At 43.3% G+C, this 144179-nt stretch overlaps 1 protein-coding gene across 2 annotated transcripts; it reads left to right on the top strand.

The window, feature by feature from the left end:
- Window positions 1-37791: 37791 nt before the first annotated feature.
- anos1a (anosmin 1a) lies at window positions 37792-90857 on the top strand. 2 transcript variants are annotated; one of them, XM_077246704.1, is made up of 14 exons: window positions 37792-38069; window positions 41839-41886; window positions 65225-65287; window positions 70802-71024; window positions 72055-72239; window positions 72683-72812; window positions 73322-73518; window positions 76045-76186; window positions 76327-76443; window positions 78280-78368; window positions 78862-79033; window positions 83776-83996; window positions 89360-89504; window positions 89849-90857. In XM_077246704.1, exons 1-14 carry the CDS (start codon window positions 37890-37892, stop codon window positions 89896-89898), a joined length of 1962 nt encoding a protein of 653 aa, XP_077102819.1. In that variant the 5' UTR covers window positions 37792-37889; the 3' UTR covers window positions 89899-90857. The 2 variants fall into 2 exon arrangements, with proteins under 2 accessions (XP_077102819.1, XP_077102818.1); XM_077246703.1 differs by having other exon boundaries at window positions 37839-38069; window positions 83773-83996.
- Window positions 90858-144179: the final 53322 nt, after the last annotated feature.

The raw sequence follows: 144179 nt of genomic DNA, 5'->3' as shown, positions 1-144179 counted from the left end.
TGGCTTAAAGCCAGATTTCTGGAGCTTAATGGTGGGGGTGTGATTTGTATAGACATCTTAAAACACACACAAACACACACAAACACACACACACACACACACACACACACACACACACACACACACACACACACACACACACACACACACACACACACACACACACACACACACACACACACACACACACACACAAACAGCTTTTTAGAAGCATGACTCTAGTCTGGGCCACCTGCTCTTTTTTTAATGACATGTCAAGGACAGCTAGCATGATTAAATTGCCAGTTCAGTCCAACCTCAAACAAACACACGCACTCATGCACGCACGCATGCACACACGCACGCGCACACACATTGATTTATTTGAAAAAATCATTCAAACTTCAAATATAAAAGTTTTTTAAACTTATTGTTATGCTCCTCTACCTAATTTTTTCACTCAGTGTGTTATGAATGACAATGCATGTTTTAAGTTGCCAGTGTTATGGTGGAACAAGCTTATTTTGAGACATATAGAAAGTGTTTTGTTAGTCTGAGGGAATTTTGGAGGTGAGATTAAGTGTTTGGCCAAGATTCTTTTTGAAGAATTTTGAAAAAGTGCCTTCAGTGTTTACCAATGCTTGTTAGCAAAGGAAAAAACTGTAATAATATAATATAATATAATATAATATAATATAATATAATATAATATAATATAATATAATATAATATAATATAATATAATATAATATGTAACAACACATTACATATTTATGATTCTCTGATGTTGATTATAGTCACATGACATGCAGATAAACAAATAAAATACATAAAATATATATTTTTAGTTACGTTTTAATTCGGATTGTTTGTATTTATAATCATTTATTTATTTAACATTTTTATAATTTCATTAATTATTACCTTTTAATCAGCTTATTATGTACTCCCTGGGAATCCCTGATATGAAGAACAAGATCAAAATGAAAATTCTTTCTTTACTTTAAAAGTCTTTATATACTTACCATCATCTCATCCAAAATTTAAAAAATGGTGTGTAATGTTCGATACTGTCTTGGTGTAATGTATACCATTTAATATATGTACCAATTTTTTATAAGCATAGGTGAAGAATATTACACTCTAGGAAATGTCCATAAAAATAGGGTGTTACTGTAATATGAAGGAATTGTCTGTATTGATTTTTCACATGTGTTTTACCCTTACTTTGAATTACACATAACATTATGTTGTGTTTAGGGTTAAAGGTAATGTCCATAAATTAAGAAAAATAATATTACTTTCTCCCAATTTCTTTTTTAATTAATTGTTTTCTCACTGTACAGGCAAAAATAGTCTTACATTTCAATCTGTTACTCATACAAAACTGTCACATGACTTTTGCCTATGCACTTCTTTTGTGTTCCTTTTGAAAAAAAAGTTGGGTTTGGAACAACATGAGTGTGAGTAAATAATTACATAATTTGACAGATCTGTTCCTTTGTTTCCAAATTACCTCAAATATTAATTAAAATAACAAGCAATTGTACCCACGTTATGTTCTCATGTCTTTCTAAAATTAGGCCATTTCTATGCTATTGTGTCCTACAGGAAGCTGGTGATCATTAGTAGTCTAGAAAGCAAAGGGGGCTCAGAGCTGTCTGTGACAAAACAGTCTCAGGGGAGGACTTCCCTGTCATATACCCAAGAGCTCTTTTAACCAAGACATCGATTCCACAGCTGAGCTTTCCCCTTACAGTCACGACAAATCATATGAAATGGTTAAATGAATTTGATGAAATGTTAAATGAATTCAAATAAACAGATACATGAATTAAAGGGATAGTTCACACAAAAATGAAAATTCTGTCAGTATTTACTCACCCTCATGTTGTTCCAACCTCGTAAGACCGAGAAGGAAATTAATAGTTGAAATAAGGTCTTTATTTTTGTTTGTTTTTGTAAACAAAAAGTATTCTTGTCGCTTGATAAACTTAAGATTGAGCCACTGTAGTCATTTGGACTATTTTAACAATGTCTTTAATAACTTTTTGGGGCTGGCAAGTTTCAATACCTTAGAAGCCTATGGAGGAGTGATCCAGCTCTCAGATTTAATCAAAAATATCTTCGTGTTCCGAAGATGAACGAAGGTCTTACGAGGTTGGAACAACATGAGGGTGAGTAATTACTGACAGAATTTTCAATTTTGGGTGAACTATCCCTTTAAATGAAATGTATAATAAAGGATCAAAGGAGGTGCATAAAGTGAATAAAATATATTGTATATTGTTAAAAAATAAAATGTAATGGTTATATAAAAATCCACAGATCCTTTAGAGAGAAAAGACTCTTCCATCACAGGTCACTGGTGTTAATGTAGCCTGTGTTTAGCTTTAACCATTATACATCTATCGATCTCTGTCAGATTCCTCCCGCCCATCAATTCTGCACTGAGTATGTCCCACATTACTTCTGCAGCTGAAAGAAGCTGATTAATGAGATTTTTTGATGAACAGTTCTCCATGTTCAGTCAATCAGAATAACACTACAAATAAATACAACTTACTTGTTTATCATAATATTATTCAATTGGCCAAAGATTTAGAAATATATATTTAACATTTAGGTATATATTTAAAATTTAAAATCAATGCAAACTGCTGTTCGCAAGCCACTTCTGTAATGTGATATATTTCATATATTAGTAAAAAAAAAGAAAAGAAAAAAAAACAGTTTTTACAGAATTTATTTATATTTTAATCCTGCCTTCATGTGCTATTGGAAATTTAGTAATTCCCACTTCTGAAGTTCTGAGCTCATCGCATTCAAATTTTGACTTGAGAGGGAGTGCATGTCTATTTTTTTAATTAGGAAACTAGTATTTACGATAATTCCGATCGTGAAGGCAGCATAACAGGTTTATATCTTCAAAAGTCGTGACACTGCCACATATGAAACGCTTTACCCTGCTCGATATATTATAATAGTTTTATGTATAGTATAATGAAGTTTTACAGATTTTTTCAATTGCTAACATACTTTTGTCCAATCTGTAGTCACATTTTTTAAAACTCTAAATACAATTAGCAAAACATCTGTCTGTAGTGACTATACCACAATAACAAATTCATTTTGTTTTCACACAATATGCAGTCAGTTAACACATTTCTAAAATGCTTAAATTGAATTTTCACACAAGCTGCCCCCATATCAAAATCATCTTTCTGGTCTTATATACAAATGCTTAAACACAGCATGACAGAAATTAAGACCTAATGTTCCAAACAGTAAATATAGTATAAATCCTCATTCAGCAACAATAGTGTTTGATCTTAGTTTCGGTTTCATGGACTTTTAGTTTGTATTCATTAGTCACGTGTTCCTTTGTTTTAGTTTCCTGCCACTCATCAGTTTCCATGGACACTAATTATCACAGCTGTTCATCATTTAGTTCATCACCACGTGCATTTAAATTCCTCACCTTCATTTAGTGTTTGTCCGGTCTCGTTTGAGTTAGCGTGTGCGAATTGGTGCAAATTGTAGTGAATTGTAGTGATGGGAAACCGAGGCTTTCTGAAGAATTTGAGGCTTTCATCAAATTGTGCTGAAAAACGGTTCATTACTCAAAGCTTTTAACACAATGCGCATTAGCAACATCTGGTGGTCAGATTTGTTTTCTCCACCATATCTAACAAATCACCGCAGGGCAGAAAAAGCACATGACCAAACAAAGCTTCGGAAAGCCCATGACATACAAGTGTGAGATCAATACAGTTCTATCTAATCTCATCTAAATGAGGTTTACTCGTGTAAACCTATTCTAGTAGACTTCCTGGTCAAAAGTTTGAACCTGTAAGTTATATATAGCATAACAGGGGCCCTTTAAGAAAAAAAAATAGGGTCCATGTTAATTTCATGTCTGTGCATATCACGGTACAGAAGGAAGCAGACAGGTAAAATGATATACAAGATAGTATTTTATTGAGCAAAGGCACGGAGAAGAATTACCAGATGAAACTGGTAAGTATATCGAGGAGAATCTGGACTGAGATGGAACTTAGCTGGATGGTATTGAAGATGACTGTTAGCAGGAGGCGGAACAGGACTAGGCAGGTAGAGGACTGGCTATCAGGGCTCTCCGGAAGAAGTCTGTACATCTTGTAGCGACGAGACCACACAAGGAAGTGAAGGGGAAGTGTCATTTTATAGAGAGTGGTTGATGACGTGCAGCTGTGGTGAATCAGAATTCCGGGGAGAGTGAACGAGTGTGCGAAGCGTGCTGATTGGGTGACTGTGTGACAGTGCTAAATGTATTTCTCAGTCTGTGCTTTTTTTAGTCATGTATATTATATGCATAAAAGTACTTTCTTTGGTAGATTAATATTGGCATTATGCAATATGTTGTACAAAGTATTTTCAGAGTGATACGAGCATACTCAAGTACTTGTTCACAAGAGACCAGACAGGTAGATTAAGAAAGTAAACTGACTGACCCTCTACAAAATCAAAATTGACCCTGTGACAAGCTGTGACATTTGTGGTATACATATTATCTGCAGGTTGCAAAATGTATGCTTTTATAAAAGATTAATACTAGAACAATGCAATACTACAAAATTAGTAATTTACTGGAGAAAGGGAGCTTTGTTATTTGAATGATTAAATGAGATTATACAGTATATTCAGAAAAGCGAGCAATGCACTATTCTGCAATGTACTCCACAGTGTGCTATGTCATGCTGCTGTATGCATGTGTTCCTGCAAGTTGTTGTTGAATTATTCAATAAAGCAAAATTAATAGAACATCTCATTCTGATGATGAGCACATGATTATCATTCTTACTCAGTAGCACTTATACATGTGTAAAGAAACAGTCCACAGTCAATAGGGTTTAAAGAATATATATAAACTGCATGCTCACCAATGGTTTGTATAAATAAATAAATAAATAAATAAATGTATAAAATGTGTAAATATATAAAAATTACAAATGCAATTGATTTAACTTAACTCTATTGACCAGTTGATCAATTGTAACCCTGTCTAGTGTCACACTTTGAAGGTTTTGTAGGTTTTTTGATTCATTTTTACACCGTCATGCTGTCTCCCTCTTCATTCCAGGAAAGAAAGCTGTTTTACTGAGCTTGTGTGATGCTCTTCTTCGTAAATTCGGCAAGGCCTTGTTCAATAATTCAGACTAACATTTTCTCAGAGCACTGTGATTCAAGATCCTAGTGCTCCAGCAAGCATCAGCTTGCCATTATTACGCCTCACTGGACTAAAGGTAACAAGCATGCAAACCCCCAACTCACTAGAGAGCAAGAGTGAAAGGAAGGGACATAGAGAGAGAGAGAGAGAGAGAGAGAGAGAGAGAGAGAGAGAGAGAGAGAGAGAGAGAGAGAGAGAGAGAGAGAGAGAGAGAGAGAGACACATCATTGCTGAAAGTCCACCACCCCCTCGAATTAAAACTTCAACTGTATGTTTGAAGTGGATGTGGGAGTGTAGCAGAAGAGAATGCGGGCCATTTGAGTGTTTGAGGTTGTTTTCACAATAAGCTTTCTCATCTTATTTTTGTTGTTTAAAAGTGCACCTATTATGCTTGTTCAGATATTACCATATAGTGGGTAATATAGCTGTTTGTGAATGTAAAAGGTCTGCAAACTTTTAAAGATCAAAGTGGTAAATACTGTCTAAACTGTCTCCCAAAACAAAGAATCGATTATGAACTGCTGAAACGAGTTGTCAGTAATTCCAATCTTACTTACATTACATTCATATGTAACAATGTAACACATTTGCATAATATCCGCTTATGGTCTTTGGCTGCAGGCGAACATCGTCTACTTTGACCCTCCCTCAAACACACTGTAGCTGGTTCATGTTGTGTATGCTACATGTCACTGTTTTCTGCGCTGCAAAAGCAAACTAGTTTTGTATAAACTTCCAAAGGATGAGATGTGTTTTATATTGTGTAGATCTCTAGCTAACCGGCTAACTTGCGCTATTTCTGTCTTCCTGAAAAAGTTCTGTCACACCCCTTTTGATAATTGAAATGCACTATACAAACTTAAATGGTTGTAATTCAAGAATGCTTTGGAATACAGACCTAAGTTTGGTCTTATTTTAAAGAAAACAATCAGCAGATTATTACTGAAGTGAAAGCACTTCAATAAATTAAATTATGAAAAAGTTATGGAAGTTATAATTTACAGTAAATCAAATATACTTTATTAATATATATTTTTTAATATAAAATAAATATTTTACTAAATATTTTTACTATAAAATTACTATAAAATGAAAGCCATATATCTAACCAAGTTGTGTTCCAAATTTCAAGTTGATATCACAAAAATTGAAGTTCCCGTGAGATTTTGTTTAGGCGTAGTACCAAAAATAGCCACCGGGTGCCATTGCATTCCATTAAATTTAATTGTATGCAATCTGCCATAACAAATTCATAAATTTCTATCCAAATATCACTTCTGTCACTAAATATGGAACCTTGAGACTCAGACCTTTCTGACAATGTGTTTTGTCAATATTAGAAAAGGTTTTGATAATAAATTATGAAAGATGATGCCCAAAAGGGAAGGGGCCTAATAAAATACCGTTTCTATGGTAACGCAACATCCAATTTCAAAACGGTTTTCACAGGATGAATTCTGAGTTCGTAAGCTTTCAAATGATACCTAATTTATGATAACTACTAAAATATGTGATATAATAATAATAAAAAAATTATTTATATATATATATATATATATATATATATATAATATATATTATACTTTTTAGAGGACTTCTTACTTTACTTTTTAAAATATAATTTTATCTTTTTTTATTGATAAATACTAGATTATGTTTTATTATGAACTTTTAGCATTAAAAACCAGAGTTTCAATCATTAAAAGTGTGCGCGTCAACTTTTTGTGACAAAGGTCCGAAACTCCTGTAATGACGTCAATTTTTTGAGGCGCACTCTTGTCATAAATTCATATATTACTGTTCAAACATAATTTGTAAGAAAAAAACACCGCTAAAAGATCTATTTAGGAGTCTTAGACCTTTGCAATGATATATAGTTTGCCATAATTAGATTAGGATTTAATAGTAATATAGCGAAGAAAAGTTAGATATCCCGTATACGGGATCGTGACAGTTAAGGGGTTCAGCTGTTGGCCCACTATTACCTAAAACCGTGTCTATTAATGCATATTGTCCGTCATTCTTACTACTTCGAGTAAAGATAAAGGATGGAGCAAGATTTGTTTTACAATCTTAAATGTTCCATCAGTTATTCACGTTAGTGCTTGGCTAACATATGTACCATTATTGATACAGTTAATGATACAGTTCCCACATGTGCACCTCAATAAATTAGAAATATACACAGTTTGTTGATGGACATACACTTGTTAATGCTGATGTAGATGAATTACAGTGGCAACATCTCATAATGTACATCAAACTGAGTAAAAACTTATCAATGAGAAATGTCCTGTTCAAGTTTTCCTTACGATGGAGGTTCGGTCCATCAACTAGTTCTTCCAATGTTTCATCATCGGAATCAAGGGCATCGTTACTGTCTATATAGTGTGTATAATTGCTGGGCTTTAATAAGCCTCTGGAGCTGAAATTTCAGTTATGCTATTGGGTGTTTTTTTTCCGACACATGCTCTAAGCGATAGACCAATCACAACAGGCTGGGCCATTTGACCAATCAGAGCAGAGTAGGCTCGTGGGAAGGAGGGGTTTAGAGAGACTGAATCTTCGGACGAGTCGTTTTAGCGTCTTTGAGAAATGAGGTGATGTGCAATGTATTTTATGAGGAAATTAAAGTGATTTTTGACCTTTAATGGATGTAAACCTGTTTTAGGAGACCTCCATAACAAAATTAGGAACCTTTAAAATAGCATAATCGGGGCACTTTAAGTTCAGGAGCATATAGTATATCCGAATGACATTATTAAAGGGTTAGTTCACCCAAAAATGAAAATTAGGTCATTAATTACTCACCCCCATGCTGTACCAACCCCGTAAGACCTTCGTTCATCTTCGGAACACAAATGAAGATATTTTTGATTAAATCTGAGAGGTGGATCACTGCTACATAGGCTGCCTGAGGGAATGAAACTTGACGGCCCAGAAAGTCATTAAAGAACATGTTTAAATATTCCATGTGCCTACAGTGGCTCAACTATAAGTTTATCAAGCGACGAGAATACTTTTTTTCCGAAAAAAAAAACACATAAATAACGAGAGTTCAAGAGATTTCTACGACGCATGCGCGAGAACTGAGAAGAGGACGTTCTTCTTCTAATACTTCTTGTTCAGTTCTCGCGCATGCGTCGTGGAAATCTCTTGAACTCTCGTCTCAGGCCCACAAGGAAGAAAAGGAATAGTCGAATAAAGTCGTTATTTATGTGGGTTTTTTTCGGAAAAAAAGTAGTCTCGTCGATTGATAAACTTATAGTTGAATTTAAGAATATATAAAGAACCTTTTCACTATAAAGAATATTTTTTTGCAATGGAAAGGCTCCATGGATTCACAGATGCCAATAAAGAACCTGTGGGAACTCAAATGGTGTCTCTAGTACTGTTTCATTGTTACAGTGTTGAAAATGTATTTGTTGGATTAATATGCCTCATTAGTAAGTGGGAACCAGTGAATCAAAAATTCCTTTTGTCTCGCACTTAACATCAGATGAAATACGATTATGTACCTCCATTTTCCTCAAGGCCTGTTTTCACTCACTTTTTTCATTTATTCATTATTTCACATCATGTTGTTTGTTAGACTGGTTATTGTCACTTAAAATCGTTCTCAAGTGCCACATTCCCTCTGTCTATTTCCTTTATCTCACTAGTATTGTACTTGACTTGACTATAGAAAAGTTTCACTTTCTGTAGTTATGCACATCTGAATAATTAGGTTGAACAGATGAAGCTGAAAACACCTCAAGCGAGATGTTTTCTATTGTTGTTCAAATTTCCAAACATTATAATATTGTTTCATGCAAAAAAAAAAAAAAAAAAAAAAAAGATTGTAGGAATTATTCTGGAGGGGAAACATTAAAGCTCAAGGCTTTTGAAGTGAACTGCACATATATTCCAAGAAACCTTGGATCAAACATGATATCACCCAATTTTTGAAAGCTGTTCTGAATATAAAGGCAGAAAAATAACATTTAAATGATTGTATATTTTGATTTATATCTGTGTGGCTTTACTTGTGGTGCAAGTGAAGTCTTAGGCAGGTCAGCAGAATGTATCTAGATGTAATGAATTATGCATCCATGGTTAAAAGTAGGATCTATTTGTCATCTTAATGTGTCAGGGTAATTGAATACACGCAAATCACAACTCACTCGTAATTCACAGTTTAGACACATTATGTCTTTTTTTATAATGCAATTGTCAATGCATGTGGGTCTCGTTGCATAACTAATGACAGTATTTGGACATATTTATTCATTTATATATTCACATAATATGAAATGAATACACTTTTTCATTTCTACCAGAAAGACTCGGGTGAATAATACTGTAACAATAAACCATTTATTAACAGCCCAGTAAGTAATATATGATATAAAGTTCTTTGGCGTAGGCCCTGTCCGTAGCTTGCAATCTGCTAGTACAGACTCTGCATTTCCTGCCTGAAGACGAAGGCAGGGGCGCAGCCAACCCGCTGTGAGGTACGGGAAGGGACCATCCTGGTGGTGGTGGTGGGGGTTGGTGTTGGGGGATGGAGGGGAAGGAACCATCTCGGTGGTGGTGGGGAGGATGGAGGTAAATGGAAATGTCAGCATCTGCGAACTCAGACATGTGTAAGTACTCATCTTATATACCACAAGTGTTAGAACACGATTGGATAGATGAGAAGATAATGAGTGACGTAACAACAATTGAGTCTTCCCGGCAGAACTTATGCTAGAGCTTCATTTCTGTGTCAATGCTATACTATAGTCTATATCAGGAACATCAAGAGAAGGACATTTTGAGTGTTAATGCCCTTCACCACCTTAGTATCAAATTTAAATTTCTCTCTCATCCACCCACCTCCTCCCATACTCTCTCTTCCTCCCACTTTTCCTCCCCCCTCCCCCAAACTTTTAATTTGATTTATTAATTCTTTAGAAAACAAATGTATCACACAGACACATACACAGTTAAAACAATTAAAAAGGTACTGCTCATTTACGGAAAGGACTTTATGTGTTACCCTAAAAAGGCTTGAACCCCAAAACAACACAATACAATGCACAATTCAAAATACGGGTACAACCCCCCTGTGAAAAAAACAACACTGACAATTTATTCATAATAATTACAGTATATTTCTCTCTATTTTTACATACTTTTCTAAGAGTACACATAGCAAAGGCAAAAAAAGGTGAATTGTGGGAATATTTGATTGGTAGAGGAAGCACTATTGATCTGACATAAGATTAACGGATGTTCAGACTGACAGTAATTAAACTCAGAGAGCTCTGCTGTTGCCTTGCAAGTCTTCATTACAAGACGTGAACACGCATACAAACACATTCCAGTTACTGAAAGGTGCGTACACACACACCCACACACACGCACGCACGCACGCACGCACGCACACACACACACACACACACACACACACACACACCCACGCACGCACGCACGCACGCACGCACACACACACACACACACACACACACACACACACACACACACACACACACACACCAGTTGAAAACTACAAACCAGTCTCTCTTCTACCTCACTATACCTCAAGTTTATGCTTCTGTCACGGACACACCTAGCGACACACCCCAACCAGCATCAACTCAGCACACCTGGTCACGCTCATCATGATCACTGAATACTGATTACTCACTACCTGCACTGCATCACAAACTTACCATGCTGCACACAGGATTTAAGCTTCTGTCTCTCCATTGTTCTCTGTCCGGTCTCGTCTAGAGACACGTGTGACTCACCCGGTTCCTCATGCTTCTGTGGTTCCAGGATACCCTTGTGCTCGCAGTATACTCAAGTTTATCACTAACCATTCTCCTGTGTGTATTTCCAAGCAGCCATTGTGTGCGGCGGTGCTTCAGGATTCTCCAGTCTGATTCTCCGAGTTCTTCTGTGCATCTATGGACCTCATATCTCTTCTCTGCATTCAAGTTGGAAGTTTATTCAAGTCCGCTCTCAGTTGTGTGTTTTCGGATCGGTATTTACATTCAAGTGTCTACGTATCTGCATTCAAGTTCTAAGTACTTTCGTGTCTGCCTTCAAGCCCTGATTTATCACCAAGTCTACTTCTGAGTTCAAGTATTCAAGAGACTTGAAGCCTTCTATGAGATTGGATATTGCAACAGGTGTATAAATAAAGTCTGTTAACCGTATTCCTTGTGTCCTCATCCTTCTAGTAGAGTGACAGCTTCCATCTGCTATGGTCACTGAATGAATGAGCATTGTGTTCCTTCACAAGGAGGCAAAAAGATCTCTGCATTTCTCTTCTTGTCTAGCTTGCTTCCTAATCGAGTTGTCAAATAAACCTGGCATTGTATATTATAGATATTGTTGGCTCCTTGACTAATTGCTTGTGTTCTTCTCTTTGGATAAAAACATTGTATATTATAGATATTGTTGGCTCCTTGACTAATTGCTTTTGTTCTTCTCTTTGGATAAAAGCATCTGATAAATGCATAATCTAAATGCTTCATTCTCAGCAGTTCAGGTGAAGGTTGGCAGCAGGAGTCCAGACAGTTGAAGGCTTTGGACTCCTTGTGATGGAACAAGGCACCACTTGTTCAGCGACCCATTGGCGGGAGATTAGCTTATTTATGATTATTACAGTTTTTCAGAATTGCTAAAACACTAAACTCCGTTCTCCGACCAAATTATCAATAGCCTAAACCAATTTGTCGAATAAATCACTATTTCTGCAAAACCTTAAACAAGTTCAGGCAGTTAGACACTGTTTGCAAATCTCATGCACTCTTTTTGCAAAACTCTAAACACATTCTCACTCATTAAAACACATTTCGTACTGGGATCCATTTGTGTGTACACTAGACACTAAACACTAAACACAAAAGTTAAACACAACTACAACACATTTGTCATCGTTTAGACACAACAATTCAAAATTGTTCACACTTATTTCTAATGATGTGATCAAACCAACTGTATGAAATATGAGTCAATTCAGAGTGTCCAGGTGACACGGGTGCACTGATGATATGAACAATAGTTGTAAACAATCAACCTTTGGTTTTTGCAGTTGGACTGCAGTATTTTTACACTATGAATATACAGACATTCAATAGGCCTACTATTTAATATTCAGCATGTTACGTTCCCTGTGTATTTGTGTGTGTGTTTCTGTTCTGTGTCTCCGTTCATTGCTTTCAGGTGGTGATCGGGCATTGGCTGTTTGCGGGCACGTGTCGTCATTGCATCATCTGTTCAACTGCTGTGTCTTGGATTCAAAAGGCCAATCCACAAACATGAAGTGAGATCCTCGCCAGATCTCACCCAACTTGCGCGTTCTGAGCACGTTGTCGAAACCACTATCACTACTCGCGCTTATAATTTTATTGTTGATGATTTGAGTAAGCACTTTTGCCTGACCTGAGATTTTGATAAACATTGAGAGATGCCTAGCTAATCTGATTACATCTGGAGCACTGAGTTTCATCTATTGCGAAAGCACAAGACGGGAGGTAGGAATCATTGTTGTGTTAGGCAGGCGTGGAGTGTTCGCCACCATTGTACTTCTGTTTTTTATTTAGTCTAGTTTAATTAAGGCGGCGTACCCGCTGAAGATCTCGGTTTTGTTTCTATTTTTCTTCATGGTGGCAGTTAGTTCAGCTGGTACGGTTAAAATTAGATATCAGTTATGTTTTGCTTATTTCAATGATTTGGCGACACTCTTGTTTGACCTAATTTTCTTGTGTATTATTTTTTTTGTTTTCACGAACCTGTTATTCAATTCAATTGAACATGTCTCAAATCTTTCATTCTCACAAAATAAATGTTTTCCTTAACGTTTGATTGATGTTTCTTGGTTGTTTTGTTTGCATCCCCACATATCAACAGTGTCTCACATAAATGTTATGTAATCATCCCTTTCAAACATCTTTAAACGCGTAACATTTGGTGGTGGCAGCGGTGGGATATTCCTTTAAAGGGATATCTTATTTGTTTTGGGATGAGTTTGTGATCGCTGTTGCTTGTGTGTGGGTTGGGGCAGCAACCTTGAAGGAGGTATTGTCTGAATGAAGGATCTTAAGAGGCTTCTGTGGATTTTACCGTTTGTGGTGGTAAGTTTAGTCAGAATGGCTGATTTTGATCTGGATAGTTTTGTGAATGCACCAACGGTCGAACAATTAAGTACGTGTAGAAAAGATGATTTATTGAGAGTTGCCGAACATTATCAAATTAGAGTTTCTAGACCGCAGCTTGCGTGGGACATTAAAAGAATGTTAGTACAGCAGCTAAGGAAGTTGGAGGTGTTGAATCCGGTTGATAAATCTGAGGAGATTCTGAGCTCTGGAGCTCCGTCTTTTAGGTGAGGAGGAAGCGAGTGGGACTGATGAGGCGGAGGGTTCCGAAGTCAAAGCGGTCTTGCCGCCCTTTGAACCTTTTTTTCCGTCTGTAGCGGGAGATGAGTCGCGTCTCAAAGTACGTTTGGCGAAAGTCCAACCGGAAGAGCGCGAGAGGGCTGAGAGCTCAGTTAGATTTACAAATCCACATCCGTCGTCTGGAAATACAGGCGGATACGCAAGTAAAGTTGCGTGAGTTAGACCTGAGAATAGCCAGAGAGACATCGGTTCCGCCTAGACTTCCTGGATCAGCTGCTCAACCTGCGCAGACAGGTGCTGTCGCGGCACATGCGAGTCCAACGTTTGATGTGGGTAAACACATTTCTCTTGTTCCACAGTTCAGAGAGGCTGAGGTTGACTCATACTTAATGTATTCGAACGAGTTGCTTCTATGCTTAACTGGTCTAGAGATGTGTGGCCGTTATTGCTTCAATGTAAGTTGACGGGAAAAGCTCAGGAAGTATGTGCTGCACTATCTTACAGGATAGCTTAGATTATGACGTTATTAAAATTACAATTTTGAGGGCTTATGAGCTCGTACCAGAGGCGTACAGACAGCGATTTAGGAATCACAAAAAAGTTTCAAATCAGACGTTCGTTGAGTTCACTAGGGAGAAGAGTTTGTTATTTGACCAGTGGTGCACATCAAGTAAAGTAGCAGATTTTAACGCTCTCCGTGAGTTGCTTTTGTTAGAGGAGTTCAAAAGTTGTATTCCTGGTCGTATTGTTTAATATCTAAACGAGCAGAAGATGACGTCAGTGTCACAGGCGTCTGTTTGTGCGGATGAGTTCGCGCTTACGCATAAGAATGTTTTTACTCTTGCTCGGACTGAAAACGTTTCGCATGTTCCTGCTGTCTTGAGAGATCAGTGGCGTTTGAAAAATGTTCCAAAAGCTAAAGAAGGCGGAGAATGTTTTCACTGTCGCAAACCGGGACACCTCATTGCTGATTGTCTGGCTTTAAAGCGCAAAGAGCAAGGTACCAGTACTAAAAGTGTTGCGTTTGTGAAGACTGTTGATCGCACAGATTATGAGAATTGTGATGTCTTAGATGTTAGTTATCAACCTTTCCTGATGGAAGGATTTGTGTCTGTTAGCGAACATTCTCGAATCAGAGTTACTATGTTGCGTGATACCGGAGCGATGCAATCGTTTATAGTAGCTGACGTGTTACCGTTTTCTGAACGCACTTTTTGTGGAAGTCATGTGTTAGTACGAGGCCTTGAGATGAGCACTATGAAAGTTCCTTTGCATCAGATTCATCTGAAGCCAGATTTGTTTTCAGGATTTGTGAAAGTTGGAGTTCGTGATAGTTTACCAGTGCATGGAGTGAACTTCATTCTCTGTAATGATATTGCAGGTGGTAAAATTGTGCCGCTTTTAGAGGTTTGTGATAAACCTATTTTGTCCGATGGCACTGATGAAATGTCAGAGAAATTCCCTGTGGTTTTTCCTGTTTGTGCTGTGACGCGAGCGCAGGCTCATAAGTTCGCTGATGTTGATGATTTATCCTCCACTTTCATAGCACCTATGTTTGTAAACAATGCTCTGATGCCTGATGCAGATAAGCCAGATGGCGCAGTCATGTTTTTGAAATCCGATGATTTGAAATTAGAAGTCACTAGTGAGAAAATTATTGCAGCCCAAAAAGAGGATTTTTCTCTGCGTAAATGTTTTTCTTCTGTCATTTCCGTGGAAGAGGCGCAGAAGAAGAGAAACGCTTATTATATGCAGAATGGCTTACTGATGCGTTGGTGGTGTGCTGACGTAGTGAATGATTCAGAATGATTCAGAATGGTCTTCTGTGACCCAAATTGTCATTCCGACGTGTTATAGACATCTAGTACTTTCACTGGCTCATGATCATAATTTGTCTGGTCACTTAGGCATTAAGAAAACATACCACCGAGTGTTGCGACATTTCTTTTGGCCCAGAATGAAGGCTGATGTAGGCAAATTTTGTAGAACCTGTACGACCTGTCAATTCTCGGGTAAGCCGAACCAGGTGATTCGGCGTGCACCGCTGGTTCCTATACCAGTGATGGGAGAGCCTTTTGAGCATGTTATTGTAGACTGTGTTGGACCATTACCTAAGTCAAAATCTGGTAATCAATACTTGCTCACAATAATGTGTACAGCGACGTGTTTTCCGGAGGCGATTCCACTGAGAAAGATTACGGCACCGGTGGTCAGCAGCGCGCTCGTAAAATTCTTTTCAATGTTTGGTCTACCGAAGATTGTGCAGTCTCATCACGGTACAAACTTTTTGTCAAAGATTTTTACACAAGTGTTAGAGACTTTGAATATTTCTCACAGAATTTCGAGTGCCTATCATCCTGAATCTCAAGGCTCTTTGGAACGGTTCCATCAGACCATGAAAGCGATGTTGCGTCGATACTGTATGGACACAGGAAAAGACTGGGACGAGGGCATACCGTTAGTTTTATTTGCTGCTAGAGAAGCGGTACAAGACAGTCTGGGATTTAGTCCTGCCGATCTTGTTTTCGGGCCTACTGTCAGGGGTCCGTTAAAGATGCTTAAAGAGAATATTTTAGATCACGAATCGAGTGTTAAAACCACAGTGTTGGACTATGTGAGCAAAATTCGTGAGCGATTGCACAAAGTTTGTACTATGGAACGAGAGTCATTATTGCACGCTCAAGTGACGATGAAGAGTAAATACGATTGTAAAACTGTTCAACGTCATTTTAAGGAAGGAGATCAGGTGCTTGTTTTATTGCCTGTCCTTGGTTCTGCTTTATCTGCACGCTTTTCAGGTCCATATGAGGTGCTTAGGAAAATGAGTGACACTGAATATGTGATTCGTACTCCAGATCGCCTGAAGAAATCTCGCGTATGTCATGTAAATATGCTGAAGGCGTATCTTGTTCGAGAATCATTGCCAGATGTTCTGAAAGAAAATGAGTTGACTATATCCTGTGCTGCTGCGCTTACGTGTGAGTCGTTTGATTTTACTTCTACATACGACAAGGAAGATGATGGAGTTTTGATACTATACACATACCAGCAGTGCGCCAGATTGAAGAATTCTGAAGTACTGGCTGATTTAAATTCTCACCTGTTTCATCTGTCCGGGTCTCAGAGTAATGATGTGAAAGAAATCATTTCTGACTTTCCTTCGTTATTTAATGACGTTCCCTCTCATACTACGATTTTAGAACATTACATCGACGTGAGTAATGCTGTTCCTACTAAGCAACGTGCATATAGAACGAATGTTTTTAAACGTTCTGTGATCAAGACTGAAGTTGACTACTTGTGTGAACATGGTTGAGCGAAACAGAGTTTTAGTCCCTGGAGCTCACTTTTTCTACTTGTGTCTAAGAGTGATGACTCTGCTAGATTCTGCACAGATTACCGAAAGGTAAACTCCGTAACTGTTCCTGACTGTTTTCCATTACCTCGTATGGAGGACTGTGTGGACAACTTGGGGTCCGCTAGATTTGTCAGGAAATTAGATTTACTGAAGGGTTACTGGCAGGTGCCGCTAACATTGCGCGCCTCCAATATTTCTGCTTTTGTGACCCAAGATGATTTTCTGCAATATTGCGTAATGGCGTTCGGGATGCGCAACGCACCAGCCACATTCCAGCGGCTTATTAATATCGTGCTTGCAGGTGTCCGTAACTGTAATGCAGATTTAGATGACCTTGTGATTTATTCGCCTACTTGGTCTGCACATGTGTCAACGATAAGAGAGGTGTTTGAGCGCCTTGAGAAGGCTACACTGACGTTAAACTTGGCGAAGTGTGAGTTTGGTCAAGCTACGGTTACGTACTTAGGCAAAGAAGTGGGTCAAGGTCAAGTTTCGACCCATGGAGGCAAAAGTAACTGCAATTGCTGATATTCCTGTTCCTGCTACACGCAAAGAACTTCATAGATTCTTAGGAATGGCCGGTTATTATCAGAGTTTCTGCAAGAATTTTTCAACTGTGGCCAATCCTTTATGGTCACTCCTTAGTCCATCATGCACTGTCCTCTGGAATGATGAATGTCAGAATGCTTTTGATAACATCAAAACTTTGTTGTGCAGTACGCCTGTTTTATCAGCTCCTGATTTGGAACGAATGTTCAAGCTCGAGATTGATGCAAGCTCCGTTGGTGCGGGGGCAGTGTTGGTGCAAGAAGACGTTTCTGGTATTGACCATCCAGTATGTTATTTTTCACGTAAGTTCAATAAACACCAATTGAACTACACTACAATTGAGAAAGAAACATTGGCCTTATTACTGGCTTTACAGTATTTTGATGTTTATGTGAGCTCAACTAATCTGCCTGTGACTGTGTTCACGGATCACAATCCTTTAGTGTTTTTAGGTCGCATGTACAATTATAATCAGAGGCTGATGCGTCGGTCTTTGATGGTACAAGGCTATAATTTAGAGATCAAACACAAAAAAGGTGCGGAGAATATAATTGCGGACACGTTGTCCAGAGTTTAAGCTGTGGTGCTCTGAAACATTAGAATAAAAAATAAAATAAATTTTTTTTTTGTTCATTTTTGATGGGTTTTTTTTTAGTTTTTTTTTAGGGGGAAGTATCACGTTCCCTGTGTATTTGTGTGTGTGTTTCTGTTCTGTGTCTCCGTTCATTTCTTTCAGGTGGTGATCGGGCATTGGCTGTTTGCGGGCACGTGTCGTCATTGCATCATCTGTTCAACTGCTGTGTCTTGGATTCAAAAGGCCCATCCACAAACATGAAGTGAGATCCTCGCCAGATTTCACCCAACTTGCGCGTTCTGAGCACGTTGTCGAAACCACTATCACTACTCGCGCTTATAATTTTATTGTTGATGATTTGAGTAAGCACTTTTGCCTGACCTGAGATTTTGATAAACATTGAGAGATGCCTAGCTAATCTGATTACATCTGGAGCACTGAGTTTCATCTATTGCAAAAGCACAAGACGGGAGGTAGGAATCATTGTTGTGTTAGGCAGGCGTGGAGTGTTCGCCACCATTGTACTTCCGTTTTTTATTTAGTCTAGTTTAATTAAGGCGGCGTACCCGCTGAAGATCTCGGTTTTGTTTCTATTTTTCTTTATGGTGGCAGTTAGTTCAGCTGGTACGGTTAAAATTAGATATCAGTTTATGTTTTGCTTATTTCAATGATTTGGCGACACTCTTGTTTGACCTAATTTTCTTGTGTATTTTTTTTGTTTTCACGAACCTGTTATTCAATTCAATTGAACATGTCTCGAATCTTTCATTCTCAGAAAATAAACGTTTTCCTTAACGTTTGATTGTTTCTTGGTTGTTTTGTTTGCATCCCCACACAGCAACAGTGTCTCATATAAATGTTATGTAATCATCCCTTTAAACATCAACACGTAACACAGCACAATACTACTTGCAGTGAATACAGTAATATATTCACCTTACTCAGTTGAAATCACTATTACTATACTTTTTATGTAATGGCAAAAATTGTTTATTGTATACAATATAATTATTTTCTGTAACGTTCTGGATGCTGTTCTCCATTTGTTTATGTAGTGTCTAATGAATGATCTGTAGTGCTTATTTTATTTTCAAGTCAAGTCACCTTAATTTATAAAGCGCTTTTTAACAGTATGGATTGTTTCAAAACAGCTTTACAGTGATAATAGAAATTACCATAACAGATTGTTTAGGCTTTACCACAGCTCTAGGACAAAGTTATTGTCCGGCTAAAGATATTCTTGATTGATTCACTTCCGTTGCGAAGATCATTAGTTAATAACTTAGGGGCCGCTAACACGACACCGTTCTAACAGAAAAACACCTAACACACTCCAGCCGCCCATCCACACAAAACAGTGCCTGATGTCTTGAGATCGCACTCCCTGAAATAGGTTCGAAGGTGAAAACTATTTTCTGTTTTCCCTGCGCAAACTTCAAAAACGCAAACCCGCGAAAACGCAGACGAACGCATCACGTGTTCAGTCGAAAGGTATGCGTGTTTGAATATATATGGGCGCAGGCGTGTAGTCCTTCACAAATCAACCCTCAACAAACTACTTGTCTGACCTTAAAAATGTATAATACATTAATTTTTGTCACGTCTACGTAGCCACGCAAACCGGAATTCTCCCGACAACATTTTATCTGTACAGAGGTAAAAGGAAGGAGGCCTTCACAGGAGAGAGACTAGTTGTCACTTAAGGACTGCAATGTCGTCGTGTCCAGGTGCTGGTCCTTCCTCAGATCTGGATACGACCTGGATCCGTTGGACTGCGGTAAACCTCGGGATAAACGGAGAGACTAATATTAGCGTAGACGCCATCCTTCTTATGATGTACCAAGTACATCAGGATTTATGGGAAGTGTTCCCGGTTCCGGCTGATCTAAACTATGCAGCCTAACATTGAATTTTAGAAGTCTATCATGTGTTATTTGTATGCTGGGCCAAAGAGATGTGTTTTTAGTCTAGATTTGAACTGACTAAAAAACTGACTATTTGAACTTGAAGTGTCTGCTTCCCCGAAAATGTTAGGAAGATTATTCCAAAGTTTGGTGCCAAATAGTAAATGGATCTACCGCCAGCAGTTGATTTTGATATTCTAGGTATTATCAACTGGCTGGAATTTTGAGATCTCAATAGACGTGAAGGACTATAATGCGTAAAGATCTCATAATAAAGAGCTTGCACAAGAACTGCGGAGCCAAACCATTTAGTGCTTTGTAAGTAATCAGCAATATATAAAAATGTATACGATGTTTAATAGGGAGCAATGTAGTGTTGACAGAACTGGGCTAATATGGTCATACTTCCTGGTTCTAGTAAGAACTCTAGCTGCTGCGTTTTGGACCAGCTGTAGTTTGTTTATTAAGCGTACAGGGCAACCACCCATAATAGCATTACAATAATCTAGCCTTGATGTCATGAACGCATTAACTAATTGTTCTGCATTTTTCATTGAGAGCATATGACGTAATTTAGATATATTTTTAAGATGAAAAAATGCGGTTTTACAGATACTAGACACGTGACTTTCAAATGAAAGGTTGGTATCAAAGAGCACACCCAGGTTCCTAACCGACGACGAGGACTTGACAGAGCAGCCATCAAGTGTTAAACAGTATTCTAGGTTATTACGTAAGGAAGTTTTTTGTCCAATAATTAGAATCTCTGTTCTTTCAGAATTAATTAGTAGGAAACTGCTAGTCATTCAGTTTTTTATATCTGCTATGCATTCCGTTGATTTTGTGAACTGGTAAGTTTGATCAGGGAGTGAAGAAATGTAGAGCTGAGTATCATCAGCATAACAGTGAAAACTAATGTCATGCTTCCTAATGATATCTCCTAAGGGTCGTGTGGCGAGCAGGACGAGGCCGAGGGCCGTAATAGAGCGGCACGAGGCCGGCGGCATGATTTCTGATGAGCGACACCTGCGCAACGCACCGGTCTCGTATCTCTCACGGAAGAGTGGAAGCATTAAAAGGAGGAGCAACAACAGTGGAGAACGAGAGAGGCCAGGCCTGGACTTGTGTTGTGTTTGTTTTGTTGTATGTGACAGCAGTCGTCCGTGAGGGGCTGCTGTCTTTTACTTTCATTGTGTATTTGTTTTATTTTGTTATTAAATTGTTTAAATGTTCGCTGGTTCCCACCTCCTTCTTCCCGTAACATCTAACCTCGTTACAGGTAGCATGTACAGAGTGAATAGCATTTTGTGTATGATGTGTGTATGATCTGAAAGCATTGTTTGATTTTAAATACAGGTGAAATGGTTTTGAAGCAATTGTTTGACTTTGCCAGAAGAGTCGATGGTTTTGTGAGTTTAGTTTATAAATTTGGATTTGTGTTTAATGTTGTGAGAAAATGGGTGAAGGTTTCAAGAAATGTGTCTTAGCAATTGTGAAAAACTATAAAATAAAATAACATGATAACAAATACTATATTTCACAGTATCAAGTACAATTGCAGTTAAAAAAGGCTGCGCTCAAAATTAGTTATTTATGATCAAATTACAATAATACAAATAAATGGGGGAAAGCTTGTGCAGCATGAAGATCTGTCTATGGAGTACGTAATACCATTGTGTCTAGCAAAAATATTCAGAGCTGCTGGGAGCCACACCCTGCAAGCTCTCAGCAGGAGGTCTCAGCTCACAGGAAGAGAGAGAGAGGGAGAGAGAGAGAGAGAGAGAGAGAGAGAGAGAGAGAGAGAGAGAGAGAGAGAGAGAGAGAGAGAGAGAGAGAGAGAGAGAGAGAGAGAGAGAGAGAGAGAGAGAGAGAGAGAGAGAGAATGTTTGCCCTGGCAACTAGAGAGAACACATCATAACCCAGAGAGGTGACAAACAAAAAATACACACGCACACACACATATATATATATAAATCTTAACGCATATATAAGTCCCAAAATACCTTCCCAGCCTGCATAAACACAATACAGTATTGCACCATCATTGTGTCTAGTGCTTAATTAAAAGCATTCTTCACATCCTTCCGTTTCAGATCTGTCTGACACTTTCTTTCAGACACTTTCAGATCTGCTTATGGTGGGACCTTTATAATAATTTAATACTTAATAAAATGCTTTCCCATTCATGTTTCCACAGCATTTTATTAAAACACATAATAATTAAGCCTTGGCAGTTTGAAATATTGCTACAGAGAGATGTTGTACTGATCTCAGGTCAGCAATATACAACGGGCAGGTGGAAGATGCAGCAGTAATGATTGCCATAGGCTGACTCTTTCTTTTAATTGCAATTGATTAAAGATAAAAACAAAGGAAGTGGTCTAAAACCAAATAACCTGAGTTCTGTGGTAAGACTCAAACCCATGCACAGGCACAACTAGGGTCTAAAGGTCTGAAATAAGTAGTGAAAATGCTTCTATTTTGTTTGGTTCAAAAGTAAAATAAATAAATAAATAAATGAAATTATAAAGTTGTACAAAAACTATATTTTTAGCATAACAATTGAGTGAAAAGTTGCTTATTTGAATAGTGTCCTATTGAAGGATATTATCAGGACTTATATTATAATAACTTTAATAGAATACGCGTGTAAACAATGGATTGTCCCATCCTCAAGGAAACAGTTAAGAGTATTGACAACCCTCCCCCAACACACATGCGCGCGCACACACACTCACAGATTGAGTGTGCATTGTATATTCAAATCATGACCTCACCCTGATGTCAGACTGTAACGTTTGACAGCTCTTTCTTCCTCGCACTCAGCACTGCAGTTAATATGTAAGTCACTGCCAGTGAGTGACTCTCTACAACACATCTAGGGTGACCAGACTTCCCAAAAAATTCGGGACAGTAGCGAAATGTAAGGTGTTGTCCCGAATTCCGAATCCGGTGGTGTGCCGAATTTCGACTCCCTGCCAAATTATTACCCCACTCGTTGAAATCAGTATCTGATTGCCTAATCCTAACCACACCCACAATCCTAACCCCTCCCCCACAACTAATCCTAAACCTACAATTCTAGGGGGATAATAATTTGGCGGGGGTCAGAATTCGGCACCACACCGGCCCTAATTGTCCAGAAAATTATACTAAAGCAAAATATTGAGTAGCCTATTGTCTGATAAAACATTAACAACTGTGGAGGTTGAGTCATCCTGCAGCCAGCCACCGCCGGGCTGCAGGATCTTTTTTTTTTAATCTTTTTTTTTTAAGTTCTATAAAAAGATACCGAAGGCGCGAATTTAGATAGGCTATGCATTGTTAAGCACTCGTTTCTTTGACATGGCTAGTGTACCGGAACCCCAACACGCCGCTAAAAAGCAAAAACGTCTCTGCAGGTACCGGGAGGATTGGGTGGGGAAGTATCCATGTATCCATAGTAGGCCTATAGGCTACCTATACCTACTCATCCGAACACCGCTGGTCACCCTAAACACATATGACTTTCATCACTGAACTCTTCCCTTCACTCTTCACTGCACAGTGTTTACAGTCAACCAGCTGTTCTCCCATCATCTCATTAAACTCCGCAGCTCTGATCCTTAAATTAAGCATTGCTGCTGTACATATTACAAATTTGGGGTGATCATTGTGTCTGTGAGAGATACTTAAAATGGTGGTTTAATTGCTTAAGTCATGTTCAGCCTGAATCTCAAAAGCATATTTGCTAGAGGATCTCTTTTACATACCCAAATGCTGTAGAGTTATCAATAAATCATCAAAATTTTCAAATGCACTCGAAGTTATTTTTATATTTAGGCTATATACTGTCATTGCATAATGGAATGTTTTTATAGGGTGGGTATATTATTGAAAAACTGGATACTTATCACTTACTTTGCCAAATATCTACTCAATTTGCAGAATTATACCATTGCAATTAAATTCCTGGTTTGTTAGTATTATAATTCAATAACAATAAATATTATATAATACATTTATATATTTATATAAAAATAATATATATAGGTTTGTCCACCACACATTTTATTGGCCCAATACATTTTTTGTCTCCATAGCATTCAACTGTATAAACTGAACTACTACGCCATCTGTTGTTCAGTTAGAAATATGCACTAACATCAAGTTCATTTGCATTGTCTTTTGGTAATTTACATGTTCAGTTCCTTTGTGTAATTGTAATTGATGTTAATTCATTAAATTATTTTTGGTTCTGGACTAGGTTAGGCTATAGAATAATACTAGTATGTGCCATCCACGGCTAACCTGATTTTATCCAGAAAAGCTTTCAGTGCATTAGGGTTAAGAGCTCTATGTGTCTATCAGTGTTAGCAGAGGTTGTGATCTCAATAAAAACTCATTCCTATTTTCTACTGCATCTGATAGCTTTGCAAGATCCACCAGCCCATATGGAAGTACACTTACTGCGTTTAGATCTTTGATATAGACCTTTGTTTGGCTGACTAAATTTAAGTAGACAAAAACTCCATTAAGCAGTTCTAAAGGCTGCGAGTTGTGAAAATTACGTGATGTATGACCTACAGTGTGTCATTGTAACCCCATCCCTCAAAGCCTTTTTTTCTTGTGTTAAATTTAATATATGGCACCTAACCTGACTAAGGTTTATTGTTTTAAGTTTTAAGTTTTTGTTTTGTTCAAATACTATTTCATTATATATTTGATGAATATATAATGAAAAAATATTATTTCATTATAATAACTTCTGTTGGAGTCACTTCAACCTGCTGAATATTGAGGCTGTTTTCATCATGGTATCTATAATTGAATGCCTGTGTGTGAATGAAGAACTGCCATTCAGGATGTGACAAATAGTATATGTGAGACTGAGGCACAGTGGAACAATCAAGTTACCAGGGCCGGCGCTAGCCATTTGGGTGCCCTAAGCACAAATGCTTGGTGGTGACCCCCCCCACCCCCCCCTGAGAAAAGATTAATCGCATCCAAAATAAAAGTTTGTGTTTACATGATATATGTGTGTGTACTGTGTATAATTATTTTGTATATATATAAATACACATTTGCATGTATGTATTTAAGAAATATTTGTTATTTATATATAAAATATTTAAATGTATATATAATATAAATTATATATAAATATAAACAGTATATACATGCAAATATTTCTTAAATATATACGTGCATATGTGTGTGTATTTATATATACAAAATAATTATATACAGTACACACACATATATCATGTAAACACAAACTTTTATTTTGGATGCGATTAATCTTTTCTCAGCCCTAATAATTTAACAACTCTGTGAATATGAAAATATACAAACACTGAGATTGTGGGGTTTTTTTTTTCATAATTGCAGTTTCACCAACAGATGTCGCCCTTGGGCCTTGGCCTATGAACCTCTTGAAAACGACCGCATTATCCGCATAGAACAACAACGAAAAAACGTATCTAAGCGGTCTTCCTTTTCTTCTCAAACAAACTAACTGCATCTTAAACAGCCCAAGTTTAAAAATTTCCCGGGGAAGAAACCCCCGGACCCCCGATAAAATAAAAGATTCAACATGCAGCATTTGCACTACTAGCGACATGCATACACGACGCAAGGGCGCCCGCGCTACAAAACTAAAATTTTTATTTAAAACATTGTCTTACCTGCAAGCGACGCATGAGTATCATCCCGCTGTCTCTTCTTTTTCCTTTTTCCGCCCCCGACTCTTGGTGCCTTTTCTAGGCCATGTCTGAGGTCGGTGTCTACCAAATTTGACATTGATTGAGGCACGAACAGACCTCAATAATTGTGGGAGGTGGGGAAGAGGGGCACCAGAGGGAGACTGGCACAGGAGATTCACCTTTTTCTCAACTAATTTGGTCTAGGCCTATATTACTTTTGTATTGCTTTTGTATATTAACATGCTTTAGACATTTTATTTGTTATTTATACTAGTAGCCTATTGTGATGATTTTTCACGACCCAGATTTTTTGGTGCCCCCCCAAGCACTTGGTGCCCTACGCGCAGTGCGTGATGTGCGTGTGCGGAGTGCCGGCCCTGCAAGTTACCTTCATTTATATAGTGCTTTATACAATACAGAGAACAGCATCGACAGTAGATGGTTTCAGTGCCGCCGTCCTCCTGGTTGCTGTGACCGAAATACTGCGCACTGGAGCACAATCATGATAAAACTTTTTTGTAAAATGATATGATAAAATAAAAATGATTAATATATCATTTTAAAAAACGTTTTTGCGCATGTGCTCCAGCACGCACTATTTCGGTCAGAAAACAGCAATCAGAGGACGGCAGCGCTAAAACTGCGCACATACTTTCTCTCTCGCGTGCTCTACACACCACAGCAAGCAGGCAAGCACACAGCACGCAAATTACCTGTATATATATACTGAACAAAATTATAAAAACAACACTTTTGTTTTTGCCCCCATTTTTCATGAGCTGAACTCAAAGATCTAAGACTTTTTCTTTGTACACAAAAGGCCTATTTCTCTCAAATATTGTTCACAAATATGTCTAAATCTGTGTTAGTGAGCACTTCTCCTTTGCCGAGATAATCCATCAACCTCACAGGTGTGGCATATCAAGATGCTGATAAGACAGCATGATTATTGCATTAGGTGTGCCTAATGCCGAGTTCACTACACAACTTTAAACGTCTGCAGATCGCTGTGCTGTTCAGACTACATGACTTGCTCTGGAGTCTTGAAGTCTTGTGGTGTTCACACTACGTATATGATCTGCAAGAGGGGGTTACATTACACAAGCTGACAGCAACTCTGTCACCAAACGTCCCCAAACCACGTTTTGTCACGAAATCACACGCGAGAAGTGGAATGTAAAAAAATGCGAAACAGGAGTTGTCTATTTGAAAATGGACGCGGGGACAAATTTGGCGTTGCAAGTTGTTTGCCAATGATCTCTTCAGAACACCCCCAAAAAAGAATATGGGTGAAAGGATGGATAAGCACACGCCGGCACCAGGGATTGTCTGTGCTCAGGGGCGGCACTAGATATACAGGTGCTGAGGGGGTGCTAGATCATTGACAGGGAGAACTGCGCAAATATATATAGTAGCCTTTTAATAAATGAGCAAAAACTTAGCCACTCAATATTTAATATTCAATTATTTTAATTAGCACAATTAAAGTTTTAATTTTATTAAATTGAACAAGCACAACATTCAGCAAATATTCAGCAAATATTCTTAAAGATTTAATATTATTAATAATTTTATTTCAACATAATATCTCCTTATTTTGACATAATATGTGTGCGTGCAACAAGCAAGATGTTCATCATTAAATCCGGTGACAAGCGTGCATTGATTTGTATTAATAAACTAGTGTTTTCTGTGTAAGTGTCGACTGCAAAGATTAAGTTGACGATCACCATCTCCGTAGCGAACGCGCCTAGAGATAATTGTTTTTGAATTGTTTCGTTTAAAAACATTTCACGATTTCTATAGATATATCTCTCATGTCTGTGAGGCATAAGCTGAGTTTCGGATAATTTTGTCACGTCACACACACAGGAGGCAGAAAATCCAATAGCAGTAGTTTATTTGAGGGTAATCCAAATCGTAGTCTTCCAGGCTGGGGTCAATTCCAAATAATCAGGCAGTCCAAAAACAAGAAACAAAACATGAACAGACAAGAAACCAACCATAAAGTGTGAGGACATCTAACACAACGACTCCGTGACATGGACTGACAAAGACAGGGTATTTATACACAGAACTAAACAATGTAATAAGAAACAGCTGCGTGCAATGATGAGTGATGAGAACAGACAAAGGATTGTGGGAAATGCAGTTCCAGAATGAATGGTGACAGTAAGGGAAAGAGACCTCTAGTGGACACCTGGGGAAACACAAACCAACACTGTGACATAACCCCCCCTCTACGGAGCGGCTACCAGACGCTCCAAGACCCACAAAAAACAAACAAAACAAGAGTCCAGGAGGGTGGTGGAACGGTGGAGGATCAGGGGGAGGGATGGGGGGCCAGGTCCATGAAAGGAAACAGACAGGGGGTGATGGTTTAGCCGGCGGCCAGGGCGAAGCAGACAGTCCATCGGGCGGCCAGGGCGAAGCAGACAGTCCATCGGGCGGCCAGGGCGAAGCAGACAGTCCATAGGGCGGCCAGGGCGAAGCAGACAGTCCATAGGGCGGCCAGGGCGAAGCAGACAGTCCATAGGGCGGCCAGGGCGAAGCAGACAGTCCATAGGGCGGCCAGGGCGAAGCAGGCGACCCATCGGGCGGCCAGGGCGGTGAAGACCCTTCGGGCGGCCAGGGCGGTGAAGACCCTTCGGGCGGCCAGGGCGGTGAAGACCCCTCGGGCGGCCAGGGCGGTGAAGACCCCTCGGGCGGCCAGGGCGGTGAAGACCCCTCGGGCGGCCAGGGCGGTGAAGACCCCTCGGGCGGCCAGGGCGGTGAAGACCCCTCGGGCGGCCAGGGCGGTGAAGACCCCTCGGGCGGCCAGGGCGGTAAAGACCCCTCGGGCGGCCAGGGCAGTGACGACCAGGGAGGTGCAGACCCTTCGGGCGGCCAGGGCGGTGAAGACCCTTCGGGCGGCCAGGGCGGTGAAGACCCCTCGGGCGGCCAGGGCGGTGAAGACCCCTCGGGCGGCCAGGGCGGTAAAGACCCCTCGGGCGGCCAGGGCAGTGACGACCAGGGAGGTGCAGACCCTTCGGGCGGCCAGGGCGGTGAAGACCCTTCGGGCGGCCAGGGCGGTGAAGACCCTTCGGGCGGCCAGGGCGGTGAAGACCCTTCGGGCGGCCAGGGCGGTGAAGACCCTTCGGGCGGCCAGGGCGGTGAAGACCCTTCGGGCGGCCAGGGCGGTGAAGACCCCTCGGGCGGCCAGGGCGGTGAAGACCCCTCGGGCGTCCAGGGCGGTGAAGACCCCTCGGGCGGCCAGGGCGGTGAAGACCCCTCGGGTGGCCACGGCTCAGGAACAGACACCGGCTCAGGAACAGACACCGGCTCAGGAACAGACACCGGCTCAGGAACAGACACCGGCTCAGGAACAGACACCGGCTCAGGAACAGACACCGGCTCAGGAACAGACACCGGCTCAGGAACAGACACCGGCTCAGGAACAGACACCGGCTCAGGAACAGACACCGGCTCAGGAACAGACACCGGCTCAGGAACAGACACCGGCTCAGGAACAGACACCGGCTCAGGAACAGACACCGGCTCAGGAACAGACACCGGCTCAGGAACAGACACCGGCTCAGGAACAGACACCGGCTCAGGAACAGACACCGGCTCAGGAACAGACACCGGCTCAGGAACAGACACCGGCTCAGGAACAGACACCGGCTCAGGAACAGACACCGGCTCAGGAACAGACACAAGGACAGTAACAACCACAAGGACAGACACAAACACAGAAACAAACATTGGCTCCGGAGCAGACACTGGCTCCGGCTCAGGAACAGAAGGCACTGGCTCCGGCTCAGGAACAGCAGGCACTGGCCCCGGCTCAGGAACAGCAGATACGGGCATGTCCAGAATCCGAGCCAGACGCTCCAGATAGTCCAGATCCAATAAGGCAGACGGCACTGGCTCTGCCTCCGGTTCTGGAACGGGTACTGGCTCTGCCTCCGGCTCTGGAACCGGCAAAGTCTCTGCCTCCGGCTCTGGAACGGGCACTGGTTCTGCCTCCGGCTCTGGAACGGGCACTGGTTCTGCCTCCGGCTCTGGAACGGGCACTGGTTCTGCCTCCGGCTCTGGAACGGGCACTGGTTCTGCCTCCGGCTCTGGAACGGGCACTGGTTCTGCCTCCGGCTCTGGAACGGGCACTGGTTCTGCCTCCGGCTCTGGAACGGGCACTGGTTCTGCCTCCGGCTCTGGAACGGGCACTGGCTCTGCCTCCGGCTCTGGAACGGGCACTGGCTCTGCCTCCGGCTCTGGAACGGGCACTGGCTCTGCCTCCGGCTCTGGAACAGCAGACACTGGTTCCGGCCCTGGAACAGGAGACACTGGTTCCGGCTCTGGAACAGCAGACACTGGTTCCGGCTCTGGAACAGCAGACACAGGCGTGTCCAGGATCCGAGCCAGACGCTCCAGATAGTCCAGGTCCAGGAAGGCAGACGGAACGTGAACAGTCTCTGACTTGGCAGATGGAACGTGAACAGTCTCTGACTGGGCAGACGGAACGTGAACAGTCTCTGACTGGGCAGACGGGACGTGACCAGTCTCTGACTGGGCAGACGTGACGTGAACAATCTCTGACTGGGCAGACGGAACGTGAACAGTCTCTGAATTGGTAGACGTGCATTTCTTCCCCCTTTTCCGTCCGCGACGGTGAGATGTTGGCTCTGTGCTGTCCCCAGGGTCGAAGGAGGGCCAGGGTGGAGAGTGGTGCTGAACTTCCTCTCTACCACCTCCTCCTCTGCGACCTCCCCGGGTGCCACGAAAAATGACTAGGCGGGTTCCCTCAAAATAATCTCTCCTCTCCCGCTCAGTGGCTGGGGAAGAGAAGTTTAAAAACATACCGCTGGATTTAGGTTGTGACGGAGTCGTTCTGTCACGTCACACACACAGGAGGCAGAAAATCCAATAGCAGTAGTTTATTTGAGGGTAATCCAAATCGTAGTCTTCCAGGCTGGGGTCAATTCCAAATAATCAGGCAGTCCAAAAACAAGAAACAAAACATGAACAGACAAGAAACCAACCATAAAGTGTGAGGACATCTAACACAACGACTCCGTGACATGGACTGACAAAGACAGGGTATTTATACACAGAACTAAACAATGTAATAAGAAACAGCTGCGTGCAATGATGAGTGATGAGAACAGACAAAGGATTGTGGGAAATGCAGTTCCAGAATGAATGGTGACAGTAAGGGAAAGAGACCTCTAGTGGACACCTGGGGAAACACAAACCAACACTGTGACAAATTTATGATGAGATGCTCCAGTTCAGTGCAATGCAAGTGACCGCGCAGGCGCCTCCATGTCATGTTTATACCTATTGTCTGCTATATTTGCTTCTTATTTATTAAATAAAGGCAATTGGTTGATGAAAAATGTATTAAAATCAAGATACAATTTATACAAAACGAAATTCAATTTAAAGCAAGGCTTTCTACTAAAGAAAACTTAATGAAGTGATCAAAATCATGTCTGACCGACTCCATGTCTCCCGATATATTGCGCCTCCTCTCTTACTCATGCAGTTCACTTTTCATAATCAACATAGATGAAAAAAATAATAATATTAATATATTAACAAATATGAAACTAAATGCGCTTATTTAATGGCTACAACAGGTAAGTAGGGCTTACTCTCTATATGTACAAATTGCTGCACATTAAAGCAACACATATAATAATTGGCTGTTACTCGTCGTGACACGTGACACCACAGGCTATCGAGTCGAGTCGGCCGACAGCTCCAGATATTTAGCATGCTAGATATCTGTCTGGCGTCGGCGAGGTGTCAGAGAGCGTTTTTTGATGCTCGTTTAATATTTCACACATAAAGATTGGCGAGCGCGGATCAACCGCAGATTTGCACGCGATTACAGCCCGACCTGTCGGCGAGTTGTCTGATGCCTCAGATTGTCTGATGCCTCAGATGCTCTATGTGAAGACTTTCAAAGATTTTTTATTAACAAAATCACTAATTAAAGACTTAGTGTCTGCCCTAATTTAACTGTCCCCCCAATCTTGACACCTGCTTCTGGTTTTTGGGAGGTTTTTGAGCCTATCAACCTCTAGACACTGAAGGACGTGAACTGTCAAGCTCAAACCTTCATTTTGTCCCAATGATATCATTCACCCGAGATTTTTAAAACTAATCATTGATTCGGTTGGGCCAGGTATGGTATCTCTTATCAAGAAGTGTCTCAAAACGGGCCCTGCCAATCTTAAAGTGGCTGAGGTCACTCCTCTGCCCAAGAATCCTTCAGCACTTGTCCGTGAGGGGCTGCTGTCTTTTACTTTCGTTTTGTATGTGTTTTATTTTGTTATTAAATTTGTTAAATGTTCGCCGGTTCCTGCCTCCTTCTTCCCATAACATCTGAACTGCGTTACACGGAGATACTGTGGTTCTTATTCCTTTTGATACCATTGACCGGTCTACTCTTTTATCTAGACTAGAGTCTTGGGTGGGTCTAAAAGCTTCTGTTCTGACATGGTTTCAGTCATACCTGTCTGACAGAAAGTTTTTAGAAAAGATGGGTAATTTCTCCATCTCCATGGTATCTCTGACCTGAGGTTTTCCACAGGGCTCTATTTTGGCTCCTTTTCTATTTTCTCTCTACATGCTATTTCTGGGCTCTATTCTAAGGAAACATGGTGTATCATTTAATTTTTATGCGGATATATATCAAGTTCTCAAATTGCTCATCTTCAGTTACTCCATAATGCTCTAAAAGTGTTGCAAATATGACCACATCTCTCCAATTCTCAGATCTTTACACTGGCTGCCAGTTCGACAGAGAATAGATTTGAAATTCTACTCTTTGTTTTTAAATCTCTTCATAACACCTCCTGTTTTTCCATTCTATATTTGAGTCTGATACTGCTTTGCCACTTCTGTTTTACTATTGAGTCTGATACTGTTTTGCTACTCCTGTTTTAAGGTTGCTCTTAGCTTTGCTGCTTTTATTTGTGTTTTATGTGTTGTTATGCAGGTATTATTTTCTTATTACTTATAGTTGTTCTAGTTGTTCTGTAAAGCACTTTGGTCAGCCTAGGGGCTGTTGTAAATGTGCTATACGTATAAATAAAGTAACTTGAACTTGAACTAAGTTCCTCTACCTCTGTTCATTGTTGTCGAGTCTTGTTCATGTGTATCTGTGTTGAAAACCATTATCTCTGTTTGGATTTACCTGCCCATGGATTTATTAAAGATTACCTTTGCTTTCATCATCGTGTGTATGCTCTTACAACACAGTCCTTATGACAACTCTAGGCTACCTGCAGACACTAAGTTGAAAGTAAATACGAGACTCAATTTAAAAACTCCAGAAAAAACATAGTTGGCGAGCAGGACGAGGGCCATGGGAGAACTGCGCGAGGCCGGTGGCGTGATTTATAATGAGCGACACCTGCGCGACGCACCGGTCTCGTATCTCTCACGGAGGAGCGGAAGCATAAAAGGAGTAGCAACGGCGGTGAAGGACGAGAGAGGCCAGGCCTGGATTTATGATGTGTTTTGTTATATGTGACAGCAGTCGTCCGTGAGGGGCTGATGTCTTTACTTTTAATTTTGTATTTGCTTATTTTACATTTTATTAAAGTCTCGGAATGTTCGCCGGTACGCCTATTATGTCAAAACAATAATAATCATAAATATTAAAAACAAAATCACAGACACACACAGTGCAGTAGGTCTGAATATCAGATATCAGCAGATGTAGAAATGTCTCTGCAGTCAGTTGTGTCAATCAAATCAATTGTCATTTCCGTTAATTATCAGGAGATTAACTGAGTTGATGAGATTAAAAGGGCATGTGATAAAGTAAAGTTATTAAGTGCTCCTCCCTGACTGTGATCAGGATATTGGAATGGATAGATGAGGGACATGGAACTGAATCATGAAGATCCCAGCAGATCACATAAAAATAGGTTGCTTTCTCACACATTTATTCAAACTATTGAAAAACAAAGAATGTGAATACTGGCCACAGATCATTATCTATGGTGGTTGTGGCCCTGAAGTCAGATGCGATTTTAATGTGTGTTCAAACTAGAATGAAACTTCTCTTTCATATACACAGTATTAATATTGATAAGAAAAAAGGTAAATAAAAAATTATAAAGCACACCATCACAAATAATGCTTCTTTGTGGGAAAATTTTAGATCAAAGACAAAGGAGATGTTGCTCCATGTATTTAAGATGAAGATTGTCCAATCTTTCAAATTATTTTAGATTCTTTGTTGTGTGTTTTCGACAGCAATGTTTTCAAATAAAGTCTAGTTCTAAATGAAGTCCAGACTTCATTGTCTCAGTAATCTACAGACATCTATGATGACTTGGATAATGGAAACCTTAGAATTTATGATCAATAATGCATCCATTAGTGACTGTATCAGAGTGCATTGAGGGTTTTGCTTTCATTTAACTGATTTTGTTTCACTGACACTTTTGTTGTAACTGGTCCTGTAACTGGTCTCCAGGAGAACATCATGTACTTCTGTAATGGCATTAATGCCCACCAGATGTCAGCAGAGTTAATAAACAAAGTCGACCAGGATCTTCTGTCAGGCCTAATAACCCATTCTGAGCTGACAGACCTCAAAATGTCTCGCTTTAACACAAAATTTTTCCTTGTGCCACTGCTGTCAAGATTCCATTTATACTTGATCAGAATATAAATAAATCAAAGTGGCAATGATGAAATCTCCCCCTACCTCCCCTCGTTTATTCCATTTTGATTTTATCATAGTTTTCACTTGCCAGATGGTGAGTAGTTTCATCATTCTGGTCAGTTTAAGAACTGTACATTCTTCATATTTGAAAAGCACTTCATTTTTATTATAATGCCGGTTAACTTCACACATATTTTTTGCTCTTGGGTAAATGTGACTCATTTGTAAGCTGACATCAACATGTTCATTCAGTTTTCCCAAAATAACACAATAAAAAGTTATTCAGGCATATTAGCAGGTTGTTTCCTAACGCTGAGGAAAAAGAGGGAAATGACAAAATCAACTTACCTCATGCTCCCCTACTAAGTCCAAATAAACTACAAGGATCTCCCTGTATTCCGTATTTACAAGCTGGGCTCCCCAACGGCCGAAGCATTTCGCTGGAAGCACAAGGGGGTTATGGGAAATACCATTCAGTAAGGCTGCAGGAGAAAAGAGGACCCCACACCAACATGTTTTCCATGTGTACAAACACACCAACCACCATTGCTATACACTATCCTGCAGGAGTACACACACTTGTATAGACACTTACATAGAAATTCACAGCTGTGAGGAAACCACAAACACGTCACAGACGGCTAATTTTATGTGTAAGTAACAAAGACTGATGCTTAAAGGCTTTTTTAGGAGGAATGACCGACACCTCACCTCCTAAATGTTATGGTGTGTGGTTCGACCACCAGGAGCACCAATCTGGCCAAGTGAGATGTTTCTTTTATTCAGAGAATACTTGCATGTAAGTATGGAGTCACAGGCTGTATCCAAATATCCATAGGCTACTTTCCTACTATACAGTGGGCAAAAACATAAGGCCATAAGGCCACAGGAAAGAGTGAAGAGACGCAACTGACACTCGTAGGTCAAATGAAAATAGCAACATGACAAATATAGCATGTCTGGATTACATTCATATTACACACATTCACACAATATAGAACACATTTTTAAATGGTTGCGAAGTAAGTACATATTTAAAAAAATGTTCCCCTCAGGCTGCTCCCAAGTTCAACAATCAGGGCACTGACCAGGAAGTCTGGCATTTTATGGGTTGTCTCAAAATTCTTGAGATTGAGACAACCCATAGAAAATCGCACCACAAAAACCAAAGTATCAATGCTCATTATGTTCCTTTAACGGGAATTCTGAAGCACAAAACATAAATCACACGATCCAATAAACAATGTGACGTGATTGAAGATTTGAAAAAACAAACTGTTAATTTATTATATGTCAGTATAACATCGCTAGACATGTAATGAACACAATCTAGTTAATATTTTTTGTAAATTAAAATTCAGCTAAAATGTTGCAAGAATATGTAACAGAACAAACCATGTATTTTTCATAACGTACATTAAACAGTAATTATAAAAAAAAAAGTCTGAAAGATATTGGTCCTGTCTGTTCTTTTATAAATATCAGTGGTGGTGACATTTTACAACGCAAGATGTCCCAATACCGACACTTGCAGTCTTGAGAGTGTGTGCACGTGACAGGAAGTGTGCAAGACTGTCCCAGGTCTGAAAAATGGCAAAGCTAAAAAAAATCACATTATTCACCTTGCTCAGAAACTCACCCCACAATTGCAAGATTTAGAGGAAAAATTGATTGTTTTTTAGAAGCACTACAATTAAATTGTTATCTGTTGTCGGGACTACTGAACAAACATTTATACATTTATTGTAAAGCACTGAAAATCTAAATCTGTAAATAAAGCTCAACAAAACTTTACTTGAATTTTTACAACACTATTCACACTTCCGGTCTTCATGTCCACTTGAACACTTCGGCAAAATATACAGGAAATTAGTCATGTAAGTGAACAAGTTGTCAATTTCAAAGAACACAAGAGTGGGTGTTGGGAAAGGCCCAGTGTGCAGTAAGTCAGGGTCCGAACCCATGTACACAGTGTACCGATTCATGACCTAGAGAGCAAGTGGGCTGATTGTGACGCACACCACAATCTTACACAGCATGAGATTAGTAATCAGATGTTGATAATTACTACTAACTTGATGTCAGCTCAGTCTGCTAAAGGAAGCCATTGTGATTCACCTGTTAAAAAAAGACCTCCAAATTGCTGACAGCACAGCTGCCAAAACACCAGGAAGCTTCACTACTTCATAAAAACCAGTAGGGAGGAGGACGGGCGTCTCGTTAACACCCTGGGATCTCCCTTGTGAAGCACAATCCATTACAGCAGCTCGCATGACAGAGTGAAAAAGGCACATCATTTAGTTCAATATTTCCAACACGTCATATTTTCTCCATTCCTTGGGCGAGGGACCAGTGCCAGTATGTTTAGAGATACCTTGTGGTATATGTTAGTGGTCGTTTTAAACACTCTGCACATAAAACTGTTGTTGTTCTCAGCTACCAGTGAAACCTTTTAATAGTTGTGGGGTTCCCTGGATGCTTCCTGCTCCACTCCAGATGGGCTCAGGGTTTGGTCCATGATATTGTGGGGTTTCTATCGGACACACACGTGCATAGCTGCATTTCAACAACACAGACTGAGTGGAAAATGTGTGCATTGGATGGCATGTTGGCTGAGATTTTAAAAGGCCTGGAAAAAATGTATCTATAGTACTTTGGGTGAGAAAGTCAAAGGTGAAAAATCTTTCATCCATGATGACAAAATGGTCAGATTTTTTTTAGATGTCTGTTAATACTTTTTTTATACATACAACAAATAAAATAATATACTACTAATAATAATTGTTAGGTACAATGTATTTATTGTGTTCATGTTGTATTGCAAAACACATTTGCTGCAATTGATGTGTGATACAGGTAAGGTTAGGGACAGGTTTAGTGGTATAGGTGTAAGGGAAGGGGTATAAGTATGTAATTACAGAAATTAATTACAGATGTAATCACATGAAAGTATTTTTTTTTTACAATAAGTAAAACTGTAAAACATCTATTTACCCAGTAAGTTCAATGTATCAAATTATTAATTTAAATGTTAGTACATATTAATACACTTAATATAAAGTGGGACCAATAGATAATGTGGACCATTATATTTCTGTATCAAATAAATTAGTTCCATTTGCTATTTTGTGGTCTACTTGTAATGTGTCACCAAAAGATGGCAGCAATGCCAAATGTCTCTAACTTATTAATTTTTATTAGTTTGAGATGGACAAATCAACATATAACCAACAAACAGGTTGATGTAATGCTTGATGTAATGTTTTATTTGTTAAAATTAATTATACTAATTTCACTATTGATACCCTGAAACAATGTCACAACCAAACAGTTGTGTTGTGTTCAGCCATGAAGTGAGCAATCCACAGAGAGTATTAAACTGTGTATCTTCACTGAACAGCTGCTGCGTGCGCTCGATGCACCTGATCCCGCGTGTCTCACGGGCGCAAGCTCTGTCCAATAGCAGTGCGCGTCTATGTGGATGCCCCGCCCACACGCGCTCATTGAACTTTCATTATTTGCATCAAGCACCCGCACATCCACTTTTACTTTCAAGCTCTTCGGTTCAACAGGGCACTTTCTGTTCGTCAAGATGCGCGACGCGCTCATTGAATTGTGCATTGGGATTATACTGTTATTAAACAGCGGCTTTGTAGTAATGAGGAGACAGGACTCGTCTTCAGCTCTTGGCAGTATTTTCCGTACGAGGTGCGCCGCCAGGTGCTTGAGCCTTCACAGCACGCGCATTGCTCTCTCTCCAAGACATTTCCAGGTAAGTAAGAAAAGAGTTGACAAGTAAATATGTATTGTGTGTTGTACTCAAATGTACTGAATCAGACAGTCCATTGTACACCAGTCAGTGCCCTTTATCCCGCCTTATTTATAGAACAATATACTTCATCATTACTAAACTTATATTGAACTTAATTGAACTAAACTTATATTATAAAGCAACATCTTGTTATTTTCACAACGGATACAGATTGTTTAGCTTTATTGTATTGCTTGTTATTCATATGTTATTTGTATTCGTGATATTAGCCCATTGTGTTTCTTCTGCTTTTGAATCAATAACCAGCAGGATTAAATTGAATGAAAACATAATATGCATTATTATTATTTTTATTATTATTATTGCCATTATATGTATGTAAAGTTGATTTGGGATCTAAATAGACTCAAATTCATCAACATGGCCAGGAAGAGTAGAGACGAAAGGACTGTAAAAGTACAGAAATTATACAAATAATATATTAAATAAGTTACTTTTCCTATCAACCTATGTTGTTGGGTGCCATTTTTTTCTGTAAAAATATCATAAAATCGATTATAGGTTGATCTAATAATAATAATACATGATTTATTAATTTTAATATTTAAAACTCCAAATAGATAAGATAACTCCAAATAGATCATTCAGTGGATCGATTTGATAAAGAAATGTTTGTGCAAATGTAACATCACTCTGCACCTGATCAGATGAACTAAAGATACTTTTGATTGTTAAATGACAGTTATCTTTAGTGCTATACCTTATTCAGTGAACACAAGCAAACTCACTCATCAGCTCATCCATTTCAAATTCCTAACCATTCACCCAAAAGAGTTCTATCTATAAACAAACAAATGCATAGAATTGGAAAACTGGAGACACAACTGTACAAATCACTGCCAGCCTCAGTCTCAACACTGCGGTTGAGGTTTTCATTAGACGTTTTAAGTTACTTGCTTCTCTGTTTATGTTGGTTATGACAGACCATGGGAGGGTTTGGGGTGGGGGTGTAGAAGAGGAGTGTGTTTTAGAGACTTCCTCTGTGTATGTGTGTGTGCATGCCTTATATGTTTATGTGTGTTTGTATCTGCGCAGAGGCATGTGGAGGGGGATCTTTGTGCGTGTGTCTGCACTTTTTGTCTGCTGTCAACAAACTCCCTTGTTACTGTGATTATATTCATCCTCATGTCCTTCCTGATCTTTATCATGAGTTTGCACCGACATCCGACCCAGAAATAGACAGCTAGATGGCCAAATTCATTTACAATTGTTTTGCGAACCTTTAGTATGAATGATAGAGAAATTGTGTAACACTGCAGGAATTTTGTTCAATGTATAATATTAAAAAAAGATGATTTAGTGAGTGTCAAACATTACTCAGCATCAAAAGGGGGTTTCTTTTCTTGTTGTTTCATGAAAAAGCTATATTATTCCACAATAATAACAACTTAAAGATGTTTTTGACATAGGCTGTATATGCATCAACATCAACCAATGCATGTAATTAAAAGCCCAATACCCATTCAAAAGCCCCCAATACAAATCATCCAGATCTATTTATCCATTCAAATTAAATCATCTCCTATCTTCAAATGCCCTGTCTGCTCATCATAGTGACGGCCTTGTTGTTATCTAATCCTGACATCAGTGCAGAGGGAAGCTATGCACATCAGTCTCTTTTATCAAATGCTTTATTCTACAGCAAGCTGTCCATCTGGAGATGCTATCAAATTAGACACTGGTCTAGAAGCTCTTCATTGTCTCAGCACCGATTCCACAATGGGTTCAAAGCGTTCCAGAGCTCTCCGAATCAAAGAGCAGCTAGTGTTCCTGAACAGCTGCTGTCATTCTGATGTCCGAGCAGGGAATAAACCAGAATGAATGCTTTTCATATCTGCTGATCATTGTCTTCGTGTCCACATCCCTAAAGCCCACTTACGCTGTCTCCCGAGGGGGGAAGCCATTTTGGAAATTATCCCCCTTCCTCTAGTATCAAATGGAGACCGGGGTCATGGGTTAATTAAGACGAGCTGAGCTGAATGTCAAGTTATGCTGTGGCGAGGCATAACATCTAGTTAAAAGGAGCTATCACTGATGATTAATGATTATGGGAAATTAGAGAGCATTTGATGTGGTTCAGAGAACGCCTGATCTGTCAGTGTTATGCAGACAGTTACGTGGAAATACACAAATCTTTCAGCTGTCTCAATATCCTGTTTGACTGCCATTGTTTTATTTGATCATCAGTCTTTGCTTCACTATGTCTTAAGTTTTTCCCAGGAACCAATAGTTATTAAGAAGTATAGTTTTATTACTTTATTATATAAAAAATAATAGTATAAAATGATTTAATACATTTAGGAATTTGTTAATGATGTGACTTTTTTTCTGCCCCATTCATTTATTCAAATAATTCTTATTTTTTAGGGGCACACTATTTTTAAGTCAAAAAGTTTCAGGGTTATACAGCTGTCCAGATATCATAAAAAGTGAAAAATTCTAATTAAAAGAAGGACATTATATAAAATGTGTCCGCCAAATCAAAGTCATGTGGAGCGACCAACGAAGTATTGTGATCCAATCAATATGAAGAAACACAAAGGAAAAAGAAACTTAGGAAATTATATCATTGAGAAATCAGAATTGGATTTTTTTTGTTGACAAGACATGGTTGTGAAATGTCATGTGGTGCAACTTCCCCCAAACATGTAATTATATTTATGAAGTGATTCATAATAATTGTTTAAAAAAATATATATGTATATATATTTTAACACTCTTTTGTAAAAACAAAAACAAAAGAGGGTAATACATGTGTTTCCACACACATGTATTCAATATGTAAGGAAAATATTACTTTTTGGTTACATTACATGACGTTTTAGAGTTATTAAATGTACATTTTCTTGAAAATGTTATAAATGTTATTTAAAAAAACATACAAGACCAAAATGAATACACAGTAATACAAGTACGCTCTTATATGTTGTTTACCCAATAACAGTTAAAATATGTCTCATATACCTTTAGTAATGAGAATAGGTTTGTGTAGTTCTGATGTGAGCACATCCATGTGAATGTGAACAAAATGTTAACTAACCATGCTAATGCTGGTTAATGCCGCTGGCTTGATCCATTGATCCCACCACAGGCCAAAATAGATTTGTTGCTCTATTCCCCATAGTGGCGTAGTTGCAAGATCTGGCAGAGATAATATTGTGGTTACTTTATAGTCCCCAGCATGTTCAATAAAATATACTGTGCACCAAAAAGGTTTTGTCCTTTCTTTGTTATTGTGCTATTCAATAACCATTATTCGGAAGACTGGCCAGGGGCGTTATCCTGTGGTCTGCCAATCAAATATGCTGCATAAGCTTAAAACAACTAGTTGTTATTCAGATAAGCAAAACACTGTGACAATTCCTGACACGCTACGGAACATTCCAAGATCTGCTATGCAAACAAGTTGTGTGATTCCAGGTGCTGATGAGTGATTTCTGATGTTTCTGTGCTCAGGTGCCCTGGCTAGTCTTTTTAATAAGGAGGGGATGTAGACTGACTGTTCTGGTTTATGAGCAATTTCACTTTACCGTAGTCAGGGCAGTGTTTTTACAAAAGAATAATGCTTTCATAATAGGAAATTTCCTTTTTAAAGCCTCTCTGCTCAGCAGGGGCACATTAAAATAACACGATTCAAATGAGCTTGTCTGATGTGACTGGTGATTACAGCATTCTGACACGCAATTTCATCTGTCTCTTCTGTCCGCAGAGTAATGGATCCCTTGGATGGTGTCAGAGCCATAAACAGTGTGCAAAGGTAATTTCTGTCAAAATTACACAGCATTTCACAGCAGCTTGACATAAAAGCCAACACAGATCTATCACTGTAAAGCATTGGTATGCCTGTGCACCTCCCGTAATGACATCATACATCATCGTAAAAGCTACTGTATTTGTCAGCTATCGCCTTGGACTATTATATCCATGCTAGTTGGTTGTCGTACAGAAATGAGATTATGATTCACTTGCAAAGCTAGAGGTCACATCTGTAATGAGACTGATACAAATGGAGTAGAAAGGCTATGTGTTTTGATTCACATAAAATTATACAGCCGGTGTTATTTTTCTTTTTTCACTTCAAGGCAAAATGCTAATTTCAGTAAAGAACTCAACCCACTTTTCTTAATGAGGACATTAACATGCTCTAGCAGCCTAATCATTAAATAACAATACTATGCCAGTAGCATAGGGGGAATTGAGCTGACATATTGCCAATGCAGATTTTCCACACATTTCACTGTGCTATTATGTAAAGCTGCCTTTGATGTATTGTTCAAGAGGGCTGCTTTCCTTTCAATGCTCTGTGCTTGCATTCCTTTACATATCAACCAGCTATTGGAGTCCGCACAATGACAGTCTGCATAAAATGTACTTGAATGCACATCTGGACATTTTGAAATATTTCAAAACAGTTCATGATTGTGCATGTTACAGTTAAGCGCCTAAGCAGACTTTTCATGGCTTGATGGGCAGCTTTAAGGATTTGAGATCTTTAATGCATTGATGTATGTGTGCATATGGTTGGAAATGGTGCAGCACGTGTTTTCATATCACCCTCGGGGTGAGTTCACTGGAACAGCCAGGGTTTTGACCTCTCTTCTACGATCCATGAAAACATTTGGCCAACTGGTTCATGGATTTTTACTGCATTCTCCAGAGAGTTTCTTCCATTGGCTTCAAACGAAGACAATGCCTTTTAAACTCTTTCTTCTCATTATACAGGATCCATGCACATTCAGTTAGAAGTCCAAAAGCTTCAGGACAATGTGGTTTTAAAACTCTGTGTCAGTAATAATGTATTTAGTAATACTCTATAAACTAAATAATGCATGTAGTCTTGTCATCATGTAGCAGGAATGTGCAAAATTACATATTGTCATTATCAGTTAGTCTTTGGGTTTTCTGAGTGTGCAGATTTTCAGTTGGATAACAGTAGGGATGTCCAGTATATGTTCAATTACAAGCGCAACACACTGTCAAAATCTTTCAAAAAACCCAAGAAAACTAAACAAAACAAACTTAATTGAATCCATACCCTTTGAAGTATTGCAGTTAAAAATATTTATCCTGACCTATCCTTACAATGCAGACACATCTACATAAGTCTAAAGCAAAGTAAAGAGCCTCTCAATTAATTGTTTCCTTGATTAAATAAATAATTGTAATCTCTCGTTGAAATATGGCCCATGGGAATCATAGCTTTGATAAGGCTAGACTTGTTTATCAGTCTCTGTCCGGGATCTCTGAGGATAAGATGGACTTCCTTGCATAACATCGGGGATTTGTGCTGGAATTTTAGACTGCGTTCACTCCTGTTGGCTTTCATGCCACGTTCAGGTGATTAGGCCTCTAAAAGTAACCAATTCTTCAATCTCACTACAAATTGCCCACATCTAATTAAAGAGCTGTATCATATAATATAACTGCATACAGATACAGTACGTACACAAAGCAGACTGCAGCTTTTGTTTTCCTGACCTTGTTTACCATACAATCCAGAACTACCATTTGCATTCAGCTTGTGCACACAGACATCCATTGATACTCCTAATAGAGTGTTTACCAACTAGACATGTGATTGAAAATGCCATCTTGGAACTAAAAATATCTTAAGGCCGGGACACAATAACTGCAAGCGTCCGTCGGGCTAGTTTTTGCAGTGTGTTCCACATGTAGGCTCTCGTCAGGCTCACGTCGGCGACAGCTTACCCGATTCAGCATGTTGAATCAGCGTCGGGACCGTTGGTGAGAGTGGGAACTTGAATGTTCAGTTTAGCAAGGGAGTCAGTGCACGAGATTTAAAGTAAAAGTGATGAAAGAGAGCAAGTAAGTCCGACGCAAGTAAGACGGCACAGACAGGCTGATCTAATGTTATGTTATCTTACCCAAGCATTTCAAAACGCAAATATTTTCATAACAACATGAGCCTCTTAAAATGAAGAAAGTGATCACCTTAACTCATATTCAAAATGGTAAGCAAGTGCTGCGTTGTTTAAGTTTTGTATATCTGCATATATCTCGTATGCACTTGTTTCAGTTTCTCCTTTTGAATAGATGAAAATAGACTATTGATACTGTACCTGCTGATATAGAGAGTTAATTCCTTACACGGCAGAACGCACATGCTAGTTTGCAGTCGGCTGTTGTCTGCGCTGTGTGTTCAAGCACAGCTTTTTGGTCCAGACGCAGCTGACACGAGGCGACAACACCGTTGGTTTTTGTCTTTGCTTGTTCTTTGAAGTCGGCTTGGTGTGTCCCAGGCTTTAGATGTTCCTGCTCTGAAGCTAGTTAGATTCCAAAGGCTGTTAATTTGATGCTTCTTGTTTAGGCTGTTTGCCTCGAATTGACTGTTAACCCAGTGGCCTCCGCTAATCGACACTTTTGGATTCATAATAACTATAATCAGACAGCACTTGGAAAGCTCTTCACTGAAGTACTCTTACAAGCGATTAGCATGATAGAACTACATACACCAATTCCTCAGTTTTCGAACGACGTCTACAAAAATGTTAAAGTGCGCAGGCGGCCCTCAAATCAAAGATCTGCTCTTGAATATTATTATGCTTCTGCAGCACTTGGCCTTTAGGCATTTGATATTCAAATGCCAGCGAAATAATTAGTGTGCCTTGACAGTTCTCTTAGCCCTCCAGTTTAATTGCAGGTTCAAGTATTAGTGCTGTGGTACCAATGCAATTGAAAAACCGAGAGTGCCAGCAATTTTCATGGCATGGGCAAGATTTCAATTACAGTTGCTCTACATAATTTGCTGAGGCTGACAAAGTGAGTGTCTCAGTGGTAGATTAAACAATGCTTGGAAACTCCTTAAAGCAACTACAATTTGTCCAAATGTTGGGTCCATACATGGGTGGGATTCTTGCATTTCACTCCAGCATTTAACACCCTAAGCATGCATTATCCAGACTCACTTATACTCTTAAAAATATAGACTCCAAAAGAGAATTTTTCCTTCTTTTTTCGCAGCAATGCCATAAACGGTCCATTTCTGGTTTCCCCAAATAACCTTTAAGTGATTAGTAACCTTTTTTTTCTTCTTAGAGTAAAGAACATTTTAATAATCCGAAGAACCTTTTTCCACTATAAAGAACTTTTTGTGCAATAGAAAGGTTCTAAGGATGTTAAAGGTTCTCTATGGAACCATCAATGCGACTAAAGAACCTTTAGTGTATGGAGTGTATGGAGTGTATGGAGGTAGCAGTCTCATATTTGACCATTTTATTAAAAAGAAACAGGTCTTATGTTTTTATTTAATGCTAAAAAGCAAAATATTTGAATAACTGTTTCCCAGTTTGTGTTATTTGTTCAGGGGCAGTGCACCTTAGCTGAACTGGAACTCACCCAAGGCTTCTTCTCTGCTTCTCTGCTTCGTCCGCAGCTCTTAAATAACTTTTATTTTGTACGGTGGAAGGGAATGCTTGATTTGAGACTGAAATGAGGTGGAAAACTAACTGGAGCTGGGGTATAATAAAGACACTGGGAGCGAGCACTTTCATGGAGATTACAGGTGCCTCACGGACAAAAGCGGAGAGGGTTTGGAACAAGCCAAAAGGTGGCTTTAGAAAGGTGAATGCGATTGGATTGAAATACTTTAAGTGATTTATAGCTTGGATCTATGGTGTGCTTTTTCCACATACATGCAATGCATCATAAAAGGCCGTTACACAAAGGGCCATTGAGTGCTGTATTTGAGAGACTGATAAATGAGACTAAGGTTGTGAATGTGGCTTTCCTCAAAACAAGCTATTGTTTACAATGGTTGAGGTTTAAGGGTGAGGCTGAATGAAAATATGTATAAAGAGGCCAATGAATGTACTTGTCATATAAGATATGAATAATATCTGCTCATGATCAATTATAAAATATGTGGGTAGGAGGTCATTTTCCTGCATCGATTTCAGCATTGCACAAAAATGCATTACCTGCAGAGTATTGAGCGAGGAGACATGGGTGTTTATAAATAGACTGCATCATATAAAGTATCAAATGTATCACACATAATGCTGCATAATAAAGGTAGGCCTATCCAATTTTTCAGGGCATTATTTGTTTTCAGACTAAATCTGATAGAAAATAATGAATGCCAAAGTTAATAATTATGCTAATAATTTTTGTGTGGGTCAAGGACAAATAATGTGTCCATGATAACGAGTCTACAATAAAGAAAAGGAAGCATTTTGAAAAACTTTTATTCCATTTTCATCAAAAGTTTTAATTTAATGACTTTAATGTAGTTGATTAATATGTAGTTGGATTGTTTCATGTAACTTAGTTTCTTCTCCCTCGCTGTGTTATGGTTTGCTATGTGGGGATAAATGTGGAGCATGTTCGTGAGACAGCTGATTAGTACTCTTGTCATTGACCGTAAAACAGTAACGTTACAGGAATCACCAACCCGTCGATCTTGGAAGCATTTTAAGTCGATCGCGAAGAGTTTTCAAAATCAGAGAAAAAAAGCCTATTTTCTGTAGTAAATGGTGTCTAGGGGATGCGGAGGCGCGCGCGCTGTACAATCATGGCATTTTTGCCGCGCGCACCTTTGGGCTCATGCGGACGCGTCGAGTTTAAACAAGGCTTTACGCTTTAACCAACTCAGCCACAGTAACAGCTCATATTGAGCCAGCTAAACTTTTACTTTCCTGTTAGAAACAATATATAGTTGCATAGTTTCATGTGGTTCTTCTCCCTCGCTGTATTATGGGTTTGCTATGTGGGGGGAAATGTGCTGGTTACGTTTGTGAGACAATCAGCTGATTACTATTATTATATTATATATTAAGACCCTTGATCCTCACCTGACTATGGCTTTGTAAACTTTATCCATGATGTGGTTTATAATGGACTGTGGTACAGAAACAGTGACAATGTTACACACTCTTGGCTTACTCTGGCTATTCTCTGCTGTCTCAGATGAAGATATGTTTGTCCAGTTTCAGGCACCGTAGCTTCTTCGAAAGGGAGGGGTGAGCAGTGGGCTGAGCCCTCAGTGCAACTCGCAGCCGAACCGCTAGATGTCGCTAAAAATCACACACTGAACCTTTAAAAGGCACAAAAACACTCTTTATGCCCTCATAACTGCCGTTTTAGCTGAGGGGGAGCTCTGGTCATTTGTGGGAACAGCTCCGTGTTGCAATCACCAATCCTGCTCGTCTTTTTTTTTTTCTATAGACAGTACTCACAAAGGTATAACGATCAAGATCAACTTAAAATTTGCCCGGAGTTCTCCTTTAAGTAGTGAAGATGTTTTATTAAAATGTTTCTAAGAATTAATAAAACAATATGCTATACTATTTAATTAAGTTTCTTTTCATTTAAGGCATTGTACTTCATTATGATATTAAGAAGGAACACATGAAGGAAGGATAAATACATAAATAAATAAACATGGAATTAAGTAAATAAATAGTCACATGTATTTACACAGCGCTTTATATAATACGGATTGTTTCAAAGAAGCTTTACAGTGAACTGGGGAAACAGTGTCAATGTTGCAATATTCTTCAGTAAGGAAACAATACATTTGGTAAACTCCCAATTAAAACTTTCTTTCAATAAAGCAGCTTAACAGGATACAATGGTGTCATTATTTTAGCTCAATTCAATTCACTTATTTTGTGATCTGTCAAGTATACAACTAAATTGATATGATTTATAAGCATTAATATATTAAATGAAAATAAAAAGATAAATTAATAGACCTGGAAAAAAAATGCAGTTTATTCACCAGTTATTTAATACAAATTTCTTTATGTACTACACCTATTGCACATGATGAACAGTAAACTTTAGTACTGTACAAACTGTATTGTAAGTTAATTAATCTTCAATTATACAATGCTTGTTTTATTAAATGTGGCATAATGCAGTGTGCATGATGAGTTTATATTTACGTGCATGGGAAATAGAAGCAGAATAGAATAGAATTCTCTCAGCTGCACATGCGACTCTGAGACAGTGTTTTGTGTGTTAGAGCACACAAGCTTCAGGCGATCTCAGCAGGGCTCTGGCCATTCTGAGCTCCATAAAACAGCCTCCTCTGCTGCCTCTAACTGCCCCTGTGCCTCTCCCATTATTCATAGTTTCCGACGACTGCACCACCCCAAGCCTGCGCCGTCTTAAAAAGGTGTGCATTTTTACTGCCCTCCCAGATAAATTTGTTTCCCACTCTCATTCTTACTCAGAAACATTGCCTCAGGATAACCTCAGTTTCCCCAACACACACACACACACACACACACACACACACACACACACACACACACACACACACACACACACACACACACACACACACACACACACACACACACACACACACACACACACACACACACACACACACACACACACACACAGTGTTTCCATGTTTTATGGGGACTTTCCATAGACATAATGATTTTTATACTGTACAAACTGTATATTGTATTCCCTTACACTAACCCTACCCCTAAACCTACCCATCAAAGAAAACTTTCTGCATTTTTACATTTTCAAAAAACATCACTTAGTATGATTTATAAGCGGTTTTCCTCATGGGGACCAAAAAAATGTCCCCACACGAACAAGGATTTCAGATATTGCCATCCTTATGGGGACATTTTGGACACACACACACACACACACACACACACACACACACACACACACACACACACACACACACACACACACACACACACACACACACACACACACACACACACACACACACACACACACACACACACACACTCACTCACTCACTCACTCACTCACTCACTCACTCACTCACTCACTCACTCACTCACTCACTCACTCACTCACTCACTCACTCACTCACTCACTCACTCACTCACTCACTCACTCTCTCTCACTCTCTCTCTCTCTCTCTCTCTGAAATGCGCCTCAGCCTTATCGTTTCCTCCTGATACTAAATCCCTGGATTAACAAGCATTTTTTTGCAAAACTTTCTTAAGGAAGTGTACGTTTTCCCAAGGTGGTGGTAAAGGTCCATTCATGCTGTTCTGAAAATGGGAACATTTGAATAAAGACAGTTCCTACATCAGCATATTGTGTAATGTCCACATCTCTTCCCAGCATTCTCCTGCAGAGCAATGTTTAGCCCCAGCACCATAGTGACCGCTGTGTCTCATCATGGCATGAAATTGGAAATGCGAATTCCCCAGAGGCAGCCACGCTCACTCATGTAAGGAATTGAAGTGTCAATTTTAAGGAAAGGAGAATAGAAGATGAGAGAGCGAGTTAACGAAGAGAAGGAGCCAGGGAGAGAGTCAGGTGTTGACAATGAAATGAAAGAATTTTGGCATGTGATTTAAGTGCTGAATGCAAATGTCAGTGATCAGAATACATTCAGGGATCTCTCCACTGACCAAGTTGCAGAGAAGAATAACAGACTCCAAACACCTATGTGTGATCAAAAACAACAAAAAATTGCAAAAGAACCTTTGTCTGAATGAATTGAGATCAAGAACACTTCTAGATTACAAACTACCATAGATATTCAGATCAGCAAAAACAAACTATTCATAACTAGAGCTGTCATTATATCAGATTTTCACTAAACAAGTATTGTGCCATAAATAATTCACAATAACGATAATATCTAGCTCCCTTTCGAGGGAACTTATGCTGCATGAAAGCGTCTGAAGCACATGTGAAATTAGTCCAATCTTAATGGTTCTGCGTCATGATGTGGCATGTGAAGGCATACACTGAAGCTACAAAGGGACGCTGGCACACAACAGAGTTAGCTTCTGGCCAGACCTGCATCCACATCCACGGCATTTTAGGTCATGGGAATCGCAGATGGACTCGACACTTTGACAGTCTCTCAGTCCTCATCAGGCAGCTCCGATGCTCTCGATCCCGATGTAGAAGCCTGTGAGACGGTGGAGTCGATTTGCGAGAGATTCGGCCCAGTGGAAGTGGATTTGCTCGCATCTCAGGAGATGACCCACTCTCCACTGTGGTTATCCCTCTCTCATTCAGGTCCTCTCGGGCTGACATGGTGCAGGTGTAGCCAAGGCTGCGCCTGTACGCATTTCCCTCGAACGTTCTGTTCTCGGGAGTTCTGGAGGGGGTCCTTTGTAATGCGGTCAGTCTACTCTTATTTGCCCTGTTCTGGCCGGGCCAAGTGTGGTTCTCGGACATCATATCACTCCTGGCAGGCCCTCCGTGGAAGACTCCCCTCAGGAGAGACCTGCTTTCTTAGGTCGGGGGCTCGGGACTATAATAAACTCCAGAGCTCCATCCACGAGGAGACTGTACAGCCTAAAATGGAATGTTTTCACTGTTTGGTGTAGAGAGCATGGGTTTGACCCAGTTAACTACCCGGTGGCTTCAGTGCTGGAGTTCCTCCAATGTCTCTTCTCTGCTTCTCTCGGTTGTGCTTTGGCTCCTTTATTCTGCGCAATTGAATCTCATGGTTTGAGGTGCACAGCTGTGCCCATGGTTACAGATGTGCACCGTATAAGTGTGAATGTCACTAACTACATCACTATCTACTCTCCCAAAAACGAATGGTGGATATCTGAAAATTCTCTTATGAGCGGTTAAGTAGCTTATGACTCATTGAAATCAATTGTTTTAAAACAATGTTCAAAAAAGATTGGCAATGCCGAGCCATGTGCTCACACCAAACATAAAAAAAAAAAAAAAAAAAAAAAAAAAACAGAAGCACATGGCCAGTAAAGCAAATCAGAAGCCATGTGCTCACACAAAACTAGACATGAACACGCAGCTGATGAAAACACTCATAAGCAATGTGTTAACACAAAACATGACAACATGAAAGCATGCAGCCAGTGACAAACACAAGCTGCATGCAACACAGCACAAGACAAAACATGACATGAAAGCACATGAAACAAGGAACACAGACAAGACAAAACAGGAGTGTCAGGGCTCTGTCCCAAAACCAAGAAATAGACTAGACAGAAGTGACAGAACCCTGACAGTAACTGATTAGAGATTGGCATTGTTAAAGGACAAGTTCGGTATTTTACACTTAAAGCCCTGTTTTAAGATCGTTTCTGATGAAATAGAACGGTTAAGATTGAAATTTGGACAAATGCTGCTGTCCCGAGAATTTTCGGTTTCTGTATTAGCAGTGGCGGAGTAATAACGTACCTCACAGAACATCCAATACAAGTCAATGGAGTTGGACAAAAACTATGATAAAACCGAAAAAAAGTTTCACGTCTTTGTAAACGTCTCGGTTACGTATGTAACCCTAGTTCCCTGATAGGGAACGAGACGCTGCGTCAAGCTGTGGGAACGCCCCTGCGTTGTGCGTCATGAAGCACGTATGGAATCAGTCCAATGGAGAGACGGAACGTCATAGGCGGGTGACGTCATCGACCAGGAAACTATAAAGCACCCCCAAAACACAAGCGCGACAGCTTCTGATAGGCCTGAAGGAATCGCTAACGGGCATGCTGGGAGTATGGCAGAACGACGCAGCGTCTCGTTCCCTATCAGGGAACTAGGGTTCCCTTTCGTTGTCACTCCGAGTTACGTCGGATGACGACGAATGGGGTTTCGCTTAGAAAGCCTATCAACTTCGAGTATTACAAAACGAGCCAATGGCAAAGAAATGCCATGGGTCTGCGGAATTTGCATGACGTAAGTCCGCCCCACCTCGTGGGTATAAAAGGAGGACGCCAGCAACAGGCAGATATGTTTTCGCTTCGGAGCCAAGTGTAATTCTTCACTCCTTAAGCTATCTCTGATTGTCAGCTTCTTACGAGACGAGCAACTCTCCAGTGTTGGTGTGACGGCGATCTCCCGGCGAGTGCACACTTCCTGCTTATCTGAGCGTGGTTTGCCAGCGAGTGTGTTCTCCGCGGGCGCTTCAGCACTGAGTTTCTCTCACAAAAAGAGCTTGCACGCGGCACGTCTTTTTAAAGATGCCTCGCCCGTGCACTTCTGGTTGCGGTCGACTGGTGTCTGACTCTGATGGGCACGAGCGCTGCTTGGTGTGTTTGGGCTTTGATCACGCTAAAGCAGCGCTCGTGGATGAGTCATGTTCTTTCTGTGGGAACATGACCATCGCAACACTTAGATCGAGACTCAAGGATCTCGCAAGAGTGAGAGTCCCCTCATCCACACCCCGATCTAGCGCCTCCTCGAGAGGCTCTACTTCGGCTGGTGGCCAGGGTGATCTGAGGGTGACTGTGTGGAACAAAGCGCCGACTATGTGTCCGTGCCCCGCAGCACCTTCTCCAGTGTTGCAACCCGCGAGCGTTCAGGGGATCATCGCGGGACCGTCCTTTGAGGTCCCGCGGGTGTCCTTTGGCGCTCCAGAGGAAGATGCGATGTCGATCGCAGCATCACTAGGCGGGTCTGATTTGTCTGGAAGTGACGACTCGTCACAGCTGCCACCCTCGGGTGTGAATACGGCTGTGGCTCAGTCTGATCCAGAGATGACGGCCATGCTTTCCCGGGCGGCCGCGAGCATTGGTTTGGAGTGGAACCCTCCACCCTGTCCTGAGCGCTCGCGGCTGGACGATTGGTTTTTGGGTGCAGCTGCGGCTTCCCGTCCTCAGCCTGCCCCAATACCTTTCTTCCCGGACGTGCATGATGAAATCTCGAAGTCCTGGAAGACTCCCATGTCTTCCCGCGACCGCTCGTTGATTTCATCCGCCTTTCCTCCCCTTGATGGGGCAGCTGCCCGTGGGTACACTGGGCTCCCCCCGGTTGAGCGCTCTGTTGCGATGCAGTTGTGTCCTCAGAGTGCCTCTTCTCGCGGCGAGCCTAAGCACCCATCCAAGGCCTGTAGGTTCTCGTCTACCCTAGTGGCGAAGTCCTACAGAGCGGCGGGACAGGCGGCTGCCTCTTTGCATGCCATGGCCACTCTGCAGGTCTATCAGGCGCAGATGCTAAGGGACATGCACGAGGGTAGGACGGACCCAGGGCTCTTCGATGAGCTGCGCGCCGCCACCGACCTCGCCCTCCGGGCGACGAAGGTGACCGCACGCTCCCTGGGTCTGGTGATGTCCACAGCTGTGGTCCAGGAGAGACACTTGTGGCTGAACCTGGCTGACATGCGGGACGCTGAGCGCTCTCGCCTGCTCGACTCCCCCATGTCCCAGGCCGGCCTATTCGGCGGTGCGGTGGAGGATTTCGCCCAACAGTTCTCCACCGCCCAGAAACAGACTGAGGCCATTAGGCACATTCTGCCCCGACGGCCCGCTGCTGCCTCCACCCAGCCGACCGGGCAGATCCCTCAGTCTGTTCGCCGCCGAGGGCGCCCTCCTGCGGCTCCCGCCCCTCCCGCCCGGCCCAAGCAGCAGCCTCCACCCAGGCCCGGTCGCGGAGGAAGCCGTAAGAAGGCGCCCCAGCCCTCTCCAGCCCCGCCCCCCGCTAAACGCCGGGCCAAGCGGCGCTCCTGAGACGGGCTGCTCAGGGATGCTGAAAATTACTTCTCAGGAGATGGTAGCAGGACCACTCCTTCCCCCGGTGGAGGGCCGGGGGAGAATCTTTTGTTCTCCACTCCCCGCTGCTCACCCACGGGTGGGCAGCACCCTAATGTGGTTAAAGAAAGAAGTAACATTCCCATCCCTGAGCACACAGAGTTCTCGGACGACACGGTGCGCCGCCTCCGAGCCGTGCACCCCTCGTCCCCCTCTGTCCCAGAGCCGGCTGGCAGTGCGCGCCGTCCCCGGACCGTGCCGCTCCCTTCCGCCTCTGTCGCCAGCCCCCTGGCAGAGCAGACCCCCGTGGAACGTTCTTCCTTCCCTGGTCTCCTCTGTCAGGGCGCGGTTAATGACTGTGCCCCCACACCGGGCCGCTATGCCGTCCACGTCCGGGCCAGTCATTCCGCCCTGCTGCACCATCGGTGGGAAGTCTGTGGTCCGTATGACCCCGCTGGTACAGTTTTTGGGAGCCTGGCTAGAGCTCCCCCTCCTGTCCCGCTGGGTCGCACGGACGATCAGGCTCGGCTACGCGATTCAGTTCGCGCGGTCTCCTCCCCGCTTCAGGGGAGTCCGCTCCACTTTGGTCGGTGGCAACGCCCCTATCATGAGAGCAGAGATCGCCACCCTGCTGGCGAAGGGTGCGATCGAGACCGTCCCTCCGGCCGAGATGAGGACCGGCTTCTACAGCCCGTACTTCATTGTCCCCAAGAAAACCGGTGGGTTACGACCAATCCTGGACCTGCGTGTGCTGAACCATTCCCTTCACAGGCTGCCGTTCAAGATGCTCACTGCCAAACACATTCTCGGATGTGTGCGGCCCCAGGATTGGTTTGCAGCAATCGACCTGAAGGACGCCTACTTTCATGTCTCCATTCTCCCTCGACACAGACCGTTCCTTCGGTTTGCCTTCGAGGGGCAGGCATACCAGTACGCGGTTCTCCCTTTCGGGCTAGCCCTGTCTCCTCGCGTCTTCACGAAGGTCGTCGAGGCAGCCCTTGTTCCCCTTCGGGAACACGGGGTTCGTATCCTGAACTACATCGACGACTGGCTGATCCTAGCTCACTCTCGAGACCAGGTATGCGAACACAGGGACCTAGTGCTCCGGCACCTAGCTCGTCTGGGCCTTCGGGTCAACTGGGAAAAGAGCAAACTTTGCCCCGTGCAGAGGATCTCTTTTCTCGGTATGGACATCGACTCGGTCGCCATGTCCGCGCAGCTTACGAGCGAGCGCGTGCAGTCACTGCTGACTTGCCTGAGACAGTTCAAGGGCAAGAGTGCGGTTCCACTGAAACTCTTTCAGAGGCTCCTGGGGCATATGGCATCTGCAGCCGTGGCAACACCGCTCGGATTGCTTCATATGAGACCGCTTCAGCTTTGGCTTCGCGACCGAGTCCCGAGGTGGGCATGGCAACACGGCACCTTCCGAGTAACTGTTACTCCGTCCTGCCGTCAGACCTTCACCCCGTGGTCGGACCTCAGTTTTCTACGGGCCGGAGTGCCCCTGGAACGAGCTTCGCGGCATGTTGTTGTAACGACAGATGCCTCCTCCACGGGCTGGGGTGCCATGTGCAATGGACGTGCTGCCGCGGGCTCCTGGACAGGACCCCGCCGCCTCTGGCACATCAATTGCCTCGAGTTGCTGGCCGTACGTCTTGCTCTGCGCCGCTTCCGGGCCGTGCTCAAGAACCAACACGTACTAGTCCGTTCAGACAATACCGCCACTGTAGCGTACATCAACCATCAAGGTGGTCTACGCTCCCGCCGTATGTCGCAACTCGCCCGCCACCTCCTCATATGGAGTCAGAAGCATCTGAGGTCGCTTCATGCCATTTACATCCCCGGAGCCCTGAACTGTGCAGCCGACGAGCTCTCACGGCTTCAGCCCCTCCCGGGAGATTGGCGACTCCATCCCCAGTCGGTTCAGCTGATTTGGGACCAGTTCGGGGACGCACAGATAGATCTGTTTGCCTCTCACGACTCGACCCATTGCGCCCTGTACTATTCCCTGACCGAGGGCACGCTCGGCACGGATGCACTGGCGCACAGCTGGCCGCGGGGCCGCAAATATGCGTTTCCCCCAGTGAGCCTTCTTGCGCAGACCCTGCGCAAGGTCAGGGAGGACGAGGAGCAGGTCATTCTGGTCGCGCCATACTGGCCCGCCCGGACCTGGTTCTCCGAACTAGTACTCCTCGCGACATTACCTCCCTGGCCGATTCCCCTGAGGAAGGACCTCCTTTCTCAGGGACGGGGCACCCTATGGCACCCTCGTCCCGATCTTTGGAACCTCCACGTGTGGCTCCTGGACGGGACGAAGCAGGTTTGAGTACCCTTCCACCTACGGTGGTGGCTACCATCATTTCCGCTAGAGCGTCGTCCACGAGACACGTCTAAGCGTTGAAGTGGAACCTCTTCGTCAACTGGTGCTCTTCTCTTCAAGAAGACCCCCGGAGATGTTCGATTAGTGTCGTGCTTTCCTTCCTTCAAGATAGGCTGGCGCGAAGGCTGTCTCCCTCCACCCTGAAAGTCTATGTTGCCGCTATTGCCGCACACCATGACCCAGTCGAAGGTAAGTCTGTTGGAAGGCACGACCTGATCATCAGGTTCCTGAGAGGAGCGAGGCGACTGAATCCTCCTCGTCCTCCTCTCGTTCCCTCTTGGGACCTCTCAGTGGTTCTAACTGCCCTGCGGAGTGCTCCCTTTGAGCCTTTGCAATCAGTGGAGCTTAAGTTCCTGTCTATGAAGACAGCGCTCCTGGTTGCATTGGCCTCCATCAAGAGGGTGGGGGACTTGCATGCATTCTCCGTTGACGAAGCGTGCCTGGAATTTGGGCCGGCTTACTCTCACGTGATCCTGAGACCCCGGCCTGGATATGTGCCCAAGGTTCCTACCACTCCCTTCCGGGACCAGGTGGTGAACCTGCAAGCGCTGCCCCCGGAGGAGGCAGACCCAGCCTTGGCACTGCTCTGTCCAGTACGCGCCCTCCGCGCCTATGTAGACAGGACGCAGTGTTTCAGGACCTCAGACCAGCTCTTTGTCTGTTATGGTGGGAAGCTGAAGGGAAAGGCTCTCTCCAAGCAAAGGTTGTCTCACTGGATAGTGGACGCCATTGCCTTGGCATACCAGCAGCAAGGTCGACCGTGCCCCCTTGGTGTGACCGCCCACTCCACCCGGAGTGTGGCATCCTCTTGGGCTCTAGCGCATGGCGCCTCGCTAACAGACATCTGCAGAGCTGCAGGCTGGGCGACACCTAACACATTCGCCAGATTCTACAATCTCCGAGTGGAGCCAGTGTCCTCTCATGTACTCGCTTCAACCAGCTAGTACTGGACCCGCTCAGGTGTCTTCGCTTGCTCGCCATTCCACTCCACGGACTGGATACGTGCGATATTCTCCTCAGGTGAGCTTCCCCGAAAAGCCCTGAGTTCCTCCAGCACTCCTGACGTTGGCGCCAGTGTCTATTTGCCTGTGCGTCGGCTAGGTGCCTCCCGTGTGCATGGTCCCTCCTCTGAGCGACCCCCACATGTGTATTTCCACTGTAAGCCTCTCTGAGCGTGTGTCTTTCCCTTGGCAAGCCACCTTGCCACCCCTGGGGTTGAAATATTCCACCTGCGGCTGGACACCCCAGTGTTCTCCATATGTCTCCTTCGGGTCATATGTGTATTCTCTAAGTCCCCCCCCTCTGGGTTGGCAGTAAATGCATATTTCCCCTAAACTTTGGGATATGCTCCCCAGTGTACCTTGGTATTCCTGTGCTAAATAGGAGTCCTTCGTCCGTGCCAGTCTCACGACAGGGATCTCAGATTTACGCAGGGCACTGGAAGACAGCTGAGAAGGTGGCGTGATTAGACTGGTAACCCCATTCGTCGTCATCCGACGTAACTCGGAGTGACAAAGAAAGGGAACGTCTCGGTTACGTATGTAACCCTCGTTCCCTGAGTAGGGAACGGAGACGTTACGTCTGCCTGCCACTTTCCGCTGTACCGCGGGGATCGCCTGAGCTCAGTCTTGGCTCCTCAGCGAAGAAACATATCTGCCTGTTGCTGGCGTCCTCCTTTTATACCCACGAGGTGGGGCGGAGTTACGTCATGCAAATTCCGCAGACCCATGGCATTTCTTTGCCATTGGCTCGTTTTGTAATACTCGAAGTTGATAGGCTTTCTAAGCGAAACCCCATTCGTCGTCATCCGACGTAACGTCTCCGTTCCCTACTCAGGGAACGAGGGTTACATACGTAACCGAGACGTTACATACGTAACCGAGACGTTCCCTTTCAAAGGAACTCGAGCTGCGTCAAGCTGTGGGAATGCCAATACCCACGTCGCCATAGGAGTAAATGACCGTCATGTGGGAACTAGCGCACAGAGGACGAGAGCACCTGCGCCCCAGGAGTGGAACTTAAGTCCAATTCATAGAACTTAACAAATGTATGCGGTGAGGACCACCCAGCCGCATCACAAACATCACTTAGCGATACTCCTGACAACAATGCCTTAGAAGCAGCCATACTCCTAGTAGAGTGGGCTCGTACAGCCAAAGGTGAAGGCTGACCAGCCGACTCATAAGCAAGTGAGATGGCCTCAACCACCCACATGCTCATTCTCTGTTTAGACGCGGGACACCCTTTCCTGGGTGGCCCAAAGCACACAAATAACTGTTCTGATTTCCTTCACAGGGCAGCTCTGTGGACGTAAGCGTCTAACGCCCTAACCGGGCAGAGAAGGTTAAGTTTCTCCTGATCTGATGACACAAAAGGAGGAGGATAGAAAGCCTGCAGCACTGTAGGTCTAACAGCATTAGTAGGGACCTTAGGGACATAACCTGGTCTAGGGTATAGAAAAGCCTTAACCATACCAGGCGAAAACTCCAGGCACGAGGGTGCAACCGACAGAGCCTGCAAATCTCCGATTCTCTTAAGTGAGGAGATTGCAAGCAGAAAAAGAGTTTTATAAGTGAGAAATTTCTCAGAAACTTCCTCAATAGGTTCAAAGGGGGGCAAAGAAAGGCCCTCTAGTACAATGGCCAAATCCCAAGTCGGCACCCTCATACGAACTGCAGGCCTCAGCCTCAAAGTGCCACGAAGGAAGCGAGTTATAAGTGGGTGTCTCCCAAGAGAAACTCCACTGAAAGGGACATGGTAAGCAGCTAGTGCCGCCACATACACCTTTAGTGTGGAGGGGGATAACTTCCTCGTGGACGGAGCTCTGGAGTGAAGGATGGTCTCAACAACCTCAGTTGAGAGACCAGATTCTATGAGCTGGGCCCCCTCAGAGGCCAAGCCCACAGTTTCCACAACTCTGTGCGGGGGTGAAATATCGCACCGCCCTCCTGAGAGAGTAGATCCCTGCTGATCGGAATCTCCAAGGGAGAGCCGTCCAGAAGAGATATTAGGTCCGCGAACCATACTCGGGCCGGCCAGAACGGGGCTACTAGAAGTAGGCTGACCCCGTCCCGGCGAACCCTCTCCAGAACTCCTGGTAGCAGAGCAACCGGGGGAAAAGCATACAGACGTGACCTCGGCCACGGCTGTACCAGAGCGTCCAACCCCAGAGGGGCTGGCTGACTGATGGAGAACCCCAGATGACAGTGCGTTGTCTCCTTGGAAGTGAATAGGTCCACCTCGGCGCGACCGAAACTCAACCAAAGGAGCTCCACCACCTCGGGGTGGAGCCTCCATTCCCCCGGCCTCGGCCCCTGCCTCGACAGGGAGTCTGCTACCACATTCAAATAACCAGGAAGATACATAGCTCTCAGAGACCGTAACTTCCCCTGGGACCACAGGAGGATCTGACGGGCCAACTTGTAAAGTTGACGCGACCGCAGGCCCCCCTGATGATTTATATACGAGACCACCGACATGTTGTCTGACTGAACTAGCACATGATGACCTCTGAGGTCTGCTAGGAAGTGTTTCAAAGCTTGGAACACCGCCAACATCTCTAGACAATTTATATGCCATGATAGATGATGGTCCTGCCACAGACCTTGGGCTGGACGACCACTCATGATCGCCCCCCACCCTGTGAGGGAAGCATCCGTCGTTAGCGTTACGCAACGACAAAGAGCCCCCAACACAGGCCCCTTGGATAGGAACCAGGTTTCTTTCCACATGACCAGAGCACAAAGGCAGCGCCGCGTGACTTTGATCGTGCGGAGGGGATTTCCCCTCGGGGAGAATCCCTTGGTCCGGAGCCACCACTGCAGTGGTCTCATGTACAACAGGCCGCAAGGTATAACGTTGGACGCTGCTGCCATCAGACCCAACAGTCTCTGAAACTGTTTTACAGTGCGTAGCTGGCCTAGCTTTACTTGTTTCATAGCTGAAAGAATCGAAGCGATGCGGGTCGGAGAAAGTCGCGCCCGCATCGAGACCGAATCCCAAACGACGCCCAGAAAAGTAGTCTTCTGAGAAGGAGATAATACACTTTTCTTTGCGTTCAGCCTCAACCCCAACTTTCTTATATGAGCGAGAACGACATCTCGATGCCGAACCGCCATCTGCTCTGTCTGAGCTAAAATCAACCAATCGTCGATGTAATTGAGGATACGAATGCCCTGAAACCTCAGGGGCACTAAAGCTGCATCCATGCATTTCGTGAAAGTGCGGGGAGATAAAGCTAGGCCAAATGGAAGAACCTTGTACTGGTACGCCTCGCCCCCGAAGGCGAACCTCAGGAACTTCCTGTGTTGTGGAAGGATGGAAATATGGAAGTACGCGTCCTTCAGATCTATCGTGACAAACCAGTCCTCGGATCTGATTTGTGACACGATCTGCTTGATAGTGAGCATCTTGAATTTTAGCTTCCCTACCGAGCGATTCAACAGGCGCAGATCTAAAATTGGACGCAACCCCCCATCCTTCTTTGGAACGATGAAATATCGGCTGTAAAAACCTGACTCCAAACTGGGAGGAGGAACCCGTTCTATAGCCTCCTTTTGAAGGAGCGCTTTCACCTCTTGTTCCATTACCAGAGCCTGCTCGGGGCCCACCACTGTGGGCAGAACCCCTCTGAATTTTGGTGGACGACACCTGAATTGGATAGCATAACCCTTTTTTACTGTGTGCAGAACCCACTGAGATATTTTTGGAAGGCTTTTCCACTCTGCCAGAAATACTACTAAGGGTACCAGTCTCTCGAGACTTGCCTCTGGTGTAGCTTGAGCAGCAAACGCAGCGCCCTGTAACGGCGCACCGGCAGGGAACGACTGGCTTAACTGCTCTGAGACCCTCTTCAGAGGGGGCGAGCGTCCCTCGGGAAAGCGCTCGCTGGGACCGTCTGTGCCCCGGCATGAAGGCGGGGTTGGCAGAACGGGCCCCTGAGGGCACCGAAGAAGAGCGGGCACCGTGCAATGCGGTGAACACCTCTGCCAGTGGCGTCAGGACTTCTTCTTTGCCGAAGCCTTCTTGGCCATAATAACTGTCCTCAGATCAGTTTTGCCAGAGGACTTCGGCTGAGAGTGCCGCGTCTGGTCCCACTGTTTGGAAAGGGGAGCGCGAGACGCGACACTCTGCTTTTGTTGCGCCCTATGTTAGGAGCTGACTGACGGCCTGGACTGCTCCCGCCCAGCAGTACCGAGGACATGAATTTTAAGAGGCATACATTTCTGAAACGCTGCCGACTGTTTCTTCTCTTCCTGAAATCTATCTATGACAGTATTGACAGAATCACCAAAAAAACCATGAGGAGAGAGCGGAGCGTACAAAAGAAAAGCTTTGTCTTTTTCTTTCATGCCAGAGAGATTTACCCATAGATGCCTCTCTGCGGCCACCAGGGCTGCCATAGTACGGCCCATTAGCTTGGCCGACTCCTTGGTGGCACGCAGAGATAAATCTGCAGCCTGACGCAGTTCGCGAACTACGTCAGTGCTGACCTCTTGAGTGTCACTCACATCCTTTAATAAGTCAGCCTGGTATGCCTGCAAGATGGACATCGTGTGCAGGCACGCCGAGGCTTGACCGGCCGCCGAAAACGCCTTACCCACTAAAGCTGATGTACTTCTAAGAGGCTTAGAGGGTAAAAGTGGTGCTTTAAAAGAAGATGCAGCTTCAGCAGAAAGGTGACTAGCAAGCGCCTCTTCTGCTTTGGGCATCGCCCCATAACCATGAGATTTTGCCCCCACAATGTTTGAATAAGTGGACGTTTGAGGGCTAAAAACACGATAAGAGACCGGCTTTTTCCACGATCTCGAAACCTCTGTGTGGAGATCAGGGAAGAAGGGCAAGCACCGGCGTGGAGGTTGAGAACGGGAAGGCAAAAATCTTTCATCTAATTTAGATTTTTCTCTAGACTCCTGCCTAACAGCTGGCCACTCGATGCTTAACTTAGAAACAGCACGAGTGAGCACCTCCATAAGCTCCTCACTTTCGGGAGAGCGAGATGGCGAATCATCGACATCTCCCGCATCCAGACTAACAACATCCAGATCCTCAGAACTGGATAGTTGCAGTACTGGGGCCTCAGTTCGGGGGGAAGAAACTGCAGAGCGTGCTTCCGAACCCGAGACTGAGGCACTGGATCTAACAGGTAAGGGCTGAGATAGGGCAGAGCCCGTCTCAAGCCCCGCTGTTAGATCCATCTGCGATCCCCACGAATGACGTCGCCGCTCAGCCTCGGCATAAGCGGGACCCGATCCGCGGGGATCGCGAACCGAACCACTCTCCTCAAAGAGTGATCGGCGGGAGCGGAGCGTTCTAAGAGGCAAACGCTCGCAATGCTCACAATCAGCCCCCTCGAGAGCTGACTGGGCATGCTGCACTCCCAAACAAACAACACATAAGCTGTGTGTATCCCCGCCCGTTAAATTGCGCGAGCAGGGAGGAACACACTTCTTAAATTGTTGTTCGCTCACCATTGTCTCTCAATATAACATATATATATATAGTTTTTTGAAATAGTGAAACTCCTGCTTAGTGACAGACAAAAACACTTGAGACAGATCCACATATAGCACTTAGTGAAGGCATATAGCGCTTAGTGAAGGCATCTTAACCATTCTATTTCATCAGAAACGATCTTAAAACAGGACTTTAAGTGTAAAATACCGAACTTGTCTTTTAACAACATAATAATTGTTTTGTGAACCTAGTCAGTGCACAGGAAATGTTTTGCATTGACAAGGTTTTTGCTTTCAAACTCTTCCAATTTGAGGTACAGTTGTTGTAGCTTCAATCTGCTTTAACTGCATATAGTAGTAGCTAGGCCTTCTTTCCTTTATTAAGGGATATGCTGTAAACACGCACAGTTTCTCGGGAAATCTGTCCCGTTAACTCTAAAATATAAATAATTATTTTAGGCTTACAATTGTAATTTAGGGTAAGACAAAAGCACGGTTTGTAAGGTTTTGTGATGTATTCACTTGTTAATTTTGAAATAATAAAGTTACTAACATAGTATAGTATAGTAAGTGGGAGTTCGAGTGGGAGAAGTTAGACGACAAGCAGTGGAAGGGTTGAAGAAGATAAACAGCTGTGTTCTACCAGGCAAACTAAAACTCTGGTGCTTTCAGTTTGGTCTACTGCCAAGGTTGCTGTGGCCACTGACTGTGTACGAGGTTTCTTTGACAACAGTGGATAAGCTGGAAGCGTGAATAAGTTCATACATCAGGAAATGGTTGGGAATTCCACGCTGCCTCAGCAGAGTGGGACTTTATAGTAAAGGAGTATTGCAGCTGCCAGTCTCTGCTTTAACCGAGGAGTTTAAGTGTGCCAAGGTCAGACTGGAAATTACTTTAGCAGAGTCACGCAACAAATGTGTAAGGGAGGCAGCACCTGTGGTAAAAACTGATAGAAAGTGGTCAGCAAAGAAATCTGTAGTAGAGGCAAAGGCTGACCTTCAAATTGGGGATATCGTGGGACAGGTACAGCATGGAAGAGGGGGTTTTGGGCTCAGTTTAGCTCCTCCTAAATGGCACAAGGCAGGCCCAGCTCAAAGGAGGAAGCTGGTAGTCAACGAGGTGCGAAAGCAGGAGGAGATGATGGGATGTATAAAGGCCATTTCCCAGGCCAAGCAGGGAGAGTGGATGAGATGGGAGAGTGTGGAACAACGCAAAATGCGCTGGCAAGACCTTTGGTCAATGGAAGAGAGTAGGATCAGTTTCCTTATAAGGTCAACATATGATGTTCTCCCATCACCGCAGAACCTAAACCTCTGGGTAGGAGAGGATCCCTCTTGTCCTTTGTGTTCATCACCTGCCACATTAAGGCACATTTTGACAGGATGTGAGGTGGCTCTTAGCCAAGGTCGGTTTACTTGGCGCCATGACCAAGTATTGCGATGTTTGGGCTTTAGCATTGGAAGGCAAGCGTAGTATGACCAATAAGTTGCCGCCTGTTCTAGCAAAACATTACACGCAGAAGACAATATTCCTCCGCCCAGGCGAGCAACCACCAAGAAAAGGTGCTAACACCAATTCTCGCCCAGGACAGCTGGAAGCTGCTAGGGACTGGAAGATGCTGGCTGATCTTGATCAACGGCTTATTTTTCCACCTGAGATTGCCACCTCTAACCTACGACCAGATATTGTTTTGTGGTCTGGATCAGCACGCATTGTTCAACTGATAGAGTTAACAGTGCCATGGGAGGATGCTGTAGATGAGGCATATAAGAGGAAGAAATTGCGATATGCTCATCTGGCCACTGAAGCAGAACAGCGAGGATGGAGAGTCCAGGTTTATCCAGTGGAAGTGGGTTGTCGAGGTTTTGTGGCACACTCTACAACCCGGTTCCTCAGAGACGTCGGATTCAGTGGTCAAGAGTTGCGTCGCACAGTAAAGAACTTATCTTAAGCAGCAGAAAGGAGCAGCAACTGGCTGTGGTTGAGACGGAAAGATTCTAGCTGGCTGTGTACAGGCCGCCATGCTACGGTTTCGTAGAATTCTTGAAAACTTGAAGAGTCTGTTGGTTTATTTGTATAGGTTGTATAGTATTTACAGTCATTACGTTCCTGTGTATATTGCGTGAATGACGGGTGGTTGGGCAGATATTGTGTTTTGCGGTAGGTGGTATGCCATACGGAACCGTTGCCACTGAAACTGCATATTAACGCACCAGTGGGGCTCAGCAGCAAGAGGGAAGTAGAGGTCAGTAAGCTGGGCTGAGTTGAGTGGGGGACGGAGGGGGGGGACTCTGGGACGCCAGAGTCACTGTCCAGCCCTCTTGAGGTGTCGTGGGCTAGTCGACGAAACACTGAGGACGGAAGGTGCCCACTTGAAGACCCTAGAGATGTTCCCTACTCCGCTCAATCCAGAGGGTTGTTATGGGGGGACCACACTGTGGTTGCAGCCGTTGTGTGTGCTGACGCGCAAATACACTGCAGCTATTAACACCAGACAGAAGGAGATTCACGTCACCAGATGGAAAGCGTAAATGGATGGATAAGCATAGGTTACTGTAAAGCTACGTCTTAGTTGGTGCTTATCTTGGCGAAAGCCGAGTACAAATCAGCATGAAGTTTTAACATCTACTCTCGTGTAATGGAAATCATAACATGATATCAGTATTTTTTTTTTTTTTTATATGATGGTTATCATTAATATCTGTAGATTGTAACATCCCAACTCAAAGCAAATGCTTTTGACTTTAACATATTTGGCTGTGATTGTTTGAAAAATAATGATACAAGAGTCATTTGAGACTGCTTGCTGACACTTCTGCTGTCTGTTCACAGTGCCTGGAGCCATGCAAAGACTCCTGGGAGTTGAAAGATGGACCTTGTCGAGATTTATGTGAGGTACAGACCGCAGCATTCTTAATAGATCTAGTAGTTTCTGGGATGTGTTCTTAACAAGAAAAAAAATCTAATACAAAATGGCTGAACTTGATGTTCTGGTTTCCAAATATTAATCCTCCATTGTTTTTCTTGACAGACTTGGCTACCATATAAGTGGTCTCCTATTGTTCAAAATTAGAATGTTCTGCTCTGATCTTCTTTTTAAAAAGTCTTAGAATATCTTTGAACATTTCCATTTGGTCTGGAATCCTGTTTCTGTGGATTCTCTACAATTTAAAACCCTTGGCCTATTAACATTGAGCTTTTCCTGTTTCTTTGGCTATAAATGCAATGTTGAGGGCAATAGGGACTTAAAACAATGAATATCGTTCTTTCATTTGCCAGCACTGATCAGGACTTTCATCAATCATTTTAGACTTGTATAAAAGTAAGCAACATTAAATCATTCACAACTCATGTAAATGTGAAATGTTATAATCATCTTGTTTTGAACATTGTGCCAAAAGCCGGAAAAAGGCATTCTCTGAAGCCAGCTGAAAAACAATATACACCTTTTATATAGGCTTAAACTACACATGAACATACAGTTTTATGCAGAACTTATCCTAGATCACATTATTTCCCTGAAATAAATAATACTTATAGTATGGTCACATAATTATTACTTTTTCAGTAATATAATTGTCAATAATTACATTTCTAATATAATCTGGGATAGGCTCCATAATCCCTGCTCTACAAAGGACAAGGGGTTTGGATGGATGGATGGATATTATCTTTTATTCAACGGTTCTTTCTGGTTTCTCGAGTCTGATTGGCTGAGAGCCTTTTCCAGCCGTGCATTATTCTCATGAAATATGATCTCATAAAAGTACGTATCTATACCAATAATTTAATTACTCGCGCCATTTATACGCCAAAAATAGTTTTTGCTTGCATGATACGCTGTTGGCTAAACCCCTTGGGTAGGATTAGTGTGGAGTGTGTGTGTATTACACGCCATACAGTGCATATTATTGAAATTACCATTGCTTATTGAAAGCGCTATATAAATGCCTCATTCATTTATCATATGCACGTGAAAACGCCGTATAATATGCACGCAAAAACAATTTTTGGCTAAAATTGTGCTATAGATACACACTTTCATGAGATTGTGGCGGGCTTTAAAGAGAAACAGTGGGTCTGAAATTTTAGGATGAGCAAGCCAACCTTTGATATGTTGTGCCAACGTGTGTCCACACTCCTCTCCCTACGACACCATCTGTCCCTTTGCAGATGCGCATCGGGGTTTCTCTCGTCATTAAACGCGGAGACGTAGCCTAATGCTAGGGCTGTCGCGATAACCGCAATATTGCAGTACCGCGCTACTGACAGGCCAACCGCAGAGGAATGCAAGTAACTGCAGCAACCGCGAACCGCGTTTTCTTTTTTCATAAGGCCACCCTTCGTGGTTCGTACCATGTGTATTGAATGTTAAATAAGTTAATAATGATAACAAGACTGTTTATCATAGTGATTTGTACAGAGGATTCGTGGATTTGGACTTAAGCCTAAACAAACAGTGAATGTGATCGACTGAGCGCGTGCGATTACCTGCGTATGTCTTTGAAGTCAAGTCATGTATATTCGTGAAAAGGTTGCCGTTTCCAAGGAACGCGAAATATTTGTCGTAGGCTATTATCCTTTTAACGTGTAAGGGTATTTACCATGAATGGCGTCAGCGCTGGTCAGCATTACACAGCGCGAGGAAGCCGTGGGGGGAAAGCAGCGAGTCACGCATTGAATCAATGCCATTGGTCTCTATTAAGTGAAGCATTGCTGCAGCTTTGCCCAAAAGTGAAGCATTGCTGGCCAGCTGAGCCTTGAAAAGTGGAGCTCAAAGTTAAACAAACATCATTTAAGGAATCAGCTTTTTTGAACGTTTTCGTTGAATGAACGGTTTAATGACTCACTCAGAGACAGTCCGTTGGCGTAACAACTGCGCGCTGAGTGACAGTCTTTCAATGCGCAGAGACGCTGTTTAGTTTCGGTTACATTGGTTACATTGTTTTTATGTATGCTGACCACATCATAACACGTATTTATATAGCAACAATAAATATAAATAAATAAATGGCGGTAAAACCGCATATCGCGCTATTGAGCAACTCAAAATTACCGCAAGGGAAATTCCTCACCGCGACAGCCCTACCTAATGCCTCAGAAAATCTGATCTGCCTGTTTACATGATATGGCTGTATCAAACAATGTTTGCCCAGCCCTTTTGAAAGCAATTAATTATTTGATTAAGGTGTTCCATTTGCAGATCCTATTACTGGCTCTCATATTAAAAGTAAAAAGAATAACCGTATGTATTTACTATATATAATATTTTTTCAAAATGCTGTGTAAATATGTACCCGATTAAGGTGAATTAAAATGCTGCCTTATTAATGAGCAAAACGTTCGGATTTTAAGCACACTATCTACGCGTGGCTGGGAGCAGGTGTAGATTTCTTTCGTACCAACTAACATTGGGAAAATACGAACATTTTAATGAATCCGAAAATTTACGCCAGAACCACTTTACACACGATTTACACAAAAATTTGTTCTGCTTGTGTTTCATGAATGAGACCCATTATGTCCCAAATGAATTATATCTCATGTGTAACCACTATCTACATAAGAACCAACGGCAAATTGCTGAAGAACTGGCCGAGATGAAGCTGTTCTCTGCAAGTGCTGAATGCTGCTGATGGACTGGAGCTCGCATGTGCGAAAGCGTCTAAACAAATTTTAAAATAGGCCATGAGCAATCTACATATATACGAGTCACAAATTTTAGGTCTAAAAAACGTCTCGGCTTACGACTGTAACTCTCGTTCCCTGAAAAGGGAACGAGACGCTGCGTCGACAATTGACACATCGTGGAACGCCTCCAGCTTGACACGTCTGAAGCCTGTATGGAACTGGTCCAATCTTGATTGGTGTTGCGTCATGACGTCACTCGTGAAGTCGCATGTGACGGTGAAGCGGAAGCTATAAAACGGAGCCGGAACATAACAGTGTCAGCTTTTGATTGGTCGAAGCAAGTCGTTCTCAGGAGCGCTAGAAGTGTCGCAGAGGGACGCAGCGTCTCGTTCCCTTCTCAGGGAACGAGGGTTACAGTCGTAACCCGAGACGTTCCGTTTCGAGGGAACTCGCGCTGCGAGAATCGACACATTGGGGAACGAAATGCCCACTGCACCACACTGAGAGAATACGCCGTGGTGTGAAGCAATCTGGCACACTCAGGACGAGAGAACTTGTAAACCCGGAATAGAGGGCAGATCCAGACTGTAGTGACTAATGAAGGTGTGAGGGGAGGCCCAGCCCGCAGCATCGCAGAACTCCTGAAGAGAAACTCCTGACAGCAAAGCTTTAGAGGAAGCCACTCCTCTAGTTGAGTGGGCTCTTATCAGAAGAGGCGAAGGCAAGCTGCGCGCCTCGTAAGCTGAAGATATAGCCTCTACTATCCATCTGCTGATAGTCTGCTTGGAAACAGGGTAACCCCTCTTAGGTGACCCAAAACATACGAACAACTGGTCCGACTTCCTCCAGCCTGAGGTTCTTTGAGCATAGACCTCCAGGGCTCGGACCGGGCACAATAAATGCTGTATAGCTTACTCATCCGACACATGCAGTGGAGGATGAAACGCCTGAAGAATTTTAGACCGTGCCACATTTGACGGCACCTTAGGCACATAACCAGGTCTAGGGTGGAGAATGGCCTTCACCTTGCCGGGAGCGAACTTGAGACAAAAAGGAGCAACCGATGAAGCCTGCAGGTCCCCAACTCTTTTGAGGGACGTGATGGCGAGCAGGAAGGCTACTTTAAAGGAAATACATTTCTCAGACACCTCATCCAAGGGTTCGAAGGGTGCCAGGGATAACCCTTCAAGGACCACTGTCAGGTCCCAAGTGGGAACGCTGGACTGGATGACAGGCCTCATCCCCCTAGCTTCACGAAGAAAACGCACAATAAGTGGGTGTCTCCCCAAGGTGCCCACCCCTAGAGGCGTGTGAAAGGCAGCTATGGGTCCGTTATAGAAGCAACTCTGGAGGAACTCCAGCACTGAAGCCACTGGGCAGTTAACTGGGTCCAGCTGATGTTCTCTGCACCATAAGTTAAATACATTCCATTTTAATGCATATAGTTTCCTCGTGGAGGGGGCTCTAAAATTTTAGTTTAAAAAGGTCTCAACAACCTCAGTTGCGAGACCAAACTTTATGACCTGGTCCACCTCAGGGGCCAGACCCATAGCCTCCATAGTTCCGGCCGGGGGTGAAATATTGTGCCCCTGGCCTAAGAAAGAAGGTCTCTCCTGATCGGAATTTGCCATGGAGGGCCAGCTAGGAGGACCATGATGTCCGAAAACCATACTCGGGCCGGCCAGTACGGGGCTACTAGGAGTAAGCTGATCCCATACCGCTGGACCCTCTCTAGAACCCCTGGGAGCAGAGCGATCGGGGGGAAATGGGTGTGCCTGGCCTGCCTCATCGAACAGGCTCAGGCGGGAGCGGAGCGTTCTCAGGGGCATGAGATCACAATTAGCACAGACAGCACCCTCGAGCGCTGCCCATGCATGCTCCACTCCCAGACAAACAACACAGAGCGAGTGTGTGTCACCCTCGCTCAAAAAGCGCGGACAAGGGGACGCACACTGACCGAACTGTTTCTCTTTTTTCTCTGCCATCTCTCAAATATATAAATAAATGAAGGGATAGCAACAATACAACATCAAATAAGACACACAGTCACACAGAACGCTTAGCTGAAGAACAGAAAGCTGACATTGTTATGTTCCGGTTCCCTTTTATAGCTTCCGCTTCACCGTCACATGTTGACGTCATGACACAACACAAATCAAGATTGGACTAGTTCCATACAGGCTTCAGACGCGTCACGCTGGAGGCGTTCCCCGATGTGTCGATTCTCGACGCAGTGCGAGTTCCCTCGAAAGGGAACTACATTCTTGCCTAAAAAAACTTTTAAAACTACATTTCCTGACACAACCAGAGTAGTATTTATTAAAAATTTTTGTATATGGTGGATTTGCACGACTGCCATGACATTAGTGATACAAACGGTGAAACGGTTCTATTACTGATACTGGGGGAATATTGCATAATTATATTATATTATATTATATTATATTATATTATATTAAAATATATTTTATTATAATTATTTCATGAATTTATAAATTTTCCAGGATTTATTTAACTATTATATAAACATTTTTGCGTATAAAGTGTAATGTTTCATAAATCAATATTTCAGTGTGAAACTGTCTATGAATGCACACAGGTTTTATGTACAAATACATTATAGTTAGAGAATGTTAACAAATGGTTAGAGAATGAGACCAAAAGTGTGTTTTTAAAATCCAAAGACAAATTAATGTCACATAAATGAATTGCTAGCATCTATACGCTATGAGTTACAGGTGTTAAACTTTGGTCCTGTGCACTATGACATCTCCTCAGCATGCGTTTCCCAAGCGTCATGGGGAGTGTGTGACGAGCTGTGAGTTCCTGCGATCAGTGATGGTGGTGAAACAGGGTGACTGTCCACCACCAGAAAGAGCCAGCGGGTTTGCAGCCGCCTGTGTGGAAGGATGTGAGGAAGATGGAGAGTGTTCAGCCCAGAAGAAATGCTGCCCAAACGGCTGTGGACACACATGCCAGTCACCTAAAAACCTCTACAGGGGTAAGACCTGCTACTGAACCTGATGGTAAACAGCTGGTTTAACCCAGTAACTAATTTGTTTTGAACCTTAGCTGTGTTCGATACCAACTGATAACTGTACCTTTTTCCATTTTAACCCTTTCACCTGGAATGGACAGCTTATTAATTAAAAACCACTCAAATAGTAAAAAATCTTAGAATTTAGACTTCATCATGCATATAGGGCAGTGGTTCTCAACCAGGGGTCCAGGGCCCACTAAGGGGCCCCAGTAGTTCTTAATATTATTTAAATGTAGTTATATTATATTAATCTTAATTAAAATGCTATAAAAAAAAACATTACAAATAAAGATGTTAACCTGACATTATATTTTTGAGTTTTTTATTTTTATTACAACAGAACTACCATATCAGTTTAGATAGGAGACCTTTCAAATATTGTCTTGGAAAATGGGGGCATTGGAGTCAAAACTGCTGCTTTTTCATTTTTAATCATTTTAATTTTTAAAATTTTTCTGTGTCGAAATGTACGAAATAATAACTATACTATTTGAAAAAACAAACAAACAAACAAACCCATTATACAAAAACGATATACAGATCGGATAGTTATATAAGCTTATTTCCGCCACTGAAGAAAAAATTTAAAAGTAAGTATTGGGAGAGAAAAAAAGTTAGAATTGTGAGATAGTAAGTCCCAAAAACCTTTTTTTATTCAGTGGCGGAAAACAAGCTTCAATTTATAGTCATGTGTCATATATCCTTGGAGAGGTCGCAGCAAATAGAATACAACAAAGAGTACAACATATTTGTCCTGAAAACTTCAGCAAGTATGAATAATACATTATACTTGATAGACTACTATAGAACTATAGAACAAAGGCATATCCAGATTGTTCTCTTAATTTTAGATTTCTATTCTATTCCATATTCTATTCTATTCTATTCTATTCTATTCTATTCTATTCTATTCTATTCTATTCTATTCTATTCTATTATATTATATTCCATTCTATTCCATTCTATTCTATTCTATTCTATTGATCTTCAGGTGCTCCTCTGAAGCCCAGGAAGGAACTGGTCTTTGAGGAGCTGGAGTCTGGTGAGCTGGAAGTGTGCTGGTCCTCCAAGTTTAATGTGTCAGCGGAGCCGGTGCTGAACGTTCTGCAGAGGAGGTGGAACTATGGCATCCACCCCAGTGAGGATGGAGCCACTGAGTGGCAAGTGGTGGCACGGGTAAGTGTGAAATAATATAATATAATATAATATAATATAATATAATATAATATAATATAATATAATATAATATAATATAATATAATATAATATAAGAGTATAACAATATACAGTACTCAACATTTGAAGTGGATCAAAAAAGTTCATCAAAGTTGTCCTAAAACAAGAACGGGTATTGTTCCAAATTCATGTATAACTTTAATGAAAGGTTTTAATCCACTTCAAATGTTGACTACTGTATTATAATAATATTTGTAACCGTAAACATCATAACAAAGTTTGTAAATATATTAATATGATGTAGGCTAGGCATAAAATTAAATGCTTAACTTCACTTGGGATCCTTGAAGGATGATATGTTCAGTCAGTAATTCTTCCTTGACTCCCTTCAGGGATTTATATGCTCACTCCTACGCTCATTCATTTGTGGTTCTGTACTGTAGACATCAGAAGAGCGTGTGTGGTTGACAGACATTCGACCCGGTCGCTGGTACCAGTTCAGAGTGGCAGCAGTCAATGTTCATGGAACAAGAGGATACACCACCCCCAGCAGACACTTCAGATCCTCTAAAGGTTGGATCAAGAGACTGTAATCTAATGGGCATTCTGGTGAACATGTTTTCGCCAAGTACCACATGTTCCTGGATCAACATCTTTGTTGATCCTGGAACAACTTTCAGATCAACCAATCAGATTTGAAGGACAAGTTTACAGTTTATGTCAGGTTTAGGCTTAGAACCAGGGTAAGGTGCTTCAACATCAGTGTTATTCACCTATCATTTCCCTCTGATTTTAAGGAAAAGTTATGGGTAGGGTTAGGTTTAGGGGTAGGGATAGGGCAAATTTTGGGACAGGAATGTTATTCCAGGATCAACAAAATATGTTGATCCAGGAACATGTCTTACTTGGCAAAATCACAGTGACTTGGGGATTCTAATGGAGATTTTAGGAGAATAATAATTATAATAATAACATTTATAATTCTTTCTCATATTATTTAGATTAGACAATATTATCCGAAATGTCTATACTGTACTGTTTTTGTACTGTAAGTTTTATTTCTTTATTTCACCCCCTCTCAGATCCTGCCCCTCCCCCGGCTCCATCTGAACTTCATGTCAGCGACATGACCTTTGGTGCAGATCGCTCTGTGTCTGTCCGCCTCAGCTGGAGCATGTCTGCAGATTTAGACATTCCTGTTAACCATTACAAACTCTCCTGGAGCTGGTCTGACCACACAATGCCACCCAAACTCAAAAGGAGACAGACTGCAAATGGGGTAATTCTGACTTGCCCATGCCTCTGCACATTCTCTTTTTCTCTCAGTCTTTCACTATTACATTTTTTCATACACTGGATTGTTTCCAAACCCCTCAAGGGTTAAGCTTCCCAGCCCCTTCTTTCAGCAAGCCACAACAAATTAGATATCTTAGTGCAAATAAGTGCAAGATAAACAACTCAGGATTGGGCCTTTGATCGCACCAAGCCCTAAATTTGAGGGCTTCAGACACCAAACTAGGGTGGTACAGCATTGCATCACCGCTCTTGGCAAATGCAAACATTTCTGGGTGCCATTTGATATACAGCCAAAAACAGCATATCAATTCTAGTTGTCTTGAGAAAAGGAAATCTCTCAATAACAGCTGAATTGTTTTTCTTTGAATGAGATCATGTTGAAGAGTTAATTTTTTCCTCCTTTAGGAATACAAGAGATGGCAGTTGCACCTTTATATATTTGAAGGCTTTGTCAGCTGAGGGACACTTTCTTCAGAAAACTAAATTTCTAAGTAGTTTCTGAGTGAATGCAGACAAATGCAAACCACACTGATTTCACTGTTGGGCTCTGTGAGATGATAGGAACAAATATGCTTCAGATTGAATTACTATCAGATTGATTACTCTTGTGCACAATGATTATAAGATTATAAGAACACAATCTGCATAAAAATTCTGATAACATTGAATTTGGCGTACTCTATTGCTATGATTTATGTGATTAATAGTAGTTTTATTATTTAAATGTGACTCAGCTACAGTATCAGATCTCATGTTATTGGATTAAAGCAGAGGAATCTAATATGGCCTGTGGGATATTTTGGAGAAAACTTGGAACTAAAATATGCTGAAAAAATTTGTATTCATTTATTTTATTGGTATGATATTTCTATAATATTGTATTATCTACAGCAGTTGTTTATTATATACTATGGGGTTGGTACAATTTTTCAAAATTATTTTGAAAGAGGATTCTTCACCAAGGAGAGGATGTTCACCAAAGCTGCATTTTTTTTATAAAAAAAAAACTGTATAATCTTGTGACATGTTTTGTATCAGTGTACCAGTCTTTACTGTCACTTTTGATCAATTTATTGCATATTTGCTGTCTAAAAGTATTAATTTCTTTAAAAATGTTTGAATGGTAGTGTCAGGTTTCTGGTTGCAGCAACGAGGAAACAGGATTTCTGACTTTATTAACAATAAACTTAAAGAAACGCTCAGGAGACTAAGAACCAGGACAGAAAAAACAGCTTAACATTAACGTCGACAGACACTGAACAGGACAAAACAGAGGGCTTAAATACACAGAGCAGATGAGGGAAACGAGACAAAGCTGGGACAAATGAACTCAATGACAGAAACCATAGTAACTAACAGGCTTGGGATAAACTAATGGAGGAGTGGCTAGAAACTGAACACAATGAACATAGAGGAAGTCACAACACAAACAGAAACGTGACAGGTAGTGTGTAGTTTGCATATTTAATTATGTATGGCATTCAACACTACAGAATCTCATTGAAACTAAATCTATGAGTGACTCTTTCCCAGGGCAACCCAATTCATTTCTCCACTTTGTCATTTGTCAGAAATACTCACAGCAAATAATGGACCATATAAGGAAAGATATTTAGTGGCAAAAAATTATTAGATAAAAATAATTCACTAAAACTGATTTTATGCTGACAGGGTTTGACTGAGCAAAAGACCCGTAAATTGAAATGGGCCCAAAACTCTTTATTGACATCTAACCTTTAACGTCCATGGTACCTATCTATTGCACTAAATGTTCTTTATAGTAGAAAAAAGTTAATCAGATCATTAAAATGTTCTTCACACTAAGATAAATAATGGTTATTTTTAGAAGTGATGGCCTAACTTAATTTTCATGTTTATGTTCAGTTATGCTTTCAGAGGCTTATTAAATCTACTTAAGTTATGCAGGTCAGACCACTGAATGGGTTTCTCTTTTTTTAATTTGATTATTATTCCCTAATTATTTCATGTGCAAAGGAAACTCAAGGTCTCTGGTGACTGAAATCAGTAAATTGCTCCCAATATTGGTTAATAAAGCAGCTAAATTTGATTATGGGTTATGTCCAAAAGCACATATGCTCTTTTTGTGATTAGGCTTCATCAAGGATAAACAAATTAAATATTATTGGCTTGCATGCGTAAGGTGACGTTTTGTATGGCCCTCGTGCCTCGACATAAAATGAGTTTGACACCCCTGGATTACCGGGTAGTTAAAAATTCCACATGGGTTTACCTTCTTTTTTCATATAGGTACTGTACATTGTTCATTCGTTTTTCTTTCTATCTTTTTCTTTTCTTTTGGATTTGTATTGCTGTGACTTTTCAAATGCATCCCTGTGGGTTTTGTGTGTGTGTGTGTGTATGTGTATGTGTATGTGTATGTGTATGTGTGTGTGTGTGTGTGTGTGTGTGTGTGTGTGTGTGTGTGTGTGTGTGTGTGTGTGTGTGTGTGTGTGTGTGTGTGTGTGTGTGTGTGTGTGTGTGTGTGTAGGACTCTACCTATGCTGAGCTGGATGACTTGGGAGAGAACAGGAGTTACACTGTGGAGTTGCAGGCAGTTTCATACTGGGGTCAGGTCCCCATCAAGAGCTCCAAGGCCATTCTTCAGTTTACTACAAGCCAAAGACAATCTGGTACAAAACTATTTAATTGCTGTACATTTGTACTTGATACATAACAGCACTCATTTGGGTGTTGTGAAATACAGTGAAAACAGCTGTAAATCTTTTGAATTTGTAACTTTATATTTTCCTCCATATTTGATGTCATTCAGATATGAAACCCACAGTCAGCACGGTATTTATAAAACCCCAGTCAGATCTATTAGACGTGGGCACTCCATTCTATCAAGATGGACAGCTTCAGGTCCGGGTTTACTGGAAAAAGAAAGGTATGACAGCTGCAATATACCATGTCTTTTATCTGGGAAACAGTTCTGTTCTGTGCTGGATGTCTTTCTTTTTCTCATAGCTATGTTTTGTAATTATGTAACCATTGTGCTTATTAAAGAGTTAAGAATCAGAATATATGTGTAATTAAATGAAGACTGATAACTCTTTGTTTGGGAAGAGATAAGAACTACTGAAGTAGGTGAGGACCTGTTTGTGTGCTAACATGAGCTGATGAGGCATGTCTCGGCCTAACTTTACATGCTGTAAATTACATTTAAACTGTTTCGTTCTGTCAGTGAGTGATGAGTTAATCCTACATTAAACTCAAAAATGAAAACTGTCATAGAAACGAAAAAATTTCATTCATACCAAGCCATGCTAAATGTTGCTTGAAATCTTAACCTTGACCTAAGCAAGGATGTTTATTTATTTATTTTTATTTCAATAACTTAAGACTCACACTGGCCACATGTCAAATCCCTTAATCTCTCTAATGGATGTCCCACAGATTTACCTCATACTAATCTGTCAGGCACATTATCAAGATTGCTTTGCTTTGCATATTTTGCTTGGTTTTGCATATTTTCTGGATGCATAGCAAGCATGAATTTCTACTGGGCGTATTACTGAGCACTGATTACTTGTGAGGTCTAAACAGATCATTACTGATGATTACTAGTGAATCATAAAGAGTTCATTAACTGATACAGACAAAAAAAAAAAAAGATTTTGTTTAATTACAATGGAATGCTTATCCACGCTTTTAAATAATTTGACCCTTTTGGTTCGACTTTATATTATGTGTCTTTAACTACTATTATAACATTTAAATTAATAATTTGATACAATGCACCTATTATATACATACATGTTTTTACATTGCACTTGTTGTTAGTATTACCAGAATGTATTTACATCTTTATGTAATTTCAGGAATTACATCTATAATTACAGTTAATCCTTCCCCTGCACCTTAACCCACCCTTAAATTTACCCATACCACCAAACCTGTCCCAAACCTTACTCGTATCCCACCTCAATAGCAGCAAAAGTGTTTTGCAATACAACATAAGAACAATACGTACATTGTACTTGTTTTTCGATGCAAAAACAACATAGTTAAAGACACATAATATAAACATAACTTCAGATGTATTGAAAGGGATCATTCACCCAAAAAGGTCACCTAAAAATTCTGACATAATTTACTCACTATGTTGTTTTCTTACTCACAAAAGAAGATATTTTGAAGATATTCATACAATGAAAGCCAAAAACACTGCTGACTTTCATTGTATTATAATTTTTTTTTTGTATGGACAACACAACAGACATGAAGAAAATATAATACATATATATATATATATATATATATATATATATATATATATATATATATATATATATAGTGTTTAAGAATAGAGATAAATGCATACATTTTTGGACTGACATGGGGATATTAGTTAAGATTTTTAATTGCTGCATGAATGACAGTATGAAACCGTGTTGATATTCAGTACACACTAGAACAATTGAATGTCAAATTGCTGAGGTATAAAATAGTAACAAATAAATAGTATAAAATAAACAAATTAATAACAAATAACTTATTTTTCAGACAAAATTTGGCCAGTTAGTTCATATACTGTAATCCTTCTCAGCCAACCCATAGAAATAGTTCCAAACGAAAGCAAAGCATCAAGGTGTGTCAGCAAGCAAAGCACAGACTGGAAGCCGGTCTTGAACAGCATATGTGAGTGGAGCAAACTGACAGAAACTTCCCTTCCCCCACTCAAAGTGCTCCATAATCACATGTATCTGTCTCTCCTTTTCAGATCCCACTGTGAATCGTTACCATGTGCAGTGGTCTCCGGAATTCTGCAGTCACAATGGATCCAGAACCCAAGAGAAGCTCATCACCCAGGTAACCAGTCAGGAATGTGTCTTCCATCCTCCCTACAGGTGCGAGGCCACATTCTGACAGCTCATAAATAAGATGAATTTCCGGGGAGAGGGCCCGTGTGGTGTTCATTGATCATTCATGGCAGATAACTCACCATTTTGAGGCACATCCAAATTCCAGAAAGATTTATTTACTAAATTGCAGAGAAATATGAGACAAAGTATTATTTTAAACATCTTTAATATTTAGATTTTCATCAATGCAATTGTGCCTTTTACAAAGTAAGAAACTGTGTTAAAATCTATCACACACTCAAAGGGGAAAATGTATTTTTTCAGCATGAAAATTAATCTGTCTTGACATATAGAAAACATGACCTATAGATTTTCCCATTGAGGCCCACAGCTATGCTGGATGTGTTGATAGGTGATCAGTCATCATATTTCTCCTTGAATTCTTTTCAGTGGAGGTGGAACAAATAATATATATATGTTTTTTTCATATCACTGAACAGGAGAATTTTGCTAGCCTTCCTGGTCTTCAGTTCTCTTGCAAGTATAAGGTGATTATCCAGCCTGTCGGAACAAAGGGTCGAGCCCAGGCGGAAAGCACAATCTTCTACACCCCTTCCTGTGCTACCATCCAGAGCAAGAGTCCCAAACCCATCCCCTGCTCTACAGTCTCAGGTGAATCTTCGCTTTTAAAAAATATGAGGACTGTATTGCTACAATTCATTAGTGTAATCTACAAAACCATTTATGAGATACGTTGGATCAAACTTGTAGGTCGATGTATAAGAGTGTCCATAATATATATATATATATATATATATATATATATATATATACTGTATATCTCATGTTACGCATGTGATAATGGTTCCCTGAGAATAGGCAACGAGACGTTGCTATGGGGAATGGCATGACTGGTGTCTGAAGCATGAGTCCAAACACGACAATGAACTTGACATTGGCAGGTGGCAGCTTATGACATCACCACTGGTGTGGCCATTAGTATAACAGGGCACCTGAGAAATACGTCATCCACTTCTTGTCTGAAGGAGACGTATGCCGGAATACCGGAATCATGGCAAAGGCACACAGCGTCTTGTGCTGTGTCCCCTAGAGGTCGCTATGGGGAATGGCATACCCACGCTGCCATGCTGAAGGGATGAGTGCCTGAACTAAGTAGGCCTTAATATCACGTCTATCTAACTCGAGAGGAGACCTAACAATGCCCTTCGCTCAGGATATCTTGCAAGAGGCTCACAGAGAGCCTACCGCTCGCAATCGCTATCGTAGCAGAGCTCAAGAGAGCGGAGGCCTCAATAAAAATAACTCTCTCTAGCGAGAGGAGGCCTATCAGCACTCGCAGTAGCCAAGGAGGCTCACAGAGAGCCTAACAACTTAGCAAACCTTAGCTTAGCTCTAGGTCTCAGTATGGCGACTCTCTGAATCGAGAGGAGAACTAGCAACTCCCTACGCTCAGGATATCTTGCAAAGAGGATCACAGAGAGCCTGCAACTCGCAATAGCTATCCTAGTGGAGCTCTGCGGAATGGAGGCCTCAATAAAGACAACTTTCTCTAATGAGAGGAGGCCTTATGGCGCTCGCAGTAGCCAAGGAGGCTCACACAGAGCCTAACCACTTAGCCTATGCCTGAGCTCATATGACAAACCTAGTACGTCCTACGTCTGTCAAGGAAGCTAAATAGCAGGGCTAGCAGCCTACCACAATAATGGGAGGAGCTCAGAGGAGCAGAGGCCTCTAATATAGAATGACTCTCTAAATTAAGAGAAGGCCTACAATGCTCTGATTCAAGAGCAGTGACCAAGGAGGCTTGCAGAGAGCCTAACAACTTAGACCCAGGCTGAGCTCAGATGACAGAGGCCTTAAGATAATGAGCTAGGAGGCCTAGCTACATCCAATGCAGGGAGCTCAGGGAAGCCTACACTGCCCTACAAAGGCAAAATACCTTAACTCGCTACAGTGTGGAACTGAGAAAAATTACTTTAAAGATTTTTAGTTGTCCCGCCAAATTAATTATAGGTAGGACACTGAAAATCAGGCAATTAGATGTTTAAGTAATGAAAATTATCTACATAAAACAATCTTGAGCTCACACTTGACTTTTGACCACTATTTTAAAGTTACTGTACTCTGCCTTTGTATTGTCAGCAGAAAAAAGTGAGAAGTCATGCCAAGGCAAAAGGCAGTAACTTCCACATTATCAATATGTGGTTGCTGATCACCATTAACAAAATCATTATAGCAACACCCGTATAAAATCTAGTGGTCATGGCATTTATTTTGTATGATTTACAATTACTTATAGCCATCTACTTACTGCTATTCTGTGCCTTGGTTGCATTCTGGTGGCCCTATTAATAGCCTACATTAGACATGACAAAATACCTCCATAGCGGTAAAGAGTATCTTCAAGTTGTACCGAGTGGCATAAGACTTGCTAAACATGCGTTCAAAATGATCACGATAAAACAGATCCTCGCGCACATTCGACCCGGAGACTGGTTTATAGCGGTGGATCTAAAAGACACATACTTTCACAGGCGCTTACCGAGATTCGTGTACGAAGGTGTCACACTCCTCGTCCGTTCACGAAAAGTAGCCTACGCAGTGCTTTCACCCTTGAGACTCAGTATGGAGCGCGTTCTAGACTACCTAGACGACTAATGCATTTATAGCACAACCTTCTGTGTTCTGCGTCTTTTCAGTATGCGATGGTTTCAGCTGTCTGGCCTATTATTGTGCTTGTGCACTTTACTCGTCCCGCGGATTTATTCCGGATGCTATGATTGTATGTATAACCTCCTTGTTACAGCTGGTCTGATGATGCATGCACCAGCACTTCTTGCTTCCTTATGTTGTATGCACCAATATACCCTTGTTGCTTCATTATTATCACTCCCTGTGATATATTAATCCTAGGTCGGCTCGACCGTGTTTAGGGCGGTGCTGAAGGCGTCGGCGAAGTTTTGGCACTCTGTCAGCTAGATCATAGACTGAAAGAGCTAGATGCATGATTGTTTCAACCAGGTCCGGTATCCGAACTGGGTGAGGCGGGGTTTTAGTTCTTTGTTGTATTCACCTGCTACGGCATGTGCAATTTCTGTCATCTCTGCATATATCCTTCGTGATCGATATCGCATGTTTGTAGATGGAGCGGGTTCAGAGCATACTAAATGTTCAGACCGAATTAGTGCAGGACAAAGCTCTGAGGACATCAGAAGTTACAGGGACTGATGGCAGCTGTACAAAGTAGCTACACAGGCTAGATCGTAATTTAACTTTTAATGGAGAGTAAAACAAAGGCAGAACATCGTATAATCTGGTAGGTAGCATTATTTGATAGAACGCGACACAGTAACTTCATATTGACGCGCTGCTAAACAAAGGCAGAGTGCTGTAACTCAAGCGTGAGCGTTCCAAAACAAAGCCAAAGAGACGTAACTGGTGTTACAGTGTTCTGCCTTGGTTTTTCATGGGCTTTTGGAAGTTACGGTTAAGACAACCCATTATTTTCTCGAAAAAACAACGGATTGGACTCAAGATACTTATCCATGTGATAAAGGAGGTCTTAAATGTGCCAAAAATATCAATAACTCATTTTCGACCAAAAACGAAATTACGGTCTTTTGCCTTTGCACGGCAGTACATTTCAGTGCTACTGCCCAAATCTGGTTCAGAGAACAGAGGCCTCAATATGCTAACTCTCAAAACTACATGAGGCCTAACTACATTCTTTACCCGGGGCAGCTCCAAGGAGGCTTAAAACGAACCAACAACCATTTCTTTTATGAAAGCACGCATTTAACCCCCTGGAGAGTCAAGCGTGCTAGTTCACGCGTCAGATTCTATCACTCTGAAAAGAATCATATGAGAACAGACACAAATACATCGCTATGGCCGCTATGTCCACCAAAGCGTTTTTTTCACGCAGCTGGCGTATTTTTCCAATTGCTTTCAATGGGAGCACCGGGTTTTTTTTAAACACCATGAGCGTAACGAGGCGCTGAGCGTTTTTTTTTTCACACTGAAGCGCTGAGCGCCCGGCGTTTTTTACTGGTCGCCGAGAGTTGAAGAATGTTCAACTTTGGGGTAAAACGCAGTGCTCATCCCTGTCACTTTTTACCCAGCCGTCCAATCACAGTGTAGGAGGGGCGGGACAAATATTAGACCGTCCAACCGCCAAATTCTGCTTGTTCAGCGTCAACAGATGACAACAACAAGCATACGTATAACGGAACAAAATAATTTAAAACAAGAGTCAGAGAAAATACATTACATTATATCGACATTTTAATATAGAATCAACACAGAAACAAAATATGTGTGAAATGAGATACTAGTAACACTTTCGCTGATATTCCGTATCATAACAAGCAAAGTGTCTCAACTGAAAAAAAAAATGCTGCGCTGCCAAAACGCTCTGAAGCGTCCACAGCTAGGCATTTTCAGCAGAGCGCCTAGCGTTTTCAGCTGGCTAAAAACGCTTTGGTGGACACACGGCCTATGAGTGCCTTAAACTCCCTCGAGAGCAGCCGAATGCAAACACTCGTGCAACTCGTGCAAACACTAACTACTATCCCTCAGGAGAGAGCAGAAAAAGAAAAAAAACTTCTTACCTGTCTCTTGTAGTCAGTCTTGTGAATGTATCATACTTAGCGCATCCGGCTTCTTTGAAGATAAGACAGCATTCCACCCAAATGCGCGTCACACATGCCTTTAAAATAGATACAGTGCGAACAGAGTTTTTCATTGAAAAATCCTCTCTATAGCGGGATGAGACACACGTAATGCACGCATTCAGCTCCCTCAGGAGCTAAACGCACATGCTCCTCACTTATGTACAAACAAACAGTCTCCTCAAGACAAGAAAGAGGTTGACAAATTGCACAGGTGACCTTTTATATTTGCAGTCGCACCAGTGGTGACATCATAGCCTGCCGCCTGCCAATGTCAAGTTCATTGTCGTGTTTAGACTCATACTTCATGCTAGGGGACGGAGCGCAAGTTTAGGAAATGTTTATTAGCTCCTCTGTGGGACTCCAGACTCATGTTACTCATCCACTCTCGGCCATGCTCTGCTCATTGATATATATACAGTATACATACATATACATACATATATATACAACAGTTCATTGTGGCCTTGGCCTTCGGCCTAGTGCCTATGACATACAGGCTGATGTACAGCCATATTAATTTTTTTATATATTAAGAAGCAGAAAGGCAGTTTTGTTTAAAACATTTTGTTTTCTAAGAAACAATAATAGATTATATCATGAACTACTTTATGCACCCAAAACAATCTCAAAATGATATTAATACAGGAAAGAAAATCGCATCACTTTTTATTTGTATAAGGTTTTATGTTTCTTATATGATTCTTCGTTTTCTCAAAGCAGCAGTGATTCTTCCAAAGGTCCTGGTCAGGGCAGAGAACCTGACGGCAGCGTTCTCGGTCTACATGGGAAATGTGACAGGGCTGTTCTCATGGGTGGTGGCCATGCCTCAACCACCACAACAGGTCACAGGGTATCAGGTCACATGGACAGAGGTCATCACAGAGAGCCGCATAAATAATCTGCCCAACAGCCTCATATCCCAGTCTCAAATCCTACCTCCAGTAAGTCACGTTCAGAACAATTGGTCACAAGCATACAGTATGTTCCTTGGCATGGGATCTTGGCCAACCAGGATATGTTTCGTTTTGGGCACTAGTATGCAGGTCCAGCAGCTGGATCATCAAACCAGCATAAAAATCATACCGAATTGATTTCTAAGCTTAATTCTGTTCTAAACTTACTGTTCTTGTAAATTGTGTGGTTGCTGTATTAAATGCACAACAATGGAGATTTCAAGAGATTGTTTGCCTATTGATTAAGGTTAAACGTATTTGTCTTGCTGTCCGCAGTGGAGGGGCTCTAGGAAGCAGCTTCAACTCAAGCTTACATATATCACCCAGTGGGACTACTAATGCTTGTAAGATTAGTCTAGTAGCAAGATGCCTAAATTATGTTGGTGGAGTTGGGGTGGTGGAGGGATGCCAAAACAGCTGATGCAGTTAATTGAAAGATTAGATGGGTTCACTGCTCCTGAAAATTAAGTTTAGGAACATCACAAACAAATAAATAGTCTTTAATAAAATAAATAAATCCTAAAACGGAACACTTAGGAGATCAAAAGGATAAATATAACATGGCAAAACCACATAGAACTGAAACGAGACTGAACACTGAACAAAGGAAACTAAGGGCTTATAAACACAGGCAGTAATCAAGAGAAAACTGAACACGTGTAAAGGGCTAATCAAAATCCATAGTAATTAATAAATAGCGGTAAATCAAAACAAAGGATATATTCCATAAAGCAAGTTTATCTTACGGTTGACTAACCCAAACCTTGCTTACTCAAGGTATGCTGGTTCCAAAAACGCGTTCGGGAGTAAGTTCAGCAAACTCTGAGTATGTTCACTGTTCCCTTTCAAGGGAACTCGAGCTGCGTTGAGACGCGGTGGGAACGCTCTGCGTGATTGCGTCGTGAAGCACGTGTATAATCAGTCCAATGGAAGAGCGAGACGTCATAGGCGGTGACGTCATAGACCAGGAAGCTATAAAGCACACCAGAAAACAGACCGCGACAGCTTCTGTTGCCTTCAGCAAGCGATCTGTGTATTCTGTCCTTGTCATATTTATTGTTGTCTGTCAAGTTGCAATATATATATATATTATGGCAAAAGAGAGCAAGCAGCTTTTGTGTTGTTCCCTGCCCACGTTATATCACGGGTGGGGACACACACATCAGCTTTTTGTTACTATTTGGGAGTGGAGCATGCCACAGTCAGTTCTCGAGGGGGCTGACTGTGAGCATTGCGAGAAACTGTCCGTGAGGACGCTCCGCTCCCGCCGGGCGTTCTTCGAGGAGGACGGTTCGGTTCGCGCTCCCCGCGCGGGTCCCGCTGTTGCCGATGCACGGCGGTGACTCGCATTTTGGGGTTCGCAAACGGATCTGACAGCGGGGGTTGGGACGGGCTCCGCCCTATCTCAGCTTTCACCTGCCAGATCCAGTGCTGGCGATTTCCAGTTCCGAGGAATTGGTATCGTTAGTGTTTTGTTTAGAAAAAGAGAACAAAACAAATAAAGATATTAAGAAAAGGCAGATGTTTGAGTTTTCAATAAATGAATAAATAAGTCAGCTCATAACTCTGTTGAATAAAGAGGAGCTTTAAAAAAGACGCCTACTTTCATGTCTCCATTTTACCTCGACACAGACCGTTCCTCCAGTTTACTTTCGAGGGGCAGGCATACCAGTACGCGGTTCTCCCAATCGGGTTGGCTCTGTCCCCTTGCGTCTTTACGAAAGTCGTCGAGGCAGCCCTTGTTCCCCTACGCGAACACGGGGTTTGCATCCTGAATTACCTCGACGACTGGCTAATATTGGCTCACTCTCGAGATCAGGTTTGCGAACACAGAGACTTAGTGCTCCGGCACCTAGCCCGTCTGGGCCTTCGGGTCAACTAGGAGAAGAGCAAACTCTGCCCTGTGCAGAGGATCTCTTTTCTCGGTATGGAGATCGACTCGGTCCCTATGTCCGCGCAGCTTACGAGTGAGCGCGCACACTCACTGCTGACTTGTCTTCGACAGTTCGATGGCAAGAGTGCGGTCCCACTGAAATTGTTCAAGATGGCTCCTGGGGCATATGGCATCTGCAGCCGCGGCAACGCCGCTCGGATTGCTTCATATGAGACCGCTTCAGCTGTGGCTTCGCGATCGAGTCCCGAGGTGGGCATGGCATCATGGCATGCTCCGAGTTACAGTAATTCCTACCTGCCGTCAGACCTTCACCCCGTGGTGGAACCTCAGTTTTCTACGGGCCGGTGTTCCCCTAGAACGACTTTCCAGGCATGTTGTTGTCTCCACAGATGCCTCTTCCACGGGCTGAGGCGCCATGTACAACGGACATGCTGCCGCGGGCTCCTGGACAGGACCCCAGCGCCTTCTGCATGTCAATTGCCTCGAGTTGCTGGCAGTACGCCTTGCCCTGCACCGTTTTCGCACGTTGCTCAAGGGTCAACACGTACTAGTCTGTTCAGACAATACCGCGACTGTAGCGTACATCAACCGTCAGGGTGGTCTACGCTCCCGCCGTATGTCGCAACTCGCACGCCACCTCCTCTTATGGAGTCAGAAGCACCTGAGGTCCCTTCCTGCTATCTATTTTCCGGGAGATCGGAACTTTGCAGCCGACGAGCTGTCACGGTTTCGGCCCGTTCTCGGCGAATGGCGACTCCATCCCCAGTCGGTCCAGCTATCTGGGACCAGTTCGGGGACGCACAGATAGACCTGTTTGCCTCCCACGACTCATCCCATTGCGCCCTGTATTACTCCCTGTCCGAGGGCACTCTCGAGACGGATGCACTGGCGCACAGCTGGCCGCGTGGCCCACGCAAATATGCGTTTCCCCCAGCGAGCCTTCTCGCACGGACCTTGTGCAAGATCAAGGAGGACGAGGAGCAGGTCATTCTGGTTGCGCCGTTCTGGCCTACCCGGACCTGGTTCTCCCAACTGATACTCCTCGCGACAGCACCTCCTTGGCCAATTCCTCTGAGGAAGGACCTCCTTTCTCAGAGACGGGGCACCCTCTGGCACCCTCTACCCCGATCTGTGGAGCCTCCACGTGTGGCTCCTGGACGGGACAAGGCAGGTTTGAGTACCCTGCCACCTGCGGTGGCGGCTACCATCACTTCCGCTAGAGCATCGTCCATGAGACATGTCTATGCGTTGAAGTGGAACCTCTTCGTCAACTGGTGCTCTTCTCGCCGAGAAGACCCCAGGAGATGCCCGATCACTGTCGTGCTTTCCTTCCTGCAAGATGGGCTGGAGCGAAGGCTGTCTCCCTCCACCCTGAACGTGTATGGGGCCGCTATCGCCGCTTATCACGAAGCAGTTGAAGGTAAGTCTCTGGGGAAGCATGACCTGAGCGTCAGGTTCCTGAGAGGAGCTAGGAGACTGAATTCTCCTCGCCCTCCTCTCTTTCCCTCTTGGGACCTCTCTGTGGTGTTAAATGCCTTACAGAGGCCTCCCTTTGAGCCTCTGCAATCAGTTGAGCTTAATTCCTGTCTATAAACACAGCGCTCCTGGTTGCATTGGCCTCCATCAAGAGGGTAGGGGACCTGCACGCATTCTCCGTTGACGAAGCGTGCCTGGAATTCGGGCCCGGTCACTCTCACGTGATCCTGAGACCCCGGCCTGGATATGTGCCCAAGGTTCCCACCACCCACTTCCGGGACCAGGTGGTGAACCTGCAAGAGCTGCCCCGGGAGGAGGCAGACCCAGCCTTGGCACTGCTCTGTCCAGTACGCGCCCTCCGTGCGTACGTAGACAGGACGCAGTGTTTCAGGACCTCAGACCAGCTCTTTGTCTTTTATGGTGGGAGACTGAAGGGAAAGGCTCTCTCAAAGCAGAGGTTGTCCCACTGGATAGTGGACGCCATTGCTTTGGCTTACCAACAGCAAGGCCGACCGTGCCCCCTTGGTGTGACAGCCCACTTTACCCGGAGTGTGGCTTCCTCTGGGGCTCTAGCGCATGGTGCCTCGCTGGCAGACATCTGTAGAGCTGCAGGCTGGGCGACACCCAACACATTCGCCAGATTTTATAATCTCCGAGTGGAGCCTGTGTCCTCTCGTGTACTCGCTTCAGTCAGCTAGTACTGGACCCGCTCAGGTGTCTTCGCTTGCTCGCCATTCCACTCCAAGGACTGGGTACGTGCGATTTTTCCTCAGGTGAGCCTTCCTCTCTGAAGCCGTGAGTTCCTCCAGCACTGTTGACGCTGGCGCCAGTGTCTATTGCCTGTGCGTCGGCTAGGTGCCTCCATGTGCATGGTTCCTCCCCTGAGTAACCCCCACATGTGTATTTCCACTGTAAGCCTCCTTGAGCATGTGTCTTTCCCTTGGCAAGTCACCTTGCCACTCCTGGAGTTGAAAGTTGCCACCCCTCGGGCTGGTCACTCCAGCGTTCCTCCATATGAAGCCCTCCGGCCAAATGTGTGTTCTTAAGCCCTCCCTACGGGTAGGCATGCTGCGGCATATCTCCTCTGAGATATGCTTCCCAGTGTACCTTGGTATTCCTGTGTTAAGTAGGACTCCTTCGTCCGTGCCAGTATCACGACCGGGGATCAGACTTTCGCAGGGCACTGGAAGACAGCTGTGAAGGTGGCGTGATTTCACGGGGACCCCCATTCGTCGTCATCCGACGTAACTCGGAGTGACTACGAAAGGGAACGTCTCGGTTACGTATGTAACCCTCGTTCCCTGAGTAGGGAACGGAGACGTTACGTCTCCCTGCCACTTCCGCTGTACCGCTGGGTAGACGCCTGAGTTCAGTCTCGGCTCCTCAGCGAAGACATATCTGCATGTTGCTGGCGTCCTCCTTTTATACCCACGCGGTGGGGCGGAGATTAGCTATGCAAATTCCGCAGACCCATGGCATTTCATCGCCATTGGCTCGTTTTGTAATACACGAAGATGATTGGCTTTCTAGGCGAAACCTCCATTCGTCGTCATCCGACGTAACGTCTCCGTTCCCTACTCAGGGAACGAGGGTTGCATACGTAACCGAGACGTTTTCAACAATAAGAAATGTTTGTTGAGCACCAAAGCAGCAATATCTAATTTTTTCTGAAGGATCATGTGATACTAAAGATTGGAGTAATGGCTGCTGAAAAAAAAATCTGCTTTGCCATCACAGAAATAAATTACATTTTAAAATATATTAAATTATAAAACAGTTATTTTAAATTGTAATAATATTTCACAATATTACTGTTTTACTGTATTTTTTATTAAATAAATGCAGCTTTTAGCATAAGGGACTCTTTTTTTAAATTTAGAATTTTTAACAACAGTGTATTTGTATTTTATTTATTTCTCAGACTCAAATGATCTTGATTAACTAAAAAAAAAAAAAAAACCTTCTCTTTCCTCACAAACAGGAGCGTAATATCCTGGTAGTTTCTGGTCTTCAGTTGGCATCTCTCTACAGGCTTGAGGTGCAGGTGATCACTATGGGAGGACAAGGCCCAGCAACATCCAGAACCTTCCAGACACCAGCTCACAGCAGACCAGTCCTTCACTACAGTAAGCTCTTTAAACTTATTAGACCCCGTCATTTAAGGTGTACCAAATCACATACTATTTAAAAATAGCGTAATCGCTCTTACTTTTTTTTCGTAATCTTTTACTGTATCTCTATGGCACTGACCTCTCCAGCACAAAAAAACTGCAGCCCATCCCTTAAATCTTAATAAGGGAGGGCTAAAAAGACATTCTTGTTCATAGGAAGGAAAAGGTCAGAGTGTATATGAGGTCAAAAGTCTTGTGCAAGTAGCCCCAGCTCTTAATGTCAAGGTCAACCAATAAATCATGTAATTGAGATTAATTGCTTTTCCTTTCCTGACTCTAGTGTATATTTAACTTTGCAGAACCAAGGATTAAGAAACACCATCTAAGGTCGGTGATAGAACGGCACTGAAGACAACACTGCAATGAATCATCCTGGACCAGAACTGATGACTCAGGAACCAAGAGTGTCAGAAGAACCAAAGAAAAGCAAATCGTGTTTCAGCCTGAGCCAGTCAGCTGCCTCATACAGTAACTCAAAATGGGGACCCGCTGTAATCTGAAGATCAAATTGTGATTGACTTATGATATTTAAAGACCCATTAATTTCCTGTAGGGGGGATTGGCTTCCACAAACTAATTAGGATTGAATTTGCAACAAAGACTTGGGAATCAAAAGCAAAAGCCATAGGATAAATACAAAGTGCAAATAAAAAAAATAAAAAATAAAAAAAATAAAAAAAATTGTGGTTAAATGCCTAAAAGACATGTTTTGAATTGCACATTCTCTAAAAAAACGTAAAAATAAAATACTTTATGGTTACACTCACCCTAGGCGCTGAAATGGACCCTCTTTAATACAATATTGCATGTGATGACTAATTTGGTTTAACTTGTAAATAAGCCTGACTCAATACAACTGTTTGTTGTTTTGCATGTGTTCGTTAAGCATGGAATTTGACTGTTTGTATCCCCATTGTGTCAATAGCAACAAATGAGGAATAAATGAAAAATATTCCTGCCCTTTAAAAGGAAAATGCCATTTCATTTTATGAGGGTTTTGTGTGGTGCGTGCTCAATATGCTGTAGAGATATTTGTTTGCAGTCATGTAATTCCTGTATATACTGTATGTTTTTTTAATTTATTTATGTATGCAATACAAATGTGTTATGTGGATTTGTAACTGTCTGTGTGTGAGTGCATGAATGTATGCGTGTGTGTGTGTGCGGGTTCCCCCAGCATCATTCACAAACTGACAAACCCTTGCAAGGAGATTTTGTATAAATATATTTGTAAATTCCCATGGATAATGATTATATTAGTGTACATATTTTATATGAATAAAGATGTTAAACCTTGTTTTCCCTTTACCATACTGGTTGTGTGTTTTGTAAAAGTACTACCAGGGTGAATAGAAAATTAAATCTATCATGCCACACAAGCAATATTCACATAATCATTTCTGTCAGGACCACTATCGTCAAATACAATACAATTAGCATACAGTTTGGATTGGTAGTAAGGTTCCATTCTGGGCGAGAACTCCCTGCGCATCCATGCAGCCTAGCATGAATAAGAGCAGCAATAACCCCCCTTAGGGAGAACAGAACAGAACCAACATGAATTTATTGCAGTTATCATTAATTCAAGATTTTAAAGTACAACATAATTAGAGAATTTTAGTCTGATTCAGGGGCAATCAGAATGCTGAATCCTGACTGACAAGAGGAAGAGCTGGGGATGGAGGAGAGTAATTAGCTCCTGAGAAACGTGATAGCTGTTGATAATACTGAAGGAGCTTATATATGTATACAGTGATAGGCATCATAGTCCTATAGGATCAGCTGAGAGTCAGCTGATGCGAGCTTGACCAATGTGACCTGCCAGAACTGACGCTACGCTTGATGTACAGGTTCCCTTTCGAGAGGTCTCTCCTATTGCGTAAGTAGCTTACGCTATGGGAAAACTCCTTTTCTCGAGAATATTGAAGTCTTTATGTAAAACGCATTGCAGCTGCAAAGCTGACAGCAATGAACGAAGGAAGCTCGGTCATTGGCTGTGCTGCGGCAACTTGCTCGAACCAATGACGTGGCGTCTCTGAATGCGTGACCAATGAGCGTGCTTCGCGCCCGCGCGCGTCAGAGCCCGCCAAGATGGGCGTGGCCAAGAGCTATTTATTGGGCGCCCCGTCATGAGAGTTCTTTAGATTTAATCTCCTTCAGCGAACACCTTCTTCGCTGGATCCTCCGGATTATTGAAGCCTTCGCCGCCGTCGAAAAGCATACCAGCGGGATTGATACGAGGACGTCGGCACCTTCAGCCGCCTTCGAACGCCATCCTACTGAGCCATCCGGCGTGCCACACACGCAAGATTCTTTACATCTGTTCGCCCCGCGACACTTGTAAAAGAGCAATTTTCTGAGGCGTTGTTTCAAATGCCTTCCTGCGCGTCGTGCAGAGACCTTCTCCCGGACGGGGATCGTCACATCATCTGCGCTCGCTGCCTGGGCCGGGACCACGCAGAAGCTGCTTTGGCCAAGGGCGGATGCCCGGAATGTGATGACCTGGGTCTCTCCGCACTGCGGGCTCGCCTCGCCGCTTTCGCCGTGAGCGAGCCCATCGCCCCCACCCCTCTGTTTGAGCCCCGCACTAAGAAAAAGCGCCGCTCACAGAGGCTTCCTGAACCGGAGCTCAGTGACGTCACGCCGAGCCAGTCTCCGCGTGCTTCACCGCCGCTCTTACCTTCCCCACCGCCGGTTCAGTTCACCCAGCCGGACCCACACCCCTCTAGCAGAGCGGTGGGCCTTGTGACTTTCGGCGCGTCCGAGGACGACGGGGGAATGGATGACAGCTTGTCCATCGACGCTGCATCGGACGACTGGCCGGGCTCCACTCTCGACCCCGCCCCGTCGACGCTAGCTAGCACGAGCGGGGGCTCCACCATGGATACGGAGATTATCCGCGTCCTCTCGAAGGCCGTAGAGGACCTCGGGCTCGATTGGTCTTCTCCCTAAGAACCAACCCGAAGCCGACTGGATGAGTGGTTTCTGCAGGGGCGCCAGCAGGCCCCTCAGCAAAGGCCTTCTCCCTTCTTCCCGGAGGTTCATGACGAACTCACCAAGTCATGGAAAGCCCCCCACTCTGCGCGTCTGAAGCCTTCTTTTTCTTTGTCGCTCTCCTCTGTGGACGGCGCGAAGGAAAGAGGCTACGAGGGAACGCCGCCCCTCGAGGAGGCCGTGGCTAATCATCTCTGCCCGCCCTCCACCACCGGATGGAAAGCCAAAGCTTCCCACCCCTCGAAGCCCTGCCGCACTACTACTGCTCTTGCCGGTCGCGCCTACGCCGCCGGGAATGAATTTGGCACTGTTTTGACAGTATCTGGGAATGCACACTTTGTGGACATGTGAACCCTTAGTGACACAGGCAGAAAAAGACTCTTTTTGTGTTTTCTGTGTGTCGCCGTAAAAACGGCGTTTGTTTGCAGGTGAGCGAGCAGTGTGACTGGCCCATTGACTGCTGTATGGACATTTCCAGCATCAGCGCTTCACTCAATGGCGGTACTTCAAGTGTTCCAAGCTAAGCTTCTCCGATCTATGGACGAGTCTGGCCCCGAACCCGAAGCCTTTAAGGACCTACGCGGCGCAACTGATATAGCTCTGCGAGCCACGAAGGTCACCGCCCAGTCTATTGGCCGCGCCATGGCTAATTTGACTGTTCTCGAGCGCCATCTGTGGCTGACTCTGACGGAGATAAAGGACGCGGATAAGGCGCCGTTTCTCGACGCGCCTATCTCCACCAGCGGGCTGTTTGGACCGGCGGTTAAAGGTTTCGCCGAACGCTTCACTGAGGCCCAGAACGCTTCACAAGCTATGCGCCATTTCCTGCCCAAGCGCTCCAGCTCATCGCAGAGCAGACAGAGACCGCCTCATGCTGACGCTCGACGCCGCTCGCGCTCCCACAACCGCAAGCCGCCTCCTGAGCGACGGGGTCCTCGGCCCAAGATTGTGCTGAACCCTGAGCCTCGAAAGCCGTCCTTGCCACAGGAATGAGAAGAGAGAGTGCGTGTCTCGCAAAAGCCGGACCACTCTCTCTGCAAAAGCTCAAACATTACCTAGTCCCCTTACAGGCGGCTGGAAATGTCCATACAGCAGTCAATGGGCCAGTCACACTGCTCGCTCACCTGCAAACAAACGCCGTTTTTATGGCGACGCACAGAAAACACAAAAAGAGTATTTTTCTGCCTGTGTCACTAAGGGTTCACATGTCCACAAAGTGTGCATTCCCAGATACTGTCAAAACAGTGCCAAATTCATTCCCAGCTCAGGCTGCGCGCCCCATGAATGTAGATCACGTGCCTACGGTCATGTACGCACCACTACACACAAGCACTGTTCACACAGTTATGAATTCATCCCCAGTAAAAGCGGGAAACATTATAAAAGTGATGCGTGTGCCTACCACTGTTTATGCACCCCCACTTATAAACACTGTCCTTACAGTGTCAAACACAACCCCAGCTCAGGCTGCGAGTTTTACAGACATAGCGCGCGCTGTTGTAAGCACACACGCGCCCATTCACTCAGCTGCTCAGCGCGCGCCCGCGCCTCTGAGAGCTACGAGCTCAGGCGATTCGCTGGCCGGGTCCCTACGTCACAGCGGCCCGCCCCTAGCCTGTATTCAGCCCATATCTGTACACGCAGCGGCATGGGAAAACATTCCAGATATGCCGAAATGGGTATTGAATATAGTAAAGCACGGATACTCGCTCCAGTTCGCTCGCAGACCACCACGTTTTACGACTGTGGTCGAGACGAAAGTGAGAAAGGAGTGTTCACAGGTTCTACGCACCGAGGTGCGCAAACTAATAGAAAAGGGCGCTGTGGAAACTGTTCCCCCCTCTATGAGCGAGGCAGGTTTTTACAGCCGCTATTTTCTCGTCCCGAAAAAGGATGGTGGTCTCCGCCCCATCCTAGATCTCAGACACCTGAACAAAGCACTAATGATTCGCTCGTTCAGAATGTTAACAACCAAGCATATCCTCGCGCAAGTACGCCCAGGAGATTGGTTTCTCTCAGTGGATCTGAAAGATGCTTACTTTCACATTCCAATAGCGCCTCATCACAGGCCGTTTCTGAGATTCGCTTTCGAGGGACAGTCTTACCAGTACACAGTACTTCCGTTCGGCCTGTCCCTGGCTCCCCGTACATTCACGAAATGTATGGACGCAGCACTTTCCCCCTTGAGACGAAGGGTAGTGCGAATACTGAATTATCTCGTCGATTGGCTGGTCCTAGCACAATCAGAGAGTCAGTTAATAACACACAGATCTTGGATTATCAGCCATTTAGAATGCCTGGGTCTAAGAATCAATTTTGCAAAAAGCATACTATCTCCCAGCCAGAGGATTTCTTTCCTGGGAATAGTTCTAGACTCGATGCAAATGACAGCGCGTCTCTCATCAGAGCGCGCGCTCACCATCCGGCGCCTTGCAACATCATTCAGGGCGGGCGCGCGCGCCCCCGTCAAGCGGTTTCAGAGAATGCTCGGTCTCATGGCCTCAGCATCGGCCGTACTCCAGCTAGGATTGTTGCATATGCGCCCTCTCCAACGCTGGCTCAAGAGCCGCGTCCCTACTCACGCATGGCGTTCGGGCCACTTTTTAATCAGAGCGAACCACGGCTGTATAAAAGCCCTGACGCACTGGAAAGCCGCCGACTGGTACCAGTCAGGCGTGAGTCTGGGTGTGAACACAAGGAGAAAGATGATAATGACAGATGCCTCCAAAATAGGTTGGGGGGCCCTTTACGAGGGCAGGCCTGTCTCCGGCTTTTGGTCAAACCCGGAGAAGCGCCTACACATAAACTGTCTGGAGATGAAAGCGGTCGCTTTGGCTCTCAGAGCCCTGCTTCCACATCTAAAAAACGAACACGTCCTGGTCCGAACGGACAACATGACGGTAGTGTCGTACATAAATCGCCAGGGTGGACTCAGGTCGAGCTCCATGCATTCATGAAGTGCTCCAAAATCTCCTGATAGCTAGCTGCATTGACCCTGCCTTTGATAAAACATAGTGGACCAACACCAGCAGCTGACATGGCACCCCAGACCATCACTGACTGTGGGTACTTGACACTGGACTTCAGGCATTTTGGCATTTCCTTCTCCCCAGTCTTCATCCAGACTCTGGCACCTTGATTTCCGAATGTCATGCAAAATTTGCTTTCATCCGAAAAAAGTACTTTGGACCACTGAGCAACAGTCCAGTGCTGTTTCTCTGTAGCCCAGGTCAGGCGCTTCTGCCGCTGTTTCTGGTTCAAAAGTGGCTTGACCTGGGGAATGCGGCACCTGTAGCCCATTTCCTGCACACGCCTGTGCACGGTGGCTCTGGATGTTTCTACTCCAGACTCAGTCCACTGCTTCCGCAGGTCCCCCAAGGTCTGGAATCGGTCCTTCTCCACAATCTTCCTCAGGGTCCGGTCACCTCTTCTCGTTGTGCAGCGTTTTTTGCCACACTTTTTCCTTCCCACAGACTTCCCACTGATGTGCCTTGATACAGCACTCTGGGAACAGCCTATTTGTTCAGAAATTTCTTTCTGTGTCTTACCCTCTTGCTTGAGGGTGTCAATGATGGTCTTCTGGACAGCAGTCAGGTCGGCAGTCTTACCCATGATTGCGGTTTTGAGTAATGAAACAGGCTGGGAGTTTTTAAAAGCCTCAGGAATCTTTTGCAGGTGTTTAGAGTTAATTAGTTGATTCAGATGATTAGGTTAATAGCTCGTTAAGAGACCCTTTTCATGATATGCTAATTTTTTGAGAAAGGAATTTTGGGTTTTCATGAGTTGTATGCCAAAATCATCAGTATTAAAACAATAAAAGACCTGATATATTTCAGTTGGTGTGCAATGAATCTAAAATATATGAAAGTTGAATTTTTATCATTACATTATGGAAAATAATGAACTTTATCACAATATGCTAATTTTTTGAGAAGGACCTGTATATTTAAATACACACACTCAATACATACAATCAAAAATCAATATAAACATACTTAAATTTCATCTAATTTTACTACTAAAACATACTTCTGTCAGGTCCATTAAGTCAAGAACACACATGACAAAAATGAATTAGGAAAATTTTTATTGAATAATTGCAATCAAGTTGATAATTAAAATTTTGGCAGTATGGCTCTGTTCAGGGAGTCCTCTGACCTTTCATGAGCACCATGAAATAGCAGAGAGTCAGAGGACAGCAGCAGCATTAGGGAACGCTCACAGTTTAGGACTGGGAAAGCTAAACTATCCAACCCCCCCCCCCCCAGCCCCCCCCCCCCCCAAACAAACCACACCTGGCAAACCTCTTGTGAATAAGACAAGAGATGCTATAAGACAATTACAATGCTAGAAATCTTTATGAATAAATACAAATTAGTTGGCAATATGTTTCAGTTCAGATGAGTCTCCTGACCATTCATGAGCACCATGAATTTAGCAGAGAGTCAGGGGACAGCAGCAGCATTAGGGGACACTCACCTGAATTAGGACTAGGAGAGCTGAACTATTTCCCCCAAACAGACCATAACAGCAACCTCCTGTGATAAAAACGAAGATGAATTAAGCAGCCAGTAAGCGCATCCAGGGGCAATGTAACTAAGCAGAAGAAAGACAAGTAAATTTAGCAGATGAGGCACACTGTTTATTAGTTGAACAAATCAGGGACCTGAGCTCTTGGCCTTCTGAGCATCAAGAATAGCCCGAAATTCAGGACGAAGGTACCGTTCATAAGTAGCAGAAGACCACCGCCCCCATGGCTTTAAGGGTTAAAACCGGAGCGGATGCCGCAGCTGTAGTTGCTGCACCAATGCGTAGAGAATGAGCTGTATAACGGTCCGGAGGCAGTCCGCAGAATTGACAAAGAAGGCGTAGGTGAAAAGCAAACCAGGCTCTAGACATTGGTTTCCCCGCCTGCGTGACAAACAACGGCTCCTGCGGTCCAGCACTAGGACGGCACCTCAAGTAGGTCAACATGGAAATAAGAGGACACAAGACAGTGTTAGACTCAGAGAGATACACTACTACACCTTCACCATTCCTAGCAGTTTTGGAGTGTTTTAGAAATAATGTGAAATGGTGATCATTAATTGAAACATCAGAAATTGTCAGATCGTGATTTGGGTCAAAAGAACATGTACGAGAAGAAATTTCACCGCCCCTTAGAAAATCAAAAAAAAAAAAGCAGTGAGATGACCGTCTCTAACAACTGATCGGTGTAAGGCCCAAAACACCCATTCCGTAATTGAGATATGATTTATTTGACCAAAGATAAAGTACTGTAAAAGGAAGACGTTTATCATTGCCTTGTGGTGACTTTCTTTTGAGGCCGTTCAGCAAAAGGAGGGATTTTTCAGAATACTGGAGGCAGATGGATCCAGGCAGCGCAGATGGAATTGGATGCCAGTACTTTTGATGGAAGATGGCTGCAGTTTTCGAATTTGCGGACGTAAAATCCACCAGCGGAAAATCATCTAAAAGATGAAGGACGAATGATAACTTCTCATTATTAAGAATAATTATTAAGTTATTAATAATTAATAATACATTAATAATTAATAATAATAAGTTATTACAACAGAATGACACAGCGGGCAAATGCAGCAGACCAGCAAAGAAACCATGAACAAGACCAGTCAATAAATAATCCACAAAACAGCTCTAGATTTAGAGCACAGGGTAGTAGATTGCGAGAGAGAGCCACAGATGGAGCAAGAGAGGATTTGGTCCCCTGCAAAGTGTCTACTTATAAGCGTGAGGTCGACCACGGACCAGTCCAGTCGTTGGTTAAAGCGTTGAATGAACATGGCTGCCTTTGCATAAAAAACACTTGTGAATACTCATAAAACAAAACCCCACCGTAAGAGAGAGCTAGGTCGGAAATAATGGCCAGATAAGTATCGAGTTCGGCTCTGCGCGTCGGTTGAACTCCACAAATAACATCCTATACACACCAAATGCACTGCAGAACTCGGGAAAAGTCAGAGTTTTTGACAGTCTAGGGTCCCCATCTTTTAGCTCGACAGATATTTCGCCAAAGTCAACATCACGCCGTTCACACAGCTCAGAACCCAGCATGAGTTTAACAAGATTAATGTCATTACCTGCCAAAATCTGGCCCCTCAGCTGATGAGAGATGGCAGCAGCTGGTGGGAAATAAGGCGAGCCCGAGGACAGAGGTACAGCGGTCGCCAGGGTTCTTCTAGGCATGAATTCTGAAGTGACGTCATCACACTGAGGCCGGCGCAGGTGTTGTCGCATGTCGGAGACGGCGGAGACAGCCGAAGCAGAGGTGGGCACCGATGGAGCAGAGACTGGGTTCGAGGAAGGTCTGAGAGCGGAGCCGTCTTCCAGCGACAATATCCTGGCAGCCATATCAAGGAGGGAAGATTTAACGTCAGACAGTGCCATAAGCACTGGGTCACCTGCTGGAGATGCGCTTGGGCCCGGACGAACAAGGCCGCCGGCCCGTTTTTGTGCAACAGACCTGCCGGCCGTTTCGGGATTTTTTCGCTTCAGAGTTTGCTTTTTCCCGGAGGACTGGGGAGGAGGCACCGGCAGTAAGTCGACCGCTGAAACAGTCAGAGAGTCACAGAGGAAGACAAATAAATCCTCGTGAGAAGCGCCACTCGGAGGCTGAATATCATTTATAAACAATGTTTCCAGTATCTTGGCCACGGGCCAATCGCCGATGCAGGGAAGAGACGAGGATTTACTCGCCAACCGCGAAGAGCTTCGACGGACGGCACTGTCATCCGGGTCCCGAATTGGCAATTCCCTGGTGTCCTCGGAGGAGTTGAGGAATCCTCCTCGACAGCGGTGGAAGTCATGGCCAACAGCAGGTGAGTAGGACCAGACGTTTGGGGCTAAACAACATCATGAGAGTTTTGAAGATCGGACGGAAACAGATTGCAGAGAGCGAGCAGCAAGCAGTTAGGAGCGAACTGAATCTGCTTAAATAGGGCGCCCTGATTTGAGCGTAGTTATTAGCAGCGAGGGGAGATGAACAGCAGATGCGCTGATGCAGCTCAGCTGGGCAGATCGCTGATGAGACCGTGTAGTCGGGCAATAGCGTTAGCATCATCTTGACTACTTGGCCTGCCAGAACTGACGCTGACGCTCAATTACAAAACAGTCAAGGCAAGGTACTTTTCCACCCCTTGCCAAAAACAAGATATAGTATGCGTATATAGTTGAATTGTGTTTATTTTTTCATTTCGATGCAAATATACACACTACTTTGGAACAAAAAAAAAAGTAATGAGATGTTCTGTTGATGCAGCTACATTGTGTTCTGCTTTTATTTCTGTTGTGGTTCAGTGTGTGTGTGTGAAAACAAAGCATTAAGCCCAATGGATAAGTTTGTGGTTAATCAAACATACACATTTGCAAGCAGGCAACTCTACCCTTGTAGCTCTGTAGTCACTTTCATTAGAATTCAACTCCACATCTGGCCCTCGCGTCACAACAGAAGTGTGTGTGTGTGTGTGTGTGTATGCCTGTTTGCTATATGGAATATTAATGTGTCTTGTTGTCATTACCCCTTCAGAGAATGTTTGAGCAAAAAGACAGGAGTACCACAGGTCAAGAGACAACAATATCAGTTTTTGTTGATCCTCAGTAAGATAAAATTTTGTCCATTCTATTATAAATTGCAGGTCACACAATTCAATGCACCACCAGAAGATTTTTAAGCAGTATTGAACAAGCGGGTCTGTTATTGCCCTGTATTCCCTTACAAAAAAGTTATTTTAATCTTTTACATTAAAAATAAGAAAGTATACTTTCAGTCTAATTCTTATGTACTTCTCAGAAATATACTTTATGTACTTATCAAAAATATACATATACAGAAATATACTTGTGTAATTTTAAGTATATTTGGCCTATACTCAATCTTTTGCTCAGCATATGCTTAAAAGTACAATTAAGTGTTCTAAGTAGGGCCTATACTTGGCTTCAAGTTGTGTTTGGTTGAGCCTATCAAATGCTTTTTTTAACATACTCTCTTTAAACTTACATAATTTGAAATTAATGATTTATAAATAAAACGTCTCGGTTACATATGTAACCCTCGTTCCCTGAGTAGGGAATGGAGACGTTCCGTCGTGACGACGAATGGGGTTTCGCTTAGAAAGCCTATCGACTTCGAGTTTACAAAACGAGCCAATGGCAAAGAAATGCCATGGGTCTGCGGAATTTGTATGGCGCAACTCCGCCCCACCTCGTGAGTATAAAAGGAGGACGCCGGCAACATGCAAATATGTTTCTTCGTTGAGGAGCCAAGACTGATCTCAGGCAATCCCTGCGGTACAGCGGAAGTGGCAGGAAGACGGAACATCTCCGTTCCCTACCCAGGGAACGAGGTTTACATACGTAACCGAGACATTCCCTTTCGTTGTCACTACGAGTTCCGTCGTGAGGACGAATGGGGTTCCAGTCTAATTGCGCCACCTTACCAGCTGTCTTCCAGTGCCCTGTGTCTGAGCTCCCTGTCGTGAGACTGGCATGGACGAAGGACTCCTACTTAACACAGGAATACCAAGGTACACTGGGAAGCATATCACAGGGGAATATGCAATCAGTGCCTGCCCGAAGACGGGGGACTTACAGAATACAGATATGAGTGGAGAGGGGTGTATATTGGGAACACTGGGGTGTCCAGCCCGCAGGGTGGAATATTTAAACCCCAGGGGTGGCAAGGTGGCTTGCTAAGGGAAAGACACATACTCAGAGAGGCTTACAGTGGAAATACACATGTGGGGGTCGCCCAGAGGGGGGACCATGCACACTGAGGCACCTAGCAAACGCGCAGGCAATAGACACTGGCGTCGACGTCAGCAGTGCTGAAGGAACTCAGGGCTTGTCGGGGAAGCTCATCTGAGGAAATATCTCATGTATCCAGTCCGTGGAGTGGAATATTGAGCAAGCGAATACACCTGAGCGGGTCCAAGTACTGGCTGGTTGAAGCGAGTACACGAGAGGACAGAGGCTCCATTTGGAGATAGAGAATCTGGTGAATGTGTTGGGTGTCGCCCAGCCTGAAGCTCTGCAGATGTCTGTTAGCGAGGTGCCATGCGCTAGAGCCCAAGAGGAAGCCACACTCCGGGTGGAGTGGGCTGTCACACCAAGGGGGCATGGTCGACCTTGCTGCTGGTATGCCAAAGCAATGGCGTCCACTATCCAGTGAGACATCCTTTGCTTGGAGAGAGCCTTTCCCTTCAGCTTCCCACCATAACAGACAAAGAGCTGGTCTGAGGTCCTGAAACACTGCGTTCTGTCTACAAGGCGTGGAGAGCGCATACTGGACAGAGCAGTGCCAAGGCTGGGTCTGCCTCCTCCAGGGGCAACGCTTGCAGGTTCACCACCTGGTCCCGAAAGGGAGAGGTGGGAACCTTGGGCACATATCCAAGCTGGGGTCTCAGGATCACATGAGAGTAGGCCGGCCCGAACTCCAGGCATGCTTCGTCAATGGAAAATGCGTGTAGGTCCCCTACCCTCTTGATGGAGGTCAATGCAACCAGGAGTGTTGTCTTCATTGACAGGAACTTAAGCTCCACTGATTGCAGAGGCTCAAAGGGAGCACTCTGCATGGCAGTAAGAACCACTGAGAGGTCCCAAGAGGGAACGATAGGAGGGCGAGGAGGATTCAGTCTCCTTTCAGGAATCTGACAATCAGGTTGTGCTTTCCCACGGACTTACCCTCGACTGCGTCATGATGTGCAGCGATAGCGGCAACATATACTTTCAGGGTGGAGGGAGACAGCCTTCGCTCCAACCCATCTTGCAGAAAGGAAGTCTGTGTCGAGGGAGAATGGAGACATGGAAGTAGGCGTCCTTCAGGTCGATCGCTGCAAACCAATCCTGCGGCCGCACACACTCGAAGACGCGTTTAGCCGTGATCATCTTGAACGGCAGCCCGTGAAGGGAATGGTTCAGGATGCGCAGTTTCAGAATTGGCCGTAACCCGCCGGATTTATTCAGGACAATGCAGTAGGGGCTGTAGAACCCGGACCTCATTTCGGCTGGAGGGACAGTCTCGATCGCATCATTTGCCAGTAGGGTAGCAACCTCGGCTCTCATGATAGGGGCATTACCACTGACCATATTAGAGCGGACTCCCCTGAAGCGGGGAGGAGACCGTGCGATTTGAATCGCATAGCCGAGGCTGATGGTTAGTGCAACCCAGCAGGACAGGTTGGGAAGCTCTAGCCAGGCTCCCAAGAACTGTGCCAGCGGGGTCATGCGAACCACAGACGTCCCCTCGGTGGTGCAGCGAAGCGGAATGAGCGTAGACGAAAACCTACAGGCACAGTCAGGAGAGGACGAGCTTCTGCAAATGAATCTCCGCTAAAATTTAAGCTTCCGTGAATGAGCGCCGCCGCACGCATGCGCGCCAAACAGACGAGCACAATAGAACAGTAGCGCAATAATTCTGACTAAAATACATATTACTAAAATATTTGTTGTTGGACACAATAAATGTGCCATATGTGGAATTTTAAATCTACAAGTATATTTTTATGAAAGTGACCATTAGGCTATAATGGGGTAATAAAATGCGGGCTAATATAATTAGTTTGTGCTTTTGTTTTTATTTTCATTTTTAGTTTAGCCTTTAGTCATTTTTAAAAACAAAAGCATTATTTTTGTTTTTAGTTTGTAATGTTACAAAGTTAGAATGTAATGTGATTTTAACCACCTTTTTGCACATAATATATTGCATAGCCTACATTACATTCCCTATTTGTTTCCATATCCTTCAATATCATTGTTTGGATATCATTGAGCAGGATGTGAAAGTTTTTTTTTAAAATAAATACATTTTCTTTATCCAAATAGAAAAACGTAGAAAGTACCGAGATATATATCGTATATCGCCATTTAACCAAAAAATACCGAGATATGATTTTTTGGCCATATCGCCCAGCCCTAACGAGCGCTGCTCTAGCGTGATCAATGCACAAACACGCAGAACAGCGATTGTGCCCATCAGAGTCAGAAATTAGTCTACCGCAACCAGAAGTCCACAGGCGAGGCATCTTTAAAAAGACGTGCCGCGTGCAAAGCTCTTTTGTGAGAGGAAAACTCCGTGGATGTTGAAGCGTCCAGGGCGAAACACACTCACTAGCAGACCACTGCACAGATCAGCAGGCAGTGTGCACTCGTTGGGGATCGCCGTCACACCAACACCGGAGAGTAGCTCGTCTCGTAGCTGACAGTTGATCAGAGATGGCTTGTGGAGTGAAGAGATGCTCTTGGCTCCGAAGCAAAAACATATCCGCATGTTGCCGACGTCCTCCTTTTATACCCACGAGGTGGGGCGGAGTTGCGCCATGCAAATTCCGCAGACCCATGGCATTTCTTTGCCATTGGCTTGTTTTGTATACTCGAAGTTGATAGGCTTTCTAAGCGAAACCCCATTCGTCGTCACGACGGAACTCGTAGTGACAACGAAAGTGAACAGATATGTTCTTAATTCTGTGTTTGTGAATTTTTTTTGTAGTCCACTGGTAGTGGACATAGTAGAGATGCGCGGTTGGCGGTCATAGCCGCGGACTCCGCGGCTAGACCGCGGATCGGGCGGATGACGTGACGGAAAAAAATATTTTAATTAAATTCGGGCGGGTGGCGGGCGGTTTCTAGTCTCGCGGCTGTCATCAGCAGCGCCTTGTATCGCCCAATCAGTGGATGGCGGGCGGGTGCGGTTTTGAAAATTGGTCAAAAACGTTGGTGCGGATGGATGGCGGACGGATGATGAGTTTTGTGATGCGGTTGCAGATGAAATAATAGCCCATCCGCACATCTCTAGTACATAGGAATTTACTTCCAATCTATTTAACTCTTTCCATGCCTTTGACAGAATTTTCCATAATTTATGACACAACACTTTCTCGCTATTGACAGAATTTTCAGGCAATCCATTTTTTCAATGTTATACAATAGGGGGAGCTATTACGCATCTTCTGAAAAAGTTTAGAACCACTGGATCAGAAACACAGGCGAAGCCCAGTGAGGGCATTACAGAAAGGTGCAACAAAGGTCATGAGCACCCTTATGAAACCTAAAATGACAATTGGGTCACCCTATCCCAGTCTACTCAGTAGTAATATGGCACCTAGTCTTAGAGTTGAAACTTGACTAACTGGCAGACAGACTGTCTAAACTGACCGCCTGCTAGCAGCCTTAGGTCCCAGAAGTCAGATAAATATCAGCAGATAGATATTATTTTACCCAGATATCATAATACAGAGACTGTGTCTGTTTCTCAAACTAGTAAACACAAAAATTCTCGAATCCATTTAAGGGTAATACTTTAATTGATGTTTGTGAAGAAGATGCTTTTCAGCAGGCTTCCAGGATGTGGTAAGTGTCTGTGATGTAGGAAAAATATTGTTCAACTGGAAAATGCAGTCTGGTCCAAGGTGATGTTTATTTACAGTGAGGCTTTGGTAATCCACAGGTGTGCAATATTCACAAAAAAAATATAGATATCTATTTATAAATATACACACGTATCACTCTGAATCAACATTTTTCTAAATGTCATAATCATTTGTTAACAAACAAGTATTCATTACTTCAATGAGCTCATAGTTTCTGCATTAATTGCATTGTTTAAATTGATATCTTTTTTGCTAACTGTGATTTTGTATATGTACATTTCTGAAATCCATAATTTAGAACCTCTGATAACAGATCACTCTAAATTGTAATGTGGACTAATGCATTTTCTATAAAGCTGCTTTGAAATGATGTGTATTGTGAAAACAGAGCCGTCGGTAGAACATATGGGGGGGCATTTCATTTTCATGGGGGGCACACTTTTTTATCTACAAAACAGACAGTCACCAAAACAATAACATTCAGTATTTAGCCTAATATAACTGAAATAGACCAAATTCTATATTAAAACAACACCAAAACACACAATATTAAGTTTCTGATCATAGGCGGAGGGTGAACCAACACCATAAGGATATGCGATTCCCTTTTAAAAACGTTTAGCAGGCTACATGCAGGATTTGGCATGCCAGAAAACTCACACTCATTTTATTATCATTAAAAAGCAGTTACACAACTTCACAATCTCACAAGGTCAGTAAAGCTGATGCACAATAATTACTTATTAACATAGCCAAACTGCTTATTATAACGAGAGGATTTGCACTTGTGTAGAACTAATCCACTCACCGCTTAAAACACCACAGTTTCGCCAATATTCTTTTATTACGGAGAAAACTGACCCTAGACCAACATTTATGGAAAGCTTTTCCCTCTAAGAGCAATTAGAAGCATAATGGAAGCTTGTTTTTGCCACGGAATATTTATTTTATTTTATTTTAATTGCAACTTTTTATCTCACAATTCATGTGTTCATGACATCAAGGCTAGATTATTGTAATGCTCTAACTGGGGGGTTGCCATCCACATTTAATACATAAACTACAGCTGGTCCAAAATGCAGCCGCTAGAGTTCTTACCAGAACCAGGAAGTATGACCATATTAGCCCGGTTCTGTCAACACTGCATTGGCTCCCTATTAAACATTGTATAAATTTTTAAATATCGCTGATTACTTAAAAGCACTAAATGGTTTAGTTCCCCTGTACTTGAGCGAGCTCTTAACGTATTATAGTCCTTTACGTCTATTGCGACCTCAATATTCTGGCCAGTTGATAATACCTAGAATATCTAAATCGACTGCTGGCGGTAGATCCTTTTCCTATTTAGCACCAAAACTTTCGAACAATCTTCCAAACATGGTCTGGGAAGCAGACACAGTCTGTCAGTTCAAATCTAGACTAAAAACACATCTCTTTGGCTTAGCATACACATAACACATTATAGACTTCTATAATTCAATGTTGGGCTGCATAGTTTAGATCAGCCGGAACCGAGAACACTTCCCATAAATCCTGCTGTACTTTGTACATCATAAGAAGGATGGCGTCTACGCTAATATTAGTCTCTCTGTTTATCCCGAGGTGTACCACAAACCGCCGGATCCAGGCCATATCCAGATCTGATGAAGGACCATCACATTGACATGACGACAACGCATCCCTGAAGTGCCAGCCTCATCAGCTCTGTGAAGGCCTCATGGACACCTCAACAAACTCGTCTCCATACCGGCGGAATGACCCCGACCCCTCAACCAGATGGAACTGGATAAATATTGTGAAAGTTCTGATCCCATCTGACTTCTGACATATAATGCTGCCTAAATCATAACCATACACTGTTCGTTCATTGGCCAAAGGTGGATTGGCCCCCTGACTGAGCCTGGGTTCTCCCAAGGATTTTTTCTCCATTCTGTCACCTGATGGAGTTTTGGTTCCTTGCCACTGTCGCCTTTCTTCGCCTTTGTTACCATTTCGTGAGCTTAGAATTATATGGTTCTATCTCCACTTTTGGTCGAAATTGAGTTTTTGACAATCTTATCCATTAGGTGTTTATTAATGCCTGTGTGGTGTTATTTTTGTAAAAAAAAAATATTTTGTTAGTAGTTATTAATAAAATAAAAAGGTTCCATCTCACTAAACAGCAGGGATTTAAAAACTTTGATGCTCAATATCTCAGAACTACCCTAAACGGAGATAGAACTGTATAATTCTAAGCTCACGATTTGCTTTTGACTTGCTTAGTTGGGGACATTTCATTTTATATTTGACAATAGTATTACAACATTATTTTCCTTTTATCTCTGTAAAGCTGCTTTGAAACAATCTGTATTGTAAAAAGCACCATATAAATAAAGATGACTTGACTTGACAATTCTGACATAGATTTCTCACAATTGAGAGTTTATCTCACAATTCTGACTTTATATATTTTTTTAAGTGGAAACATTAGGTTTTTTTAGCTGGCAAATGAATATGTAAATTTGACAAGCCCATGGCCAGGGGAAAGTAAGCCTTGTTTAGCCACCGAATAATTTCCGATTCATGTTTTTGAAGACAATGTGTTATTTAAAGTTACAGAGATTAGTGCTCCTGTGAGCTAAATGCTGCTGAAGACGTTTCGTTATGGAATACGTGATTACGTTTTTTGCTCTCAATAGTAAGTTTGCTGAATGACCATATGATCACGGGGGTGTCATCTGGGGGGGTACTACCCCCAACCCCCCCCACCCCCCCCCCCCCCCCCCGGCGAAGGGCCTGTGTGAAATGCGCTAGACAAATAAATGTGAATTGAATTGAACTGAATTAAAGGGTTATGACTAGTTCACAGCACTACAGTTGCACGCTTACTTTTCAGGTCTACCGAGAGACAAATTACATTTGAGCAAATGCTCCTTTTATAATGGTCACATGACCTCACACCGGAAGAGCGCGGCTTTCAACATAAAAGACCATCTCCGGCAGTGCTCTGGTACGCCAGCGCCTCCTCCTACCCCGGACATCATCACACAAAACACAGGTAAAACATACATTTAAAACCTCTTAAATTATGTTTCAATGTAATTCAGGTATAATGTAAATACAAGGTATGTATGTAAGTCGTATAATGTATGTATGTAAGTGCGAATAATTTGTTAGATATACATGAGAGAAAGGAGCTCCCGATCTCGTGATTAATGACTATGTGCCGCAAAGTAGTGTGTGCACCCACCAATACAGCAGTCAGGGAGGGGGAAAAGGAATGAGCAGTATGTATGTATGTGTAAAACAGTTCAGTTTTTGTCAGTGTGTAAATTCAGCCAGGGCTAGATCTACTTCTCCACAATTTTCAACAAATAAAAAACATATAATGCATACAGATAAACAAATGATAAAGACTGGCTTGCTTAATATAAGATCCCTTTCTACAAAAGCACTTTTTGTGCTTTGTTTGAAAGAAACAAATGAGTCTTTCCCCCAAGATTACTGTAAATCCTATTTCTGTAAAATTACTGTAATTGATTAATCACGTTTGACATTTGTACTGGATACTGTATTCAGTCCACCAGGGTACCATGCAGACTTTATCAAAGAATTTGCTGATTTGTCTGAGTTTGAACTGGATTCAGATAAAGTCTTACTTGTTGGATATTTTAACCCTCTGGGGTCTAAGGTGTTTTTGGGGTCCCGGAGATGTTTTCACATGCCCTGACATTTGTGCTTTTTTCAGGTGCTTATAAACATATTAATGGCAAATTTGTCATTACACTCTATTAAGCACAAACAGGGCTACCACGATATGTGAGAACATGTATGTACATGTTTGTATTTTTGAGAGAATATTGTTTATGCATGGTTATTGAAAAAACTAAAACTTAAAGTTTCTGAAATAAGTCCACAAAACAAATACTAAATATGTGTCCACAATACTTTTGACTAATGGATGTTGTAACCTAGAGTTTTTGTTTCAAAGGGATCTGAAAATCATCCTGCCAAATCGTTCACATAAAACAATACATTGATTTAAATTTTGTAAGACACTTTTTGTTTGGAAAGGCAATATGCGGGTGGGCGTAAATGGGCGTGGAGGAATCATGAATAATGCTCTGATTCACACCTGAGAAGACAAAGACCTGCATAATGAGCTGCACATTGAGCCTTTCACACAGGTGTGTCACTGGGTACCAAAGAATTCTTTCAAAAGAAGAAACATCTAGCTTTGAACCAATTCTATATTCTAATATAGAATATACACTGCTGTTCAAAAGTTTGGGGTCGGTAAGATTTTTTATGTTTTTAAAAGAAGTATCTTCTGCTCACCAAGGCTGCATTTATTTGATAAAAAATACAAAGCAAACCCAGTAATATTGTGAAATATTATTTCAATGTAAAACAGTAGTTATTTGAACTAGAATGTTTTGTAACATTATAAATGTCTTTTATTGTCATCTTTGATCAATTTAATTCCTCCTTGATGAATAAAAGTATTTATTTTATTTTATTTATTTCCCCCCAAAAATAAAATAAAAATTCGTTCCGACCCCAAACTTTTGAACGGTAGTGTTTAATGTTACAAAAGATTATATTTCAGCTAAATGCTGTTCTTTTGAACTTTCTATTCATCAAAAAATCCTGAAATAAAAATGTAAATAATTGTTTTCAACATTGATAATAATGAGAAATGTTTCTTGAGCATCAAATCATCATATTAGAATGATTTCTGAAGGATCATGTGACACTGAAGACTGGAGTAATGATGCAGAAAATTCTGCTTTGATCACAGGAATAAATTATATTTTAAAATATATTAAAATCAAAAACTGTTATTTTAAATTGTAATAATATTTCACAATATTACTGTTTTTGTTGTATTTTTAATGAAATAAATACAGCATTGGTGAGCATAAGTGACTTATTTTAAAAACATAAAAAATCGTACCGACCCCAAACCTCTGAATGGCATTGTATATAATCCAAATATAAATGAAAGTCAAAAGCACATTTTTAGTACATAGTCATACCTGGAAACAAATTCAAATAGGCTATATGGGCCATTCTACAGAATTTGTTCAAAGTTAGAGATGGAAACATCTTGAAAAGAAAATTGTCTTTAACATATGAGCAGAAACTGGCTAACAAAAGCTTATTTGATATTTTAGAATAAAAACGTTATAATCTGTCCAAAACTATGAAATGTTGTCTTTCATATTTCATCTGTAACATAGTAAACAACAGCGCCCATCTGTGCCGTTAATTCATTCACACACAGAAACGTGGTTCAAATTTAAACAGTCTTTTTGTGTTTACAGACACTATTCCATAGCGAGATTAGAACAAATGAAAAGAATAAAAAACGTACTATTCACAATTCTCGGCTAGATCCGTTGCTCCTCGAAATGAAAATAAACCAGCACATGTTCTGAGGTAAACCCCAGGATTATTCCTCACAGCCTCGCAAGAGACATAGTACATTAATCTGACGATTAAACTTGGTGTGTTATTGAGTTCATGTCGGCGTTTACACGTTTGCATGTGTTGCGCAGACCATTTGCGTTTGAATAGCGCGTGCTCTCCATGGGCGTGTCACATTAGCAGATTAATGAGCTGTGAGAACGATAATGAGAACGGCTGACATCTCTCTCTTTTTATATAGATTACATAAATAGAGAATATTTATTTTAGTTTTGAGTTAGATAATTTAAAAGTACAAACTTAAACTATTATAAAGATATATTGCTCATGCCTGGGTGAATAGTATTCGCTGAGTTTTGTTTAAGTTTAGAGACGTGCTCCAGAAAAAAAGTTCACAGAGACGAAGAGGCAGTTTACACAATGTTTTATTTCGATTGTAAGTGGACACATAAAAAAGTAGACATTTAAAAGTTTATTTTTTTTATATTTCTTAAGTCTGTATGACCAAAAATGACAGAGTATTTTAAGTCTATTTTGCTGCTATGTGAAAAAAATCGCGCAAAACGCGCCAGCGCGTTTGCCGACCCCAGAGGGTTTTAATATCCATGTAGATAATGAAAAACATGCATTGGGCCTGCTTTTACTGATATTCTAAACTCTAGTTAGAGAACAAGTGTCAGGATGCACTTATTGTCATTATTAATTCTACCACTAAAGATTGCTTTATAAACAATCTTCCTGTTTGGTTTCAACTCACCATACCAGATAGCTTAGAAGAGCTCATTGTCACGGTTGTTAGATCCACTGTCTCACTCATGTCTTGTGTGTGTGTGATTGTTCGTACTGATTTTTTCGTGTGGGCGTTACCGCTGATTGCTGATTCCCTCATCAGCGCCAATTGCATCCTATCTTGTCACCCTATTTAATGCCTTGTCTTTCGTCTTGTGTTTGTCAGATCGTTGTTGCAGTTTCTGTGTGTTATAGTCTGTTCCCTGTTCTCCTCGTGTTGTAGCCTGTTCCCTGTTCTCCTTGTGTGTTCCGGTTCTCTGGATCCTGGTTCCCCTTTTCCTCACGGACTCTACCTTGGATTCACCATTCAGCACTTCCCGGAATTGCCCATCAAAGTCCCTTTGTCACCACTCTCCTGCTGTCTACAGTACAGCACTCTGGGACTACCTTTACTCTTTTTAATAAAGAGTCTTTTACTTGCACTTGCATCCGTCTGTACTTACGTAACACTCATTGTTGCATCAGAAACGATCAACTCGGATTTTTGATTTTAGACATGGACGCTCCTTTGCACTTAAAGAAGATTAAGGATAACAGTCCAATGCTATGGTATAACAAGCACACTCGCACCCTCAAAAATGGAGCACAGCTGGAAGAAAAGAGGAAACTAGAGGTAAAAAACTAGAGGTATTTCACATTGCGTGGAATGACAGTGTTACTGCAATCATTATTGAACAAGACTCTAGGTATTTGTTTGATACAGTGGCTAAATTAATGAGAAATAAAGCTTCAACAAGTTTGGATGTTTCCAAACAGCACAGCAACTTGTAAGATTGATGCTATCAGTGAGAAAATTATAACCAGGGAACATCTACAATAGTCTACAACTACAATCTACAACAGACGTCACGCTAAAGATCCCCTGAGGAACACTTTCATTCTTTGCCATAGGAGCGAAAGAATTCTCTAAAATTGTTAAATCATCAAAATCATCAACATGTATAGCCCCTTTCACAAAGAGATTCCGGAAAATACACGGATAAAGTGACCCGCGCTTTGACCCGGGTTCTTTTGATTTTGGTTCATTCACACTTGCCAGTGATTTTCCGGAATCAGAGAGTTCACACACAACCCGTAAAAATCCCGTAAAGACAGTGACATTGATGTGACATGTAATGTCTCAGCAGCGTCTATAGTTTGCTTATGAGCTGCGATTGCTCTTTTGAGAAACCACGCTTGTGCATTTTTTTTCTCTGATTCGATCATAAACTAGCACATTACGTACCGTTACACTAGCCTGCTTTCACTTCACTTCAGCGTCATCATAACGACACAGCATTGATTACGGCTTTTGTTCACACAGCACGTGTTCCGGGACTGGTCCTGGCAATATTACTAGGTCCCCAACCCGGCATCGATCCCGGCATCAATCCCGGCATCAATCCCGGGTCGTGTTTGCGTTCACACAGAAGGTGTTCTGGCAATTTCCCGGCAATTTCCCGGGATCAACGCGCTGTGTGAAAGGGGCTTATGTTAGTTAGACCCTATTCTGACTAAGCTACTGAAAGGATAATTCCAGAAGTCATAAATCCTCTTCTTAACCCGTTGACGCATGTGATCAGTATTGGCTGGTCCCTGGAGCGTACGATCACACCAGTGTGATTAGAACGTTCAGTGCATCATGTGATCAACTGCTAAACAACAAAAAACATTAACTTACACGCATTTGAGAATCAGAATATCAGGTAGTTGATGACACAGCCAACAAGTTTGTGAATATGTTGAATAAAAACTAAATAAAAGTGATACATCTGTCATACAGCACTATTGTGGCTGCGATGAGTCAAGTGACAAGCATGATGCGTCACCAAGGAAATAATTAGGATACATTTTCTAAACTAACAGTCACCTTAAACACACACTGGGGGGTCTGCTAGAATATTTTAATTTATGTGTGAAAATGTTCATATTATTAATTCATCATTGTCATTGGGATGTGTTCCAAAAACTTTCAAGCTGGCTTTAATTAAAAGTCTCATTAACGAATCAGTTGTGTGTGTCGCGCCCTATACTGACATAACGTTGCAGTTTGTAGAAAGAGACACTAAAAATTCCCAGCAGTAGGGCATTGACTGACACAGCGTCTGAAATGTGCAAAAAAGACAAGAGAACAAATGCTTAAAAGTCTTAGCGGTTTTGTACTGGATATAAGCACTCTTAGAACGCTTCTCAGCCAATCAAAGTTAAGAACCGGAACCATTGTAACTGTTCTAACCCTATAATGTGTTTGGATTGTTGTTAACATGGGATGCTCTTAACTAGGTCAACCAAGTTTGCCATAAAAGTAGATGGTATAACTAGCTTTACCATAAAACTATATCACTATATCATATGATGGATATTACAGGTGGCTTGTTTGGATGATGGGGTATGACTTCCATATGTAGTTCTGTGTATGTCATATGTATGTGTGTGTGCCTGGTTTAAGATGAGACTCTGACATTTTTATGGTTAGACTTTAAATAGTTCAAAAACATTATATGTGTATCTTATCTGTCTAAACTCCCTGAAGGAGTATCTGAAAAGTTGTTGTTTTGTCACATTGTCTAATAATGAGGCACATCAGTATCAACCTTATTGTTTAAAGTAATCATCCTCTTGTCAATGATGCCTCAATGGATTTAGTTAAGTAGAAAATATTGCTAGCTGTTTGAATCCAGGCCTAATGTTAGTATGACTGATATAAAGGCTGTCTGAATAAATCGATGGAGCTCTGCATGATGCAGCTGGAGCGCAGTGAGAACATTAGAGAATTAAATATCCTGGTTGGAAGTGTCTTCTTGCTTCCTTGCTGAAGTGTTGAACTGTGCCTCAGGATTTATGAATACTCCTGGACTCTGGTGACCCAGGGACAGGGATTTAGAAGGAAAGGAGAGAAGGAATGGTGGGGGCTGGAGAGTTTGGGAAGACTTGATCCGCTTGCAACACATTTATGATGCTCCAGAGAATGGCCGCAGAATGGTACAGAGAAAGGGAGACTAAAAGGGAAGCAGTATCAGGAAGAAGGAAACCAAGAGGGGAGAGAAGCAGATGAACCAAAGGGGAGAAGAGGCAAAAGAGGGACAATACGAGAAGGAGATAATAGATGACTTCAGGGACTGAAAGTGTGAGCAGATGAAATATGAATCAATATACTTCACACTTTTTAAGCCGGAGGGAGATATGATATTTCCTCCTCCCATTTTCCCATGAGCCTCCCAGACGAGTTGCCTCACAACTGGCCAATCCCATAAGAAACATTTTCAAAAAAGATTGCACTCTGGCCTGTGTTCTCACTTACACAATTACAGCTTCAATTCCTGCATAATAGTATCTGACAAGTAGCTTCTAGCTTTGAATCTGATAAAGAATGAAACTTGGCTCAGTGAGTGTCCACTTTCCATTATCTTTTAAAAAAAGCATTTTTTCTTTTCAAGAATTTAATGTTTCTTCATTCTTCACTGCATGTATTAATTGCATGTTAATGTATTTTTAAATAAATTAATAGATGAAGACTAAATCTGAGCTGACATTTCAAAATCATTGATGAATCAATGTCATGGATAAAGGTTGAATCACTGCTAAATTTTGCTTGACTTTTGCAAACTGAATCAGCATGCGCCATTGTTTCAATGTCTTCTCACACGTCTATTTAGTTAACCTTTAACAATCATTTAGTGTTAAACATTGTTTAAACATTTTTCCAGTGTTTGTTTTAACTTTTGTGCAAAATTCAGCTTTCAGTTTTTTTCAACATTGGAACAACAACAATGCCTCAGTTACTATCCCCTTGCTCATCCTCTGCTTTGATGCTGGGGACCCCTTGCTGGGTGACCCAAAGCAGACAAACAGTTAGTCTGATTTTCGCCACAGGGCAGCTCTGTGGATGTAAGCAATTTATGCCCGACCTGGACACAGCAGATTATTCCTTTCCTGGTCTGAATCCTGGAACAGAGAACAGAGGATGATAGAAGGCCCAAATTGCAATAGATCTAGCCACATTAGTGGGGACCTTGGGAATGTAACTTGGCCTAGGGTAAAGGAACACCTTTACCATGCCAGGTGCAAATTCCAAGAACAATGGGGCAACCGACAGAGCTAGCAAATGTTCTATCCTTTTAAGAGAAAGAAGTCAGAAACTTGACTGGAACCTCTTCAATAGGCTTAAAGGGTGCCATGGACAGGCCTTGGAGCACCACAGCCAAGTCCCAAGCGGGCACCCTAGTGCATACCGCAGGGCTCAGCCTCAATGTGCCACTGAGGAAAGATGTGCAGCTATGGCCGCCACATAAACCTTTGACACTAGAAGTGCCAGAATTCTATAACTACAAGAACTACCACAAGCGGTCATTTTGACCGCTAGATTCCAAACTCTATATCTTTAATGATAAATACCCAATTGAGAGATTAACGCATTTATTGTATTAGGATATCTTTTAAAAACAAAACTACACCAAACTGTACATTTAAACAAGTTTAATTATACATGTATAAATAATAATATCATTAGTCTAGCCTACCGTAATTATCGCATATGTTGTGGGAGAAAGGGGGAATAGGAAGCTGTTCCTTTCATGTTGTAAGGACATGAAATTGTAGTTTGAGCGGGAGGGAATTATGGGTAGTGTAGTCCAAAACACGCATGGTCGCGTGTGAAGCGCTGAATAGAGCGAAGATGTTTCCTTATTTTCTTGTTATATTCAGTGGAAATGAACCGAGTATTTATGTTCACTGCAACATTCAATGTCATGTGGATGCATGCCGAAGAGATCAATAAAGCAGTATACTCAGGACACTTCGTCTAACTTTTTTGCACGGACTTGAGTAACGGTTCGGGTTACTTGACTGTAACCCTGTTCCCTAAAAAAGCGGAACGAGATGCTGCGCTGCTTAGCGCATTGGGAACGTCTTTAATCGTGACCAGCTGTGAATATAGTGTGCAAACACGTATATAGAATCGACCCGGAGGTAATATAGCCTCGGCCGGTGACGTCATCGATGCGCACCCGCAACGCGAGGCTATAAATAGATGAGCCACAGGTGCGTCATTAAGATTATTTTTTTCTGAAGATCAGACCTGTGACATCATCAGCACGGCAAGGTAGCGCAGCATCTCGTTCCGCTTTTTCAGGGAACAGGGTTACAGTCAAGTAACCCGAACCGTTCCCTTTCAAAAGCTACAATCAATGCTGCGCTGCTTAGTGCATTGGGAACGAGAATACCCACGCCGCAGTACTTGAAAGTGTCTGAACCCCTATGGTTGTGCAGGTGTGCTCACAAGAACGCAAGAAGGGCCTAGACATTAGCTTATGAAGTCGACTCAAGGACATGAGAGCCCGGAGTGGCATGAACATTCAAACTATAAAAATTATGAATGTGTGCGGAGAGGACCAGCCTGCCGCATCACAAACATGTTGTAAGGGGGCACCCCTTGCCAAAGCAGCAGAGGAGGTGACCCCTCTGGTGGAGTGAGCCCTTAGACCCGTTGGCGAAACTTGGCCACGCGCCTCATAGGCAAGAGCAATCGCATCCCTGACCCAATGTGACATGGTCTGTTTATTTGCGGCAGCACCCCTGTTGCTGCCCCCATAACAAACGAATAGCCGCTCTGACTTACGCCACTGGCTAGTGCGGTGGACGTAAGCCTGAAGAGCACGGACTGGACAAAGTCTGTGAGATTTCTCCTGCTCTGGCGTTGAGAACGGTGGAGTGACCGGATGTACCACCGAGAAAGGTACCTTAGGCAGGTAATCAGGATGAGGATACAAAATCACTTTCACCAGTCCTGGGGCAAAGTCTAAGCAGGATGGCGATATTGACAGGGCCTGCATGTCCACAATTCTTTTTAGAGAGGTTATAGCCATAAGAAAAAACATCTTTAAGGTCAGAAGCTTATCTGACGCTGACTCCAGAGGTTCAAAGGGGGTCTCAACCAGACCCTCGAGGACTATAGCTAAGTCCCAAGAAGGGATCTTGGTTCTTACGGAAGGCCTCAATCTTTTGGCCCCACGAATGAAGCGAGCAAGCAGAGGATGCTTCCCGAGTGGCACTCCGTCCACTAAGGCATGGCAAGCCGAAAGGGCGGCCACATAAACCCTGAGTGTGGAGGGGCATGTGCCTGCTGACAACTTTTCTTGCAGAAAATCCAGAACTGAAGCAATCTGGCAGTCAACCGGATCTGCATCATGTGCCGTGCACCACCTTTCAAAGACGCCCCATTTATTGGCATAACTCTTTCTTGTGGAGGAGGCCCTAGCACTCAATATGGTCTCAATAACATCAGGCAAAAGCCCAGTGTCCCCGAGTTGATACCCATCAGGGGCCAAACATGCAGGTTCCATAGGTCGGGCCTGGGGTGGAATGTCGTGCCCTGCGCCTGAGACAGAAGGTCCCTCCTCTCCGGAATCGGCCATGGCGAGCCGCTGAGGAGAGACATTATCTCTGAAAACCACACTCTGTTCGGCCAACGTGGTGCAATCAGTAAGAGGCAAGACCCTTGCTGGCGAACTCTTGGTGAGGACTCCTGGGAGCAGAGACACTGGAGGAAAGGCATACAGGCGCATTTTGGGCCATGTGTGCGCCATCGCATCCAGACCCAGTGGGACTGGGTGACTCAGAGAGAAGTAAAGGGGACATTGCGCTGTCTGATGGGAGGCGAAGAGGTCCGCTTTGTAAAATCTGGTCCAGATCTGATTGACTACTTCTAGGTGGAGTTTCCATTCCCCTGCCTGCAGTTTCTGTCTGGACAGTAAATCAGCTCCCACATTCAAGTGCCCGGGGATGTATACTGTCCTGATTGACAGGAACTTCTCCTGGGCCCAGAGAAAAATCTGCCTCGCTATTCTGTTCAAATTGCTTCAGCGCAGACCTCCCTGGTGATTTATGTAAGAGACTGCCGCTGTGTTGTCCACCCGCACCAAGACATGACAGCCCCTCAACTGAGGGAGAAAATATTTCAGGGCCAGAAATACAGCCATCAGCTCAAGGCAGTTGATGTGCCACTCGAGCTGATGACCCTCCCATTCCCCTTGAACTGGACGATCACTTAAGACCGCTCCCCGGCCCGTCAGGGAGGCGTCTGTCGTTAACAATCTGCGACGACACTGCGCCCCTAGAGTGGAACCCAAGGCAAGAAACCGGGGTCTGAGCCACAGAGATAGTGTACGAAGCCCACGGCGCGTCACCTTTATTTGCCTCTGAGGATTGGCCCTTGGATGAAATCCCCTGGCTTTAAGCCACAACTGAAATGGTCTCATGTGCAACAGCCCCAAAGGAATCACCGTGGATGCTGAAGCCATGTAACCTAACATCTTGTGGTACTGACGAACAGTGTGATCTTGGCCTAGCCTGACTTTGCTCATAATATGTTGAATGGCTCCGATTCGAGCGGGAGACAGTTGTGCCCGCATTGTGATCGAGTCCCAAATGACCCAGAGATAAGTCGTTATCTGGGCAGGAGAAAGAACACTTTTCTTGGTGTTGAGTCTCAACCCTAGAGAAAGTAGATGAGCTAACACGATATCTCTGTGTTGAAGCGCTCTCTCTTGCGATTGTGCTAATATTAACCAATCGTCGATGTAATTCAAAATGCAAATGCCCTGGAGTCGTAATGGAGCCAGAGCTGCATCCATGCATTTTGTGTACGTGCGGGGTGATAAGGCTAGGTCGAATGGAAGAACCCGAAATTGGTAAGCTTCGCCCCCGAAAGCGAACCTCAGGAACTTCTTGTGTTGTGGCAATATTTGTATGTGAAAATAAGCATCCTTCAGATCGATCGTGACAAACCAATCGTGATGTTGAATTTGCGACACGACCGTCTTTATGGTTAACATTTTGAACTTGAGTGCTTTGACTGAACGGTTTAAGCCTCGAAGATCTAAGATTGGACGCCTCCCCCCGTCCTTCTTGGGAACTGGGAAGTATTTGCTGTAATAGCCCAACCTTCTCTCTGGAAGAGGAACACGTTCTATGGCCTCTTTGCTCAGGAGAGTCTGTAGCTCTTGTGCTAGCGCATGCACATGCATCAGCTCCGGTCTCACGAAGTGGAGACCACGCCGTTGAAACGCGGAGGACGACAAATAAATTGGATTCTGTCTCCTATTTGTACTGTGCTTAACACCCACGCAGAAATGCCTGGCAGAAGTGTCCACGCTGCCAGACTCTCTGAGAGTGGTATCAATTTTAATACTTCCTCTTGAGGGGATGTTAGATGTTCCGTGCCCTGGATGACGGCAGGAAGCAACGGAACATCTAACATTTCGCTGGAAATCGCTGCCCCCCGAAGCACCAAATGTGGCGGGGATGGAGAGGTTTTGTGAGGGTAGCAGAATGGAGCGATTTTTGGTAACATACGCCCCATCCCGGGGGGGGCTACCCCCACCAGACCGGGCGCCAGACCATCAGGACTTCCTCTTCTTATTGATAACAGTCCTGAGGTCTGGCCTGGGAGGTTGCTGAGCCTGACGAGCCTGTCTCCAGTTCTTACTAGGGGGAGCACGGCTCGCCACGCTCTGCTTTTTTGCCTCCCGAGCTTTTGAAGGACCGGGGAGAGGTTGGGTGGCCGATGGCCCCTCCCCATGAATGCGGCAAGGAAGAAATTGAACAAAAGCTTCCTCGTGTTTTTTAACCTCTCTGAATCTGCTGACGACTGTGTTGACCGAGTCGCTGAACAGACAAGAGGACGAGACTGGGGAATCTAACAGGAACACCTGTTCTTTGTCTTCAATCCCTGTTAGATTAAGACACAGATGCCTCTCCGTGCTGATCAAAGCAGACATTGAACGACCGATGGCACGGGCCGTTTGCTTAGTCGCACGAAGAGACAGATCTGTGGCTCTCCGCAGCTCCGAAAAAGACTCCTCATCTATAGTGCTGCCCGCACTCAAATCCTTCAGCAGGTCAGCCTGGTACGCCTGAAGCACTGCCATAGTGTGCAGCGCAGCACCAGCCTGACCTGCAGCTTGATGATTGCGCGAGGGAGCGTGTGGATCTGGTGATGCAGCAAGCGAAAGGGACGGAACCGTCTCTTGCTCATCACACAAATCCATACGAGAGCCCAACGATGGTAATCTGGGTGCGGTCTGGAAATAGCTCAGACGAGCACGTAGCATTTTCACTGTAAACATCTCACAATAGTCGCACTCGCCGTTCACTAAAGCCAGAACCGCATGCTCCTCCCCCAAACAGACTAAGCAGTACTCGTGTGTATCCAGCTCAGACATGGGATGGGAGCATGGAGGAACACAACATTTATTCTGCTGTTGACTCATTTAAACATTTAGTAACATTTAAACAGGCTTTCAGAGAAAAAGGTTGAGAAATGAGAATTTTCTGCATACTGCCAGTTGAAATCTAACTCCTAACAAAGATCTGAGACAGATAGTGAGAGAGATAGAGTTTGCCACACACATGCACAGAGTGATCTGAAGAAAAAATATCTTAATGACGCACCTGTGGCTCATCTATTTATAGCCTTGCGTCGCGGGTGCGCGCCGATGACGTCAACGGCCGAGGCTATATCACCTCCGGGTCGATTCTATCGACGTGTTTGCACACTATATTCACAGCTGGTCACGATTAAAGACGTTCCCAATGCGCTAAGCAGCGCAGCATCGATTGTAGCTTTTGAAAGGGAACCATTCAACACAACTCAGAACAATATAATAACAACTAAAAGTATCTTATTTAGATATATTGTTGACATTGAGAGAGAGACAATGGTCAACCGCGGGAAATGTAACAAAAGAATACCGCGAAATTCAGTACGGTCAATATGACTGTCTATGGCCGAAATAGGTAAATATGTTCATTTGTTTTTTTTTTTTGCCTTATGTGTAATTTATATGAAAAACATTTTAAATGAAAACACAGACCCATTAAGGTGGATGGGGATAATCCTGCAGTGAATCGCTCCTATAGGACTCCAACACTGTATCAACAAGGTAGTTAACTGGGTTCAGCTGACGACTAATGCACCAATAAGTGAACACTCTCCTCTTCAAGGCATACAATTTCCTCATGGAAAAAGCTCTGGAGTGAAGAATGGTCTCAACAACCTCAGTTGAGAGAACAGAATCTATGAGCTTGGCCCCCTCAGAGGGTGAAGTATTGACCCCCCTGGCTGGGACAGAAGGTCCCTCCTGATCGGAATCTCCCAAGGAGAGGCGTTGAGGAGAGACACAAGACCCGAGAACCACACTCTGCCCGGCCATCGTGGGTCAATCAAGGTAAGAAACAACTCTCTCCAGAACTCCCGAAGCCTTGGCCATATTTGAACCATAGCATCCAGTTCCTGAGGAGCTGGATGCGTGAAGCAGAACCAGAGTGGACAGTGAAACTTCTATTGAGACGCAAAAAGATCCACTTGTGCCTGGGCGAACAACCTCCATATCTGCTCCACCACCTCTGGGTGGAGCCTCCGTTCCCTGGGCCTCAGCCCTGCCTTGAAAGGACATCTGCTCCTTGGTTTTGGCACCCAGGGAAGTAAGCTACCCTGGGTGAAAGCAGCTTTCCCTGGGACTACAGGAGGATTTGGTGCGCCAGTTTGCAGTGTGCCCAATCCCCAATACTTCTTTAGAACGATAAAATACCGGCAGTAGAAACCGGTTTCTTGGTCGAGGGGAGGTACACGTTCTTTAGCCCCTTTACGCAACAGAGTTTTTACCTTCTGTTCCATGACCCAAGCCTTCTCTTGGCCTACCACTGTGGGTAGGACCCCCATAAACCTGGATGGGCAAGACCCGAACTGAATAGTGTAATCCCTTTTCTACTGTGTGCAGGACCCAACTAGATATATTTGGAAGTAGCTTCCACGCTGTTATCACTGTTTGGGTATGCTTTATAGTTTCCTGGTTCGCGACAACACCCGCCTCTGACGTCTCATCACACCATTGGACTGATTTCACAAGTGCTTTACGACGTAATTACACAGAGTGTTCCCACAGCGTCAATCAACGCAGTGCGAGTTCCCTTAAAAACGGAGTTCCTTGAAAAAGGAACTGACTTGAGGATGAAAGTCACATGACTGGTTCACTCGTTTTTATTTAGCAATTTCTCACAAATTCTATACCATGGACCTTTTTGGGTCTCCCTGAACTCTCAGACACTTTTTTATTTAGGATTGATAGATTTATTAGGTGTTTTATTTAATCCAACCTCTTTATATTGATTTTGCTGTGTTTATGTCATGCCAATCAGTTTATGCTCATATAAATCTACAATTTCATAATGCAGAGGAGGGAGACATTTTCTAGCTTGTTTGTTTGCAAAGAGCTGCTTTGATTACTCAATATGTATGACCCACAAGACCCACAAGAAGAAGAAAGGCTCATGGAGTTGAAAGGCAGTCATTTCTTAGAGCAAGAGCTATTTTGCACATTGCACTGAAAAGAAAGCATATACAGCTCATGGATTAATTGAGTGACTTCCCTCAAGGGCATTGGAAATGTAACGTTCATAAGCTTTTAAACCCTGAATGTGTGATAAATGTGGCCGCACATCACCACAGATGAAACAATTACATTACGGTTTAAACGCTTGATGCTTTTATTTTTTTTTAATTCATTTTAGCAACATTTCAAAGTGCACATACATTTATAAAGGTTCAATGTGTTCTTCCAAACGTCACTATATAGTCCTTTCGTTTCAGAAGATTATAGCCCTACAGGTGAGTGCTGTCAGAATAAATCATTATTAATATATGGGGTTCAAAGGATAATACTTCTTGTAATCTCTGCTTTTGAAATGAAAATGAGTCTTCTGCATTCAGAATGCATTTGTAATGACAGGAACTTTAAATAAGATTTTATCAGAATTGCTTGAACAATAATGAATTCAAAGTAATGCGATTGTCCAGTCTAATCTAATAGGATGCGCTCTGTATTGTAAAGTGGGTCTTGCTGTACTCTAGGGAGATACCTTTAGGCCATTACTGCAATATTGTTTTTGTCCAGTAATGGGGACCAATGAGAAAGTGGGACATAGACAACTGAGAAAACATCTTAGATAGTATCCTACATGGATTTACTACATTGTATGCATGTTTGCTATGGTAAGCATCTATTTAGATTACATGAGTGTGCGCAAAAGTGCATGTGTTTTGTGTCCTGAGAATAGTGAGCAGATGTTCAGTTATTACTCAAAATTTTATGGCACATGGCTGATGCTGGTTTCTCCCATCAGCACCTAGTATGGGGAGCCATTACTTTAGCACTGTATATTTGATAATATCCCATATCAGTCGCAGAGGATTGGATTATGAAGAAATGTTCACTCCATTCAATTAGATCCAATAAAAAATGATGTTACAGGCGATGTTTAAGGGAAACCTCATGAGATAAAGTGATTATAGCCCCATATGGACATCTGGAGGCCTTGATTTCTTCTTTTCCATGCGGATTAGTGTTTTGAAACTTTGTTTTTGTGGAGCACAGCTCTGCATCATGGCTGCTTTTGTTTGTCAGGTTCCTTTGAGGCTTTTCCCCCATCCAAATCCTGTTTAATATGGATTATGCATGTCGTCTGCACTGGGATTACTGGGGATGAATTCCATAACAAAATAGCAGCAAAACAGGATATTTTTGTCTGCTGCTTTATAGGCACCGCATGAAGTCTATGTCAGATCAATAGATGATATGTGATATTAAAAAGGTGGCTGACTGGACTAGTGCTAGTAAAGCTGACAGCAAAACAGAGCACTGCATATTTTTTTAACAATACAGTTCTACCCTTATGATAGCTTGAAGCAGAAATTCAGCTGACTGAATTTACACACTCATTTAAGAGATCCACTATGAAAAAGTACCAGATTTTTTTTCTACATCTCTTCAAGGATTATCTCATCACAGGAAATTAACTGGAATGTTTTCATTCATATTTTGAATTATTTATGTTCCCACGACAGTTCCCATGGCAACGTCTTGTTGTATTCCACCAATGATACATTAATCGCCAACCCAGGCTCATTGGAAAAACTTGCCTGTGGTGATATTCTGCAAAATATTACATTGCTTCATGCACATTTCACAACACTCTCAAAGAGAAATGTCCAGTGAGTGGTGCTAAAAATGAATTCAATTATACATGACACAGAAACATGAATCTGGAAATTATTTACTTTGCTGGTTGTGTGTATTGCAGCAGTTCAGAAATAAAATGTATGATGAGTGGCACTTAAAGGTCAATGCTCTATCACAGGGCTAGGCAACTCTGGCCTTCGAGATCCACTTTCCTGCAGAGTTCTCCAACCTTATCAAGCTCATCTCCCTGTAGCTTTCTAGTAATCCTGAAGACCTTGATTAGCTTCTTCAAGTGTGTTTGATTAGGGAAAAAGGAAGGGGTAGAGGAGCGCTTCCTGGACTCAAAAGTTTGGTTAAGATAGAGGTGCTCTTTGGATGGGAAACTAAATACCAAAAATCAAAAAAAGAGAAGAACTCCAAGGCACTCTCAATTGAAAAGGTTAAAAAGCCTTTATTATTGTGGCTTGGTCAAATTACCATCTAAAACGCTTTGGAGTTTTTTAGATGGTAATTTTACCAAGCCACAATAATAAAGGCTTTTTAACTTTTTCAATTGAGAGTGCCTTGGAGTTCTTCTCTTTTTTGATTTTTTGTGTTTGATTAGGGTTGGAACTAGGCTCTGAAGGAAACTGAACAACCAAACTCTAAGCAAGGGTACGTTTACACATCAACGATATGCTTAATACGGAGAAGTTTTTCCTTCTTCTTTTTCCTTCTGACGACATCATTGTCAAAATGATCATCATTTACACGGATCCACTACGGCAAAAAACACTGTATTCTGCTGCCAAGCCATTAGATGGCGATGAAATATTATAGATTGAACATATAATATGCCTGACGTCATTGTTTCCAGAGATTCTGTTTTTGTTGTTTACACGGAGACCGGTTTAAAAAACGCGTAGTTTGAAACCCGTTTTCAAAATTTTGCATTTTCAGCCACCCAAAACGCTGTTGTCATGTAAATGAACAGCCAAAACGCCTTAACAGTACCCTAACCCTAACCGTTTTTAGTTTGAAAATGGTGTCAGGTAAACAGCCCCTAAACTAAACCGACAGTGTTAACAAAAGCAAACGTAAGATAAAAACACATTTACTGAAGCAACATTGCTATTTTAACTGCTTCTGCTTTGAGCTTTTTATCATGACTTGTTTCACAGGACTCGCATTGCGGATCGCATGTGCAATACTGCACCAGGTGAGCTACCAAGCAAGTCAATTACTTCAGAAAAGCCATATATATGGAGCTGATTATGTAATCTTGCACTATTATAAATTTGTTTTGAGGTCATAGCAGAGTATTGGGTAGTGACTAACCTTCTTAGTATTCCTCAATCAATTAATTATAAACAATATAACAAGAAAAAAAAGAATACAATTATAAAAGAGTGCCTGTTTTCCCATTCTTTTTTTGTAAAAATTATAAGGTCACTAACGACCCGAGTTATGTAGCAGTGTAAGTATTTCCCTTCATTAGTCACTACGAATTACGTCGTAACGACGAATGGGGTTTCGCTTAGAAAGCCTATCAACTTCGAGTATTACAAAACGAGCCAATGGCAAAGAAATGCCATGGGTCTGCAGATTTTGCATAGCGTAACTCCGCCCCACCTCGTGGGTATATAAGGAAGTACGCTAACAACATGCAGATGTGTTTTTGCTTCGGAGCCAAGAGGTCCTCTTCACTCCTGCAGCCTATTCTCTGACTATCTCCGAGAATCTTCTAGACGAGCAGCTTCCAGTTGGTGTTCTGTCCAGTGGTCTGCAACAATGTGTGTGTTTCTCCCTGGGCGCTTCAGCACTGCTGCGAGCTTTCCTACCCCAAAAAGAGCTTGGACGTGGCACATCTTTTTAAAGACGTTCAGCCCGTGTATTTCTGGGTGCTGTAATCTGGTTGATTCAGCTGATGGGCATGAACGCTGTTTGGCGTGTTTGGGCTTCAATCACGATCAGACAGCGTTCGTGGATGCGTCATGTTCTCACACCCCGATCTATTCTCTCCACGAGAGGGGATACTTTGGCTGGTGGCCAGGGTGACCTAAGGCAGCTGGTGTGGAACAAACCGACGAATTCTCCTTGGTCCACACACCCCTCTTTCACATTGCAACCCATGAGGTTTCCGGATGAGTTCGCTGACCAGTTGTGTTCAGAGGACGCCGGCGGGGCCAGCATCTCATTCGGTGCCCTGCCAGATGAAATCATGTCTATCGCCACATCACAAGGTGAGCTGGAGTCCTCTGGGGATGAGGATTCGGCCGTGCCTTCGCGTGTGATTCGGATGTGCCAGTATTAACCGAGTCTGATCCAGAGTTGACAACTAAGCTTTGCCGGGCCGATTTGTGAATTGGTGACCCTGGACGTACATGAACAGGTCATGAGATCGTTGGAGTCTTCTTTGACTTTTCACGACTGCTCAGCGGCCTCTTCCGACTTCTCTGCCCTCGCGAGGCCGCGGGCAAGGGTACACTGGGGTTCCCCCTTGGAGTGTTCTGTGGCAACACATCTGTCCCAACAGCGCCTCCACCTGGCGTGGCTACCCTAAGCTCCCCTCCAATGCCTGTAGGTTTCTGTCTAGTCTGAGTGGCAAGACCTATAGAGCTGCGGGGCAGGCTGCTGCCTCACTGCATGCTATGGCCATCCTTCAGATCTACCAGGCCAGGGTGCTCACTGACATGCACGAGGGTAGGGCTGATTCAGGGCTCATCCAGGAGCTGCGTGGCGCCACCGACCTTGCTCTACGATCGACGAAGGTGACCGCATGCTCCCTGGATCAGGTGTTGTCCACATGCGTGGTCAGACATCTCAAGCTTAACCTGGTTGATGTTCACGAGTTTGAGCGAACCCGATTCCTCAGCTCCCCCATATACCAGGTTGGCCTCTTCAGCGGCGTGGTCGAGGACTCTGCCACACAGTTCTCGGCTGCCCAGAAGCAGACTGAGGCGATCAAACATGTTCTGACCCCACGGCCATCTGCTGCCACCCAGCCGCCGGCTCAGACGCCTCAGTCCGCTCGCCGCCAAGCGTGCCCTCCTGCGACTTCTGCCCCCTCCCGGCCGGCCCCAGCAGCAGCCTTCACCCGGGCCGCGCCGTGGAGGTGGTCGCAGGAAGGCGCACCAGCCCGTACCAACACCACAGCCTTCTCAACACCAGGCGATGCAGCGCTCCCGTTACGGGCAGCTCAGAAATGGGTTGCAGTTCTTTCCATGAGGTGGAGAACCTCTTCTTCCAAAGAACTGCACGGATCGCAGTGCACACCACTTACGAGACTCGCCACTATCTTCCCCCTCTGTCGCCAGAACCCTGACAGAGCAAGTCCCCGTGGAACGCTGGTCCTTGCCTGGCTCCTCTGTCAGTATGTGGCATATGACTGTGCCCCCACACCGGGACGCTCTGCCTCCCACGTCTGGGCCGGTCATTCCGCCTCGCTGCCCCATCGTGGGTATGTCTGTGGATCACGTGACCCCTGCTGGTTCAGTTTTTGGAGCTTCCAATCTGTCCCGCTGGCTCACGAGAACCATCAGGCTCAAGAAAACTGGTGGGTTACGACCAATCTTCGACCTGCGCGTCTTGAACTTATCCCGTCTATGGCTTCCATTCAAGATGCTCACGGCCAAATGCACCTTCGAAAGTGTGCGGCCACAGGATTAGTTTGCAGTGATCGACCTGAAGGACGCCTACTTCCATGTCTCCATTCTTCCTTGACACAGACCGTTCCTACGGCTTGCTTTCTAGGGGCGGGCATATCAGTACGCGTTCTCCCATTCAGGTTAGCCCTGTTTCCTCATGTCTTCATGAAGGTCATCAAGGCAGCCCTTGTTCAGCTATGACAACAAGGGGTTCGCATCCTGAACTATCTCGATGACTGGCTGATCCTAGCTCACTCTCGAGACCAGGTTTGCGAACACAGGGATCTTGTGCTCAGGCACCTAGCCCGTCTGGGCCTTCAGGTCAACTGGGAGAAGAGCAAACTCTGCCACATGCAGAGGATCTCTTTTCTCGGTATGGAAATCAACTCGGTCGCCATGTCGGAGCAGCTTATGAGCGAGCGTGCGCGTACAGTCACTGCCTGAGACTGAGGCTGACTTGCCTGAGACAGTTCGAGGGCAAGAGTGCAGTTCCACTGAATTTATTTCAGAGGCTCCTGGGGCATATGGTATCCGCAGCTGCAGCAACTCCGCTCGGATTGCTTCATATGAGACCGTTTCAGCTCTGGCTTTGCGATCGATTTCTGAGGTGGGCACGGCGACAAGGCACACTCCAAGTACCAGTTACTCCGACCTACCCCTAGACATTCACCCCTTGGACGAACCTCAGCTTTCTACGGGCCAGAGTGCCCTTAGAACGAGTTTCCAGGCAAGTTGTCTCAACAGATGCCTCCTCCATGGGCTGGGGTGCCATATGCAATGGACAATCTGCTGCAGGCTCCTGGACAGGACCCCAGCAAGCATGTCAATTGCCTCGAGTTGCTGGCAGTACTCCTTGCTCTGCACCGCTTCCTTGCACTGCTCAATAACAAACTTACCGACAGTAGCATATATCAACCGACAAGGTTGTCTACGCTCCCGGCTTATGTCGCAACTTGCCGGCCACCTCCTTCTTCGGTGTCAGAAGTATCTGAGGTCGCTTTGAGCCATTTATATTCTAGGAACCCTGAATTGTGCAGCCGACAAGCTCTCACGGTTTCAGCCTCTTCCTGGAGAATGGCAACTCCACCCCCAGTCGGTTCAGCTGATTTGGGAAGAGTTTGGCGATGCACAGATAGATCTGTTTGCCTCCCGCGACTCTTCCCACTGCAGCCTGTTTTACTCCCTGACCGAGGGCACTCTCGGCACGGATGCACTGGCACACAGCTGGCCACGGGGCCTCTGCAAGTATGCGTTTCCCCCAGTGAGCTGGTTCTTCGAACGTGTACTCCTTGCGACAGCACTTCCCTGGCCAATTCCTCTGAGGAAGGACCATCTTTCTCAGAGACGGGGCACCCTGTGGCACCCTTTTCCCGATCTTTGGAACCTCCACATGCGGCTCCTGGACGGGACGTGACAAGTTTGAGTATTCTACCACTGGTGGCTACCATCACCTCCGCTAGAGCATCGTCCACGAGACATGCCTACGCGTTGAAGTGGAAATTCTTCTCACCGAGAAGACCCCAGAAAATGCTCGATCATTGTCCTGCTTTTCTTCCTGCAAGATGAGTTGGAGCAAAGGCTGTCTTCCTCCACCCTGAAAGTGTACGTTGCCGCACATCACGACACAGTTGAATGGAGGTCCATGGGAAAGCATGACCTGATCATCAGGTTCCAATCCTCCTTGCCCTCCTCTAGTTCCCTCTTGGGACCTCTCAGTGGTTTTAACTGCCCTGCAGAGTGCTCCCTTTGAGCCTCTGAAATCAGTGGAGCTGCAACTCCCTTTCGAGATCAGGTGGTGAACCTGCAAGAGCTGGCCCTGGAGGAGCCAGACCCAGTTGGCACTGCAGAGCTGCAGGCTGGGCGACACTAGAGATACGCGGATGGGCTATTATTTCATGCGCAACCGCATCACAAACTCATCATCCGTCCCCCATCCATCCGCACCAACGTTTTTGACCAATTTTCAAAACCGCACCCGCCCGCCATTCGCTGATTAGGCGATACCAGGCGCTGCTGATGACAACCGCGAGACTAGAAACCGCCCGCCACCCGCCCGCCACCCGCCCAAATTTAATAATATTTTTTTTTCTCACGTCATCCGCCCGATCCACGGTTTATCCGCGGAGTCCGCGGCTGTAACCGCCAACCGCGCATCTCTAGGCGACACCCAACACATTCGTGAGATTCTACAATCTCCGAGTGGAGCCAGTATCCTCTCGTGTAGTCACTTCAACTAGCCGGTAACTGGATCTGCTCAGGTGTCTTCGCTTGCTCGCCATTCCACACCACGGAGTGGATACAGTGATATTTCCTCAGGTGAGCTTCCCCGACAAGCCCTGAGTTCCTCCAGCACTGCTGACGTCAACGCCAGAGTCTATGCCTGCGGCAGCTTTCGCATTGGCTAGGTGCCTTCATTTGCATGGTTACCCCTCTGGGTGACCCCCACGTGTGTATTTCCACTGTAAGCCTCTCTGAGCATGTGTCTTTCCATTGGCAGACCACCTTGCCACCCCTGGAGTTGAAACATTCCATTCTACGGGCTGGATACTCCAGTGCTTATCCATATGCCCCCTCCCCCCCCTTAGGGACATATGTGTATTCCTAAGTCCTCCCTTCGGGCAGGCAATAATTGCATATTTCTATTGATATATGCTCCCAGTGTACCTTGGTATTCCTGTGTTAAGTAGGACTCCTTCGTCCATGCTAGTCTCACAACAGGGAGCTCAGACTTACGCAGGGCCTTGGAAGACAGCCGAGAAGGTGGCGTGATCAGACTGGGAACCCCATTCGTCATTACAACGTAACTCGTAGTGACTACGAAAGGGAACGTCTCGATTACGTATGTAACCCTCGTTCCCTGAGTAGGGAACAGAGACGTTACGTCTCCATGCCACTTCCGCTGTACCGCTGGAAACGCTTGAGTTCAGTCTCGGCTCCTCAGCAAGTAACATATCTGCATGTTGCCAGTGTACTTCCTTATATACCCACGCAGTGGGGCAGTGTTACGCTATGCAAAATCCGCAGATCCATGGTATTTCTTTGCCATTGGCTCGTTTTGTAATACTCGAAGTTGATAGGATTTCTAAGCGAAACCCCATTCGTCGTCACGACGTAACGTCTCCATTCTCTACTCAGAGAATGAGGGTTACATACATAACCAATACATTTTTTTTTCTGCACAACAATACTTTAATCTTTGATGGCTGAATAGGTGCAATTCACCTTTATTCCACAAGGTGGCATTGTCTGATATGAGAAGTGACATTTCCATAGTAGTTACTGCGAACAGAAAACAGATCACCAGCAAACTTGAAATGCCTCTTGGAAGAGCAAATACTGAACACAATCTAATATTAGTGTCACTGTCACTTGATGGTGGATCCGGTGAAGAAGCTGTCAGCAATAAAAATATTGATTTTGAATATGTTGAAAATTATAGTTTTTAGGGATATGTTTGAGATTGCGAATATGAGCCAGATGCTGAATGCACTGGTAGGCTCTGACGAGGACAGTGATGATGGTATAAAACATCTGCAACACTTGCAAGCTCGAAAAGGTAACAAAATATGATTTATTTTATTCTTTTGTAATTGTTACTCTAATATCAGTTAGAGTAACACTACTGCCCCGATCAGACAGAACGTCTCGGGTAGGGGTGTCGCAATATACCGGTGTTGACGATAATCGTGATATTCAAAGCATGAAATATCGACATCGTGTTAATTTAGAGTGTGGCGATATACCGGTATTGGCGATAACCACGATGTTTAAAATGAATAGGACTGTTATGATAACATGACACGTAAATACTCCAGCTCGAGTACCTGGTTGACGTCTCAGCTGTATTGCACCCGCTGACACCTATCAAAGCCGCGCAGCTACTCTGAGGAGAACGTCGTCTGAGCGAGAGAGTGAAACACTCTGTCCACACCCGAAAAAAGTAAGCTCGCCTGAATGGGAGTTCTTCGGCTCAAAAGAAAACAGCACTTTAAAGGGGGTCGCGCGGTACACCGGATAAGAAGCGCTGGGCCACGTCTTTAAAATTCGAACACATTTTCTCTTCATTTTCACACCGGTTGTGCCATTCGGCATCTGTCCACGGCACCCAGGAACGGCTCTTGTTCAAAATCCTGCCGCGACACAGAGCGCCATTTACATAGTTTTATATTAAATTTACATTATATTTGTCGCAAATCATCGTAAATGACTTCACCCTGTGCTGCAATGTACATTTAGTTTTACATTAATTTACAGACATCAGCTGCTTGAATGAAAATTGCTGATGTTATCGGATTTTCAGGTGATATTCTCAATTCATTCAGTTAATGGATGCTCTGAGGTAAAGTGTTCAAATCACAGACTCCGCAACTATTGTATTTAATTGTACAATCATAACATAGTAGGCCTACAGACACTATCTTAATTTCATAATCTCCTTAAACATAAGAATACTGCTGGCCATAAACCGAGAAAGTGCGCATCCGGTGTGCGATACCTCGAGTTGTCCTACACGCGACGCGGCGCTGCAGAATGTGTAGCCACCAACCTTTTTACCCATCTCCATGTCAATCACCCTACGCATTACGCATTTTTACAGAGAATACATTGCGATTATTTTATTAGTCATGGAATGGGAAACGTGACATTAACCTGTTAAGAGGGGGTTTCTGTTTTTTCTTACATTTAATAAATGGTGATTATTAAGAACCATCTTATTTTTGTATTTGCACTTGATTTTTTTGTTTGTACCCTTATGTTTATTGGGTAAAAAAGAAAAACTATATAAACAAAGTAAAAATTAATTTGACTGATAACTACCCCCCCCCCCCCCCCCATAGATTCTATAGATATTGCGATATATCGATATCGTGAATTATTTTGGCCACAATAACCGTGTTGTGAAAAATCTAACATAGTGACAGCCCTAGTCTCGGGTTACGATGAGACGCTGCGTCGAGAATCGTTAATGGAAGCTGGATGTGAGATGGAATACCAGAGCGGACAGTGTGTGTTCTCGCGAGAGGCGAACAGATTCACTTCCACCTGACCAAACTTCCTCCATATCAACTCCGCCGTCTCAGGGTGGAGTCTCAATTCCCCGGGCCTCAGCCCCTGCCTCAACAGGATGTCTGCCCCCACATTTTTGTCTCAAGCCCCCCTGTGGATTTATATATGAGACCACCGATGTATTGTCTGTTGACACTAGAACATGATGGCCTCTGAGGTACGGAAGGAAATGTCTGAGAGTCAGAAATACTGGCAACATCTCCAGGCAATTGATGTGCCACGAGAGATGGTGGTCCTTCCATAGACCCCTGGTGTAGCGGCCCTACATGACCGCTCCCCAGCCTGTGAGGGACGCATCCATGGTTACTATTTTTCTTTGACACGGTGCTCCCAGCACATGGCCTTGGGACAGGAACCATGGTTTCTTCCACATGACCAATGAACGAAGGCATCTGCGCATTACTTCGATCGTGCAAAATTGATTCCCCCTCAGAGGAAACCCCTGGTTCTGAGCCACCACTGCAAGGCCCTCGTGTACAGCAGGCTGCTGCCAGATGACCTAGAACCTTTTGAAAATGTTTGACAGTGATGGCCTGACCTAAATTGATAGTCACGAGAGGCAATACTCCCCCCCAGCTGTTGCAGGTGCGAGGACCTGGCGGCTGCCTCATGGGACTGGCCCCTGGAAGATCTGGAACTCTCAATATGCAGCTGACTGTCGCTTTGCCTCCTGAAACCTCTCGACGACAGTGTTGACTGCGTCGCCGAAGAGGCCAGAAGGCGAAAGTGTCTCTCCGTAGAAGAAGAAGGCGAAGTGTCTCTCCGTAGCTACAAATGCTGCCATTAGGGCTGTAGCGATACACTAATCTCACGATAAGATATGATATGATACGATACACGATATTCAGCTCGAGATACAATATATATCACGATATTCAGCCAACGATACGATTCAATACGATTCGATATAATTCGATACACTTACATCATTTTCTGAAAGATTTAATGGGGACAGAGTGATTTTGGTGACATCTTGTGCATGTTCCATTTACTTGGATTGAATTATTTGAACTGAAAACTAAAAACTTGATTTACACAATATATGTCTCTGACTGGACAAGTTTAAGTTATTCATTCAAGAGCTGTGAGTGCCTTTTGTTATTCGATTCAAATGAATGGCTCCATTGTCAGCAGGTTTATTAGACGCTGCCCCTTTAAGACCGAGTGCAGATCTAATAGGTGACTGATGCACCATAATTTTCTCCTAATTATTTACGTCCATTTAAGACATAAACTGTTTAAGTGAATAAACTGTGTTTCGGTGAATCTCAGAGTTGGTCATTTTTATATTATTATGTATATTTGAAAGTTTAGATGTGCACGTGAAGTAGCCTATACTTTTCTTGTCTCGTTGCAGTCCATTTTAGAGCGCGCGTCGCCTAGTGAACAACTCTTGCGCAGATGTTTGTGCTTTTAATAGCTCTTTAAATGATTAAACGTGTCCGCAATTTAGCAACAGTAGAGACTGCATTTTATAACAATCACCGATTGTGCTGATTCTGACGGTACGTTTGGGTTTTAGGAAGAAATGACAGCGCATCGCTGTGAAGGGAAGGAAGTTGCTCGAGACATAATGCAGTGAGAGTGGTTTGATCTCAAATATCTTCTTTTTATAATCTCTGAAAGCCGAAATCTAAAATAAAATTAGAATATTATCCCAGATCTAAAGTGTAACCACGTTTTAATGTTTAGTTCTGTTCTCATTGTCATTCATTGAGCAGGGCTGTCGTGTTGTGCGCGCTGTGGCTCCGCGTGAGAGATCGCTCTCTCTCTCTTCTGGACTGCGAATAGCAAAATTTGCATCAAAGACAAATGGTTTTATATTATTATATATAGAACTGGCTGGCGAGATGAACATGTTCAAGATTACGTCTTTATATCAATAATAAATAGTAGCCTACGTGTATTTTCTTTTTTCTCCAGTACCGACAGCAGAACTGAAAACGTCCAAGCTTTAAAGTGTATGGGGGTAAACACGGGGGATTTGAATGGGACTTATGTATCGATACTCGCGGCTTAAAAATCGATACTTTCTTGGGAAAAAAAATATCGATTTATATCGCAGAATTGATAAAATTGCTCAGCCTTAGCTGCCATGGAGCGGCCGATGGCACGGACCGTCTCCTTAGTAGCACGGAGAGAGAAGTCAGCCCCTCAACGAAGTTCTTTAATCGCCGAGGCCTCCCCGCTGTCGTCCACCTCTTTCAGGAGGTCGGCCTGGTATGCCTGTAATATCCCCATTGTATGCAGGCATGCACCAGCCCAACCTGCCGCCATATATGCTTTCCCCACCAAGGCTGATGTAGTACGGCAGGGGTTGGAGGGGAGCGCCTGAGCACTCAGGGATGATGCAGGGTCGGGCGAGAGATAAGATACAAGTCACCCCCTCTACCTGCGGCATCAACCCCCATAGCCTTTCTCTTTCGAGCCCACAATGGAGGATTATACGTAGACATTGGGGCTCGATAAACGGGACGAAAATGGCTTACTCCACGATCTCGACACCTTGGTGTGGACTGTGGAGATTGGTGAAGAAAGGGAGGCTCCAGCGCGAAGACTGTGACGGGGTTTGCAGGAAGCGTTCATCGAGTTTACTTTTTCATTCAAGGGGACGCACACTGCCTATATTGTTTCTCTTTACTTGCCATACTTTTATATATATATATATATATATATATATATATATATATATATATATATATATATATTGAATGGGTGTGAGTGATTTAAGACAGACAACATCAAATAAGACAATACAGTTCACACAGAACGCTTGCTGAAGACCAGAGAGTTGACACTGTTGTGATCCAGCGTCCTTTTATAGCTTCCGCATCACCGTTACATGCGACATAATGGGTGCTTCTCATTTCTTATTTGTGCATCCTCGTTTCCTTTCCTCGCTTCCTTTCCTCGCGTCTCAGCTCCACCCCCTGTAGGTTTTGAGGGAAGGACGCAAGGAAAGAAAATGAGGACGGAGGAATCGAATGAAAGCTTTTTTTATACATTGGAATACTTGATCACTCGAGCGTCACTTCATAGCGTCATCAGCAGCGCTCAAAGGATCTGCCCTTATGTTGTTGAAGTTTGTTTATTTAAGAAATTCATAATAAATAATAATAAAGCAAGATACCCTGTTGAAATATGTGTAATGTGTGGTTTATATAAACTGCAAAGGTAAAGTATACATTAAAACAGATTGTGATCGATGTGAAGGGGGAGGAGAATGTATACGCGCGTCACGTTTAGTCGATAAAACTCTTCCTCATAGGATACACCTGTGTATCCTCGCTCATGACCCCTCTGGAAGCCTCCTCACTCCTCGATCCTCGCCTCCTCGCGGTGCAATTAGAGAATTGAGATGTCCTTCAAGATGGCTGAGCTCGATCGGTTTCCGGGTCATAGGATGGAGGACAGAGGAACGAGGAGACGAGGAGGGATATTGAGAAGCACCCAATGACGCAACATCAATCGAGATGGGACTAGTTCCATACAGGCTTCAGATGCGTCACACTGAAGATGTTCCCCAATGTGTCGATTTTTGACGTAGCGCAAGTTCTCTCGAAAGTGAACACATTTTTCAGGTTTGAAAACACGAGGGGTACTGCCTTTTTTTGGCAATAAAAAAAAATTGTGTTTTGTTGCAATAAGTTTTGGGTGTTTTACTGCCACTAGTTTTCATTTCAGCTGAAAACTGCAGTGAATTATATATAATTAAGTTTTGTGAGTTTTGCATTTTATGTTAGAGGCACGTTTTTCCAGTGAGCCTATTGCTAATCACAGCTGATGCAACTAACATGATTTTTTATATTTTTGTTGAATTAATAAGAGTATGACAGTAACCATGGAACAACAACCTCAGCGCTGTTTGGAATATTAAGTTGTTCAAACCGAAACCGAGCAGTGTTCCAAGATGAGACTCCGTTCTGTGCCAGACAGCCATGTCGACAGCAATCAACTCTTTTGGTACGACCTCGACTCTTTATCCAGACTATCCCGAATGATTGCCGACCTCGCTCATGGCCAAGAGGGATATATATTTCCTCTGTGGGCATATCTGTGTATGTGTGAGTGCAAAGTGAACATGCTTGTTTGCGTGTGTGGGTGTTGCTGACAGCCAGAGAGATGGCTGTTCTGATAGTGCTGATGAGGCACACATCGGTGCTTAATCAAAAGCAGAGGCAGTGGAATCACACTCCAGAGATGGGAGTCATAAATTTACAGTGAAACGCAGAGTGCAATTTTACAGTGCAACTCATGGCGCTGAAAGCACAGCGAAGGGCCCCTTACGACACCTTCAGAACACTGTGAGTGTATTGTGCACTTATGTGTGGAGTGCACTTACCACTTAACTGATGGAATTAATAATTCCCTCAAAATAATGTACTGTAAGTCGGCAGGTCATAAAAGTGAAATTTTATACCTTGTTGGCATGCTAATGTATATACAAATACAGAAGCTTAAAATATGCCAAGTGCAATACTTAGAGCTTTGAAATGATAGTTCAAGATCTTCAACACCCCACATAACATTTTACATAATAATGCAAATGATGAGCACACTGGTTTCATAAACAGACACAGCACTCTTTATGAACAGGCGTGATCACATTTCTGAACTCCAAGAATAAAGTTGTGTTTAAATCATACAAATAAAATGTTATATGACCCAGATTTTGGATCATTTTGTCAAAGACCGCTAAACAGATTGACATAGGCTTTGAAGGGACATTGGCAAACACAAACCACGAAAGTGATTGACAATCAAGATGAGTCTCATTAAAAAGAGCTTGATGTCTGCTAAAAAAAAGAAAATCAATATATAATCAAGGATTCTCTCCATAGGACCACAGACTCATATCTGATGTGTCTTATAAAGAAACTCAGTCATTCAATCTTCTCTGTAATGTTTAATACAATTTCAACAATAAACTGTTTAATGGCTTTAAGTTGGTAAATATACAGTGACCTAATTTTATTGGTCAGAGATTTAATAATGTATTATAGAGGCATTTTGTTTCTCAGAAAGCATATATTTGCTGTATGTATGAATCAATGTGTGATGAATAAGAGTTATGTCAGCTGATGGAGTTTGGACCAACCTTGAAAGCATTGATCCATTGACCAATTTATTTTACAACCAACAAATAAGGCTGCAAATCAATTTTCAAACCAAATGATATGGAGATAAGTATTGATCGGTGGAGGTGTTGGCAGAAATGAAGCACAGTATGAGGCAGCACACTATGTCTGTGTGTGTGTGTGTGTGTGTGTGTGTGTGTGTGTGTTTCCATGGTAATGGAAAAGCTGAGGAATATGTGGAGCTGAGTTATGTTGCCCTGAAGAACTTGAAAAATAAACACATGGTGTCAGTTATCATTAAGTCTTTGCCAGTGGGACAGTGACATTTCATGGCTATTTCATGATGTCATGAACATATACTTGAATGTTTCTAAGTAATTTCAGGTTTCAGTAAGCTCCATCAATGGAGTTTAGATCATTTCATTTTAAAAAAGTTTGATGTTATTAATGCTAAATTCAGAAGAAGAAAAAAAGAAAAAAGAAAAAAATATATATATATGGAAAAATAGAGGTACACAATTATTTTTGTGTCATTTCCATTTAAGCTATAATTTTAACAGATTTTCTAAAACGTATTAAAATATGAATTACTTATATTTAAAATATGAATTTACTTGTAAATAGAAAGTGAAAAAAACAGCATTTATTTGAAATAGATTATTTTATACATGTATTTATTCATGTCTTTATCGTCATTCAATTAATGGATTCTTGCTGAATAAAATAAATAATTAATTTCTTTAAAAATATATCTTACTGAATCCAAACTTTTGTAGTAGTGTAAAGAAACAGTAGTGTAAATTCTTACTGTATATCTCAGATCAGATCGACAGCACATTTCATATAATTCTCAGACTTTTATTCAGCTATACTCTTATGTATGGTAATTTTACACACACACACACACACACACACACACACACACACACACACACACACACACACACACACACACACACACACACACACACACACACACACACACACACACACACACACACACACACACACAGAGGTTTTCCATGTTTTATGGGGACATTCCATCCCTAGTGAAACATGAATACCGAAATGTATTTATTTCATACTAAGTACACTACAAATGCATTTATATTTATGTACTTAATGTATATTTACTATGCAATTGCCCTGTTGATATACTAAACTGATATACTTTAAGGATCACTCCACCCATTTGCATTAAGATTTCCATTGTTAGAAATCATACTCGGTTACTAACGTAACCTCGGTTCTCTCTAGAGAGGGAACGAGTACTGCGTAATATCTTACGCTATGGGGAAAACCTCTTTTCCACGAGATATTGAAGCCAAAAATCATCCTTAATTTTGAATTAATGTAAAACGCTGTGCGGCAGCGTGCTATTGGCTGCCCTGCGGCAACAGCAGCAGCCTATCGAGGGAGGCCCTGCGCGACGTGATACCCAATGGGGGCGCTTCGCGCCCATTTCGTCACGTCCCGCCAGAATAGGCGTGGCCTTGGGCTATAAATACAAACTGGTTTTCATCGCTGAAGCGAACCAGCGCTGTTGTATGCACGGCAAGATACGCAGTACTCGTTCCCTCTCTAGAGAGAACCGAGGTTACGTTAGTAACCGAGTACGTTCTCTTACGAGAGTATCTCTCGTACTGCGTAATATCTTACGCTATGGGGAACACAATGCAACACGCCGTGCGTACTGGGATCCGACACCAAAGTCCCAGGGGCAGTAGCCCGGGGCTCATATAGTGCATAATCACCGTAGACTCACAGATAGTCGGAGAAGAGAGGCTACAAGCATCATTCCCCATGAAATAGCATCCCACAGGAGCTAGTTATGTTAACAGTGTTTCACGCAGACAAGGTGAACGTGTTCAGCCTGAACTGGGTATAAGTACGGGTTATTCAACACTCATGGAGCTGTTCTATTGATCAGTGAGTGATGCACAACCAAAACTCAGCATTCTGGCTCGGCGCAGCGGGGCAGATAGTACTGAATTCTAGACCGACAGCAGCTTGGCCTGTAAGGCAGTTATAAAACCTTATAAATGTAGACGGCGAGGCCCAGCCTGCCACCATACAGATATCCTGCAAGGAAATCCCGCTAGACCAAGCCCACGACGAGGCCACTCCTCTCATGGTGTGCGCTCTGACACCCAAAGGACACTGCAGGCCCTTAGAAGTGTAAGCCATGCTATGGCATCGACTATCCATCTGGATAGGCTTTGTTTCGATGCGGCCAGTCACTTGGAGCGTCCGCCGAACAAAACAAAGAGCTGCTCAGTCTGTCAGAAGACAGACGAGCGGGATACATAAGCTCTCAGTGCCCTGACAGGGCAAAGGAAACTCGCATCCTCCTCCTCATCATGAACCGGGAGGGCGCACAGGGAAATAACCTGGGCCCTGAACGGTGTGTTGAGGGATTTGGGCACATACCCGTGCCTTGGTTTGAGTATGACTTTTGAGTCATTAGGCCCAAACTCCATACATGACGCGCTTACTGAGAGCGCTTGTAAGTCCCCTATGCGCTTCACTGAAGCGAGAGCCATAAGAAACACCGTTTTGAAAGACAGTTTCATGTCTGACAAATGGATTGGCTCGAATGGAGCACCTTTCATGGCTTCCAAAACCGTAGAAAGGTCCCACACAGGGACTGAGGGGGGTCTGGGAGGATTCAGCCTCCGAGCTCCCCTGAGGAATCGCACGACCAGGTCGACCATGGGGTTCTACCCTCATCAAGCAGCTCCTGAAGGAAAGAGAGCACTTCCGTAACCCCGCAGTCTACGGCTGAAAAGCCCTGAGCTTGACACCAGGCAGAGAACACCGACCATTTCGAGGAATAGAGCCGTCTAGTAGACGGGGCTCTAGCCTGCGTGATCGTGTTTAACATTTGTGCTTGATTTTATAAACAAGCACTTTCTATTTTCATAGCATGTGAACTTATCTTTGATACTTTTCCTTATAAAAAACAATCGGATTGCTTTGATTTCGCTACTTAGATCCAACTTTTCGAATCTCCGCTACTAGCCTTTAGCCCGCTAGCATCGCACGCGTGGCCTCTCGCCTATTGATCGTCTCATTTACACCCGTTTCACTGAAAGGATAAGGGTTATATCCAGGATTTGAGTGCTAAATTAGTAGTGATATTGGTAGTATTGGTTTGGTTCAGCTACCAAATCAGACATCAGGAGACTACAACGGACAGTCCGGACTGCGGAGAGGATCATTGGTGCCCCCCTGCCATCCCTCCAGGACCTGTACTCTTCCAGAGTGAGGAAGAGAGCAGGTAAAATCATCACAGACTCCACTCACCCTGGACACCACCTGTTTGAACTGTTACAATCAAGACGGAGACTTAGATCACTGGCCACAAGAACATCTCGGCACAGGAACAGTTTCTTCCCACAGGCCATTTCCCTCCTGAACAGTTAACACACCTCCCAAAGCATATGCCTTGAAGTGCAATACTCCCAATATTTAGTGCAATATCCTACAACTCAGGTGATACTTATACTTATATTTAGATTGATTTATTATAATATTCAAAACAATGTAAATATGTTCATAATCTGTAAATCTGGAAACCTAACTGTGATCCTTTTATTCTCATATATTTATATTTTTATTCTTATAATTTATAGTATTATGTTTCATGTTTATTGTTGTATTTGTATAGTCCACTGGAAGCCTCAGCACCAAAACAAATTCCTTGTGTGTTCAAGCACACTTGGCAATAAAGCTCTTTCTGATTCTGATAGATGAAATAAAGCAAGTTTCCGCTATGCCGCGGCCAGAGCCCAGATTTCATTCTACCTCTAGCTATTCACGCAAATGCGTGGGCAAAGCCTCCCGGGGTATCAGAATTGATGTTGAAGCGAAGGCTCAGGCTCAGAGCGAAGGGGGGCTATACAGCAGATATTTTCTGGTACCGAAAAAAGACGGGGGTCTCAGACCCATTCTAGATCTGCGACAGTTGAACAGAGTGCTTGTGAAGCGCCAGTTCAGGATGCTGACAGCCAGGAAAATCCTCGCACAAGTTCGCCAGGAAGACTGGTTTATGTCAATAGATCTGAAAGACGCCTATTTCCAAATACAAATAGCGTCATGTCACAGGCGATTTTTGAGATTCGCCTTCGAGGGCCAGGTATATCATTACACAGTCCTACCGATCGGCCTGTCCCTAGCGCCCCGTATATTTACGAAGTGCATGAAACTTCAGGGCATGTTAGTTTTGAACTACTTGGACGATTGGCTGATTCTAGCTCGATCGCACTCAGAGCTCATAGAACACAGAACCACATTACTCGAGCATCTCGAGAATCTGGGTCTCACAGTCAATTGGGCGAAGAGTTCGCTGTTTCCCAGTCAGAAAATTTCTTTTCTGGGAACAGTGCTGGACTCGCTGTCTATGACAGCACGTCTGTCGCCGGAGCGCGGACTGGACATTCAGCGCGCCGCGAAATCCTTCCGCCTTCCGCCTTTGGGGCCAAATGATTATTTCGGTCTAAATAAGTCCACTCCACCAGGATACTGTTATAAGCATGAGCCCCGTCTGATCGGTCGTGGCGGCGGTGTTGCAACAATCTATAGAGATATTCTAAATGTTACTCAGAAAACAGGTCACAGGTTTAATTCGTTTGAAGTACTTGTGCTAAATGTTACGCTCTTAGATGTAAGAAAGTAATCTCTATTATCTCTATTATCTTGGACAAGCGGTCAGTCCGTGAACAAGACAAGAGCGCGCAAGTCGTTTTTCTGAATATCCAGTTCTCCTGTTGTTTCAGTGTAGTATCTACCAGAAGGTAAGGTTGTTTTCGATTCTCTGGTTATTTTCTTGTTTTGCCTTCTCACAAATTTGTATTTTAATTAGACGCGTTCCCACTTTATATAACAGCCACTCTGAATAGTATTGCAGTTTAAATTGTATAGCACTTAAGTGAGCGCTGTCCAACAGCTAGTTTCGATTCCTCCCATTATTCGGGTGATTTGCGTTTGCTGTGTTAATTGCTGGGCAGAAACAGCAACTGTAAAACAGATATAAAGTAGAAGAGATCCAGAACAAGGCCAGGACAAGCGTTCAGTCCGTGAACAAGACAAGAGCGCGCAAGTCGTTTTTCTGAATATCCAGTTCTCCTGTTGTTTCAGTGTTGTATCTACCAGAAGGTAAGGTTGTTTTCGATTCTCTGGTTATTTTCTTGTTTTGCCTTCTCACAAATTTGTATTTTAATTAGACGCGTTCCCACTTTATATAACAGCCGCTCTGAATAGTATTGCAGTTTAAATTGTATAGCAGTTAAGTGAGCGCTGTCCAACACCTAGTTTCGATTCCTCCCATTATTCGGGTGATTTGCGTTTGCTGTGTTAATTGCTGGGCAGAAACAGCAGTCCTCACTCAGGCGTTAGTACGCATTATATCTATGTAGTGCGCGCGCTGTCGTGGAAGCGTTCAGCCTCCTCGTGTGAAGACCGACTCGGGTAAAGACCATCGACTCTACCTGTGCGACTCCACCGAGCAACGACACCAGCTAAGCACTTAAGTATCTTCTTCTCCCTTTCCTTTCCTACTTGTACTCTATTTCCCTTAATCAACATGTGCTTTCAATACATTCCTGTTGTCTCTCGACAACGCACTCTCATCACGCACAGAAGGCAGCGCAATACTGCTAATCTGCGTCCCGTTCTCTCATCCACACACACACCTCTCTCTCTTTCTATGGGTCTATGGAATTGTCAGTCAGCAGTCAATAAAGCTGACTTCATTCCTGCCTTTGCATCTCTTTCAACTCTTAATATCTTGGGCTTGACTGAGACCTGGATCCATCCAGAAGACTCAGCAACCCCTGCTGCTCTCTCTAACAACTTCTCTTTCTCTCACACCCCTCGCCAGTCTGGTAGGGGTGGGGGGACTGGTATTCTCATTTCTAACAATTGGAAATACTCAACTCTCTCTTCTCTATGCAATAACAACTCATTTGAATATCACGCTATTACACTTACAACTCCCTTTAAGATCGAGATTGTAGTCATTTATCGCCCCCCAGGTCAACTGGGAAGCTTTGTTGAGGAGCTGGATGTGCTGCTGTCCTCTTTCCCTGAAGACGGCACTCCACTTGTAGTCTTTGGCGATTTCAACATTCATCTAGAGAAGCCGTATGCTACAAATTTCATCTCTCTCCTAGCCTCATTCGATCTCAATCGGCTCATCACCACAGGTACTCACAAGTCAGGCAACCAACTGGACCTGGTCTACACACGCAACTGCATCACTGACAACATTTTGGTGAAACCTCTCCAT

The sequence above is a fragment of the Siphateles boraxobius genome, unplaced genomic scaffold (assembly GCF_051911475.1).
Source record: "Siphateles boraxobius isolate OS27281-9 unplaced genomic scaffold, OSU_SipBor_1 29, whole genome shotgun sequence".
Taxonomy (NCBI): domain Eukaryota; kingdom Metazoa; phylum Chordata; class Actinopteri; order Cypriniformes; family Leuciscidae; genus Siphateles; species Siphateles boraxobius.
The sequence above is the reverse complement of the archived record's forward strand: the minus strand, read 5'-3'. Positions and strand labels throughout refer to the sequence as shown.

Coding starts and splice junctions, on each gene's coding strand:
- anos1a (XM_077246703.1), top strand. CDS start 37,890: ATGCGCGACGCGCTCATTGAATTGTGCATTGGGATTATACTGTTATTA. Junction 71,025..72,054: donor ACCTAAAAACCTCTACAGGG/GTAAGACCTGCT, acceptor ATTGATCTTCAG/GTGCTCCTCTGAAGCCCAGG. Junction 72,240..72,682: donor AGTGGCAAGTGGTGGCACGG/GTAAGTGTGAAA, acceptor TCTGTACTGTAG/ACATCAGAAGAGCGTGTGTG.